Below are 144,179 nucleotides of genomic sequence, written 5' to 3'. Positions count from 1 at the left end.
GTTGTGTACGCCCTGTGCTATTGAGAGGAAGTCTTTTTTCTGTCGGGTGTGTTCCCCCATTCCCCCCTCCAATGTAAGAGTGAAGGTGATGAAGGCAGGTGATAATGCTTTGTTGAGCCAGCAGAGGATCACACCCACATTTTTGCTCACACTCATCATTTTGTAACCATTGATTGTAATAAATGTCTTTCCGACATTGATTTTGAATTGAGCCATTCATTAAGTAACGGGACTCAATTGAGTTTCCAGCTTGTAATCCCGAAGTAATTTCACTTGCTGATGTAATTAGTTAGAGATGTTCTCACCTCCAAGGCTGAGGTATATAAGCCAAAGTTTTGTACCCTAAAGGGGATTCAGTTTATTAATCAAAGTGAGTTTTTGAGCGCCGTGACTGTGTCTGAGAGAGAGAGAGAGAGAGAGAGAGAGAGAGAGAGAGAGAGAGAGAGAGTCTTATCTACTTGCTACGCGAGCTACGGAGCCGCCATTGGAGAAGCGACACCGCCATTGTGTTAGCAACGACGAGAGCTACGCACAGATACCAAGAGTGCACGCTATCGGCTTCTATGTGGGGTAAGTTCCTACGAGCTTCGGTGTGAGTTTTCTTCCAACTCGTGTGTCGGAATGGAGTGTGCAGCATATCTATAGAACCACAACGAGTAGAGCTACGCATTAGTACCATCGGAGTCAAGTTTCGATCACCTGTATTTTTCGGCCTGTCTTCATACGCGTTTGCCGCACGGAGTGGTTATAGGTTAGGTTGATTTTGCAGTTCAAGTCTTTAGGGTGTTGTTCTTACCTAGTGTATAGACTTCCCCTTGAGTTTGAGATCGATTCAATGACTCTAGATCCTGTTTCGTATAGCATTTGTTCGTAGTACGGATTTCAGTCACTTGCGTATTTTAGAACTTAGATTTGATTTCCTTAGTAGTGATTGTCATTAGAAGGTCGAGTAGGTGATTTGACACCCACCTAGTTGTTTCCATGCGCCTGCGGGTCAAGCTCCGTCCTCGTCTGACAATTTCTGTTGTTGGTTGAGTTCTCGCTATTTAGCTTCCGCTAGCGGCGTAACCGCCTTAACATTTGGCGCCGTTGCCGGGGACGAGAGCCCTAAGTAGGTGACCTTAGACTAATCCTACGAGGTGAGTCGTATAAACTACTTTGTATACTTTAGTTAGAAAAGATCTAGGAGTGGTGGACTCCGAAGATCTCGAGAGATACTAGGAAGTGGGGTATTCCTGGGTCTTCCGTGTTGACAGTATTTTTAGATTAGCTTAGATTTGTTTGTTGTTTTGTTGGTGTTGAGTAGTTGTTGATAGAAGAAGAATTTGCTAGTCCGTGAGGGGCAGTGGATTTCTTTAAAATCACAATTACCAAACCCATTTTATGATTAGGAATAGCTTAGATAGGACTTCATTTGGTCGTGATCTAGAGCTAGCAATCATTGGAGTATTTGCTTGATATGGTTGATTGCATGTTAGATCACTAAACCGTCGAGTTAGTAGTGAAACTTGCAATAAACAAAAGTCAGAGAAATTTTCTGTGTATCTGGGAGTTGCTGAGCACTTGAGAAAGCTTCAGAAAGGATTCTGTGCCAAAAAACTGGAAATCTGCAACTTTAGACATCATATTCGTATGATGTCTAAATGACCAAACAGAGACCAAAACAGAAATTTTGACTTTACCAAAGTGTTCAAAAAGGGGGTTATACCCTAATTTCAACTTAAAACAAGAGCATTAACACTCAAAGAAACCCAAAAAGACAAGTCGGAGCCCAAGAAACGCAAAGAAAAGAAAATTTTGGATTCAGATCTTGTTTTTACATTCAAACCTGAAAAAAACACTTGAAACTCAATTATAAACATTGGAGAAGGCTTAAAACCAAAAATAGTCAAAATCTGGGACAAAAGACATCATACGCGTATAATGTCTTTTAGCACATCCACTGCTTATTTTGGATATCTGACCTGACAAGATTGTTACAAACACTGTAGAAAGCAAAAATATCAAGTCTTGACCCAAATTGATGAAAAAGACATCATACGCGTATGATGTCTTTGACCTAATTTTGGACATATTTTGATACTTTGCCAACACAGATCCATTGTAATAGCTGTCTAGAGGTTATATTTCAAGTTTCATCCCATTTGGATCACAATTGACCCAAAAAGCAAGTCAAAAGTGGAAAATTGCCAAGAAAAGCCTAAATTAGCCATAACTTGCTCAAACAGAGTTCAATCTGAATTTTGTGAGTGGACAGAGCATAAGGGGGCTACTGAGAGTGAGCATAACCAAAATAGTCCAAATCTGTGAAAAAAGACATCATACGCGTATAATGTCTTTTTCAGCATAACTGCAACAAAATTCTCACTTGATGAAACAGAAGTTGTCCAACTGACAAGATTAAACAATTGACCAAGTATCAATCAGTTTGGATCAATTCTGACCACAAAAACTTGAGGAAACAAATTGCCGAGACGGAAAAGTTAAAGTCCTTTAGGGGAATTGATGAATTTGAGATCGGGCAGGAATCTCCAGAATAACCAACCAAAACAAGGGGAACAAGCAAGTGTCATATCAACCGAGGGAAGTGTAAACCAAAGTTGGGTGCAACCATTAGAGCCGATCTTTGAAGGAAGTGTTTCTGATACTTCTTCGGAGAGATCTTACGAGATTTTCACCGAACACTTGGAACACTTGAACCTGAACAACATAGAAAATATGGCAGCAGGATCATCAAACCCTTCCGCCACAATGAAGCTATTGTTCATAAAATATCAGTACGACAATGAGCAAGGTGCCAAGATCTACAAAGATGGAATGGACCGCTATTGTGTAAAGATAGAGGAGAGACCTAGTGAGTTCAAGGACTTAGTGCCTGTGAGCTATAGCGGAGATAGATATCTAGATGACGAGGGTACCATGTACTTGGTAGTCCTAAACCCTAACATTGTGGACAAGTGGGGATTGATGGGCACCAAAGCCAAAGTAGATGAAGAACTTGAGGAGAAGGCACCAATAATGAACTTCCCTGATGCGAGGTTAAGAAGAGAGAATGAAACTACAAGGATCAACACTGATAACATCTATGTGGGGCTATACAAATATAATAATGGGGAGCAAGATCTCTATTATAGATGTGAAGAACCCTACACCGGAGAGTTGACAGACCGAAAAAGACTTTATGTCTTTACCTACAGAGAGGGATCGGAAGTGAAAATTGCCGCTTACGACAAGTATGGGAGGCAATACTCAACAATGGGCAAGAAATAATTAGAAGGATATACATACTTTGGGGGACCACTACATCAGTATTATGTTACTTCTAGCTCACAAAGACCAGCACCAACAAATGGAGTGCAAAACCCAATGACAACAGGAGGACAAAGAACTCAGGTTGCTGACTCTTTCAGTCAACCTCAGTACTCGAAGCTTGGACCAATGGGATCATTACATTCCAGAGAGTCAATGGATACGAATCGAGGTAGTGCAGTTCCAATCCACACATATACCACTCCAGGTCCAAGGTTCGAAGCGGAACCATCACATTTACCTCCTAGTAGTAGATTCAGGGTAGGGGAGCCGACAAGGGTAACCCATGAAGTCCATGATGCTAGAGAAAGCTTTAGCCGGGACACAGGAGCAATGAGATTGGTAGCAGACCATAGACGTATGAGACCATCTCAAGTAGCGAAGTGTATGCCAAAGAAGTATGGTGGTTCAGGAGATCCGTATGCCCATGTGTCACTCTTTAAGCAAGTCTTAAGAGCTGAGCAGATAACAGATTTCCATACACAATACGAGAGATTTGGTCTTACTCTAGAAGGTACGGCATTGACATGGTTTCAACCACTGAACATAGGGGGATTCCATGACATTGACCATTTGCGAAGAGAGTTTGCTGAGGAATTCTCAAAACGAGGGATTAAGCACAATACGGTCTCACAAATATATGCTTTTAAACAGAGAGAACACGAAAAAGTGAAGGAAGCTTCACTTCACTTCAAACAATACATTGAGAGATGTCCAGTACGTGAACGACCACAAGATGACAGACTACCTGTTCTCTTTATTGAGGGACTGAGAAACGACACTCTCAAGAAGGACTTTCACTTGAAAGCTTGTACAAGTTTCGAGCAAGTAACGAGAGAGGCATTGTACTTAGTGGATAACTGTACGGTTTATGGAGAGGTGTCAGCGGATACAGATTTTGCATCCAGTAGCTCCTCCTCCGTAGCGAGCGAGACTACCACTAAAAAGAATGTTCAAACAACAACCATGCCAAATGTAGAGCAAATGATAGAAGATGCTCTAAAAGGGATGGCACCATACCAAAAACCATTGCCAAAAACACTGAAATGGTGTGCTATTGAACAAAAATGGACAAACACCCAACAGAGGAGTGCTATTACAACAAAGGGTATGTAAGGGAGCGTCAGTATGCACCTCCTGCTCAATTAGCACCACCTCAAGTACATCCAGTACCTCGATACCCAACGGGAAATGTACCAGGACCTATGGGGATAGAAAGACCGCAACCGGTACTGGGACAACAGCCACCTTTACCAGGAGCAAGACCAGTGGGCATTAGATATGCACCAACCTTAGAGAATCAGGAAGAACAAGCCTTAGTGCCTATTCAAGCCTATCATGAAGAATCTGGTGCACACATGTCTCCAACTGTGTATTACCCACCAGAAGAACCCAAACAACCAGAACCATGGGGCATGATTGGGAATGTTGGAACACCAACAGTTACAAGTGCTTCTGATGAAGAAAGATACAATTTGGACGTAAGAACATTGATGTTCATAGCTCATGGAGGGTTAACAATACAAAGACCATCCTATCCACAAAGGACGAATCAAATGGGACCAAGACCAGCACTAGGACCCTGTTACAAGTGTGGAGGTGACCATCTGATGAATGTTTGTCCACATACTGAAATCATTAGAATTAACGCTTATTGCACTGAGTGTGGGGTTACTCACTTCATTGAGGATTGTTCAAAGAATCCAAACAAAGTGCAAAAGACGACATTGAATATGCTAGAAACTATTCCTACCAGCAGTGGGTCTGAAAATGAAACTCTGATACCAACGCAAGTTGTTACTAGAGCTCAAGCTAAGAAAACCACTAGAGAACCTGAGAATGGAAAGTTAGCAACTGAAATGGTTAGTCAAGGACCGCGGAGTCAGAGAAACACATGGAAAGCTAGAAAAGCACGCATGAAGTTGAGAAAAGAACGTGAAGACGCTATTCTAGCTGAGGAACTAAAGCGAACTAAAGATAGATTAGAAAAACTTGAGAGTCAAAACGGAAAACGAGAGATGAGCCCGGAAAGAACGAAACAAAAGAGTATCAAAGAAACAATGAGCTTAAGCTCAGGGGGATCAGTGCTAATCGACCAAGTGCACGAACCATTGGACACACTCATGAGAGCTTACGAAGCTAGGTTAAAGAACAACCAAACACAAAAACAGAGGTGGATGACATACCCAAACGCGGAATTGGAAAAGCAGAGACTTGAAATGTGTCAGAGAATGATCGAGACTGCACAAGCCTTATTAGAACCACCAAAAGAAACAATGAATTGTGGAATGGAAAACCCAATTCAGCAAGAGATTGTCGTTTCACGGGTAGCTGAAAAGACTCCTAGTGCACAAAAGCCTGAAAATACACACAAGGATGACCGCATAATATTGAACACAACCGATCAGGAGATAGAGAGTTTTCATCCAGTCATACAGAGGTCTTACGGAAGAGATGAGGATTACAATGAATTTTGGAAACAAGTGAGAGAGGCAAACTTTGCAAACGAGCTAAGTTGCCAAGCTAATCAGACAAATTGGGAAAAGGACATCAGGAATCCTCCCATAGTGGAATTTGAGGCAGGATCTCAAGTGGACTTGGATCTGCAATCTTACTGGGGAGATGGGGGCTCTGTTAGAACAATGGAGAGCAAACCTCACTCACTGAATACCTTACCTTCATACTTAGGAGAGTATGAAGCAAAATCCAAGACTAGAGCACTTCCCTCACGAAAAATCTCATCAGAAAAAGTCATGGACTCGTAAGGATTGATAGAGATCTTGTCAACACCAGTGACATGCACTATCACTCTAGCTGAGCTTTTGAGGCTAAGACCACATATGTGGACCACTGTAGGAAAATGCTTGGAGAAATTTTGGATAAAAGACCCAACATCGAGACTGCAAGAGGGTATACAAGAGCTGAGTAAACCACAGAAGAACGCTAAGCCTGTACCCTTAAACAAGGTCGGAGAGTATTGCGAAGGTGAAGAGGGGAATACAACCTTACCAGTTGAATTCCAAGGAGTGAACACGATGGCAATACTGGACAGCGGAGCTGGGGTAGCCATTGCTACAAAAGAAATCTGGAAAAAATGGGGGAAACCAGCAATAAGGAAGACTAGGTTGAAACTCCAATTAGCAGATGGACACATGGAGAAACCTATGGGGTTGTTAGAGAAAGTCGTAGTGACTTCTTGCGGCATTGAATATGAACATACTTTTGCTATTGTCGATTTTGGCAAGGAGAATAACTATGATATCATATTGGGACGACCATTCATGAGACAGTTGAAAATGGTCCAAGATTGGGGCTACGATCACATATACCTGAGAAATATGGAAACCACTACACGTGTGAACCTGAAAGACCATAGCTACAAAGATGTGAACCGAACACCGGTGGAGGAGTTTGATTCAGCTACTTTGGCGGGATCCGAATTTCCAGCTTGGTTAGGTAAACCCAAGGAGTTATGGATGTGTGGAGCCTCGAAATGTGGAAGTCTGAGGCGAGAAGAATATGTTTTAGAAAGGGCTATCGAAGACGAAACTTATATAGGGGAACCCTTTCCAGAGGACATGCTTGAACCATTAGAATGGACACACATTCTAGCAACCCTAGATATTTGTGCAATTCCGGATGGTCCCACAACGAAATTTTGCGACAAGGACGGGTACGATGTGGTTCCATACTTCATGTTGAGAACTGTACTCGAAAAAGAAACTGAAAAGAACGATACACTGGAAAAGGAAGATGAAGAGGAGGTGTTTCACGACATTCCCGATCATCCAGAGTGGGGAAATGAAGCAGACAACGAATCAACGGACAATTCAAGCGAAAACGAAGAAACTATAACGGATGTCCGATTTTATGATTTTCCGAAGCAAACTAAACAACGCCAGAAACGCTATAGAGCAAAGAGAAAAACAAAGGGGGTTAGAACCAATCCGATGCCTAGAATAAAGGGAAAAAATCAATTCCTAATGCTAGTAAAGGCGGAAGATTGTGTTAAGGATAAGATTTCTGGAAGAATGAGAGGCAATGATCAAAAGAGCTTACGAAAAGACAAAAGAGGCTCAAGAAATCAAGTTCAAAGGAATGGAACGAAAATAGAAACAGAAAAATCAGAAAAGAACAAGCCCAACAGAGAACACACGGAGTCCAAGTTAGAACGTAGAAACAAGTACAGAGAGCTCAAGAAAACTCTGAAAGAAGTTTGGACGATAGAAATTGAGAGTGGAGAGGACGAAAACGCCAAAATCAAGGAAAACATGGATGTTCCCTCTCACTATAGGAAATTCACAATAGAGGATAGGAAGGTGGTATTAACCCCACCTATTCGAGAGAGAAAGGAGAACGAATCTTATGACGGACCGGAGGATGCAAAAAAAGTTGATTTAGCAGCTCCAGGTGAGCCACTTAGACCGGTGTACATAGCCACGGATTTGTCTCCAGGTGAGGAAGAGAGACTTTTGAATCTTCTCAGAGAGTACAGGGAGGTGTTTGCATGGTCTTATAAGGACTTAAAGGGAGTTGACCCATCGATATGCCAACACACAATCCCACTGAAACAAGACGCAAAGCCTAGCAGACAGAGACCATACACATATAATGATACATTTGCTAAGCGAATCAAAGAAGAGATAGATAAGCTAATGGAAGCTGAATTCATATACGAGATTGAACACACCGATTGGGTATCTCCAATTGTGGTAGTACCCAAGAAGAACGGAAAACTCCGAGTGTGTGTCAACTTAAAGAAAGTGAATGCTGCAACAATCAGGGACAATTATCCCCTGCCGATAACTGATCATGTTCTAGAGCGTGTATCAGGGAAAACAGCCTACTCCTTTCTTGATGGTTTTTCAGGATATAACCAGCTAGCCATAGCACTGGAAGATCAACATAAAACAGCTTTTGCAACTGAGTGGGGAATTTATGCTTATCGGGTTATGCCTTTTGGTCTAACCAATGCTCCTGCAACCTTCCAGAGACTGATGACGCATGATTTCAAAGAATACTTAAGGTTGTTTCTAGAAATATACATGGATGATTTATGTGTACATTCTCTTCTGAGAGATGAGCATCTAGAACACTTAAGAAAAGTATTTGAGAAATGTAGGACATATCGCATTTGTCTCAATCCTGAGAAATGTGTGTTTATGGTCCGACAGGGCAGAATTCTGGGACATATTGTCTCACAAAACGGAATATCCACGGATTTAGAGAAGATAAAAGTTATAGTGGATATGCCTAGACCAACCAATGCGAAACAAGTACAGAGCTTTATGGGACATTGTGGATATTATAGACGATTCATTTACATGTACACTATAATAGGCCAACCACTTTACAGGCTAATAGTGAACTTTGAATGGACAGAGGAGTGTGAGGAATCATTCAAGAAATTAAGGCTAATAGAGACCAAGAGACGGAGTTAAGCAAAGTGAATGCTTGATTGGACCATATCAAGCACAATAGGTATTGAAATTACATTCTACAAATGGCAGTGAGTTTCTTATGTGGTGGATATCCTCTGGAATGATATTCACTCCATTTTGACTAGATAGACATCATATGCGTATGATGTCTCGGGGGCATATTTTGTTACCAAAACTGTCAATAGAGCTTACCAAAGTGTGAAACATCTCAAGGCAAGCCTAATAAGGACCAGGTTTCACCCAATTTGGATCAATTTTGACCTAGTTAACCTCTTAGATAAGCCGATAGCGACCAAGGCCTATATAGGAGAGATTAACCTACCTACAGTGGTTAGAACTTCAAAATAAGCCTAGGTTTGAAGTAAAAACATCAAGGAGAGTGCATGGTTCAAGTTTGAGTCAATTTTGAGAGAATACACATCATATGCTCAAACTGAGAATCTACTGCTCCAGAAGCCTTTGCTGATATCCTAGCATTCCATTTGTCTTATCATATCAAAATTTGGAGCTCATATAAGGATTTTGTCTTTATATACAGTAGCAAGTGAGGAATACTGATTTAACAAAGATTTGCAAAGGCAAAGTTTTGTACAATTTTCAAAGCCAAGGAACTTGAAAATTTATAATCAATTGAAGTTGCAAAGCACACTACCAACTTGAAAAACGACCTGGAAGCAAACAAGGCCAAAGGAAAGTGCAAGTTGATTTCTAAGGTAAGAGGTTTAGATTGATAGTTGTTATATAAAGAATTTGATGAATTTGAGATCCAGAAGGTGTATTCAAAGAGAGCAGGGAGTGGCCGGAGATCAGGTAGCTTAGTGTCAATAGAAGAGAGTGTAAACCAAGCAAGGATAGATCCCTTAGCAACTATCATGGACGAAGGTAGTGATATAGACACCTCTTTTGAAGGATCATATCAGACCACTTGGAGGTTTCCAGTAGCAAGGGACCATGGGGGGTACCTCTCCAAAACCCTTAAACATACTAAAATACACTACAATTTTTCTTAAGGGAACCAATGACCATAGGTCCTTGATGTATGTTGATGTTCGAGGATGTCAATGTATATGTATTGAAGAACGTCCAGCGAGAGGATTAACAGTAATCATGGTAACTGATGATGGTGATAGGATTTGCGATGAAGAGGGAAACCACTATCTCATTGTCAAAGACCCTCAAAATTACAATCGATATGGAGACAATGTAGCAAAGGGAAGATGGTTATGGAGACTCAAGCAATACCTCCTAAACTCACTCTTTCCAGAGCCTGCTACATTCATGACAAGAGAGTCGAAAGAATGGAATGATCCATGAAACCGTTGGGATTTACAAGCACGAGGAAGGAAGAGTCACCTCTTACTACCGGTGCATGGAGCCCCATGTGAACGAGTTAAGCATGGACAAAGTCCTGTACTTGTTTCCATATGAGTCAATAATAGGAAACCATGTTATTTTTTCCAATAAGTACGGACGAGAATACAAGCCAATTCACCCAAACGATGTAGGGAGAGTGATAACGCCAGAACTGATGGCACAAGCTTTGGTAGGGAAGTAAAAGCCCTCAGAAACCCCAAGCAAGTCTACGAATCCCTTCTCAAATTATTACAACACCATAGCACAGTCGAATAAACAACCACTACCTAACCCTCAGAACTCACAAGCATCACCACTATCATTTCAAGCATGACTCAAACATGTTACCATATACATGTGGTAGTGATGTGTGTGAGCACACTAGGACCGCCGGGGCATTTTTCGCCTCTTTAGGAGGTTTTTTCCCCCGAGCATTGTATATACGCCCATCACTCTAGGGCTATCTATCTTTCCATTGCACACTAAGTAACACACTCTCTATTGTGTACCTTGAGCTTCCTTCATCTTGTCCAAGCTGTGTGCGTTTCTCTGCAACCCTAATTCCAACAATTGGTATCAGAGTAGGTTACGTCCTCTCGGGCTTAGTCGCCATCTGCTCCAGCACACGCCTGCTCACTTTCTCTGATTTCAGTGAGCTTTGGCAAGCGTTCGCAGGTCGACAAAAATTTAGAGGGAGCTCGTTGAGCTTAGTCTCCTCAGATTTTTTATTCGGGCTCATTTTGGCATGTGTTTCCACTACAGCCAGGTCTGCATAGGCAATTTCGTCATTTTGTGCAGATTTTCTGTCAGTGCCAATTTTTGCATAACAGGTGCCTTACAGTCTTCTACGGTTTGTGCTATATAGCATGTGTTGTTCGCGCTCCGTTTCTCCTATTTTCAGGCAGTTTTCACATCAAGTGCAGCATTTACCATGGCTGACAACAACACAGATGTGTTCAAGATGTTTGCTGCTGAGGACAGGTTGGATGGGGACAACTACCCTATGTGGGCTTATATGATGTAACACGTTCTTGTGTCAAAGGGCGTCTGGAATATTGTGCAAGGCATTGATGTACGTTCTGGTTCTGAGGATATAGGCGATGTTGAGGATGTTGCAGGTCTTGCTGCTATTAGAGTTGTTTTGCCTAGGGCACAATAAGCTCGTTGGGATGTAAAGGATGCACAGGCTCATGCATTGATTGCGTTGTCTGTGAAGTGCACCATTGTTCCTCACATCCGTTCAGCAAAATCTGCAAAACAGACTTGGGATATTTTGGCTGGTCTTTATGCAAGTCGCAATGAGGCTAAAATTGCTTTGCTGCGTAAAGAGCTGGAGTCAAAGATTATGCATGAGGAAGATGATACGGACACTTTCCTTGCTAGTGTCAAGGATATCAATGAGCAGCTTATTTCTGCAGTTAAAGTCATCTCAGACAGTTCCCTTGTGCAGACTGTTCTTGATGCCTTACCAGATTCTTACCAAACTTTTGCTAGTACTTGGGAGACTTATGACCCAAGGAAATCCAGAAGTTGTCAAGTTTGATGCATTATGCACATTGCTGTTGCAAGAGTCACTTTCCAAAAAAAACAAGACTAGACAACGTGCAGTTGAACAGGCTTTTATTGCTTCTCAAAAAAAGGGTGGTAACAGCAATGCATCCACTTCTTATGGTTCTCCTGCGAGTGGCAAAACTTCTGTTCCTAATGCTTCTACTGACAGCACTTCGTCTGGCAATTCTGGTGATAAGGGCAAAAAGAAGATGCATTGCCATTACTGTAAAGCTAATGATCACTTGATCAAGTCGTGTCCTAAGTTGAAGGCTAAAGAGGCTAAGAAGAAAGAGGGTGGTTCCACTGCAAATGCTGGTTCCACTACAAATGCAACCATTGTTGAGTCTTCTGTGAAAGGAGACTGTGTTGCTAATGTTGATGCAGAATGGGCTTTTAGCACAGAGTGCGCTTACAATCCTGTTGTCCATGATGCATGCTTATTAGTTGCTGCAGATTCACATGTGTGGTATTTTAATAGTGGTGCTACAAAGCACATTACCTCACATCGTGAATTGTTTACCTCTCTTGAGTCTGTCCCTCATGGGAATTCAGTCACTTGTGCCAACAATGCCTCTTATCCAGTTCAGGGAGTTGGAAAGATTGTGCTTATTGTTGCTTCTTGCAGTTCCCTCACACTTGTTGACGCACTTTATGTACGTGGGATCAAGAAGAATCTCTTGTCTGTATCTGCACTTGTTAGACTTGGATTTGTAGTCAAATTTGTGGATGACAGATGTACAGTCCATGATCTCAGTTTTGGTGATGAAATTGTTGCATCTGGCCTTTTGTGCCGTGGGCTGTATAAGCTCACTTTGTATGACAAGTGTGGACAAAATTTTGCAAATGCTGTTGCAAATTCAAGGGCTATTTTAGATGCAAAACTTTGGCATGCACGTTTTGGTCATCTGAATTTTGCCAGTTTGCTGCGTTTGCAGAAATCTGATATGGTTGCTTCTTTCCGCCTCTTGAAGCACCTATCAAACATGTTTGTGAAGGCTGTATTTTGGGTAAGATGCAGCGTTCTAAGTTTCCAAAGGATGGTTTAGTTTGGGCCACATGCAGGTTGCAGCTTGTGCATAGTGATGTTTGTGGGCCCATGCAAACTCCGTCCTTGGGCATTTACCTTTACTTTGTGATTTTCATTGATGATTACTCCAAGCATGCATGGGTATTTCCGCTTAAAGAGAAGTCTGAAGTTTTTATGTGCTTCAAACAATTTCTGGCTATGGCTGAAAATGTCTCGATGTACTATGGGCACCCTCCGTTCTGATCGAGGGGGGGAGTATATGTCTCATGAATTTAATGCATTTTTGGCTAGTCGTGGGATAAAACACCAATGTACAGTGCCTTATACACCTCAACAAAATGGTGTTGCTGAGAGGAAAAACAAGTCACTGACGGAAATGGCACGATGTATGGTCAAAAGTCAAGCTTTGCCGCATTCTTTTTGGCTTGAGGCCATCATGTGTGCCACTTATGTACTTAACGGGTGTCCTACGAAAGCTTTGCAGTCTATTACTCCATATGAAGCATGGCATGATAGAATGCCTTCTATTGAGCACATGCATGTTTTTGGCTGTTTGGCATATGCTTTGGTGCCACAAACACAGCGTAGAAAATTGGATGATAAGGCTGTCAAATGTATTTTTGTTGGTTATAGTGCTGAAAGCAAAGGTTACAGGTTGTATCATCCGCCAACAAAACGTATTCTGGTTTCACGGGATGTAGTGTTAGTGGAAGATTCTGTTCAGCCCTTGCTGTCATGTACTAGAGACAGTAATGTAAGCTCATAGGACATTTATGACACTTTGTTTCCTCTTTTAAGTGGTGGAAATACGAATGTAAGTTCCAATGAGGCAAATGTATAGCCTATGGGGGGTCTGAAAATGTTATAGATTAACCTATTACTGATGCACATGTACATGATGTACTTGATGAGGAAAGGGCTGAAGATGAGCAGGCTAGAGGTATGCCAAAATGGCTGGTGCACTCTTTGCGTGACAGTAAATTGGATGCACCTTTGTCTAGTCGTACTCGTTCAGGCTCTCGCCATGCATCTTATGCATTAGAGTGTTATGCTTTGGCTGTGTCTAGCTTACATGATATTGAGGAGCCTTTGTCTTTTGATGAAGCACAGAATTTAGAAAATTGGATAACTGCCATGCAATCAGAATATGATGCACTTATAGAAAATGACACATGGACTTTATGTGATTTGCCTCCTGGCAAAAAGGCCATTGGTATGAGGTTTACAAGTTGAAACGCAAGCCGGATGGTGAGATCAATCGCCATAAGGCTCGACTTGTTTCAAAGGGTTATGCACAACAAAAAGGCATAGACTATGAAGAGACTTTTGCTCCCACTTGTCGTAGACTAGTGTGCGTTTTCTATGTGCATTGGCAGCTCATTTTGGTTGGGATGTACATCAATCAGACATTGTTACTGCTTTCTTGAATGGTGATATATTTGAGGAAGTTTATGTAACACAGCCTCGTGGTTTTGTCATAAAAGGACAACAGGACAAAGTGTGTAGATGTAAGAAGGCTTTGTATGGGTTGAAGCAATCTCCTCGTGCTTGGTATGAGAAAGCTGACACTCGTTTGGTCAAACAAGGCTTTCGTAACAGTCCAACAAAAAGCACATTGTATGTAAAGCGTGAGGGTGATGTACTTCTCATTGTGGTTCTTTATGTCGATGATTTGTTGATCAGTGGACCAAATGAGAGACATATTGCTGAATTTAAGGCTGATTTGAATGCTACTTTCAAGATGAAAGATTTGGGGCTATTGCATCATTACTTGGGTATACAGTTTAAGCAGTGTGATGGTGGTATTGCCTTGTGTCAAAAAAGTTACATAGAGACATTGCTATGTAAGTTTGGACTTGAGGATTGCAAACCTATTGCCACTCCCATGGAAACAGAATTGAAGTTGAGTCTACATGATGCTGGCAATCCTGTTGATATCACTCTTTACCAAACTGTTGTTGGCTGCCTCATTTATGTATGCAACACGAGGCCAGATATTCAGTTTGCAGTCTCACAGGTCAGCAGATTTATGCATAGCCCAGGGTCTAAGCATTGGCAAGCTGTCAAGAGGATTTTTCGCTACCTTAGTGGCACTTTACATCTTGGCTTGTTTTATCCCAAGGGGGGATCATTGCCGCTAGACTTACATGCTTTTTCGAACTCAGATTGGGCTGGTTGTTTTGACAAGAGAGTGTCCAGAAGTGGTTTTTGTTTCATGCTTGGCAGTTCATGTATATCATGGTTGAGCAAGAAGCAACCTACTGTGGCCACTTCCAATTGTGAGGCTGAGTACAGGGCAGTCGTCACAGCTACGGTTGAGTGTGTATGGCTCAGACACCTTATGGCTGATTTGGGTGTTGGACAGGACACTGCCAACACTATCTACACTGACAATCAGGCGCATTGGCAGTTGAGAGGAACCCAGTTTTTCATGCTAACGCTAATTCCAACAGAACAGTTTGCTACACCAGACATGAACACGAAAGGGGGTGGATATCCAGGCCGTGTCAGGGCTAGAAGCACCACCAAAACCACCACTTTATCAGCAATATCAAGATGAGAGTAGGAAGAGAACACTAAATCCAATTAGGACGGAAGCACCATGATGAGAAGAAGAAGTGAGAAGTCGAGCAGAAGAATGAACACTTGCTAGGCTAGTCAGGAACTATGGATTAGGAGCACCCTTAGGGGAGGAACATGTACCATATCCCAGGTTAAAGAGGACTTATAGAGGAGGAATAGAGGATCCTATGTTAAGGATGGTTGATCACCGGAGGATCAGACCCTCTCAAGTCCAAAAATGGGTTAGCAAGAAATATTCGGGATATAGAGATCCAAGGGACCACGTGGCAGCCTTTGTGCGTGTCATCAAGGCTAAGAAATTACTTGCCTTTTCCACAATTCGTGACATTTTGGTTAACCCTAGAGGAGGATGCCGCAACCTGGTTTGACTCTATTGAACATAGAGATCTTCAATCAATGGAAGAGGTATTTGACGAGTTTATCGAAGACTTCTCTCAAAGAGGGATAGCTCATAATACAGTCTCACAAATCCATAAGTTCAAGCAAAAAGAGGGAGAATTCGTTAGGAAGGCAGCCTTAAGGTTGAAACGCTATGTAAAATTATGCCCAATGGAGGAATTACCAATTCAATCTCGACTCATGCTGATATTTATCCAAGGACTACGAATGCAGATCTTCAGAAGGATTTGCATATGAAGAAGAGCTCAACTCTAAATGAGTTGACCAAAGAGGCTCTAAACCTAGTAGACAATTGTGATGTCTACAAGAAAGGCAACTACAGAGACTTAGAGGATGACTCATCATTACAACAAAGCGAAGCTAAGTCTATAAAGTCATTACAAAAGAGCGAGGTAACGATGAATCCAGAGAAACTTGTTGAGGAAGTTCTCAAACAGATAAGCATGTTTGCTAAGCCACAGGCTAAGAAACCTAAATGGTGTGCCATTGAGCAAAAATGGATGAATCATGCTACAAAAGAGTGTTACTATAACAAGAGGTATGTAAGAGAGCGACGGTATACCCCACCAGCCCAAGTAGCACCTCCTCAGGTACCACCAATGCCCCTGTATGTGGTAGGAAATTTGCGAGGACCAGGAGGGGTTAAATGGCAACAGCTAGTTTTAGGGCAACAACCACCTCCGCCAAGAACGCGACCGGTGGGTGCTAGATATACACCCACTATAGAGGAATCAGAGGAACAAGCCTTGGTGTCTATTCATGTTCCTGTGTATTACAAAGAGCCAAGTGAACATGGGGCTAGTTCAACATACTATCCACCTGAAGAGCCAAAAGCACCTGAGCCTTGGAGCATGATTAAAAATGTTAGACCACCAGTAGTAGCTCATGTTGTAGGAGAAGGTAGATATAGTTTGGATGAACACACGTTGCTATCAGCCAATGGGGGGTTGATAGGACTAAGACCTTCCTATCAATAAAGAGCGACCCTAGGAGCGCCTCACCAACATGGTCCACCTGAAGAGCCAAAAGCACCTGAACCTTGGAGCACGATTAAAAATGTTAGACCACCAGTAGTAGCTCATGTTGTAGGAGAAGGTAGATATAGTTTGGATGAACACACATTGCTATGTTAATAGGACTAAGACCTTCCTATCAATAGAGAGCGACCCCAGGAGCACCTCACCAACCCTTAGGACCGTGCTACAAATGTAGTGGGGACCATCTTATGAAAGAATGTCCTCACTCTGACATCATGAGAGTGAATGTGTATTTTCCAAATTGAGACATTATGCATTTGATCAATGACTTTCCAAAAAACCCAAATAAAATAGTGAAAACTACATTAAACGTTGTGGGCGCGATCCCATCAAGTAGCGATTCAAAAAATGAAACGGTGATACCCATACAGGTCATCACAAGAGCATAAGCTTAGAAATCAAAGAAAGAACTGATGATTGAGCAACCTAAAACAAATGCGCATGGTTATGAACAAAAAAGTCAACGAAACACTTGGAAAGCCAGGAAGACGTGTGTGAAAGCTTAGAAAAAGTGAATGAACCTCTGAAGTCATCTATCATAGCATATGTGCGTGACACCGTCCGAAGAAAAATAGTGCAAAGATGATGAAAATTGCACAAGCGGACCTCCTCAATGATGAGTGCCAAGTGGTGTTCTTGGCATGCCATGACTACTGCGCCATCCGGTAGTAAAAACTCTACAACTAGAATGAACACACTTGCAAGGAGCTCGGTAGAGAATACATTCCATCAAGGTATTCCACCAATGCCGACATCAAGTTTGCAATGTGTGGGAAGGTCTACCCACACAGTCGCACCCCTCCAAGCCGCTGATCACGCTGCATTTTGCCGAAGTGTGAGAGAGACCGAATCAAACATTGGATCACTCGAAGGCTAGTACATTACACAATACCATGCAAAATAATATTTATTGAGTGCTTCTTCAGTTCAAAATTGAAAATAGATATCGTAAGTGTCATAAACTCACTCAGAAGAGTTTCTTTGATCCATGAGAGCCTTTTTAGATGGTACAGATGAGCAAGTACTGCGAGATGTACTGGGACTACTCCAACACTTAAAATTTTTGCCCATATTTGTCATTAGAGTGAACCGAAACTGTGTCAAATGTAAAATCTAATCAAATGTTGAGTACCATCAATTTCATAAAAAAAACCATTGATTTGTGGTTGTCGTCTCTTTGCCTAGTATCAATGGACATGGTTCGCTCGAGACCCCAGATCTCAAGCCTCTGAAGGGCTAGATCTTTGTGACTCCAAGTGACGTTCGGAGTCACCCTACTCATAATTTGACGCCACCTTGATGCTCACCCCTTTCACTCTGAAACTCCTCCGAGAACTTTGAAAAATTGTTGATGACTGGTCGTCCTCTCTTCTTACCTTATTTAGGTCTGTCCATTGCACTTTTTGGGCTTCAACATCCCTTGGTCGTGCTAGGGAAAATGGTATCGACAGGAGACTGATTGATGGTGACACTTCCTCTTTTGCCCTTTCCCTTAACCTTCTTGTGCAATGTTGTAAGTCCAAAAAAAAAGTGAGGACACTATAGCAAACCAAACATATTAGTTGAACAAGAAAAACATTACTTACAGTTGTTTGCTTCAGCTTCATCTTCGAAAAACTCGTCATCCACATAGTCCAAAAACCATTTTAGTCTCTCCATGGAGTTTCTCTATCCAATTGTCGAGATAGAGACCCCTCTCCTCTCTCTTAGACTCCACCCACGTATCGCTGGGATGCTCAGGGTATGGATTGTGGAGACCTATCTTAAGGGCATCCAACCACCATCTACAAATAACAAGAGGAATAACTCCATCATTCAAAACACACAATTTTAATATTACATCCTAATAAAAATTGTATAGTTCAATACTTGTATAGAAAGCGTGAGACAATACATGCAAAATGCGGCTACTCCTTTGTGTTGTATGTGGCTCATATGGCTTGCTTCCACCGCAGAAAAGCCTTGTCAAAGTGCTATTGTCGAAAAGCTTGCAGTGCCTTGCCAAGAGACATGCCACAATCACGTGCGACGCATGCATGGAGCATGCATGTAGCTTCTTCAACGAGGATTTTTCGACCTCCATCTTCTTCGCCACACTCAATACACCCCCCCACTCTAAGTAGTAGTAATGTGGAAATACTATATAAGACCCTATACTCTAATGTTGCCACACTCACTTTTCAAGTTGCCACCAATACACATGCATTCTCGAGAAGGGATTCTCCTACATTAGAATAGATGCCTCCACCAACAACACATTGCCCTTGGCCAATATATCGATCAGGCAATATTTTTTGCAATTTACCATTGGATAACAATTTTAATAAATTAAGGAGAACAAAGAGTGCTTTCAAAAGCAGATAGTAACTACTCTGCAGGACTAATGTGAACCCGTGCAACCTCGAAGACTTTGAAGGGGATCATTTTGCAACCCTTCTCTCCCCAACCCATAAAGAGATGCATTTTCAAAAAAAATATGATCCATTCTCGGGTTTGGCTATGACTATTATCTATAGCCCATTTCGTAAAAAAGTTCTCGATCTCTTTCACAGCCAAATTATAGCTTGCTTTGTAATCATCTTCGTGAGTGTGGTACTCTCTACTCTCCTTCGCTGGCAAATTTTGTGTTTTCAGTTGATACATTGCATCAAACTCTTCCTGCAATACAAATTGCCAAATCAAAGTGATTTCCAAGAAAAACCCCTTGTACTTACCTAATGCATGTGTATTATAAATTTAGAATTACCTTCCACAATAGTTGCACTATCAAAGACATAGGTAGTCCAAACCATTTTGAACAGTTTATTACCGTGTTGTAAAGTGCCCTCTCAGCTTTTGCCCTATCTTCTTCATTGAATTTGTCCAATAAGGACTATGGGGCAGCAAGCGCTAATTTTTGTATCATAAATATGTCGTGGACAGTGGTGCGAGGCACATGGACTCGTGCTACCCTAATTTTTGATGTAACATTATATTAACAATTAATAACTCAAGTGCACCAATAGAAGTGTGAAGAAACTTACATGTTGATCATGCCAAGCACCTACAAAAATTCCACCATCTCTGCAGGGTCACACTTCACAATCGTACACTTTGGTGTATAGAATTCATAGCCGCTCCCGTAATGCCCAATCTTTCCACACATGGAGCCGATGGTTGTCGTCCCATACAATGAACATTTTCTCCTCCATGTGAGAAAGCTCTCGAATGTCACTAATTTTTTGGTCATCAAATCTGGTCGACATCACTAACTCTCTCCCATAAGTGCCTCGTCTATTGAATGGTATAGGATCTTATTCGGGAAAAGCTTTGAACACAATGAAGCGAGCCATTGTGGGCTAGTAACCTCTTTCGGCTATAGAGGTTGTTAGTTCTGCCACACAATCATCATTCGTTCTAATGCTCGGGTTGGCCAAAAGACGACAAAAGGGGATGTGAGGCAACAAGTGATTGTATGGCACAACATGTGCATCAATCCAACCTGATGAGATGTGGCTATCAACCACGGATCTAAAGACATCAGTAAGAGGATCATTACCCTTTTTTTTTTGCTTCTATGGTCATCAGCGCGACTACACCCGTCAAAGGAGGCACTTGCACCGCTGTCAACACAGATGCTCCAACCACAAAACCGTTCTCTTCATTGGCGTGCAGAGGAATTTATTCTTGAGAGGTGTGAATCATCATTTGTTCTTGGCGGTCCACGTCTTTGGATTGTTTTCTTGTCAAAATTGGTATTTTGTTTGTTAATTAGGGTGCTTATGGCTTCCGAGGGAAAGATGAAGGGTGAGAGTAAGAGAAGAGGTTTGAGGGTGGGGGGATAAGGTTTGAGATAAATGATATGAGAGAAGGAGAAGATTTGAGAGAAATGAAATGAGAAAGGGTGAGAGGAAAAGGTTTGAGAGGGTGGGAGGTAATGAAATTAAAGGGGGGGGGGGGGGGGAATGCCACGTGCTCGCGAGGGGGTAGCACGAGGGGAGAGGGAGTCAGCGCCCACACGCAAGTAGTGCCACGTGCCCACGAGGGGACAGCACGAGGGGAGAGGGAGTCAATGCCCACACACAAGCAGCACCACATGCGTGCGCGGGGGGGACGCCCACCGCGAGGACTACGGGCGCCAATAGTCCACGGAGGCGGCCATGCGGGCGTGAGCGTGGGTCTCGGGGGCGCCATCCACATGGTGAGCCACATGGACGGCTCCCTTAGGGCGCGTGGGTCTCGAGGGTGCCATCCACGTGGCGAGCCACATGGATGGCTCTCTTAGGGCGCGTTGTCGTGCTGTGACACGTACATAGTGGGAACGCATGCTACAAGATCTATCTTGTAATTTTTTAGATACATAATTATCTTTCCTATAATGTACATATGCATATTTAGGTATAATAATAAGCCTTCTATCTCATCCTATTATTTTTCTCAAGGGTAACCTATTCTTACTTTACCATCATTAGAAAATACTATGGGAAAAGCATCAATAGCTCCGCCTCTTTAACTTGTGGCAAAAAACATTGATTCTTTATTTCTACTATCTCATTATCATCTCACACCCTAGTTAGATCCTATATCTAAAGTAAACTCCAATATATATATATATATATATATATATATATATATATATATATATATATATATATTCTATGTATTTTTCATATTTTTTTTATATTTCTTTTTAAATAGCTACTAGGAAGGAATCAAATCCTAGTGGGACACTAGGTGGCATGATTTCAAAGATACACTTATTTTAATGCATTATTGCAAGCATGATTACAAAACTTTGTCAAGGAGCAATGTCATGCTTTTATATGGCATGAGGTGTCCTTTGGAATCAAATGAAAGTCTAGGCTAAGGGGACCACAGGAAGACTTGTGCTGCCAGAAATGGACCCTATTTTGATGAAATTTTTACACAAGGTTCCAATCCGAATTGGAAAACGATTTTAAAATGAAAATCGTAGCTAATGAGCTGAATTTTCTGCCCATATTTTTACTTTTTTATTTGGAGCCGCGATTGAGGAGATATGATCAAAATACTGGACCCCAGTCTGCCCACATCATGCAGGGACAGCTCATTTCCAACTTTTCCAATTCCTGTTCACACTGGCTCCTCTCTTCTTGTGTAAACCCTTGGGGGTTCCCTTCACCTATAAAAGGGAACCTTTTCTTCCTTGAAAACTACTCAAGCATTCAAGCCATTGATGAGAGGAATTATTGAGGAAGTGAGTAGTAATGCCTAATTGTACTTAGCCATTAACATAAGCCCAAGCCTACACTTTCTCCTAGAGGAAGACTAGCCATTCTTGTACGCTATCCTTGGAAGATCAACTCTAATCAAAGAAGGTCTTGGAGTTGGCGTATCAATCAACGTTGAATTCTCCCCTCTTCTTCTCTCTTCATCAATAATGGTGTTGAAGGGTTTATCAAGTAAGATGTGTTCTACATTAATGTTTTCTTGATTTCTTGTTGTTTTCTTTTTCATCTCTAATCCAACATATATATATATATATATATATATATATATATATATATATATATATATATATATATATATATATATATATATATATATATATATATAATCTCATATCCTTAACCAAATCTATCTCTTTCACTCTTAGTAATTCATCCTTTCTACAAATTATAGGTTCTCTTTGCTACAAGTACATCTCTCCCCGCACTATCCTTATTGCCTACGGGCAAGAATAGGGCTTGCGGGGGAAACTTCTCATCTCTTCACTTCTCTCATATCTACATTTCCCACATACTATCCTAGATGAATAATCCACATGATGATAATTTCTATCGCTTTCACTTGTACAATCTATTAGAATTAACGTATGGATTAGCCGTAAAATACACTTTCAACAACGTATAGTGTTTCTCTTTGGCCCAGAAAGGCTCAATGAAATACTTCTATCACCGGATCCCATCATACTACCTCTCATAGACTATAATTTTTCTTTTGATGTAAGCGTATTTATCTTGCTATGAACCAAGAGGATTTGTACACACAATTAATCCCAATCATTAGACAAAATATATATATTATGGTAAGCACAGAACTACAATTCCAAAGAACAATTCGTAGCCTATTTGGTCAGCCAAGATTGAATGCCATTAACTCATCTATTAACCCTTTCATACTACCCATGATACGATATGACCATAGCCTTGATGTTTTTATCTTTGTGTTGTTTTGACATTCTTTTTTATGTTCTTTCTTTGTGCGTGTGAGTGCAAGAGAGAATGGGTGGGCTTCTTTGATTGTACTTCTTTCCAAACCCTAGTCTTCATGGCATCTATGGTTTAACTCCTTCATATAGTTTTTGTTGAGTTCTCTCACAAACTCTCACAGCCATAAGCCCGGTGCTTTCCTGGCAAGACCGCAAATTTCTCGACAGCGTATGCACGCTTGCGTAGCTAGTGAGAGAGAGAGACAGTGGATTTAGGGCCAATTCCCACGCGGAAAGGGGCTTGGAGAGAGAGAGAGAGAGAGAGAGAGAGAGAGAGAGAGAGAGAGAGAGAGAGAGAGAGAGAGGGTGGTTCCCATTGGGGGAGGGGGGTGGGGAGAGAGAGAGGGGGGGGGGGTACCATGGGGGAGAGAGAGAGAGAGAGAGAGAGAGAGAGAGAGAGAGAGAGAGAGAGGTAGTTCCCATTGGGGGAGGGGGAGGGGGATGGGAAGAGCTCCGGGGTGGCACTATGTAATCATGTAATGTATAACATGAGTTCGAAAGGAGGGGTTTAATTTCAGGCAATTTAACAGAGATACATTAAAATAAGGGGTTTTATATTCAATTTTGAAAAAAAATTCATAAAATAAGGGGTCATTTTATTCATTTAGACATGTTAGAAGAGGGGTTTTTTTAATACCCCGCGAACGCACATTTTATAGGGGGTACTGAATAGTGAACCCCCCGAGAGAGAGAGAGAGAGAGAGAGAGAGAGAGAGAGAGAGAGAGAGAGAGAGAGAGAGAGAGAGAGAGAGAGAGAGAGAGAGAGAGAGAGATCATGTCATGCACAATAGTTTTCCTTTCTTTGAAAAGGGCTTTTCCTTTTACCAATGGGAAGATTATCTTTTAGGTTAAATATCTACAAGAGCATGTTGCACCACAAACATTTATTGCTCTACATGCAATTGTCATGGTTGGGCTGAAGAGTTGACAGTGCCAATGGAGAGAACAAGCAATCACTTGGAAGAGGAGTTTGATGTTGTGGACGAATCTCTCTCTACAAAGTTTGTGGTGCTAGTTGAAGATGACATGGTCTCAAATTCGAGTGGCATGGTTGCTCCCTTGGTGAATGTTCCATACATAGACCTTACTAGTCCAAGCAAGGAACAACTCTTTGAAGAGCAAGCATTGCAAAATTCTACCGAGTTAAGGAGAACAAATAGTATTTTGTTATTTTTTAACGTAATGAGAAAGCCCAACACCTTGACAAAGCTTCTTTCAAAGATAGTGGAAACCAAACAAGTGTTAGAAATACCAAAGGTATACAATGGTAACATGGTGTTTGAGTTTCCACCGACCTTAGGAAAGGCCCATCCAATGGATGTTATGGAACATAAGGATCCACACCATTGGACCAAACTACAAACCTCAAACATCGCATTTCCTAGTGTGTCGCAAAAGTCAGTGTGCAAGTGCTCTAAAGTGTCTCAACAAAAGTTGTTCCAAATTGGTTAATTTTGGGAAGTCAAACACAATGCATTTCAATGGCAATGTGCTAAAATTACCTTGCATGGGCGAGTTTTGCGACGGACTTGGTGGCAAGCTTACTTGTCACTATTGCGGTCAACCACCTATTTGTTTGCGTACATGTGATTGCTTCGTATATTATGTCATGCCAATGGATGAAAGCATGAGCAGATTGATGGTACATCAAGGAACTCACTAACATGACACGAGCAATGGTTCATTGAAAAGGCTCGCCAATAAAACCAAAGAAATGGTTGCACGAGTTCTCAGTGTGAATAGACATGCAGGTGCAAGAAAGGTACAAACATGTGTCAAAGAAAATTGTGACAACAACTTTGATGTAAGAGGGGACCCTAGCCACGTACTTGGTGAGCAAGAATTTCTAAATGTTCCTAAGGCAATGGATCCCTTAGTGGAGGATAATTATTGAGGAGGCTTACTTGTTTCTCTTGTTTGTGCATATTATTTCAAAGTAATTTAATTCTGAAATACACGTTTCGAAGAGCCGTGGTTGCAACAAGAAATGGGCCAACAAAAGAGAGCTTTGGTGTGGACTCCTTGCTTCAGCTAAAAAGAATTTGCACATATGATTTATTTTCACAGAAGCAAGTTTCCTGAGCAAGGAGTGGAAGGGGAGCGGTGTGCTGTATTCAAGATGTCTACAGTTGGTCCTGCATCTGGATTGGATTTGGTTAATTGAATGCGATGAAGTGGACCCGGAGATCTTTGGCACGCTTGGGTGCAGTTTGATCACACTCACCGAATGGAGAATTGGGTGACCATGGCATGCCACGTTTACGATCCAAGGTTTGTTGTTTTAGGAACATATTTCTGAAGTTTGGCATATCTTAAGAAACAACCAATGTTTATTAATGTGCATCTCTTATGTTGTAGCATACAAGATATCCTCACTATTGCAGCTTGTGAGATGAAAGAGGAAGACATGGAAGCACAAATTCTTTTCTGGCAGTGCATAAATTAAGTTATGGAGGGTCATGGATGTGAGAGAGTGGATTTCCACGGATTCATGGCGGACAAAGCTCAAGCCAACTGGAATGCAGTTCACACCGTATTCAATGGTGGTAAAGACAATGTTCTACAAAATCAAGAGTGATCTTGCCCTTTTCATTGGAAATAAAGCATGGTGGCACACACCACAAAGTACATTGTCTCTTCATCTCAACAAAGTCACAAAGACATGTGTGAAAAGTGGCATTTAGCCCCCTCTAAAGAGTTTATTGCAATGGAGCCTCGTCTCCTTCAACAATGGTGGCGAATGAAAATTGCATGGATAAAAACATCCCTGCGATGGACTCTTGGTTGAGTTGGTGAGAGATGTGTATTGCACATTGGGGGAGCATCATGACAGTAATAGAGAGAAGTGATGATGGGGTAAACACTCCAAGAACCAACTTGGCTGAGAGCAAGCATGGTAGTTGGCTTGCAGGCGAAGGGTTCAAAAAACAAATCTCATTATATGACGCATGTACTTCAGTTATGGAAAATGCAATACTACAAATCACGAAGACAGTTTCTTACTCTCAAGGTAAACATATTGGAAAGGATCCTTCACTAGAGAGACTCAAGGAAAGAGTTTCCTCTAGTCCGACACAAATGATAAGAGTAGTAAACGAGGCTATACCTAGAACACCCATGTAAAGGAGACAAAGAAACCGTTCGGCAAAAGCGAGGGCCATCAATTGTGATTGATATTGAGGATGAATCGACACATAGACCAGAGTACAATGCAAAAACACGTGACCGCACAACACACGAAAGGCCAAGGAAGATCATTTTCACGGAAGATTCAGAGGTAGCAGGTGGGAGTGAGAATTCTAAAGAGAAGACGAAGTTTTGTGTTTTGGAACAAAAGGTCAATGAAGCTATGTGGGCAATCAGCAGAACCCCTCTAGGCATTCGTGTGACATGCAATGGCATCCCTAGTGGTGGAAAAAGATGTGGACAAAATATAGTGGCATGTAGTAAAGAGACTCTTGCACCATCCTTTGAGGGGTATAGAAAAAATCCAATTGGGCTACTCAGACAGTGGTTTTGGTTTTGTCCTAGACATGCTATTCATTGCTATGTGGTGGATCATAATATAGAACCAAGGCAAGCTCCTCCTCCAACAATTTGGTCGGTTGATCTAGGAACAGATCTCACCAATGAAGAAGTTGAGGTACTGCTTGAAGGAGGATTTCAAGTGAAAATAGTTGGAAAAGATCGAGAGAGTGCAACAACAATGCGAACTCCTCTTAGGGGTGGAGGTGATTTTTTTTTCGCTTCAACAAAAGCTGGTAGCAGTGGTTCAATGCTAAGAAATGGCATAAGAGTCAAATTTCGGACTTCCATTTCAGAGGAGGCAACTAAGAAAATTGGTCTCACTCATTGTTTAGAGTCTAAGGTGATTGAAGAGAAATGCATTGTAGACAAAGCACATGAAGACTTCAAGGTTGAGCATCACTCAATAGATGGACATTTGGGGGTGTATGAGGTGCACATCAAGGATGAGCCCTACTGCACATGCCTTGATTTCATCGTCAGGGAGGCCAAGAAAAAATCTTATTTGGCTTGCAAGCACTTGTACTTCATTTTCTTGAGAGTTCTTGGATTGAGCCAAAATGAAAACATGTTCATATATCAACCCATGCTAAGCAAAGTAGATGTCTACAATGCTCTTAGCCGTGAACACACATATCCAAACTTAGAGTAAAGCCCCATGATTGTACAATTTTGTGATACTTTTTTTGCCATGTATTGTAGATAGCTAAGTTAATATGGATTGGGAATTGGACCTTTGGCGAAGATGTTTTGAATTATCTTGGTTTACAAATCATATTATCTCTCTTTTTGTTGGCATTAATTTTGATATAAATTGATTTAGGTTTATACTTCTCCTTGTGCGTGACATAGAGAGAGAGAGAGAGAGAGAGAGAGAGAGAGAGAGGGTATGAGGTTGTTGAGGTGTCACATTGGTAAGAAAGTAATAAATATTAAATCTAGTTTGCTTGGAAAAAATCTCAGAGAGAGAGAGAGAGACCGAGGCCGACGGAGGATCATGAGAGAAAAAAAGCCGAGGGGGCGTGGGGTAGGGGAAGAGAGAGAGAGAGAGAGGGAGAGAGAGAGAGAGAGAGAGAGAGAGAGGCCGAGGCCGATAGAGGATTAAGAGAGAGAAAAAAGAGCAAAAGCAATGGTGAACGACGATGTGGGATCGAGGTGTGTTTGCCAAGGGAAATAATGAGAGTGAGAGAGAGAGAGAGAGAGAGAGAGAGAGAGAGAGAGAGAGAGAGAGAGAGAGAGAGAGAGAGAGAGAGAGAGAGAGAGGGGGGGGGGAAAGAGGCCGAAGGAAGATCAAGAGAGAGAATACATTTGAGAAGTGAGAAAAATAATCTTTTTGGAAGTTGCTCATCGGATTCCAAAAAAGACTCGCCAAAAAATAGTCCTTGAATGGGTACTTGCTACAATTAGTCTCAAAACTCTATTTTTTTAATTTTCCAAAATGGTTGATTTTTTTTTTTTAATTCGGGAGTTTGCCGAACTTGGCGGGAAGAGGCCTTAGAATTTTTTTGTTTATGTGACTAAATTTCAAAAGTCATGGCTTTTGGAGACTTTGGGCGGCCAACCATTCAACTTGCAAGGCTAAGGCTACTTACACACCAAGATCTTGCTTGCTCATTATTTTCAGGGATGGATGGGTAAGTGTTACACACCGATGTTTTCTATTTTTTAAAAGTGGGATTTTTGACAACGGATGTCCGTAGCTTTTTGGTTCGTAGCCTTTGCCGAATCGCGCTGGCAAGAGCTCAAGCCCCGCCTGAGCTTGGGCAGGGAGTCTTGGCTGCTCAAATTTTTCTTCACTACCCATATTAAATGGCTTTTTAACAATTGGCTTCCACGTTTGAGCGCCTACGGTGTGTAAGCAGTCTAAAATCAACACACTTTAGTTTGAGCATGGCGTGGAGGGTACCTCAAATAGCAACGACCTCACTGTGAGAGAGAAAGAAGCTGATGGCGATGGCGATGGCTACGACCTCATTCTCGAGATGCTGCAGAAAAAAAGAACACCCCACGGCCTTGGGCGACCCCGTTGGGACCAATTTTGCAAGCGTTTGTTGAATGCGATAGTGAGGCTTGTGTGTGCAAGGGATGCGCCCATGGTAGGAAGCCGGGAGATTCCTCTTCAATTCAATTTTCCCTTTGGTTTGTTGTAGCCAAGTGTAACCATCAACAAGAGGGAACTTGGATAGCACTTCCCTCTTGAGCATAAGGTCGTGAGGACAAGGCTCCTTAAATAGATCTTTACAACCTCTTAATTCCAACTAGTCGGTGCTTGCTTCGGGTGCGAGAGATTGCGAGTTTGTTGTAGGATTGGATCTTTGAGGTCTCTTGGAATACACAGTTCTCCTCTCCTCTTCTTAGATGAACCTCAATTAGCCCTTCCCAAACTACTTGAAAAGCTTCAAAATTTCTTGAACTTGCTTCTTCTTAATCAATCTCTTTTTCTTTCTCTCTCTTGAACACCTCTCGTTCCGCTTCTACTTCACAACAAGCTCATAGCAGGTATCCCAAGTCAATCACTGGAAAGGGTGGAGAAAATCATAATAGATTTGAAAGACATAATGCCTTGAGAGATGTTTGCAAGATTGAACATGGGTAATTTTGGAATTGTGACAAATGGCATTCTGTGGTATAATGGGAATTTTTGAATTTGAGAGTAGTATGTGCCCACCATTTTAAAAAATGTTAATAAACGATGAATCCAAGGAGATGCTTTGCAAAACGATCAAGAGAGCATATAATGAGTTACACACTCCCATGCATCTCTCTCTCTCTCTCTCTCTCTCTCTCTCTCTCTCTCTCTCTCTCTCTCTCTCTCTCCATGTATTGCATGACGAGACGAACTCTCTATCTAAAAGTAGGGGACTCTGCGATCTGCTCTCTCTCTCTCCCCTTTAGGATCCGAAGACGGGATGCACATGGATCTCTCTCTCTCTTTCTCTCTCTCTCTCTCTCTCTCTCTCTCTCTCCTTCCCTGTATGTCGCTGTCTCTCTTAATGAGAGAATTAATTCACTATGAAATTGTTTGTTAGAGAGGGAGAACTCACCACAAGAATGAGGCTGCGTGCAAGGGGCAGGGGGGAAGGGTATAGGATTCACCAAGATTGGTCATGGTGAGGCTACGTGCAGAGAGGTACAATCACGCTTCATGTTGATGCTCCCCTCCTGTCGCATTTGATGGTGCTCGTGCTGGCACCAAACAAGCTCTGATATATGAGAGAACAACATCTAAGCTTAGAGTTGGTGACAAGTTGCAGCGCACAATTAAATGGCTTCCTGCAAGGACGACGACATGTGGCCTGTCTTATCCTGCTGTGGATGTGGCAAGGTTGCATGCAAAGGTTGGGGGGAAAGGAATCTTGTAAAGTAACTAATGAACTTATTTTTTGTAGAGTAGCAGGGGGCACTCGACTGCAAAAAATTTGAAAAAGGAGGAGAATCAAATGAGATATGTGTCAGAGGCGAATCGCAGCAGAAGCGAATGAGCAGGTGCATGCGCCGCAACGGGCACACCAGCAGGATGCGTGCAGAGCTAGAGGGCGATGGGAAAAGGAGCGGGAGAGGCACATGACCTTTTTTAATTGAATGGGGTGCGCTGCAGGGCAAGATCGGGCCGATGGTGTGCTGGTTATGGGAATAGCTCAAGATCGTTAAACTTCCACTCTGTATGAGTTTGATTCTTCTGTTCACTTTTAGAGGGTGGAGGAACTCAGTTCCAAGGTTGTGACACGAGGATGAGATTCGGGGAATCTGCTAAACAAATGAATAAACCTAGCAAGCTGCCAGTAGTAGAGTAGTATGGCCACGTTTTTGGAAAAGGTCAAATTTGAGGCATCTTTTCATATGGTATCTTTGTTCACTCTCTCTTTTCTGCCTAGAGCTGCATCTCTCTCTCTCTCCCCAAAAGCTGGTTTATGTCTGGTGTTGATACCTTAAAGATACTGGCTACTTTCCCTCGCACACTGTTTTACCAAATGCCGTATGGACCATGGTTATATTTGTGCAACGCGACCATTATAGTGCACTAAGTGCAGTGTCGACAGCATGGGCGGGAGAAATCGGGGAGGACAGAAGCGAGGACGCACTCAGCGCAGGCACTTTCGCGACGGCCGCCAGGATGTGTGGAAGAAGCAGCGGCCGGCAGACGATAATGAAGAGCAGCGAGGAGGGTGGGACCCTTTTGTCACCGAGTCTCCTGCCTTTGAGCTCTACTACAAGGTGTGTGTGTGTGAGAGAGAGAGAGAGAGTTCACCTTCTATTTGCGTCACTGCAGAGCATGTGTGGCCTCGCGTAGCGACCAATACACTTGTGAGCAGTGTTTGTTAGCAATGCTACCCAATTTGCCAGTCCAAGACATCAATCTGGCTCTAATGCCAATTGTTGAAAATAGGAAAAAACTTCCTGGGAGGTCTCCCATCCCAGAACTATCAACACTGCAGCGTCAAATCGGTTCAATCATTTAGCCCTAAAACCTTAAGAGTGATGGAAGATTTCTGGTGTAACCATTTTGAGCCAATGTCATAACTTGGCACCACTTCAACAACCCCCTTGGTGCCAATTGGTCCATGTGTGTATATATCCAAAATCTAACATGCTGAGGGGCTTATCGTACATGTCGGCACTATATAATCATCCCTCTTTAGTGCCAACTTATCAAAGGGTTTATTGATGCCAATATGTCTAGCGCGCATGAACAATGGCTATAAAATCTTTTGTTGTTTACCTTGCATTATAATGAGTGAACTTTGTGTAATTGATGGTTCCCTTTAGAGACATGAGAGAGAGAGAGAGAGAGAGAGAGAGAGAGAGAGAGAGAGAGAGAGAGTTGCGCGAGGAGATTGTTTGTGATCGTGCCTAAGTTCACTAGCAATTTCTGGCAAACTGTTTTCTAGAAACTTGAGACCCGCTCGGCTATGTCGTCGTTAGATCATCCTGAAAGTGATAGACAGACCGAAGGCACTAATCAAACCATGGAGGATATGTTAGTGCATATGTCTCCCGCCATCAGTGTGGTTGAAAACACTACTTTCCATAGATTGAATTTAATACTAAGAACTTGGCTATAGGTTATAGCCCGTTCATGCTTACACAATTATGAGCCGAAACCATCAATTGCCACTAGGCTCAACGGTGTTAACATGCAATCCGTCGCTGCTTTCTTGCACGACATGCAAGAAATGCTCGTGATGGCTAAGAAAAGCATATAGATCGCCCAAGATTGGGCCACCTTTTATAACTAGCATCGATAGCCTCGTGATCTCCAAGAATGGATGTTGGTGTACCTTAGTGTATCGAAAGAGTCTGAAACGATTTGTACTGGTCAATGCTCGAAATCATCTTCATGATATTGTGGGCCATTCCAAGTTGTCAAGAAGATTAGTGATGCCTCATACAAATTGGATGTTCCTTTGGAGGAAGTCCCGAGTTTGGCAGATACCACTCGTTACATTCCACATGAACTTGAATCGTTTCTTGATCAAAGGGTTGAACGGTCTCGAAAGGCTTCTTACCCCAGTTATTTGATCGAGTGGAACCATCGACTGTAACAGACTTGGACACTCCAAGTCAAGAATCAATCGCGACAACACCAAATAACCACTTCAAAACAATTCACAGATCACAATAGATTTGCACTGGCCTGACGGAGTTCCGTGCCTAGAGATATTGGCCCCAAAGACTGGCGTCTCTTTCGGTATTTCTTTATGTATTAAATCAATGTCAAAGTACAAAGAGCAGTTAGGGTTTCACTCTTAGACTCTGCGTCCAGATGCTCTGAGAAGTGAGGCTCTCACCGCACATTTAAATGTTAGAAGGGATGCCCAAAAGCAGAGCCCCAAAAGCTTGAAAGCAAAAGCAGATTCTCTCTCTCTCTCTCTCTCTCTCTCTCTCTCTCTCAATGAGAGTAAAAATAAAGCAATTCAACTCTCTCATCTCGGGTGTGTGTGTGGATGTGAGTGTGTGTGCTAATAAAAAGAGGAAAATGGTATAACCTTTCTATCACCCAAGTGTGGTAGATTGGTTATGCCATTTCCCTCTTGAACAACAGACCATTTCCCTTTTGAATAACAGGTCTTGAGTTCAACTCTCCTCGTCGGCTAGATCTTTAAGGTCTTTTGGGATAGTTTCCTACAACGTTAAAACTCTCTTCTTCTCGGGTGTGTGTGGGTGTGAGTGTGTGTGCTAATAAAAAGAGGAAAATGGTATAATCTTTCTATCACCCAAGTGTGGTAGATTGGTTATGCCATTTCCCTCTTGAATAACAGGTCTTGAGTTCCAAAGGTCTCTTGGGATAGTTTCCTACGACGTTAAAACTCTCTTCTTCTCGGGTGTGTGTGTGGGTGTGAGTGTGTGTGCTAATAAAAAGAGGAAAATGGTATAACCTTTCTATCACCCAAGTGTGGTAGATTGGTTATGCCATTTCCCTCTTGAATAATAGGTCTTGAGTTCAACTCTCCTCGTCGGCTAGATCTTTAAGGTCTCTTGGGATAGTTTCCTATGACGTTAAAACTCTCTTCTTCTTCATCCAATTCTTTTCGTAGCAAAAAGCCAAAAGCTTGGATTTTGCGTCGCTCAAAAATAATTTTAATTTTTTTCTTCCCACCTCCGAGATTTCCGGAAATTAGGATTTTTGTAAAATTAGGGTTTTTGGCAAAAATTAGGGTTTGCAAGAATTTTAGGGTTTCTAGCAAAAATTTGGGTTTCTGCTGTCGATAGCCACGTCATCACTTTGTGACACACCCCCCTCTTGGAAGCATTGTAATCGACCGCGATTACGCCCGCAAAACCGACAAAAGCCATAAAGTGTCTTAGCAGACACTGACTGTTAGTACCTACGTACTAGGAACACACATCTAGCACATGTACCAAATCGACAGTCACATCACACGACATCACGGGACATCACTAGACTTCACTGGACATCACATGACATTCTACATTCATTCGGATCGTAGACCACGATTTATCTGCAATGTAGCTAGCAATCACATCTAGGTCCAATCGAGACCTCATCGATGTCCGATTGACTAACCCCTATTGCATGTCTATTCGAGATCAATCAGACCAAAATGCTGCAGTCATTTCGTCTATCAGTTCCTGCACTTAAAAGAAGTCAAGAACAAATCAGTTTCATAATGAGGAATTCCATTTCATAAAGTCATCCAACAGAATACTGTCAGATCTCAGTATCACTGAAGCTCAAAGAGACATCAGTGACTTTAGTATCAAAATCAAGGCATCTGTTGACAAAGGAGCGGAGTAACTCCCCTCTTGTGCATCCCACTACACCAGATCTTCGGCCAAGCTGAATTCTGGGTTCCGTTTGGAGTAGACTATGCTAAACCAAAGCATCGAGGTAAAGTTTCACAATTCGAGGAGTATCTGCTAGGTCCTCCATCCTCAATCCACTTCGCATCCAATGCAGGATAGTTCTTGAACTTAACCAAGAACTACTTCGGACTTTACCTTTAGTCTTCGTATCCTTATGTGCCAAAATCTGTTCAGGAACAAGGATCTCCTCGTTTTCTTCCACTTCGGGTTGCTCATCAGGCTCCCTATCATCAGGCACATCACCCTTAAAAGGTTTCAAGAGACCCACATGGAATGCATTGTGAATCCTCCGAGTATCTAGTAGTTTCAATCGGAAGGAGACATCATTTATCTTTTCAGTAATCTAGAAAGGTCCGTAGTATCGCATACTAAGCTTTGGAAAAAGCCTCTCCTTTCCCTTTTTCTTTCTTAGGCGTGCCTTCTCCAAACGTAAGAGCTTAGAGCACCCAATCATCCTCCTTCAATTTCAAGTCGCAACGATGGCGATCCGCTGCCTTTTTCTGTCGTTCTTGAGACTTCTGCAAAGTCTCGTTAACCTTGGCATAAGCCGTATCCAAATCTCGTGAATATTCATCTGCTTCAAATATCTAATCTTTCGTGCTCAGGAAGGATGGAACCTTCGCAACACTTTCAACAATCTCAAATGGCGTCTTCCTCGTCGAAGAGTGTATCGTGTTATCGTAGGCAAATTCCACCAAAGGTAAGTTCTTTTCCCATTGAGTCTTCTGATCCCAGATACAAGACTTCAATAAATCTAAAACCACTGAATTGGCAATCTGAGATTACCCGTCAGTCTGCAAGTGGAACGATGACGAGAACTGCAACCGCGTGCCAATGTTCTCCCAAATTGCCTTCCAAAACAAACCCATAAATTTGGGGTCTCTGTCGGAGACAATCGTCTCAGACGTGCCATGTAATTGGAAAATCATCGTGATCATTCTGTGTTTTCGGGAGATCAAAAATGAAATCCATTGCAATACTTTCCCAGGGGCGGGTGGGAATGGGTAAAGGCTGTAACAATCCCTGTGCCTTATGCCTGTCAAACTTGACCTTCTGGCATACTAAGCAACTGCGCACAAACTCTTCCACATCCTTTTTGAGTCTCGGTCAAAAGAAGTATCTCTCTACTCCCTTTCATGGTGGTAGCAATGCTGCGGTGACCCGTAAAAGCTTGACAGTGGCATTCAATCATAACCTTTTCCCTCAACGGCTGTGTAACGCACAACATGGTTTTTCTCATCAAGTAGCCTTCCCGAATGGAGTATCCTGCTATTGTCTCCGCATCCCGTATCCGTGTGAAAAAAAATCTGCAAAATCTGTATCTGTGGCATGGTGATCGACCATATCCTCGAAGCTCCTATGATGTATCTCGGAAATAGCTAGAACCAACGGCTTCCGAGACAAAGCATCTGCCACCACATTCTTCTGTCCCTGCTCATGGACAATCTGGAAGTGAAACTGTGACAAGATGTTCGCCCACCGCATCTGCTTTTCTGAAAGCTGCTTGTGTGACAAGAAGTAGCGCAAACTTTGATGGTCTGTAAAGACAGTAAAATCCTCTCCGAGTAGGTAATGCCGCCACTGAGTAAGAGCATGGATAATTGCCAAAATCTCTTTCTCATAAATCTGTGCTGTCATCTCCAGCTTAGAGAACAATCGGCTCTCGTAAGCAATGACATGGCCTTCTTGCATTAAGACCGCACCCAAACTACGACCACAAGCATCACAAAGTACTTCAAATGACTTCTGCAAGTCCGGCAAAGTCAAATTTGGTCTTGTAGTCAATTTCTCTTTCAATGTCTGAAAGGCAGTCACCTCTGTGGATCCCCACGAGAAAGGGACTCCTTTCTGTATCAAGATATGCAAAATGGAAGCAACCTCTGCAAGCTTTCGAATGAATCGTCTGTAGTACGAACACAGTCCAAAGAAGCTTTCAACTTCATGGACATTCTTCAAATCGGGCCAATCACGGACAGTGTCTATCTTGGCCGGATCCATTTGCACTCCTGCTGCTGAGACAGTGTCCCAAAAAAAATGTATCTCTGAAGCATATGATCTCTGTGTTGTGATATCATCAAAGAAAGTGCCAACAAATAGCCTGTACTCTCGAAAAATCCTGTCCATCATCCGGTTAAATGTCGCAGGAGCATTGGTTAAGCCAAAAGGCATCACCAAAAACTCAAATAACCCCAAAAGTAGTCCGAAAGGTTGTCTTATAGACGTCTCCCGGCGCGATTTCGATCTTAAATATCTACTCTTCAAGTCAATCCTGCTAAAGCACAAGGATCCCTGTAACCTGTCAAGTATATCATCGATCCTAGGAATCGGAAATCTGTTCTTGATGGTGATTTTGTTGAGAGCGCTATAATCGATGCTCATTCTCCAAGATCCGTCTTTCTTCAAATCCAACAATAGTGGAGAGCAATACGGTGAAGTACCATGCTAGACAAGACCCTTTTCCAAGAGGTCTTTCACTGGGTTCATAATCTTTTCATTCTGTACTTGGCTCACACGGTTCGGTGGCCGGTTCGGTGGCGTGCTTCTAGGTATCAGGTCAATGGTCTGATCTTCAGGTCCTCTGAAAAACAATCGGCATAAGTGTAGAGAAAAATCTTTCTTTTGATCAGGTCAAAACATATTCAACCTTTATCTGTCGTTCAGTTCTCTCCCAAAAGAATGAGTAAAGAAACTGAAGTTCATCAAGTACAATCTCTAAGCCCTTCATTTATCAAAGTCGCTTTCTCAGCCTGGTAGTCAACCACGGCGTAGTTCTTGTGGTACCAAGGGATCCTGAGTAGAACGTCACTCGCGTGCCTTGAACACCCCTGTCATTGCAAACGAAGTTTGCCAATGCTCGGTGTAATGGCAACATCCCATCTGGGTGTCAGTCGAACTACCTCCGCCTGTGGCGTCAGTCTGTCAGGCGTAATTCCAAATCGAGCCGCCAATTCCAAGTGAAAAGAAGTTGGCCTTGGCTCCTTCAAAAGAGCTTCGTGATCCTTCACTTTGCCCCAAAAGCGGCAAAGTTTGTACTTTCATTCATTAGATTCGGTGCAGGTCCCTCGCCATATGGTACCAGTTCTGCTTTTCTATTTGCCTTTTTTGCCACGTTCCTCAGCTGCTCTCGAACTCTCAGGCCTGTCGTCGTCTTTATCATTCTGTCCTTTCTGTGCCTTTTTAGGGCACTTGCGGAGATATGTCTATATTCCCCGCATCCAAAGCACTTCCCCTCTCTGATGCAGTGAGCTCTCTCCTCAGGAGTAAGCTTGGGGTCGTGCATCCTTTTTCTCTGGGTTGCTTTCTTTCTTTCTACTTTCATTACCAGAAGTCTGCTCGGCTCGTTGTGTCATGGCCTCATCTGTGGGGTAGGTCAGACTGCCAGAGTGAATGGCAAAGCCCCGCTTCGCATGACTCATCAACTCCTGAATAGAAGCTGACTTCTCTTTCAAGCAATGATCTCGGATCTCTGTAGGTAAACCCAAGGTAAACCGCTCAATCTGTTCTCTGAACGAGATCTTCTTGAATGATAAAAGAGGCGGGTAGAAAAGAGCTCCAGAATCTTTCACAGTAAGCATTGATTGTATCTTTCTTGGTCATCCGAAGATGGTTCCAAGCAGCTCGTACATCTCATTCATATTCTTGCATCAACCAAGAAGAAATAAAAAGCTTCTTAAATTTCAGCCATTACTGGCGCAGTCTTGTTTGAAAGAAGCGTAGTACGAGCATTCCCCTTAAAGTAAGAGGTAGCTCTCCGAATCTTGGAGTGCTCTGAATAGTGTCCTCCCGCGAAAGCGATGTCAAACTGCTGTATGAAAGACAAAGCGTTCGAAGCGTCTGAGTATCCTGAAAAAGTATCAAACTTGATCGAGTGGCCACCTTCCTTAAACCCTTGGACTTTCTTGCTTTTATCTTCGAGAAAGTCATACTGGTTGGCTTTGTAAAAATTCTTCTTGTTCGCATAAAGGTTTCCGTCATCCGAATCTGAGCTGTCTGTAGACGAGTCCTCAGTAGAACTGTCAGTCTCTGGGCGAGATGTAGCCTTCTTTGCCTTTTTCTTGCCCTTTCCGAAGCTTTGTTTCTTGCTTCGCTTTTTACCTTTTCTGTCTTCTTCGCTCGAATCTGAAGAGCTAGAAGAACTGTCAGAAGAAGAAGAAGAAGAACTGGGTACTCCTTTAAATCGAACACGCTTCTTCTGTTTCTTTGCCTTGTCAAAAGTCGACTGACGACCCAAATATCCGGGAAGTCAGTGCTTTTCTTTTGCTTTTTGCCGTGCTTTTTGGCTTTCTTTTGCGCGTCAAAAAGCTGAGTAATCCGTGCATCAACCACCTCTTGTAATTCCTTCTCTGAATATTGTTTGTGATCAGAAGGTTTCTTGAGAGCGGGTTTCAGGGGTGGTGTAGTGGTTTTCTGGCACTGCACATGCTCTTCCTAAAAAGAAGTCTCGCTCATATATTTTGCCAATTTCGGATCCTTCGCAAAACTGAGTATCATCTTTGTTGCATCGCCAATCAATTGACGACGCTTCATCTCTCTTTGCTCCGCTTGAGTAGACCTCGGCCATACTCTCTGTCGGAATCTTCGTTGTGATCCCTGCCCGCATCTCCAGATGCAGAGGGAGTCGATTGATCCTTGCGCGAAGCCATAGGTGCCGCGGAAAAAAAATTGGGGATAGGAAACGGGCCGCGCTCTGATACCACTATAACAGACTTGGACACTCCAAGTCAAGAATCAATCGCGACAGCACCAAATAACCACTTCAAAACAATTCACAGATCACAATAGATTTGCACTGGCCCGACGGAGTTCTGTGCCTAGAGATATTGGCCCCAAAGACTGGCGCCCCTCTCTGTATTTCTTTATGTATTAAATCAATGTCAAAGTACAAAGAGCGGTTAGGGTTTCACTCTCTGTGAGGATTCTAGGTACTAATCCTTATTTAAGTACTTAAACTCATGATTAAGACTTAAGAAACTTAAATTGAACTCGAGACAAGACTTAGAAGACTCTGTGTTTGATTGATTGAAAGTGTGATACAAGGGCTCCTTATATAGGAGACGAAGAGACAAATGAAAAGACACGTCTCATGGTGAAGAGACGCGACTTTAGACGTAAAGACATCCTTTCGGCGAAGAGCTGCAACCATTGGGCGAAGAGTTGCACCCGTAGAGCGAAGGGGTGTGACCAGTCGTCGAAGGAGTGTGGCTTTTGGCGAAGAGACATGTCTTTTGGGCGAAGGGGTGTGACCATCCAAGTGCAGGGGCCTCCTTGGCATGGCACTTCGCGTATCTGCAACTAGGAGTAGATATATTGATGTTAACATAGTCACAATCGTGACATTCCCTCCCATTTAAAATGAGAGCTTGTGTCAAAGAAATGACTTCTGATGTTGATAGAACTCTGGAAAAGCATTGAATCTTCAAAAATCTTCAATCTTTGAGTTAATCGGAAACCTTTGTCTTTAATCTTTGCTTCTTGCAAAACCTTTTTGCTTTGACTGCTAAGTCCCATATCATTGCATTGTTCAAAGACTTTTTAGAGGAATCTGGCATAATCAGGTTAACTGCAACAAGAGGTTGATCTTCAAAATTCTTCATGCGATGTAAGATTTCTGGTTCAAAATCTTCGAGTAACTGCGAAATATTTAGGGAAGAGAAAATCTTCTCAAGGTACTCTTCAGATGGGGTAACTTCAACTTCAGTAATCACTGGAGAGGATTTTGGCTTGAGACTGTAATCATCTTCCAATAACGAATCCCAAAATTCTTCAGAATCATCTTCTGGAATTGTAACTTCATGACTTGTAATTGGCATATCATCATCCAGTAAAGAATCAACGAAAGCATAGTCCTCTTCAGACTCGGAATCTGCAACTATATCTTTATCTTTGTCTTCATCAATTGATTCGTGAGAAGTTAACGAGTTCAAAAATTCATTAATAATAATATTTGCATCTGCATCAGGGATCATATTCGCTTCATAATTCACTGTATCATGCTGTTTGACTTGTACACGTGAAGCTTGAATCACTCTTTCCGCATGAGAAAGCCCGTGTAAAGTCAATTCATGTCCATCTTTGAACAAATTGATAGTATGTTCTCGAAAGCTAATTGCTGGATCATATTGGAATAACCAATGCTGACCAAGAATCATGTCGTAATAAGATAAAGGCATGACGTCAAAATCCAATTGATGTGCATAAGTTTGAATCTCAAATTGCAACTGTCGACTTGTCTGATCACAAGTCAAAATTGATCCATCTGTTAATTCCACATCATATAAGTGAGATGTCTTCTGAGTTGGTAAGCCAAGCTGTTGAACTATTTGAGTGCTGATGAAATTATTCGAGCATCTGCTGTCCACCAAAATATTGATGTAGTGACCATTGAGTAGTCCAAGAAGGCTCAAAACTTGCTTTGAGAGAGGCTCCAAAACTGAAGAATTGCATTGAGCACGCTTCATAAGTATACTCGTATCCTCGGAGACTCGAATTGTATTGACCACAGATTTTCCTTTATCCTTAGTAGAATCTTGTTGTTCAGAATTCGATGATGTTTCCGCATTGGAATTTTTTTTCAAATTAGACGGATTTGGTCTCTTTGGACATTGATACCATCTATGGTCACCACTGCAAATTGTACATAATCCTTCCTTCTTTGAAGTCGAAGATCCATTTGACGAAGAGCCTTGCTGAGTATTGGAATGCCGATCTTGAGAAAAATCACGTTCTTTACCACGATCAAGTGGAGGAACATGTGAAGAAGATCTGCTTTCAGATCGTTGATCTTGAGAATAGAACCTTGAAGTTGAATAAGGTTGCGTTGCTTGCTATCTGAACTGAGACTGATGTTGCTGACTTTGGCTATATTTGTCTCTGCGATCGCGTTGTGAAAAGCGAGCGCTATTTGAAGATCTGTTACCAAGGAGAAAATTCCGTGTAGGGCGTCGATTATCGCCAAGACGCTCCACATAGGCAATTGCAGCATCCAAAGTGGTAGGGTTGTATTTGTGGACATCGTCCTTCAGGTTGGGTTCGAGTTCGTCGATAAAACTGTGAAGTTTATCAGAGGGACTAAGAGTCTCTATCTCCAGAGTTAGTCTTTGGAACTCTATGATGTACGCGGCCAAGGAACCTATCTGGCTCAGGTGGCGAAAAGAGGACCGGGCATGAAAATCCGCATTGGCAGGTTCGAACGCCTTGCGAATAGCACGCCAGAATTTATCTCAAGAAGGTGTGTGTTTACCATCAGCAACCCGTCGTTGCCACCAAAGAAATGCTGTGTCCTTGAGCAGAGAACTAGCAAGTGCAACTTTTTTACTCTCGACCAAGTCTGTGTTCGATAAGTTAATCTCCATTTTGGACAGCCATTGGTCTAGCACGCGCTTGTCGCGGCGACCAGTGTATGGTTCCGACAGTTTAACATCAAGCTTCTTCTTCTGTGCAACATTAAAATTTTTATAAAGTAATTGAAGTTCGCGATTGTCTACCTCTTCAGTTGGGTCTGGTTCGTTTGGTTCATCCACTGAAGCTTCAGAAGAATGTGTTGAAGATGCTGCATTAGTAGTCCGAGAAACAGCAGGTTGACTTCGAGAAGTGTTTTCCGTGTGCATCTCATCCAAGCGAGTGTGAAGTGATGCGAGGCTTATGGAAAGTGTGGTCATCTGCTCCTTAATAAGAGTAAGGGCATCGTCAGATTGACCACCTCCGTCCTGAGAATTCAGCATGGTTACGCCTCAAAGGAACTTGAATAAGTGCAGGTTCGGGTTTGGGAATAGGTTATGGGACTGGTGATCCGTGAGGGAAAAATCTATCTGGAATAAGTTCGCGCTCTGGAGTTCGGGAATTTCGCAAGGTTAAAGAGTTCAGGAGAGTAGACCGGCGATGGAATTTCCGTGGGAAAGTCCGGAACAGGATTTGGTTCGGGAATAGGCTCTTCTGGGAGTACGTCAAGGTAGCTCAAGTATGGCACCGGCACGCGGAACTCGTTGGCGTCGGCATCCATGCAACTGTGAGCACGAAGAGGAGCACCTAGAGCACCTAATAATTTTGGGGCCTTTTAAGTGATTAAGTGTGTTCACATGGGCTTTAAAAATTTAGGGCATGTCAGTCAATGTTGGCCGGCCACTTTGGGCTGGAATTTTGGGGTATTTTAATAAGTTAAATTCTCAATCTTATAAGGGTGCTGCCAGCGTAAAATAAAGCCTCAGCGTAGAATAAAAGACCGGCATGGCTGAAATTTGCTGCCGTTTGGTGAAATAGACCAACGTTTAAGGATTTCAGCAGTTTCATCACTGCCCAGCGTTTGATAAAGTGCAGCGTAAGAAATTCTGCCGCTTGGGAATTTTCAGCAGCCAGCGATTTGGGGGAATGAAGGGTGCCCTCTGTAACAAACTTGGACACTCCAAGTCAAGAATCAACCGCGATAGCACCAAATAACCACTTCAAAACAATTCACAGATCACAATAGATTTGCACTGGCCCGGCGGAGTTCCGTGCCTAGAGATATTGGCCCCAAAGACTGGCGCCCCTTTCGGTATTTCTTTTTATATTAATCAATCATCAAAGTACAAGAGAGCGGTTAGGGTTTCACTCTCAGACTCTGCGTCCAGATGCCCTGAGAAGTGAGGCCCTCACCACTAATTTAAAGGTTACAAGGGATGCCCAAAAGCAGAGCCCCAAAAGCTTTTAAAATCAAAAGCATCAGTTCTCTCTCTCTCTTGAGAGTCTTTTCTCTTTTTTTTTATATAAAAAAAAGCAAAAGCAAAATTCGCGTCGCTCATCATTTTCCAAAAAAAAAATAAAAAAAAATATATATTTTTAATAATAATCCGCCTCCGCGATTTCCGAAATTTAGGGTTTTTGGCAAAAATTAGGGTTTGCAGGAATTTTAGGGTTTTTGGCAGAAATTAGGGTTTCTGCTGTCCGCCACGTCATCACTTTGTGACATACCCCCCTCTTGAAAGCATTGTAATCGACCGCGATTACGCCTGCAAAACCGACAAAAGCCATAAACCGTCTTAGCAGACACTGACTGTTAGTACCTACGTACTAGGAACACACATCTAGCACATGTACAAAATCGACAGTCACATCACACGACATCACAGGACATCACCAGACATCACAGGACATCACATGACATTCAACATTCATTCGGATCTTAGACCATGATTTATCGGCAATGTAGCTAGCAATCACATCTAGGTCCAATCGGGACCTCATCGATGTCCGATTGACTAACCCCTATTGCAACCATGTCTATTCGAGATCAATCAGACCAAAATGCTGCAGTCATTTCGGCTATCAGTTCCTGCACTCACAAGAAGTCAAGAACAAATCAGTATCATAATCAGGAATTCCATTTCATAAAGTCATCCAACAGAATACTGTCAGCTCTCAGTATCCCTGAAGCTCAAAGAGACATCAGTGACTTTAGTATCAAAATCGAGGCATCTATTGACAAAGGAGCGGAATAACTCCCCTCTTGTGCATCCCACTGCACCAGATCTTCGGCCAAGCTGAGTTTCTGGGTTCCGTTTGAAGTAGACTATGCTAAACCAAAACATCGAGGTAAAGTTTCACAATCCGAGGAGTATCTGCTAGGTCCTCCTCCTCCATCCACTTCGCATCAAATGCAGGAAAGTTCTTGAACTTAACCAAGAACCCGCCTTCGGACTTTACCCTTCTTCGTATCATTATGTGCCAAAATCTGTTCAGGAACAAGGATCTCCTCGTTTTCTTCCACTTTGGGTTGCTCCCCATCATCAGGCACATCACCCTTAACAGGTTTCAAGAGACTCACATGCAATGCACTGTGAATCCTCCAAGTATCTGGCAGTTTCAATCGGAAGGAGACATCATTTATCTTGTCAGTAATCTGGAAAGGTCCGTAGTATCACATACTAAGCTTTGGAAAAAGCCTCTCCTTTCCCTTTTTCTTTCTTAGACGTGCCTTCTCAAAAGTAAGAGCACCCAATCATCCTTCTTCAGTTTCAAGTCGCGACGATGGCGATCCGCTGCCTTTTTCTGTCGTTCTTGAGACTCCTGCAAAGTCTTGCGAACCTTGGCAAAAGCCGTATCCAAATCTCGCGAATATTCATCCGCTTCAAATTTCTAATCTTTCGTGCTCAGGAAGGATGGAACCTTCGCAGCAGTTTCAACAATCTCACATGGCATCTTCCCCGTCGAAGAGTGTATCGTGTTATTGTAGGCAAATTCCACCAAAGGTAAGTTCTTTTCCCATTGAGTCTTCTGATGCGAGATACAAGACTTCAATAAATCTAAAATCACTGAATTGGCAATCTCAGATTGCCCGTCAGTCTGCAAGTGGAACGATGACGAGAACTGCAACCGCGTGCCAATGTTCTCCCAAATTGCCTTCCAAAACAAACTCATAAATCTGGGGTCTCTGTCGGAGACAATCGTCTCAGGCGTGCCATGTAATCAGAAAATCATCGTGATCATTTTGTATTCTCGGGAGATAAAAAAAAATGAAATCCATTTCAATATTTTCCCAGGGGCGGGTGGGTATGGGTAAAGGCTGTAACAATCCCTGTGCCTTATGCTTGTCAAACTTGACCTTCTGGCATACCAAGCAACTGCGCACAAACTCTTCCACATCCTTCTTCAGTCTCCGCCAAAAGAAATCTCTCTCTACCCCTTTCATGGTGGTAGCAATGCCGCGGTGACCCGTAAAAGGTGGACAGTGGCAATCAGTCATAACCTTTTCCCTCAACGGCTGTGTAACGCACAACATAGTCTTTTTCATCAAGTAGCCTTCCCGAAGGGAGTATCCAGCTATTGTCTCCCCATCCCGTATCCGTGTGAAAATATCTGCAAAATCTGTATCTGTGGCACACTGATCGACCATATCCTCGAAGCTCCTATGATGTATCGCGGAAATAGCCAGAACCAACGGTTTCCGAGACAAAGCATTTGCCACCACATTCTTCTGACCCTGCACATGGACAATCTGGAAGTGGAACTGTGACAAGATGTTCACCCACCGCATCTGCTTTTCCGAAAGCTGCTTCTGTGACAAGAAGTAGCGCAAACTCTGATGGTCTGTAAAGACAGTAAAATCCGCTCCGAGTAGGTAATGCCGCCACTGAGTAAGAGAGTGGATAACCGCCAAAAGCTCTTTCCCATAGATCTGTGCTGTCATCTCCGGCCTAGAGAACAAACGGCTCTCGTAAGCTATGACATGGCCTTCTTACATCAAGACCGTACCCAGACTACGACCACAAGCATCACAATATACTTCAAATGACTTCTGCAAGTCCGGCAAAGTCAAAATAGGTCCCGTAGTCAATTTCTCTTTCAATGTCCGAAAGGCAGTCACCTCTGTGGGTCCCCACGAAAAAGGTACTCCTTTCTGTGTCAAGGTATGCAAAGGGGAAGCAACCTCTGCAAACTTTCGTATGAACCGCCTGTAGTACGAACACAGTCCCAAGAAGCTTCTAACTTCATGGACATTCCTCAAATCGGGCCAATCACGGATAGTCTCTATCTTGGCCGGGTCCATTTGCACTCCTGCTGCTGACACAATGTGTCCCAAAAAGTGTATCTCTGGTAGGAAAAATTCACTTTTCTTTACATTAATCACTAACGTGTGATCTCGTAATGCCTGAAAGACTTGAAGCAGATGATCTCTGTGTTCTGCCTCATTCTTGGAGAAAACAATGATGTCGTCAAAGAAAGTGCCAACAAATAGCCTGTACTCTCGAAAAATCCTGTCCATCATCTGGTTAAATGTCGCAGGAGCATTGGTTAAGCCAAAAGGCATCACCAAAAACTCAAATAACCCAAAAGTCGTCCGAAAAGCTGTCTTGTAGACATCTCCTGGCGCTATCCTGATCTGATGATATCCACTCTTCAAGTCAATCCTGCTAAAGCACGAGGATCCCTGTAACCTGTCGAGTATATCATCGATCCTAGGAATTGGAAATCTGTTCTTGATGGTGATTTCGTTGAGAGTGCTATAATCGATGCACATTCTCCAAGATCTGTCTTTCTTCAAAACCAACAACACTGGAGAGCAATACGGTGAAGTACTAAGCTGGACAAGACCCTTTTCCAAGAGGTCTTTCACTGAGTTCATAATCTTTTCATTCTGTACTCGGCTCACACGATAAGGTGGCCGATTCGGTGGCGTGCTTCCAGATATCAGATCAATGGTATGATCTTCAGGCCCTCTCAAAAGCAATCGGCATGAGCGTGGAGAAAAAAAAATCTTGGCGTTCTTTTCTTCAGGTCAAAACATATTCAACCTTTATCCATCGTTCAGTTCTCCCAAAAGAATGAGTAAGAAAACTGAAGTTCTTCAAGTACAATCTCTAAGCCCTTCATTTATCAAAGTCGCTTTCTCGGCCCGGTAGTCAACCACGGCGTAGTTCTTGTGGTACCAAGGGATCCCGAGTAGAACGTCACTCGCGTGCCCTGAACACCCCTGTCATTGCAAACAAAGTTTGCCAATGCTCGGTGTAATGGCAACATCCCATCCGGATGCCAGTGGAACTACCTCCGCCTGTGGCGTAAGTCTATCGGGCGTAGTTCCAAATCGAGCCGCCAATTCCAAGTGAAAAGAAGTTGGCCTTGGCTCCTTCAAAAGAGCTTCCTGATCCTTCACTTTGCCCTGAAAGCGGCAAAGTTTGTACTTTCATTCATTAGATTCGGTGCAGGTCCCTCGCCATGTGGTACCAGTTCTGCTTTTCTATCTGCCTTTTCTGCCACATTCCTCAGCTGCTCTCGAACTCTCAGGCCTGTCGTCGTCTTTATCATTCTGTCCTTTCTGTGCCTTTTTAGGGCACTTGCGGAGATATGTCTATATTCCCCGCATCCAAAGCACTTCCCCTCTCTGATGCAGCAAGCTCTCTCCTCAGGAGTAAGCTTGGGGTCGTGCATCCTTTTTCTCTGGGTTGCTCTCTTTCTTTCTACTTTCATTACCAGAAGTCTGCTCGGCTCGTTGTGTCATGGCCTCATCTGTGGGGTAGGTCAGACTGCCAGAGTGAATGGCAAAGCCCCGCTTCGCATGACTCATCAACTCCTGAATAGAAGCTGACTTCTGTTCCAAGCAGTGATCTCGGATCTCTGTAGGTAAACCCAAGGTAAACCGCTCAATCTGTTCTCTGAACGAGATCTGCTTGAATGAAGAGGCGGGTAGAAAAGAGCTCCAGAATCTTTCACAATAAGAATTCACTGTATCGCTCTTGGTCATCCGGAGATGGTTCCAAGCAGCTCGTATATCTCGCTCAAACTCTTGAGTCAACCAAGAAGAAATAAAAAGCCTCTTGAATTTCAGCCATGTAACTGGCATAGTCTTGCTTAATAGAAGCGTGGACCACCAAGTACGAGCATTCCCCTTAAAGTAAGAGGCAGCTCTCCGAATCTTGGAGTGCTCTGAATAGCGTCCTCCCGCGAAAGCGATGTCAAATTGCTGTATAAAAGACAAAGCCTTCGAAGCATCTGAGTATCCTGAAAAGTATCAAACTTGATCGAGTGGCCACCTTCCTTAAACTCTCGGACTTTCTTGCTTTTATCTTCGAGAAAGTCATACTGGTTGGCTTTGTAAAAAAAAATTCTTCTTGTTCGCATAAAACTTTCCGTCATCGGAGTCTGAGCTGTAAGTAGACGAGTCCTCAGTAGAACTGTCAATCTCTGGGCGAGATGTAGCCTTCTTTGCCTTTTTCTTGCCCTTTCCGAAGCTTTGTGTCTTGCTTCACTTTTTTGCTTTTTTCTGTCTTCTTCGCTCTAATCCGAGGAGCTAGAAGAACTGTCAGAAGAAGAAGAAGAAGAACTGGGTACTCCTTCAAATCGAACACGCTTCTTCCGTTTCTTTGCTTTGTCGAATGTCGATTGGCGACCCAAATATCCCGGGAAGTCAGTACCTTTGTTCTGCTTTTTGCCGTGCTTTTTGCCTTTCTTTTGCACGTCGAAAAGCTGAGCAATCCGTGCATCAACCACGTTCTCCAGTTCCTTCTCCGTATATTTCTTGGAGACAGAAGGTTTCTTGAGAGCGGGTTTCGGGAGTGGTGTTTTGGTTCTCTGCCACTCCATCTGTACCTCTTTCAAAGAGGTCTGGTTCATATATTTTGCCATCTTCGGGTCCTTGGCAAAATTGAGCATAATCTTTGTTGCATCACCAATCAATTGAGGACGCTCCATCTCTCTTTGCTCCGCCTGAGTAGGCCGAGGCGGGCCATACTCTCTGTCTGAATCTTCGTTGTGATCCCAGCCCGCATCTGCAGATGCAGAGGGAGTCGGCTGATCATTGCCTGAAGCCATAGGTGCCACGGAAAAAAATTCGGGGATCGGATTTCCCGTAGAAGAGAAATCGGCCGTGCTCTGATACCACTGTAACAAACTTGGACACTCCAAGTCAAGAATCAACCGCGACAGCACCAAATAACCACTTCAAAACAATTCACAGATCACAATAGATTTGCACTGGCCCGGCGGAGTTCCGTGCCTAGAGATATTGGCCCCAAAGACTGGCGCCCCTTTCGGTATTTCTTTTTATATTAATCAATCATCAAAGTACAAGAGAGCGGTTAGGGTTTCACTCTCAGACTCTGCGTCCAGATGCCCTGAGAAGTGAGGCCCTCACCACTAATTTAAAGGTTACAAAGGATGCCCAAAAGCAGAGCCCCAAAAGCTTTTAAAATCAAAAGCATCAGTTCTCTCTCTCTCTTGAGAGTCTTTTCTCTTTTTTTTTATATAAAAAAAAGCAAAAGCAAAATTCGCGTCGCTCATCATTTTCCAAATTTTTTTTAAAAAAATAAAAAATAATAATCCGCCTCCGCGATTTCCGGAATTTTAGGGTTTCTGGCAGAAATTAGGGTTTCTGCTGTCCGCCACGTCATCACTTTGTGACACCCTCTCGTGAAGGGGTGCTGCCTTAGTGAAGGGGTGCCTTCCTTGGTGCCCTCTCGCAAATAGGTGTTGTCCTTTCACATGAAGAGGGGCTAACATACGGGTGCGAAGGAGTGCAATCTGATGAAGGGTACGCAGGGTTCTCCAGGTACGCCACGCACACACATCTGTGTTCTGTCCTGTATCCTTTATGTATAGAATTGGAACATAATAAATTTAAGTTACCACATACGCGTAGTAGAAGTACACCATCTTTCCTCTGCGGCCATACAACACACTAGGTGAGGGTTGTGGGTAGGGTTGGCAACGGCGAGGCTAAGTAGACGCCAAGTCCAAAGGCCCGGGAAAAAAAATTGCTCTGATACCACTGTGAGGATTCTAGGTACTAATCCTTATTTAAGTACTTAAACTCATGATTAAGACTTAAGAAACTTAAACTGAACTCGAGACAAGACTTTGATTGATTGAAAGTGTGATACAAGGGCTCCTTATATAGGAGACAAAGAGACATAAATGAAAAGACACGTCTCATGGTGAAGAGACGCGACTTTAGACGTAAAAACACATCCTTTCGGCGAAGAGCTGCAACCATTGGGCGAAAAGCCGCACTCGTAGAGCGAAGGGGTGTGACCAGTCGTCGAAGGAGTATGGCTTTTGGCGAAGAGACGTCTTTTGGGCGAAGGGGTGTGACCATCCAAGTGCAGGGGTCCTCCTTGGCATGGCACTTCGCGTATCTGCAACTAGGAGTAGATATATTGATGTTAACATAGTCACAATCGTGACACTCTTAGACTCTGCGTCCAGATGCTCTGAGAAGTGAGGCCCTCACCGCATATTCAAATGTTACAAGGGATGCCCAAAAGCAGAGCCCCAAAAGCCTTGAATGCAAAAGCAGATTCTCTCTCTCTCTCAATGAGTAAAAATAAAGCAATTCAACTCTCTCTCTCTCATCCAATTGTTTTTGTAGCAAAAAGCCAAAAGCTGGGATTTTGCGTCCCTCAAATAATTTTAAATTTTTTTCCCCCACCTCTGAGATTTCCGGAAATTAGGGTTTCTGCAAAATTAGGGTTTGCAGGAATTTTAGGGTTTCTGGCAGAAATTAGGGTTTTTGCTGTCGGTAGCCACGTCATCACTTTGTGGCATCGATCCAAGTCGAGTGCTGCTTGGGAACAAGTAAGATCATTGAAATGTCGTTTCCCCAGTTTTATCACCGAGGAGATTGTTGACGACAACAATTAAAAATACAGGGGGAAGTGTTACGCTGCTAGACATCAGGATGTGCGCCTGAGCTATGTCCGGCCGAGTGTGAACATGGCCCTACGGTTAGGGCGGTAACCGGTTAAGGAATCCTATTAATAGGACCCTAGTCTTTAATATGCAGGTGAAGTGATTTAAAGCGATAACTCAGGATGAGTGCTTCCTTATAGTGCATGAGAGATGTGCAAGAGACTAGAAAGAGAAGAGAGATACTGTGAGTGAAGGTTCTGTGAGTGACAGAGAGAAAAAAAGAAGACTTAACATCGGATGGGGTCCCAAACCCCCCTCCAAGGGCCTCCCTCTGTGTTGCTATAGAGGTATTTGCTTTTGATTGCACAAATGCTGATACAATGGTCCTAGATGTTGAGATCTGATGGGATTTGGCTACTGGTGCTTGGATTTGAGGGACTAAGGTTTGAAAATGGAAAATGCTTGGGAAAGAGCTGGGGATATGCAACTAGACGAGGCTTTGGGCTGATCTGCTATTGCCGAAGTTGAGGATGCTCATGATGACAATGGAAACGGGCTGAAATCTGAAAACGCTGGCTGATCTGGAACACTTGGGCTGAATCTTGAAAACGCTTGGTGAAATTGACACTTGAGGGCTGAGAACTGCTAAGCTAGGGCTGATCTGGGGTGGCGGTGCTGATCAGTTGCCGTGTGCACAAAATGCTAGGATTGAGTGCTTGACGAGAAAACGCTAGGTGATTGAAGGTACTGCTGATGGAAAACCGGCATGATGAAGGTATTGATAGGCTGGCTGCCCATGAGGAAGTGAGGGTAGTAGGTACTAACTTATGATCAGTAAGTGACCCTGGGGTCACCTTTATAGTGAATAAAGGCTGGGTCGAGCAGATGTCTGATAAAACCTTGTCTCCGAGCTGGCCACCCATGCATAAGTTGCACCTTTGTCCTGCCGACCAGGTTTGGGGTGGTTGCCGCCCACCTTGGGCACTCATATATATGGGTCCAAGGGGGTACCCATCTCATATCATCTGGCATTTGTACGTGTCTTGTTCTGGTAGTCATGGGGGGCTGATGGCCCCTCTTCCCCTCTGCAGCGTTTATGGTCTACTGTCTCCCTCTCTCCTCTCCTCTCACGCTGTTGCACACGCGCACTCACATGTGTCAGGTGTAGTGGAATTGAAATGGTGAAGATCTAGACTTTACACTTTCACAAATTTTTACTTCTTTCCTTGCTTGAATGTGTGCTACTTAGCACGAATGATGCTTCCGCGCGCGAGAGAGAGAGAGAAAGAGAGAGAGAGAGAGAGAGAGAGAGAGAGAGCCGATGGGGTCCCAACCAACCCTCTCAATGGCCCCCCCACACCGTTGCTGATGTGGTATTTGCTTTTGATTGCGTAAATGGAATGTACACACATGCAATACCTCAAATGCAGACTCTACTGACTTGAATGGGGGATGTTGCCGCGGTAAGTCTTCAAAATGAAGCACCTCCGGGCTGATTTGATGCACCTTTGGATCCGTCTCCATGAAGGGTCGTAGATGGCCACCAAGGGATAGATCTGGGGCCGATTTGCGCTCTCGATATGAGAGGAATGAAGGACTAAAGGCTGGCTGCAAAAACGCAGATCTGATTGCAAAACCGAAACATATCTAACGCGCAAAGCAGGCCTGAAAGCGCAATTGATGATGGACAGCAATGGGAGCACTCAATGCGGCGAGGGAATGGCCGAGAAGTGAATGGGCTGCCGAAGGTCCGGGTTATAGCAAGGAAGACATCGTTCGCATATCCATGGGGTCTCCGGCGAGGAAGAGCGTTGAAAACTGAAAACGCTGGGCTGATATGTTGCTTGTAGAAACGCTGGGCTGATCTGCGATGCTGGAGAAAAAATGCAAGACAGGATGATTTGAAAACGCTAGGGCTGGATATCTGCCAGCGCTCCACACTTATGCAAAACGCTAGGCAATGTGCTCCTTATATAGGACTTTTAAGTTAGGTGGGGAATTTTAGGCGAGGTCGGGAAAAATGTGCAAATGTGCGCACATGGGAGTTTTCTGATGATAACTCATTATTCTGTGACCCATTTTGACGAACCGATTGGACCGACATGCTCCTCTTAACCTAGACCTACATGCTCGTCATATTAGATGCCCATTGAAGTGTAATAACATCTTTCAAAACGATTTATGCAAGTGGGTTCCAAAATTGGAAAACCTAATCTAATGGGCTCGTCCGGACATGCAGGTCTTGCGAACAGGCTCACAAAATTGCCAGTACTAATCCTCCAAGGATTCTAGACACTGCTATCTAGGGATAGGTGCAAAATTGACTCTAAAAGTCAATGAAGCATGTCCACGTGGCACATAGAGCCATGGCATCCCCTCCTGCTTAAGGTGAGGTACTGGTACCGAACTCCAAGCATGGCATAAGATGGTCACGAATGAATGGCCTTCTAGATAATGTCCTCCACGGCTACTGAAACACATTCCCTTGAAAAAAAAGTTTAGAATGCCAAGCAGTAAGAAGAATTCTCTCCCACCAAGATACCGTTTTTCTTTTCCTCCAAACTTTGTTTGCGACATCAGCAAGCCAACCTGTGTGTGTGTGTGTGTGTGTGTGTGTGTGTGTGTGTGTGTGTGTGTGTGTGTGTGTGTGTGTGTGTGTTCAAGTTGTTTGAAGTGTTGAAAAGTCTGTTCGTGTCTGTTCTTTTTAGTTTTGCACGTGGAGCCCTCCCGTTACATTTCTATAGATTGAAAACCAACGATGTAGAGGATTTACTTGGTTTTGTATGCAAGAAGCTAAGTCAAGCAGGAATTGCATGGGCTACATGCAATCGGTTTCCATGAGTTAGTTGCTTTGCACTGATAGATGTAAGCACATCATATGTGCAAGCCAAGGGCAGTTGTAGCAAGAAGGCCGATGTATGATTGTAAAGCATATGGACGAAGAAAGGTGGAGATACAAGAATTGTTTGAGTCAAGTTCTTTTGACAAAGAAGATACTGATGGTGAAAGCAATAGATGGATATTATTAAAGGTTACTAAATTTGTTTTTAAAAGAAGGATCATGATAGATCCAATATTGCCTTGCAATAATGATTGCAACTTTGCATTATGGATGGTTCCTTTTTGTTTTCCACTCACACACACACCCCCACACCCAGAGAGAGAGAGAGAGAGAGAGAGAGAGAGAGAGAGAGAGAGAGAGAGAGAGAGAGAGAGAGAGAGAGAGATGCAATACCTCAATGCATTACTCGACTCGACTCGAATGGATGATGTAGCCATGATAACTCTTCAAAATGAAGTCTCCTCGACTGATTTGTGTACCTTTTGAATCCGTCTTGATGTGGGTTGTGGATGATCACCGCGGGTAGATCTAGGGCTGATTTGCATCCCGATGTGAGAGGAGACAAAGATAAATGTTGGCTGCAAAAGCAGCACAGATTTGAGACGCTGAAAATGAAGTAGATCTGGTGTTACCACAGGCTAAAAACGGTGGGGCTGATGTGGCGAGGATTGGGCAACCGATGTGCTCAAACACCAATGCGTAGGGGGGGGGTGAAGGAGTACGAGCAGAAGTGTGACGCGAGAGAGAGTGAGAGAAGAAGAGCACGACGATATGGTGAACTCGCTCTACTGTAATGTGTAGAGCATAGTGAGTTCTTATTAGGTTTTTACAAAAGAACATGTGTACATACCTGGCGGCCCGCCCACTTACCTGGGCGACCACATTGGGCTTTATACCCCAACAACCTCCCACTTAAAGTCCAATGTGGTACTTTAAGTGTGAGAGAAGCTACTATACAAGCTAATATACAAGAGATGTAGAGAAGTGATGTACTACCCTACACCTAACTGCTTGCGAAAATGCGCAAAGCTCTCTGAGGGAAGTCCTTTTGTAAGTAGATCAGCAGGATTTTCTGTGGTGTGAACTTTGACAAACTGAAGTTGCTTATCCTTGAGCATTTCCCTGATGAAATGATACTTCACATCCACATGCTTTGTCTTTGAGTGATAAACTGGATTGCGAGCCAATTGTATAGCACTTTGACTATCACAATATAATATAGGCATCTCTTCTTTGATTCCCAAATCTGTTACTAGTCGATTAAGCCAAATTGATTCTTTGCATGCCTCTGATGCTGCAACATATTCAGCCTCTGTAGTAGACTGAGTAACACAATCTTGTAATCTAGAACGCCATGATACTGCTCCACCAGCCAATGTAAAGACATACCCTGACGTAGACCTTCGGTTGTCTAAGTCACCTGCATAATCTGAGTCTGTAAAACCCTTTACACTTAGCTCCTGACTCCCATAGCATATACGCATACTCTTTGTAGCTCTCAGGTATCTCAATATTCCTTTCACTGCCTCCCAATGTTTCTTGCCTGGGTTTGACATGTATCGACTTACTACTCCCACTGCAAATGCAATGTCTGGGCGAGTAGCAATCATTGCATACATCAAACTACCCACTGTAGACGCATATGGAATCTTATCCATTTCAGCCTGTTCTTCCTTAGACACAGGACAATCTTGTTTGCTAAGTTTCACATATGGTGGCAATGGAACACTCAGTGCCTTTCCCTTCTCCATATTGAAACGTGGCAAAACCTTGTCAATATACTCTGTTTGAGATAACCAAATCAACTTCTTTGATCTGTCTCTCTCAATGCGCATACCAAGTATATGACTTGCCTCACCCATGTCTTTCATGTCAAACGATTTTGCCATCTTTGACTTCAAAGCTGAAATTTCTTCCAAGTGCTTGCCAGCAATCAACATGTCATCCACATACAAAATAAGGATCAGCCAACTGCCATCCTTAGCCTTCTTTGTGTATAGACAGTGATCGAACTCACTACGTTTGTAGCCTTGAGAAAGCATAAACTTGTGGAATTTATGGTACCATGCCCTCGGTGATTGTTTTAAGCCATAAAGACTCTTTAACAACTGGCATACCCAATCTTCCTTGCCTTTCTCAACAAACCCTTCTGGCTGCTGCATGTAAATTTCCACATCTAAATCACCATGCAAGAACGTTGTCTTGACATCCATTTGGTGCAACACCAAATCTAATATGGCAACCAATGCAAGAAAGCATCTCAATGTAGTCATCTTGACCACCGGAGAGAAGACTTCATCAAAGTCAATGCCTTGTTCTTGCTTAAAGCCCTTAGCAACAAGCCTTGCTTTGTACTTTGGCTGACTATCATGAGCGGTGATCTTATACCTGTAAACCCATTTACAAGGTAGAGCCTTTTTGCCCTGTGGTAATTTAACTAGCTTCCATGTCTTGTTTTTATGTAGAGCTGTCATCTCTGACTGCATGGCCAATTGCCAATTCCCGGAGTCCTTCATTTGCACTGCTTCCTTGTAACATGAAGGCTCATTGCAATCAGTCAACATGACATAGTTCATAGATGGAACAAACCTATTAGGAGGTCGTGTGATACGTCCAGATCTACGCACAATAGGTGGCTCAGGCTCAGCCACAACCTGTGGTTTCACTCTATTTTGTCCTTGCTCCTCTTGAGCCCTGACATTTTGTCTTGCACGTGCAGGTCCATCTTCTTGGAAGACAACTCTTCTAATCTCCTCAACCCTCTCTGGTTTAGAATGATATTTGGATTCATTAAAGTGAACATCATTGCTGCGGACAACCTTTCTGGATTCGGGATCCCAAAGTCTGTACCCCATCTCACCAGAATTACCATAGCTTAGAAAGATGCACTTTCTACTCTTTGGCTCAAGTTTGTTCCTAAATTCTTTTGGAACGTGAGTATATGCCTCACAGCCAAAGACTCTGAGATGCTTGTATGAGGGCATTTTGCCTGACCATACCATCTCTGGCACTGAATCCTTCTGCAAAACCTTGCTAGGAGATCTATTTACAAGATGAACAGCTGTTGATACAGCTTCAGTCCAAAACTCATTTGGCAGCTGTGCACTAGACAACATACTTCTGACCTTCTCTTGTATGGTCCTATTCATCCTCTCAGCAACACCATTTTGAGGAGGATTGTAAGGAGCAGTAAGTTCATGTTTTATACCTTTTGACTCACAAAAGTCCTGAAAGGCCTTTGAAACATACTCTCCACCATTGTCAGTGCGTAAGCATTTAAGCTTCTTGCCACTCTGATTCTCCACAAGTGTCACAAACGTTTTGAAAACACTAAACGCTTCATCCTTGTGCTTGAGAAAGTAAACCCATACTTTCCTCGAGTAATCATCTATAAATGTCATAAAGTAAGAAGCTCCCCCTAGAGATAGGTTAGGCATAGGTCCACACAAATCATTATGAACAGGTGCCAACTGTGTATCTCTTCTACTGCTTCTATGCTTATGTGGTTGCTGTGTTTGCTTACCATACAGACAATGTTCACAGAATTCAAAATCATTAAATGAAAAGCCAGGCAAATAACCAGAACGAGACAAGATTTCCATTCCCTTCTTAGACATATGTCCTAACCGGCTATGCTACAAAGAAACGTTCGGCTGCTCGGTTACATTGATTACATTTTTAGAGACATTTGATACATAAATCATGTAAAGTCCTCCAGACTTTACTCCATGTGCTACTGTCATAGAACCCTCGGATATCTTCCACATGTTCTGTCCAAAAGTGGTGACGTAGCCAGCATCATCAAGTAAACCTGTGCTGATCAAGCTCTTTGTAATTGCGGGAACATGTCTCACATTCTTCAGCGTGAAAGAAGAGCCATTCTGAAACTTCAATTGAACATCTCCAACACCTAAGATCTCACATTCTGCCCATTGCCTAGCCGAACATGATCTTTAGTGGTCACATAAGAGGTAAACCACTCCTTGTTTGAAGACACATGAAGTGATGCCCCTGAGTCTATAATCCAGTCACTCAGTGCATTTCCATCAGATGCTGTAAGAAGAGCTGAGTCCATTGTATTCTTCAAGAAGTAGATGTCTCTTGATACTAGACTGTCATCCTCTGCAACAGTGTTTGTCACATTTATTTCTTGAATCTTAACTGAGGACTTGTTCTTCTCACCATGGTCTTCAGCTTTCTCTTTGCCTTTTTCTGCTTTCCATTCTCTGCAGTCTCTTTTCATGTGACTCTTCTTGCCACAATGGTAGCATTCTATGTCACTCTTGCCTTTAGCACTGCGGGACTTGCTACGAGACTGATTCCTCTTTCCACCTTTGTACTTTTCTTTGGTCCTTCCACTGACAACTAAGGCTGTTCCTTTGCCTTTGTCCATTGTCTTTCTGTTGGTTTCTTCAGTAAGCAGACTTCCTTCTACACCTGCTATGTTCAAACCATCTGGAGGTGTAGAATTACTCAAAGCTGTGCGAAAAGTGTCCCAACTTTCCGACAATGTGATCAACAGGAACATAGCTCTAACAGGTTCATCAAACTTGACACCTTGAGCTGACAACTGACTGTAGATGGTGTTGAATTCATTCAGATGATTGGACATAGGTGTCCCTTCTTTCATCTTCAAGTCAACAAGCTTCTTAAGCCCGTATACCTATGAAGCTGCACTCTGCTTCTCATAAAGATCACTCAGCTTTAACCATGCTTGATAAGCCGACATCTCGTCTGCTACATTGAAGTAAACGCTTTCTGCCAAAGTCAGCATAATGGTAGAAAGTGCCAATTCATCCATTTCGCTCCATTCATCTTCGTCCATATCTTCTGGTTTTATCCCCTTGAGCTTTATAGGTTTTATCTGCTTCTTTTGTACCAACACGTGCCAAATCTACTTCTTCCACAATGGGAAATTGGTTCCATCCAGCTTCTTGATATTGTAAAGAGCAGTGTCCTGTGATCCAGCCATAGCTACGCTTCACAGTAGTTTACTTTCCTGGGAAAAATTCGGCAGAGTTTCCCCTGTAAACTGACCTCTGAACCAATATCAACCTGTCAAATGAACCAAGAAAGCTTTAGATTGTGCATAAATTTCTGCAGTCTCCTTTGTAAAATGGCTATGGTGTACTCAAAAACAGACCAAAAACAGCTCAAAAACACTGTCTCTCTGACACTTTAAGCTGCGGGTAAACCTGTCCTGCACCTGTACTGTCTCTCACTGTCCTGTCACTGTCCTGTAAGCATAGACTGTGACAATGCCTCAACGGGAGTAAAGCAAAGATGCAATCCCAACTGTCTAACTCACAGTCAATACATCCTAGCTGCCTATCTAAGGGTGCTTGAGGGATCGCTCCAAGACCTGTATCACCAAAAGGATCTCAACATTCGAGAATCCCCCAGCTCAATAAAACCTCACTCGACCCTCAACAAAGGCTGCAGTAAATCTGACAGTACATAGACTTCCCACAAAGTTATACATCCACAAATTTCCCACTATATGCTGTAACCGCTGCGGCGGTTGTTTGCTGCGTGACTCACAGCCAGCAAACCCTCAACAAACATACATCATCTGTGACAATACATCCCATGCGGAAGTACCTGCGATGTCAGGATGAAATCTGGAATATCAAGCAACAAACACAAGCTACCTGATGAACTAGTGGATGTCACCTACAGTCTGTGTGTAGATGCGCCCGTGTCATATGTGACACGCCTCTAAGAACTGTGAGCCGTCCTTCGATGTGTAGACAGCCACAAATCAACACTCTGGGAGTGTCGATATCCTCAGCACCTGCAGTCGTAGGCCGAAAACCCCAAATTTGCAGAGTCGGATCTGCACCCGTCGAGACCACGTAGTCGAAAATGGCCTGCGCAGACCTTTGTCGAAGCCGAACGGTGGCCGAGATGACCTCAGAATGAAATTCTGACAACACCGAGCCCTTCGGGCTCGCCCACGAGGTTTGGGGCCGTGTCTTCGCCTGTCGAATTTCACTCCAATCTGAGTTGGTGACTCTGGCCTCCTGCAGTGCTGCCCTGAGCCTCGATCTGAGCTCTGATACCAGTTGAAGGAGTACGAGCGGAAGTGCGACGCGAGAGAGAGTGCGAGAAGAAGAGCACGACGATATGGTGAACTCGCTCTACTGTAATGTGTAGAGCATAGTGAGTTCTTATTAGGTTTTTACAAAAGAACATGTGTACATACCTGGCGGCCCGCCCACTTACCTGGGCGACCACATTGGGCTTTATACCCCAACAGGGGGGGGGGGGGGGCATGGGAAAGGAGAGCAATGGCTTCCAGTGCATGCAGGGGGAAAACGCAGATCTGAAGTAAATGTGGCTGAAAACACCCGGCGGATGGAGATAGCAATGTGGTCCCAAAAGTGCTGGTGGGGGTGCCAAAGGATAGGTGACGTTGAGGCCGGAGGGTCTCCTTCCCTTCTACTCCTGGGAACCTCTTAAGTACTTTCTTGACCCTGGGTCATGCAAGTGGCTTTGACATGAATTATAAAACTAATTCATAAGCCCACCGAACTGTAATAGCATTGGTCAAAATGTATACAAACCATTTATGCAAGAGGGTTCCAAAACCGTGAAAAACTATATGATGGACTTGTCTGGACATGTAGGTCCTGCGGACAGGCTCACAAAATTACCGGATTAAATCTCCTCGACTCTATAGACAAACCTCGGCTCGGAAGACGTAGTAGTGGCATGTCCACATGGCACATAGAGACATGCACATGTGACAGTTTGACGCCCATTCCTTAGGGATTTTCTTCATCTCTAGAGTTGTTAGGATTCTGGCATTTTCATCAATAGCTTTTCAGCATCTGTTGTTGAGGGGGCTTGTTAGCACTTTGCCCATTGGCCCTTTTTTATTTTTAGGATGAGGGTTTTGTTTTTGAGAGAGAGATTTGCCCGACCTTACCTTGGCTCACTATATATGTGGCTTGGGCGGGGGAGGGGGGGGGGGGTTCTCTGTCCTTTATCTTGTATCATGGGCAGAGTTTCCATTTGGAGATGTTAGGCTTGCCAGCCCCTCTCTCTCTCTCTCTCTCTCTCATGTGCCATTGTCTATTTCCTGTCCTTCGGCTGCACACTGACAAATACATGCACATGGAAATCTACACACACACATCTTATGGTAAATGCGTAGCAAAGTACACATGATGAGGAAACAATTGAAGACCAAGTGGTAGAAGTAAGCATTGACGTTGAATAAGGTGAAAATTGAAATGTGCTATACAATAGCCAATTGCCATTGTAAGGAATTTTGAAATGGTGTCAGCTCAGCTGAGAGATTTCAACTAATATTGACCATTTTTTGATGGCCATGTCAAACTTAGAAACAGTTTCTTAGGCTTAGAATGGTTGGCTATTTTTGCGATTGAACTTAAACAGGAACTAGGTGAGTATAGAAAGCACAGTTTTTGAGGGCTGACAAAACTGAGTATTATGATATCTTAAAGGTATGATCTAAGGGTAATAGTAAGCTCATAACTTGAAGGTATTTATCTGGCTTTTTGGTGGAAATAACAAGAGTAATAGCTTTTGGTATTAATTCTGGTTGTGAAACTGCAGAAACAAGGTATTGTACCTGAGGAAGAGTGGGATAGTTTTCTTGCAGTTTTACGCAAACCTTTGCCTGCAGTATTTAGAGTGAACTCCAGGTATGCCATGCTCTTTGCTGCTTTCTCCTCTAGCCACACGATCGGCATACAATTCAATTTTTTAACCACAATGCTGAGCAAGGCTAGGTGCTGAGGTCGTTTGTTCAGGTAACTACGTGGTTATGGTTGTACGGTGGAGTGGGGACTCAAGTTCCTGTCCATACAGTTGGGTAATCCATAATATCCGGATTCTTTGCGACATTTCAGCAATTATCATAGCCTGTATGAGAGGGGTTTGAGAGACCTTAGAAAGTTTGCAAGATAGCCACTGCTTCCACCCAGATGAAAGTTGTGCTTCATTATGACATTGAGCAATCTTAAATACCGTACAAGATTGAAGGTCACTGTCCCACTCTAATGTTAGGCTAATTGCTTTTGTATGATGTTAGTGGCCCATTTGCAATGGAAATAAGGACTCAGATAGAAGAGGAATTTGCCGGAGCTCTAAACTGCGAGGCATTTATCTTTCAACCCTCTTTTTTGAGTTAAGATGAATAATCTATGTATGCGTTTAATCGGGCATTTGTTCTGCTTGTTCAGGTTCATTCGAGTTTGTTGGCTTCTAATTATCAGTGCTTTACTATAATGTTTGTAGGTTGATGGGGAAAAGGAGGAACTTGTAAAGCCTCTTCCCTGGTATCCTGGGAAATTTGCTTGGCATCTAAATTTCTCTCGAATGCAATTGCGTAAGAGTCAGACACTTTCAAGGTAATTATACAATGTGCTCAATTTTCTTCCACACAGTATATTCTCTCAGGCACTGCATGCTTTTTGTTGCTTAGTTGTGTTTATGTGTGTGTGGCTGATGCTTAACTGATTATTCAAAAAGGCGGCCCCATGTTAGCTGATAAGTAATGTATAAGATTTTTCAGCTCTATCGTTTCTTCTCTCTTTTAAGAGTTATGGTTGTTTGGTGGTTTTAGTTCATGCTGTATAGCATTGTAACAATGGCCTCCGCCCCAGAGGGTATGTGACTGGTTCAATACATTTTGTCCCCCAGATTGCATGAGTTTCTGAAGCGAGAGAATGAGATTGGAAATATTACGCGACAAGAGGCTGTCAGCATGGTCAAGACCTTTCACAATGCAGTTAATCTCATTGTTTTGGCCAACAGCTGCCTTAATTCCTTTCTGATGCTTGTAGGTTCCACCGCTCTTCTTGGATGTGCAACCTAGTCATCAAATTCTTGATAGTAAGTAATGTTGCTTGTATTGTGCCCAACTAAATTTTGTACCAAGGTTTCTTGCCTTTGCTCTGTTGTCATCTTCTCAGTTATGCTTGTGTAGAAGCCTGGCATTTTCAGCTGTGTTTATTGATGTGACTAGTGTGCGCGGCACCGGGATCCAAGACATTTCAAATGCTGGAGATGATACATAAGGATGACAAGAAGGGGTCGCCTTCAAATGGCCTGGTGTGGAGCAATCTTGCAGCTTGTGTATTTAAGAAGACATATCGTGTAATTAATGTCTTAAAGTGTGTCTCTTACAGGTAGTAGCAAATGATGTGGATGTTCAGCGCTGCCACCTTTTGATTCATCAAACAAAACGGATGTGTAGTCCGAATGTGGCTGTTACAAATCATGAAGCTCAACATTTTCCTGGGCTCAGGAAGGAAAAGGAAATCACTCGTCAACTTAGTAGCGCTCGAGGAAACGTTTCAACTTTGTATGCAGATGCAAAAAGTACAGCGGGGAATGAGGAAAGAGGCATAGTTTTTGATCGCATTCTTTGCGACGTTCCTTGTAGTGGTGATGGAACCATTCGAAAAGCACCTGATATCTGGAAAAAATGGTGACGAGCACTCAAACATGCTGCAACTGTGTTTTGTTCTTTTGCAAGCTTAATTGACAAGGCTAGTCTTTTTTTCCACTTCAGGAATATAGGCAATGCTAATGGTCTGCACCGCCTGCAAATTCAAATAGCAATGAGAGGTTTGTGAGTGCTTCATTTCTTCGTCCATACCACCTTCAAATGCTTCTCAAATGAAATCACTATGCTTGTAGGTGTGGCATTGCTGAAAGTGGGGGGCAGGCTGGTGTATTCCACGTGCTCCTTGAATCCCGTGGAGAATGAAGCTGTAGTTGGAGAGGTGTGAGCTAAACTCGTTTTTTGCATCTTAGAGACACCATGTGTCTATTTTGGTACTGCTAGTTGACTACTTTTGGCTGTCAATTTAATTTGCAGACCTTTGTATAAAGCATGTGGGGGTGTGTGGTGTGTTTATGGTAGCATGTATTGCTATCTAGTAGTACATTCGCGACTGAGGGCTGGTGGTGTTAGTGGGGATGTCATAGTATGTTGTCAAAGCTATGCAGGGTGGAGCTGATGCATATGTAGTTTACTAGTTTGCATTGGAACATTATTTTTGCGCATAGTATGCATCATTGATAAAAAAATGCGTACGTTTCTTGAATTGTAGAAAGTTTTTTCAAAAACATATTGGACAGCTCATATGGAAATAAAAGTGTTTGTTAGTTGATGGTTTTTGATGGTTTGGCTCACGCTCATCTCTTGGAAGTTAAGTTTTAGCATTCGCTTTTGAGTTTTGATCTCGATACTTTGGTTAGAACTTAGTAAAAGCTCAAAGTCGAGTCTGATTATGGATTTATGTCACATTGTATAGTTTTTAACTCATATATCATATCAATATATGCCGCTTTGCAAGAAAATCTATAATAAAAATCCACATTTTTTATTTGGTTTCCTTGAAAAAGACGTCTAGTACATGCATGCTACTGCAACGTATGATACGCCTCATCCTGTACCTGGCTGCTATGGTTGGGAAAGCCCATCTTGAGTTTTGCATAGTAGCCAGGAAGTTCAAGAACACATTGCATGAAACTAGGCAATAATTTCAAAAACACATTGCTTACTGACGTAGTCTACCTCTACGGCAAATTTAGATTCAGATGTAATAAGCCAGATCGATTGAAACGAGCTCCGCCTCGTGGTGATGATCTAAAAAGTTTCTCTTCTTAATATATTCACACATATTTACCAAAAAAAAGAAAAAAACTAGGCAATAAAACTACAAAATAGTCTTAGCTCAATTGGATTTCGACCAAAGACTATTTATGAAGAAACAAACAAGGTGATTGTGTGTTTACGCGTAATTTTTACATGTGTAGTTTTAAATAAAAGAAGTGAAGTTTCAACAAAATACAATATAGTCACCTTTTAGGTGGAGACGATACAAGGAGTGGCGGAGTTCCACTCCCAGATGCATCGGCCCGTAAGTTGGGTGTTGTAAGGTGCAGCAGAAGTGAATGTTGATATTGCTCAAGATGAGTGCTCCCAAATGTGCTCAAGGGTTCTTTTTACTTACGGAAGGGAGAGCCTTCGGTTCCGTTAGAGAGAGAATACAATGATCACAAACAAAGTGAATGCTACTGTGAATGAAGGTGCTGAGACTGAGAGAAAGAGAGGGAGAAGAATACGACACGAGACGGTTCTCAAACCCTCCTCCAAGGGTCCCTCTCTCTATGGCGAGAGAGGTCTATGCTATAGATTGCACAAATCAGGTACAATGGTCTAGATGCAATGGACTTGCGGACGACAATAATGACGACGACGAGGCTGAAATGCTGAAATTTGAAAACGCTAGGGCTGAAATGCTGAAATCTGCGAACGTTGACTTTTTGCTGATCTCTGACACTCTGTTGGCGAGGACGGCGATGGTGACGACGTGACGACGATGCGGTGAAAACGCAAATGCTGAAATCTGCGGACAACGGGCTGAATCTGAAAATGTTGGCTGACTCGACGGTACGGCGAGGATCTACTGCGGGTAGGTGAGATCTGCGAGGCTAAGGGCTGAATCTGCTGTGGCTAATTGCTGAAAACTGAAAACGCTGATGTGTTGGGGCTGATTTGACACCGGAATCTGCAAACGCTAGGCTAGGTGTGCAAACTGAAAAACGCAAGGCTGATCTGTAGCAGAAACGCCAGGGAAACTGTATCTAAAACGCTATCTGCTTCTGTAGGCTGAAAACGCTAGGGCCTCCCGCTGGTCTTGCTGAGAAGGTGCACTGCAAGTTACTGGAACTTCTTCTGCCTCTTCTGCTCAAACTGGGCGTCCCATGTCTGCCTATATAGCTGAGAAAATCGGGGTCGAGCAGTCTCCTACAGCCCACGAGCCCATGAAATTGGTATTTAAATTGATAAAAATGCCAAAAATGCTTGTAAACTGTACTGTCCCAAAACTGGCCGGGAAGACGGACCTTCTGCTTGAACAATGCATATGCTGGGTGATACTGGGTGTGCAATCAGAGGATATGCAACTACTCCAAGTGCCTGGACATGCATGGCCTGCTCACAGGCTCACAAAGGTGCCAGAACACTTCCTAAGTTGACCTGGACCCTAGACTTGAGATAGCTTGTCCACATGCACATAGGGTTAGATGTGCACGTGACAGGCGTCCCACATGGTATTTTTCATATTGATAAAAGGCATAGAGTACGACTGCCAGGGAGTCACTTTGCAACTGTGCAACCATGCACTAATTTGCCAAGAGTGACCCCACTCGTGAGGCTTATATTTAAAAAAATGTGGCCAAAAGAAATACATGCTAAAACCAGGGGTCCCCAAAGCTCCGAAACTCAAAAGCAATGTTCAAAAGTCAATGCTTTCAATAATTAGCCGAAAAGCACTTGCTCGAATCTGCCATGTTAGCACCCGCGTTTTGTGGCCAATCAGCAGCAAGATTTGCAACACTTTTCTTGGGCGTCCATATAGCCTCACAACCTGCCGCTCTCTCCTCTATCTGGTCGGATTGGCTAGGTCATCACTTTGTGACATACCCCTCTTACGAGAAGAGTAATCGCCCTCGATTACGCTTGCAAAGTAGATAGAAAACAGGAAGTATGCCCAGTGACTTTATGTATACATGCAATCTGGCCACTCGAACCATGCACTAGCACAAAGAACATTGATCATTGACAATCAACAATCACATTCACACCATTATCCCCGTTGAGATCTTAGACACGAAGCGTGATCATCACGACTTATGAAGTCATCACATCCGAATCTCACCGATCTCTAGCCGGTATTTTCATCATTCCTATCACCTCATCGATGTATCGATGTAAAATGTTGCAGATGATAAGAGTTACGGTGTCATAGACTTGGAAACTCCAAGTCAAGAATCTACCACAAGTTACAACACACGTGAGAGATCTGAAAGAACTGAACAAAATTGAGAGAGAGATGACACAACACGGCAGTTCCACGCCCAAAGAGATTGGTCCCAAAGACTAGCGCCTCTTTCGGTATTTCTTTATTTGAATGCTTCACAAAGTACAATGTCGGAGGGTCCTCGTCTCAACAGTGCTCCCAAGCTAATCTTCCTAAGACTGAGGCCTTGGCAATTTATATATAGGCCTTGGGCCTTCCCAAAAGCAATATACCTGAAAAGCGTCAAGTCTAAAAGCATCTGGGTCTCTGGCTTGCACAAATCACGGAAATTCCGTGCAGGTGCCACGTCAGCAACGCGGTTCACGAAAATCCGTACGATAGCCACGTCAACAATGCGAATTGCGGAGATCCGTCTAGTTGCTACGTCATCAGTCCTTTGCGCAAGTCTTTTTAGTCTTTATCCCTTCTAGGCCCCATCGGAGAGTAACCCATAAGTTGGTACAACTTATGGAATTAGGTGTCCTTTCACATTTGGCCACTCGGATTGGTTCTGCAACTTCTTTTGCATCTTTCAACTGGGCTCTGACCTCTTTCTGTCCGGAGTCTGTCCTTAAGGTCATGCCACGTCATCACTTTGTGACATACCCCTCTCTTGAACGAAATGTAATCGCCCTCAATTACGCCTTCAAAACCAACATAAGCCAACAACTAGTTCAGTAGACACTGACTCTAGAGTCTAAGTACCGACGCACTAGACAACACATATCCAATACTTGCACGAAGACGACAGTCACTGAACTTTTGTATCACTATCCCTGTCGAGATCTTTGATGAGAATCATGGTCATTGTAACGTATTTAACAATCAGATTTAGATCTCATCGATCTTTAGCGGATGTTGGGATTGAGTAAATCTTGTTACTATCATATCCAGATCACCCCCTTTAGGTGAATCAAGACCGAAATGCTGCAGACATTTCGTCTTTCAATCATGCACTCAAACATCACACACATGAGAGAGCACATATATTAAAATCATTTAAGGAATTCCCATTACAAAGTACTTCATTTAAGGAATTTCCATTACAAAGTACTTCATTTCTTAGAGTCATACAACAGAATATTGTAAGCCCATCAGTAAAGAAATTAGTGACTTTAATCCATTTGGGTAATTTGTGACAAAGGAGCAGAGTAACTCTCCTCTTGTGCAATCTGCACCGCACCAGATTCAACCCGCAAACCATCGGTAACTCTTGGAATAGTCAAAGCTAAACCAAAAGCCTCAAGGTAAAGTTCCAAAATCTGAGGAGTAACTACTAGGTCCTCCTCCTCCATCCATTTCGCATCCAATGCCGGATAGTTCTTAAACTTAACTAGATACCGGCGTATCACTTTACCTTTCACTTTCCTTTCCTTGTGAGCCAGTATCTGTTCTAGAATGAGAATCTCCTCTGTCTCTTCCACTTCAAGTTACTCCTCAAGCTCCTTGTCCACTTACACCTCACCTTTGAAAGGTTTCAACAGACTCACATGGAATGCATTGTGAATCTTCCAAGTTTCAGGTAGCTTCAGTTGAAGGATACATCATTTATCTTTTCCTGAATCTGGAAAGGGCCATAGTATCTCATACTCAACTTTGAGAGTGGCACTCTGTCAAAACCTTATTTGTGAGTGCTTGTGTAACACAATTCTTCTGCATCAAATAGCCTTTTTTGAGTGAATAGCCCACAACTACTTCCCCACTCTGTAACCGGTCAAAGATGTCTGCAAAATCCGGATCTGTGGCGTACTGATCTACCATATCCTCGAAGTTGTGATGATGAACTACCGAAATTGCCAAAACCAATGGCTTACGAGACAATGCATCCACCACCACATTCTTTTGTCCCTTAACATGCACAATTTGAAAGCGAAATTGTGACAAGATGTTTGCCGTCACTAAGTAAGAGCATGGATGATGACTAACTGACTATAGCTCTTTCTCGTAAACCTGTGTAACCTGTTCTGGTCTGGAAAACGTTATGTTGTCATAGGCTACAACATGCCCTTCCAATATCAAGACTTCTCCAAGACTGCGGCCATAGGCGTCATACTGTACTCAAATGGCTTTTGCAAGTGTGGCAAAACCAATACTTGGCCAATCGTCAACCTCTCCGAGTCTTAAAGGTTGCAATCTCAGATGGTCCCCAAGTGAAAGGAATGGCTTTCTGTGTCAAAGTATGCAGAGGAGAAGCAATCTCTGAAAAATTTCGAATGAACCTTCGATAGTAAGAACACAACCCCAGAAAACTGCGAACCTCAAGCACATTCTTCAATTCTAGCCAATCTCTGATGGTTTCAATCTTGGCCAAATCCATTTTGACACCTCCGCACTCGATCTTCTTGAATGAAATATATGACAAGAAAATGTCAAATATGTCTGACCTTGAGAAGGAACGATAGGAATTTTTGCAAGCTCAAGCTAATTGCTTCTCAAAAGGCTTACCATGGGAGTTACCTCCTCAACGTCCTGAAGATCACACGATTGATTTGATTCGAGGCAATATGCCACAGAACCGGCCACCCTACAAAGTAAGTAGAGCCCAAAATGAAGAGATTATGAACCAAGTAAAAGAATTGTTGGAAAAAGGATTGAAGTACTAGTACTTCACCGTTTTGTTCGCCGGTGCTTTAATTCTAAAGGAAGATCGATCTTGGAGAATGTGCATGGACTACTGGGCTCTCAATAAAATCACCATCAAGAACAAATTCCGATACCTAGGATCGCTTATATACTCGATAGGTTGCAGGGTTCTACTTGTTTCAGTAGAATCGACTTGAAAAGTGGCTATAATCAGATCAAGATTGCTCCTTGAGATGTTTACAAGACCGCCTTCAGGACGTCCTTTGGTTTGTACAAGTATTTAGTGATGCCTTTTGGTCTCACAAATGCTCCTGCAACCTTCAACAGAATGATGGACATGATTTTTTGAGAGCATAGGTCATTTGTGGGCACCTTTTCGACGACATCATCGTATTCTCCAAGAATGAGGCAGAGCATCGACAACACCTCTTACAGGTATTTCAGGTACTAAGGCAACATCAGCTGGTAGTAAATGGGAAGAAGAGTGAGTTTTCCTTACCAAAGATTCACTTTTGGGACACATCCTCTTTGTTGTCCTCGTCACCGGGCAAGGCTGCCACGTCATCGGTTTGTGACAACGATAGCCTCATGGGCTTCTTGAACATATATGCGCCTAACCATGCAAGTGCACAGGCTGAGTTTGGGTCACACATTGTGGAGTCTTTGCCCCGTACCGAGCAATGGTGTGTTGGGGAGACTTCACATGCTGGAGGACCCCTAGGATAGGATTGGAGGCAGCCATGCTAATGTGCATGGAGTTGAGCTGGTAGCCTGGGATTTCAGATGTTTGGCAGCATGCATGTTTTGTGTGACCACCTAATAGTCTTTCTTTCTCTCGTTCTAACCGCAGAGTAGGGGGTGTGAATCTATCTCGGATAGATCGATTCTATGCCAATGACCACATCTGTGACATGGGAGGATCTGTAGGCATTTTGGCAGGGACCAGCTTTTCAGATCATGCGCTAGTGATTCTTTCTTTGGCATATAGACAGGGGAGTGGGAGTACCTTACTTCGCATCCCTGAGAGGATTTTATTGGATACAGAGCTCACAATTCTCGTTGCTGACCTGTTTGCAGTACAGATGTCCGCGAATCGCGCTGCTGATGTGGCATCCTTACGGCGCCAGCTTTTGGGACCCATATGCTTTTAGACTTGAAGCTTATCATGTACATTGCTTTTGGGAAGTCCCAGGGCCTATAAATAAATTGCCAGGGTGTCATGTGCACATCTAACCCTATGTGTACGTGGACAAGCTACTTTATGACATGGGTTCAGTTCAGTCAGATTAGGAAAAGTTCACTTTTGTGAGTCTATTTGCAAACCGTGCATGTCCAGACACTTAGATTAGATGCATATGCTCTGGTTGCACACAACATGATCATCTGATTTCAGTCAGAACCCATTAGGAGCATTTTTTCAGTGCATAGACCTATTTTCCCTATTTTAGCCAATTTTCACTTATTATTTTTAAGTGACTTTTGTTGGGAACTAGGTAGGGCAAATTTTGTAAGCAAGTATATAAGTAAACCTAGCGCTAGTACTTATGGGCAAAAGAGGCAGCAGGAGCTCGGTTCAACAGGCACCTTCTCAGCAGGACCCCCAGCAGGCCTAGCGTTTTTGCATCTGCAAGAAGGTCTAGTGTTTTGCACCCAGATCAGCCTGCGTTTTTGCATTTGCAGCAGCTTGGCGACAACAGAGGACATATCAGCCCTAGCGTTAGTAGTTTGCACCAGCAGATTCATAGCGTTTCCACAGCAGAGCCCAAATCAGCCCTAGCGTTTTTGCATCAGCTTGACACCTCAGCGTTTTTGCAGATATTCGCGACAGGATCAACAAGTGGACCAGCGTTTTCAGTTTTCAGCAGTTAGATCCCGCAGTAGACCCCCCGAACCTCACATACCTCACCTTCCTGTAGCAGATCCTCGCTGCACGATCAGATCCAGCGTAGTTTGCAGTTTCAGCCCGGAAAACGCAGATTTCAGCATCTGCGTTTTCAGCACGTCGTTGTCGCATCATCGCCATCGACATAGAGTCAGAATTCAGCAGATAAAGATTTGCAGATTTCAGCCCTTAGCGTTGTCAGATTTCAGCCTGTCTCGTCGTCGTTCTCATCGTCGTCGACATCATTGGCAAGTCCAAAGCATTGTAGAGATTTGTGCAATCAATAGTAGACCGCTCTGTGGGGCCTTCGGAGGAGGGTTTTGATAGCATTCTGGTGTCACCTTCATTCACAGTGTTCATCACTGTGTTTGTGTCCATTGCACTCTCTCATTGAAGGACGGAAGGCTCTCCCTTCCCTAAGTAAAAGGAACCTTGAGCACAATTCGGAGCACTCATCTTGAGCAAAGTTCAACATTCACTTCCGCCGCACCTTACATTGGTATCAGAGCTTTGGCAGTGTTCTGTATCACTCAAGGAAAGAACCACATAAATTTTTTTGTTGGTAGCGGTCGCACGTAACCCAAGACCTCTTGGGCGTGTCGATTCCTAATCGTGTTTTTGAAGAGTGACAGGAAACCCAAGAAAGAAGGGCTTGTCCAGCCTCCCCTTGTTTCTCTTTTCACTCATTGAGAGCGGACCGTGCACTTAGCGGCCGGCCAATCGACGTGAGGTGGGAAAAAGCAACCTTGGTGTGAGCGCAAGGCTGCCAAGGGGTGCACCCGCAGAAAAGAGAAGAGCTCGGGTGAAGAGAAGATCCTTCTCTAACACAGATTGCAAGCTAAAGAAGAACCTCAAGAACCTCAAGACCCTCGAGAACCTCAAGAACCAAGACCCCCAAGAACCCAAGTTTCTCGTGAACTTCAGAACCTCGATGAGCGCGCGGCGGTGTGTGCAAGTGATAGAGCACGTGAAGATGTGTAGTGTGTGTGCAGAGGGGTGGCGAAAGCCAGCAGGAGAGGAAGCGCTAGCAGAATGAAGAGGGAGAGAGAGAGAGCTCACGTTTTTGGGGAAAACTCAATAAGTGAGTTTTGGCTTTTCCCACTTTTATTATAAGTGACCTTTAAAAAATGTGTCCAGGTTCATATTGAACCTGGACAAAGTATAAAAATGTACAAAAAGGGGTTATTTAGGCCTTTAACCCAACAACCTCCCACTTAAAGGCATAAATGATGCCTTTAAGTTAACCAACTCCCACCAGCTGTATACAATGCTCATGTTGAGCCTTAGCAAGACTCTTGGTGAGAACATCTGCAGGGTTATTCTGTGTGTGAATCTTAGTCAAGGTGACTAGACCATCCTCCAATACCTGTCGTATGAAGTGGTATCGCACATCAATGTGCTTTGTTCGTGCATGAAACATGGCATTCTTGGCCAAATAGACAGCACTTTGGCTATCACATCCCAAGACAGGAGTACTAGCAAGCATACCAAGCTCTTTGACAAGTTTGCCCAACCATATGGCCTCTTTAGAAGCCTCAGTGGCTGAAATATATTCAGCCTCAGTAGTACTCAATGCCACAATTTTCTGCAGTCGTGAACATCAAGAGACAGCACCACCAGCAATAGCAAACACATAGCCACTAGTGGACTTCCTGGTATCCAAGTCACCTGCCATATCTGTATCACAATAGCCCTGCAACTTCAGGTCACTTTTGCCATAGCATATACACCTAGATTGTGTACCTGACAAGTATCTCAGAATGCATTTCACAGCTTCCCAATGTGCTTTGCCGGGATTGGACATGTATCTACTAACAACTCCCACCGCATGGGCAATGTCAGGACGAGTGGCAACCATCGCATACATAAGAGAACCACAAGCTGATGCATAAGGGATTCCCTTCATAGCATTCGCTGCCACGTCATCCTTTGGGCAATCGGCTTTGCTAAGTTTTGTGTGTGGAGGTAAAGGTACTCCAAGTGACTTAGCTTCAGCCATGTTAAACTTGTCAAGTACTTTAGCAATGTACTTTTCTTGAGATAAGAAGAGCAATTTCGGCTTTCTATCTCTCTTGATTCTCATGCCCAAGATGTGCTCAGCATCACCTAAATCCTTCATTGCAAAAGCTGAATTCAGCTGACGTTTAAGAACATCAATGGTAGACTTATGCTTCCCAGCAATCAACATAGCATCTACATATAGCACAAGGATTATAGGACTTCCATCATTATCCTTCTTTGTATACAAACAATGGTCTGAATGGTTGCGTTTAAAGCCTTGAGACAGCATAAAGGTATCAAACTTTTTGTACCACTGACGTGATGACTGTCTCAAACCATACAGTGCCCTTCTTAGTTTGCATACAAGTTCCTTTATATCAGGAACTACAAAACCCTCAGGTTGCTTCATGTAGATATCTTCATCAATGTCACCATGAAGAAAAGCTGTTTTTACATCCATTTGATTCAATTCTAAGTCAAGCACTGCAACGAGAGCAAAAAGGACACGCAATGTCGTAAGCTTTACAACAGGAGAAAAGATCTCTTGAAAGTCAATCCCCTCTTTCTGTGCATACCCTTTGGCAACTAACCTTGCTTTATACTTGGGCTTTCCATCAACACATTTGACCTTGTAAACCCATTTGTTAGGAAGAGCTTTTCTTCCTTTAGGCAATGGCACAAGATCCCAAGTATTGTTTGCATGCAAAGATTTGATTTCCTCTTGCATCGCAAGCTCCCACTTACTGCTTAACTCACATGATTTTGCCTCTTTATATGTAAGAGGCTCTCCCTCATCTGTCAACATAACATGATGCAAAGAGGGGTCAAAGCGCTGTATCAACCTTCTGACACGAGTAGACCTGCGTACCCAATGATCTACATTCTCAGGCATAGGTTCTATATCAGGAGGCAACTCATTTTCAGCATGCTCATGCTGTTGAAAATCATTTTCAGCCATGACAGGTGGCTGTCCATCCTCATTTGGAGCATCTAAATCATGTCCTACCTCTTCTGGCTCAAGGTTAACCGGCTGATTATCAATTTCAGCTTGCGGTAATGCATCCTGAGGCTCTTTTTCAACATCAATAGGTGGTAAGAGAGGCTGGAATTTGACCGATTTTTTGTCAATTTCAGAAGATGTAGCATTTTTCAGCAATTTAGCCTCATTGAACACTACATCTCGGCTACGTACTACCCTCTTAAACTGAGGCAACCATATCCTGTAGCCCATTTCACCCTCTTCTCCATAACCTAGGAAGAGTCCTTGGATGGACTTGGCATCTAGCTTTTTCCTCAAGTCATTACGAACATTGGGCAAAAGCCTCGCAGCCAAACACTCTCAAATATCATAAGAGGCAAGTTTGCCAGACCAAACCTCCTCTGGAATGTCATTTTTTAGCGTACTGTTAGGAGAGCGATTGCATACATGAACTACAGGTTTCAAAGCCTCTCCCCAAAACCCATGAGGGAGATTAGCCGTGGACAACATGCAACGCACTCTCTCACATAAAGTACGGCTATACCTCTCAGCCACACCATTAGAAGATGGATTATAAGGGGCTGTCAACTCCCTTTTGATCCCATATTCTTCGCAATAACGCTGAAATTCAGCAGACGTGTACTCCCCCTCATTGTCAGATCTCAGACATTTAAGCTTACTACCCTTTTGCGTGGTCACAAAAGCATGAAACCTCTTAAATGCATTAAATGTCTCACTCTTATTCTTTAACAAATATGCCCAACCTTTCCTAGTGTAATCACAATGAATGTAACAAAGTATGATGCACCACCAAAAGACTTATCAGGCATTGAACATACATCGGAGTGAATTAAATCAAGAGCATTAGCTTTGCGCGAGACACCAGAATAATAAGAAGACTGCTTTTGTTTACCCTACAAACAATCATTACAAAAATCTAACTTGGTGCCCTTTACATCAACCCTCTTCAAAGAGGAGAGCACATCAAGTCCCTTTTGGCTCATATGGCCAAGTCTTTTGTGCCACAACTCCAAATGAGAAGCAACTTCGGCCACTGCAAGAAACTTGCCAGGCAAAGCTTTGCCATGTAAATAGTACAATGTACCACTCTTGCATCCCTTGACAATGAGCATTGATCCCTTAAGCAACTTCCATGAACCCCCAGCAAAAATGGTTGTATAACCCTGTGCATCCATCTGGCCAACAGACAATAGACTCTTCTTGATGCCTGGTACATACCTTACATCTTTAAGCATAAACTCTTGGCCATTGTTTAATGCCAAGCGCACAGTGCCTATTCCTTCAATGTCACAAGCATGGTTATCCCCAAGGTAAACCTTGCCATACTTGCCTGCATGATAAGAAGCAAAACACTCCACAGATGGAGTCACATGAAATGAGGCACCTGAGTCTACTATCCAAGACTGTGTAAGGCCATCATTTGCACTAAGCAATGCATCAATGACATCTCTACGTGAGATAAGCATGTCTTCTGCATTTGCTACAACAAAATTTGAGGGGCATGAAGCTGCAACCAAGATCTCCTCACTGTCGGATAACTCTGTGATAACCACACTAGAGGATACATTGACAGTCTCCGAATCCTTGAAGGAGGTACCTGCTGATTTTTCCCCTTTCTTATCCTCTGTCTTCTTCTTCTCTTGTGATTCCTTCTTTCTTTCTTGCTCTTTCTTGAAATACCTGCAATCTGGCTTCTTATGGCCTTTTCTGCCACACTGGTAACAAGTCACATCCTTATCCCTAGACTTGCTTTTGCTCCTGTTTTGAGTCTTGGTACCTGTATTTTGCTTCTGACTTCTGCCTCTCGCATTGTAAGCAGAACTGCCACCTTCCCCACCACTAGACTTGCGTCTAATTTCCTCATTTAAGATGGAGCCTCGCACTCCATCATATGTGAGGTTGGGGCTATTACTCAAAGAAACCACAAGCGTTTCCCAAGAGTCTGGCAAAGTCATCAACAAAAATATGGCTTTCAACTTGTCATCAAAAGGTTGAAGCCCATTATCCTGTAGCTGACTCATAACACTGGTGAAAGCACTTAAGTGCTCAGAAGCCGACTTGGCTTCGTCAAGCATCATGTTCACCAGTTTGCGCATCAAATGCACCTGATTCATAGGGGTGGCATTCTCATAAGTGGCCTTCAACTTATGCCAAATTGCATGTGCAGTGTCCAAGCCCTTTATGTCCACCAGAATGTCATCGGTCACAGCCATTTCGATATAGGCCTTTGCCCTCTTGTTGAGCTTGGCCCATATCCGGCATATCCTCAGGCTTTACAGCCAAAAGGGCGTCCTCACAATCCTTGAGGAACAAAATCCCCTGCATCCTGTCCTGCCATAGGTCGAAACCTGTATTGTCAAATCGCTTGATTTCCATCAAGCTCTTAGCATCAGACGACGAGGAAGTAGAGGCCATTTGCACGGATAAAAATGCAGCAGAAAGTGTCTACACAAAATCTGAAAATTTTCAGTGATCACAATGTACCGCACGTTGCATACAATGTGCTGAAAATTTCAGCAATTAACAAGTATCCCCAATGCGTACTTGCATAAACCCACAAAAGGCGTACATAAACCTCAATTTGTGTACATAAAAACAGTCCAATTCTGAATATTTTGCAAATTTTTTTTTTCAAGAAAAAGATCCTTCTATTAGTTAAAGAAAACTGCCCATAGGGCTACATCCACCTCTGCAAGAGAGGGCTACAACAAGCATGATGGGGAGACTCTCCCAATGAAAAAACAGCATATATACAATGGGGCTAAATGAAGAGATGGGAGGAGGGAAAAGCCACACAGGTGGACAGTAGTGCCATCTGAGCAACCCCTGGGCCATGGTGTAGAAAGGCCCAGGGCGCCAGAGTCGAAGGAAAGCCTCGCGGCGCTCCCGCATGCGGTCGGAGCTGCCGTGTAGTCCCTCAAGCTGTCCTCTGAGAGTATGGATCAGCTCTAGCCAAAAGTCACGAACAGTCTCTGCTGGTGGCACAGGGCGAGCCTCAAAGATGCGGAAACAACAGGCCCGCCAGATGAACCAGAGAACTAGGCCGCTGATGAGCTCCCAACACTCCTCTCTCTCATTGCACCACTCCTGTGTAGTAAGGTCTGTAGCAGGCTGGAGTGTAGGTCGCCCCCCCTGTATCACTATCATCTTGCTGGTGGAAGATAGCTCAAACTGAAGTGCCGGGCCCGTGAGGGTGGACCAAGCCGCTGTCCCCCAAGTGTACTGCCGAGCCGTGGAGAGGGCAGGCATCAACCGAAGAACTCGTAGCCACACCTGCTGGGCCGAGGGACAGTCCCAAAGACAGTGTCGCTGACTCTCCACCAACTGGTCAGAGGCTGTACATGCGGCCGAGAGACCACTATGCACAAGCCAACTCCCTAATGCTGTGGCTCTGTGTGCAACCAACCACTGGAACAAAGTGACGCGCCTCGGCTGTCTGGAGTCCCACAGCCTCTGCCAAAAAGCTGCCAAGAACTCAACTGTGAGGCCCTCCTCCTGCCAATGACGTGCTGCAGCTGGGCGGGCCTCTCTCTGTGCTGCAAGTATATGACGTCCAAGCCGAACAATGTATTGAAAGAAAGGGACTCTTGGGCGGTCTGCAGAAGAGAGGGGGTCCCTCCATAGCCACTCACCAGGATCCCACTGTACTCGTGCCAGTGGACAACACTCCCAAGCCCATAGCCTCCAGTGTCCTGTCTCAAGAGCTGCTTGGTCAGGGTCTATGACACAAGTCCTCCCACAGATGCTCACAACTCGGATCCTCTGGAAACAGCACTTTGCTACCTGCGGGGCCTCGACTGCAACTCGCTGTAATCGTCCACCACCCTGAAGCTCAAAGAACAGGGCTGGGACAGTCTCTGAGCAAGCCTTGACTGAAATGAGAACCTCCAGTCGTGTGAAGGCTCCCATCCACCGGGGTGCTACTGGCTCAAGATGCGTGAGCCACTCAGCTGGAACTGACTCTGAGATGTCCTGACACATGCTCTGAACCCCTCTCATGCCCTGTAGCTGGACAGCCTGCACCTCCTCTGACAAACCTGTGAACTCTAGCCAGTCACCTAGAGAGCGCGCTGGACCTGCTGCCATGGGACCCCAAGAAACCTGAGGCCTACTCCCAACCAAGTGGCCTCTCTGAGTGCTAACCATGGGGTTCCAGACGAGGGGCTTCGTGCACGTCGGCTGTCTCTGCTCTAGGCCATGCCGTAAGAGCTCCCAAGAACAAAGCAAACTCACAGCGAATCGGTCCTCCAATCTCCTGCTCAAACCAACTCGGTGCAACTCTGTAAAGATCCATCTGGTCGAAGGTTGCCAAGGGCCTCCTGACTGAGGCACCCTGGCACGAAGCCTCTGCAGCAAGAAGTCCTTCCAGGGCTCCTCGCCTGGAAGAAGTCCTCTGACGACGAACTTCCCAAGAAGGGCTCTGCTTTGCTGTGCTGGATCAATGATCCCAAGTCCTCCTTGAGAATAAGGAAGTGTGATGACCGACCAAGCCACCTTGGCTCGGGCAATCTGAGTGTCGCGACCTGACCAAAGGAAGTTCTTGATCAGCCTCTCTACCTGGCTGATGCAAGAACTCGAGAAGATCCAGCAAGAAGTGATGTACCACATAGTCGCCAACAACACCTGGCTGGCAACTACTACTCTACCAGCCAGCGAAAGTCGTGTTGAGCTCCAATGTAACAGCTTTCTCTTGTGGACAGGAGGAGAGGAGCAATTTGCTGCTCGGGGACAAATCCAAACCAACCTGACAACCCAAGTACCGAACTGCAGTCCCTGGAGGAATCCACCTGAAACCCTCTCCTGGCATCCAATCTGGCACAGGAGCACTACCAACTGAGAAAGCCACTGTCTTTCTCCAGTTGATCAATATGCCCGATGCACAGCAAAAGGTCTCCAAAGCCTGCCCACATCTGTGTAAATTGGCCTCCTGGCCCTCTAAGTACAAGGCTGAGTCGTCGGCAAACTAAGCGTCCAGAAGCTCATCTCCCCGTATAGGGAGTGCTAAGCCCCTCAAACCTACCTGCTGTGACACCAAAAATCTGCTCATCGCCTCTACATAGAACAGAAAGAGAAAGGGGGCAAGAGGACAACCCTGTCTGACCGACCGTGTGGGCATGAAGCGCACACCTCCTGCCAAAAGCACCTGACTGTGAGCCTGCCTGTACAAAGCTGACACCCCTCTGATCCAAGCATCTGAGAAGCCCATCCTGCGAAGCGTGCCCTCTAGAAAGTCCCAGTCAACTCGGTCGTATGCCTTCTCAAAATCGAGAAGAAGAATCACAAGGTCCTCCCCACGGAGACGTGCCAGGGCAGAAGCCTCCCAGAAAGTGAAGATGTTGTCAAGGATACTGCGTTCCTTGACAAAACCTGTCTGAGTCCCATGTAGAAGGCTCTCTAAAAGTGGCCGAATCCTCAAACTCAGAGCCTTGGCAAGAATTTTGTAGGCTGAGTTGAGGATGGTGATGGGGCGCCACTGTCGAATCTCATCCAAGGAGCCACCCTCCTTCGGAATGAGGTAAATCAGGCCCTCACTCATGCTATCCGGCATCACTCCTGAGTGCAGAATGTACTGAAAGGCACTACAAAGATCTGGGCCAAGCAGGTCCCAGTACTCCAAGAAGAAGCTGGGAGTCAACCCATCCTCACCTGCACAGCTACCACGAGGGAGGGCCCTAAGAGCCGTGTACAACTCCTCAAGCTGAAGAGGTAGCTCTAGCCTCTGGCGCATCTCCTCAGTCACAAGACAAGGCATCTGCGCCCAAACCTGCTCCCTGCATGCATCCTGTCTCTCTGACTGGGGCTCCTGACTGGGGCTCAGCTGACAGTAGCTCACGGTAAAAGTCAGTAGCAACTGCACGCATATCCTCAAGCTCACAAACAACTGACCCATTGGGTCTCCTCAGCTGATTGACCTTGGCATGTGAGTGCCGAGGTCCCACTGTCTCAAAAAAAGCACCTGTCACTCTGTCACCCACGTGAGTCCACTGAGATGCCTGTCGGTGAAAGGCAAACTCATGGTGCCTCTCCTCTGTGCATGCAAGGTCCTGTTGAGCCTGTTGTAACTGCTCCTCCAACCATGGACTGTCTGGATGATGCTCCTGCATCCTCTGTAGCGAAGCAATGCCTCGTCTGAGACGCTGCTCCTCCTCTCTCGTTGCAGCCCGTCGAGCCAAAGACTCCTGGAGAAAAAAGTGGCTAAGCTGAGCTAGGCCTAAGGCCACTCTGTCTGCAGGTAGAGGCTGGCTGTCCATGCCCTCTATCCAGAGAGCCTCTACCCTCTCTCTGAGTGCTGAGTCCATCAAGACCCGCTCTGAGATGCGAAGCATCGTGCTCCCACTCCTCTGCCTGTCTGCCATTGTGAGGATCACTGGTGGATGGTCCGAGAAGGATGTCCCTGCCAGGATGCCCACTGATCCCCCCAAGTCATTGAAGTGGTCACTAGTGTAGAAGCGATCTATCCGCGATAGATTCACTCCTCCCACTCTGCGGTCCGACCTAGAGAAGGCAAGACTCTCTGGAGGCCTCACAAAGCCAGAATGCTGCCATGTATCCGAGACCCTCAAAGTCATACACAACCTCTCCCAAGCTGCTAACTCGACTCTATGTACATTAGCATGGCTGCCTCCGATCGTGTCAGAGGGGTCCTCCAACATGTTGAAGTCCCCTCCTACACACCAATGGTCAACCTGTGGCAAAGACTCAACAATCTGTGACCAAAACTCTGCATGGGCACTTGCCACCTTGGGCGCATAGATGTTCAGGAAGCCCACAAGGCCACCCTGAACCTGCAAAGTAATCCACTGAGCTCTGCCTGGCACAATAATCCCTCTGCCCACAATGGCCTGGTGCAATGAGTCTGCAATAGTCATACATACCCCACCCTGGATGCCTCCAGGTCCAAAAGCAGCTGACCAAAAGGTATCATAACGTCCCCGTAGAATCTGACCACATCGTCGAATGCGGCTCTCAGAGAGATGGTGCTCCTGGAGCATAAGGAGATCAATCTCTCCTCCCACAAGGCAACGCTGAAGCTCCTGACGCAATCGGCCCCGTTGTCGCTGAAACTGGGGCCCACCTAATCCCTGCACGTTCCACGAGACGATCCTCATGGGGAGCGAGAGAGAACAGATGCTGCCGCATTAGCAAGACGGGCTAATTTCGAGGCAGGCTTGGATGGGGAGTAATCCGCATCCGAGCGTCCTCTAGATAGGCGAGCCTGTAGTGAGTGCCTGGCCCAAGCCCATGCAGAGCGAGCCGTGCGTAAAGCAACCTCCTCTGTCCAGGAGTCCTCATGAATGTATACATAGCAAGGCAAACACTGCGTATCAGCAAAAAAGTACACCACAATGTGCCTACATCCTGCTGAGTCTGGGGGTGTCACCGCAAACTTGGCCAGTGGCCACAAAGTCTGCAGCAAATCTGTAACTCCAAGTTCTCCCATGTGGTGAGAGAACTCGAGAACCTGTGTATGCAACCATCCCACCACTGAGTCTAGGGACCACTTTGTCTCGGTCCGACCACATAGGGGAAAGGAGAAACCAACTGTTGAGTCCAAGGCCTCTGCCCCCCTAGCGGCGAGGAACAGAGCGTGGACCCTGAAGCAGGCTGCCTCCTGGTCTGCTGCGGAATCGCCGAGAAAGCGAGTGAATCCGTAATCGAAGAAATCCCAGCGACGTCGGAGGTCAATGCTCGTCAGACCACGAGGGATAGCTGCAAGGGAAGATGTCTGAATCTGTAGAGGGGGCCGCAAGAAGGGCTGACCCTCTCTCGCTAGGCGACTCGTGGCAAAGGCGCTGCCAAGAGATCTCCTAGCCGCTGGCGAGGGATTAGTCTCCTGAGTCGACTGTGGCACTGAAGCAGGAGGAGGGGAAGAAGGAGCTGGGGGAGGCGGAGGAACAGCGAAGCGGGGTGGGGCGACAAAGACAGGGTGGCGAGGTGGGGAGTGGGCGGGAGCAGAGGGCGGGGGAGGGGATGAGGAGGAAGAGGGGAAATCTGAGGGTGGGGTGGCTGGCGAGGGTGAAGTGGAAGTGGAGGCTGGCGTAGGGGGCTCCTCCTGCTCAAGAGGACCAAAGCGGTTCCCCGTGGGAACCCACTACTGCTGAGTAGGTGAAACCGGCGTGTTCAATCCAAAAAGGGCGGTAGACTTTACTTTAAACCTTGATTTAGCTTTCACCCATTATTAGTCGTCTATTTTACCTGTACTTTCAAGACACAACAAAGGGGAGAGGGATACAGGCTGCTAGATTGCACCTGTATGAGTAGACCGACACCAGATTGGCCCCTAACTTAGGCGCCCCTTTCGGTATTTCTTTATTGTTCAAAAGAGGGAATAAACGCTGTGGTTCCCTACAAGCTGCCCCGCACAAACTCGGCTGAATTTCACTGTTCCAGCCCGATTTCGGCAGCATAACTGTACTAGAACCCTTCACAGTCAGTATTCCCACGCATTGACTGACTTTCCCGACGCATACGGGCACTTTGCAAAACCTGGCGAGAATCTGCAGCACGCTGAATTCTCTGTTTTCAGCCCTGAAAATGCGCCAGATCACCTGTACAGCGGTCCCCTTGCGTCCCCGAACCTCCTGGGGGTATTAGGGTCCGTTTAGGGCCAAAACCCTAAACCTGCAAAAATACACAGCAGGCTGTAATTTACTGTTTCGGGTTCCGTTTCGCGTGCCGGTCGCATCCGTAGCAAGTCCTCGAGCTCCCGCACCTGTAGGGCTACTTGCCCTTTGAATCGGACGAGATTTCTGGCGTGAAACCTCTCCGAATTCACCTGTACCTGCGGGGGATTAGCCGCTAGCTAATCCAGTACCTGTGCAAGAGGCTCTTGCCTCGGCAATCGCGCATGAACCCACACAACTGTACATTGGTCAAATGAAGAGCCCACTAGAGGGGCATAACATACTGCCAAAGGGGAGAGAGAGGGCAGTGCGTAGCGTGCAGGGCATCACTCCTGGCACCGCACTGTGCATAAGAGGGAAAGCAAGCACTCCATAGCTCTTAACCTGTGACAAATCTGAAAATGAGGCTCTCCCCCTCCTAAATTCAGCGCCACTTCTTGTTGCATGAGGCAAGTGCAACAGAAGGTGCCACTTGGCACATTTACAAGCATTTTCCCGTTTCGGGGTTGCCGCCTAAAAATCTCCCAACTGGCTGCCCAGTTGACTTCACGGCAGAGTAAGAAAATGTTCCCCTTGTCATTCCGGAGGTAATGACGTCAACACATTTTCAGGTCCCAAAATAGCAGTTCCCTAAATTTTAGGAGATGCTGCCATTGTATCTTTCTAGGTCATCCGACCCTCTTTGTACACTGCGGCCACATCCAGAACTGAAATGTAGCCTCTGTAGCAAAGGATTCCACTTTGGCTAGTCAATGACCCCACTTGGCTAACCATAGTCCTTGTCCAACTCTAGTGCTCTCTCTTGCCCTCAAGCCTGGACTCCCTCTGAACAGTTCCACACTAGCTATGCAATGCAGGGCAGTTAGATTTCTCGAGGGGTGTTTCCAAAAAGTGAAAGTAAATAGATAATAAGAAAGAAATCAACAAAAAGGATAGATAGTAGTCACACGTTGGGGACATACCCCCCTCTTGAAATCTCAAACGTCCTCGTTTGCATCTATGTCGTACATGCTCCCAGTCAACACTGATGTATTCAACACCTGTCGACACATATACGACACATACATGCTCATTGTCAACCCTGGTGTATTCAACACCTCGTCGACTCATGTATTGCCTGCGTGTGAACCTTGTCCCAATGACATAGTGGTAGCTTCGCACTCTGCCATTGCTTTGAGTCACTAACTTTCTAATGACAAAATGGTAGCTGCACATTTTGCCACTGTCTTATAGTACACGTTGGATCCCGTAACACTTTCGAGCATACCCAAACCGATAGTTTAAGAATGCAGTTACACATGTACTCTTCAATAGAAGCAATCACTGTATCCTTGACTAACTGACAAGAAATACTCACTTCGATAGCACTAACCAAACTTTTGGACATTCCATAAGAGCAATTGCCAAATTGACAATCTGTACAGCTCTAACATTTATGTAACAGGTATTTCATTTGAGCTCACTTTAAATACCATGTACATCATTTGTTTCAGAAGCCATTGTCACACTGACAATCCATGTAGCTTTGAAACTCAAGGGGTCAAGGTAGGTTGCAAATCGAAGGCTTCCAGGTAAAGTGATAACACAGTTGGTGACTCTGCAAGTTCACCTTCTTCCATCCACTTAGCATTCGTTGGTGGATAGTTTCTGAACTTTACCAAGTAACGCCTAGCAACCTTGCCTTTCACTTTCCTTTCTTTGTGTGCCAAAATCTGTTCAGGGACCAAGATCTCGTCAAGTTCCTCGACTTCCGGCTGATCTTCAGCTGACATATCTTCTGGCACATCACCCACATAGGGTCTGAGAAGACTCACATGAAACGCATTGTGAATCTTCGAACTGTCAGGCAATTTCAGCCTATATGCAACATCACTGATTATGTCGCACACTTGAAAAGGCCCATAGTAACGCATGCTGAGCTTTGGAAACAGTCTTTCCTTGCCCAGATAAATTTGATTCATCACAATCTGACACTTCACGTGCAAAAACCAAGTACGCAGAAAGATGCTTTTTCATTACAGAAGTAATAGCAGAAGCTGATACAGTAGGAATAGACTCCCCTTTAAGCTTTACATCCAGAATGTGAGTCTTTCCCCTGCTCTGTACAGTGATCTTTTTGTTGTAGGCATCCAGGATTCCCTGTACACGAAACAACCAAGGAATACCTAACAACACATCACATCCTTCCAGTGGCATGATGTAAAATTCTTCAGCATCTACATAGGACTGGATATGTAGACGCAACTTTCCAATGATGGGTGTCACAGCCTCTGTATGGCCAGGACATGCCAAACCTGCCTCTGCTGTATACCCCATCTCTTCAGGTCTGATTCCCAACTTTGAAGCCAATTCTAGGGAAATAAAGTTGGCTTTGGCACCTGGATCAAAGAAGATAAGCACTGTTTGATCCCTGACCTTTCCCCATGCTCTGCAAAGCTCACTTGCATCTGAATTTGGCTTGTCGCCCACCATATCTGGCACTAGACCAGCCATGGGCTTCTTTCCTTTCTTGTCTTCCTTGTCATCAGAATCAGCTGGCCTTTTCTTTGTAGGACAGTTGTAAGCAATGTGGCCAGGCTGCTCACATATAAAGCATTTGTTCTCTGTCCTCAAGACCTTCTTTTGCTCTTCTGACTTGCGAGGAAAACGTCTTTTCCATTTCTTTGCTGGTCCCTTTTCTGATTCAGCCGTAGCTTTATCTTTCCCTGCGTTGGCTGACTCCTGAGTCCCTTTAGGAGCCTCATTGGGAACGTGCTTCTTGGCTGAATTTTTCTTGCCTGATCCTGCCTTGACGCCAGTGTTAAATTCACAATCTTCTCCCTTGAGCAAACCATTCCCAGTGTTTGCTACCTCGATGAGCTGCGTCAAAGTAGTGACTTTTGTCTTCGTGCAGTAATTTCTCAATCCTTTGGGTAGGCCACAACAATATTTTTCAATCTGTTCTGTCAATGGCACAAACCTATAGGAAGTTACTGGAAGTAGAGCTTTCCAAAACTTCCGATTGTAATCATCCAGATTTCTGCAAGTGGCAGCATTTAGCTGGTGCCATTCTGTCATGACATCTGCTTCAAAGTCATCAGATAACCATGCTGCTGCAAAAATATGCTTGAAGTAAATCCATGTGGACGGAGCTTGCCCTTGAAGCAATAAAGTTGTCCACCATTGTCCCGCAATCCCTGTCAAGAAAGTGGCTGTCTTGCGGACCTTTGAAGCCTCTGTAAAGTTTCCCCCTGCATAGGCCTTGTCAAACTGCTGGAGGAATGAGAGAGCCTTCTTCCTGTCATCAAACCCTGTAAAGGTCGTGAATGACACACCTTTGCCACCTTCTTTGTATGGAGTTGGCCTCTCCAGCGGCGTTAAATTGTCATATGGAAGTGACTGGAACATGGGAACACTATTAGGGTTCATCTGTGTTCCTTGGCCGCTATTAACTTGACCTGGAAATGCCATATTTGGATGCTGATTTGTAATTCCAGCCATACCAAAATTTGCTTGTGGCATCCCAAATTGACCTTGAGTGCTCTGAAACCCTGGTTGCATACCCATGACACTGTACATGGGGTTAGGCATCATCGTTTGAGCACCCCCAAACACTGTTCCCTGCGTGTAAAACTGATTTCCAGGTGCATGACCAGCCATGCTTTGGAATACCGATCCACCTCCAAAATAGCCAGGGTGTACTGAAGGTGGTGGGAAGACCTGTTGCATAGCCTGTAGGTTGCTTCCCTGCCCATTAGAACCAGCTATAGGCTGCTGAAAGGTGGCGGGCTGAACTGGTACAGCTTGAAAGACTGGCATCTCAGCCACCTGTTCTTGCCACCTGTTCTTGCCACCTGTTCTTGCACCTTAGGCATAGGTTGTGGAGACTGCATGTTCTCCGTCAAGTGTACAGGTGTTCCATTGACTGTGCGGTATGAATCACCTGTGCTCGAGCCTTAACAGGCTTTTGAATATAATCCAGTGACCCAACTTGCTGAGACGGAACAGGAGGTTGCAGAAAGGCTAAAAACCTTGGGTTATGCATTACTTGTGTAAACATAGCCACAGCAGTAGCCAACTGGGTCCTGAATATATCGTCATCTATCTGTGGTGGTCTTGAGGACTCACCCACTTCATGTGTCTGTTGACCCTGTGAAGAGGAGACCTCTTCAGTCACATCATCTGGTCTGTCAGCCATAATTGCAATTCCCTGTGTCTGGTCTATGATCCCCTGTGTCTTCAAGCCTAAAATTGACCAAGGCTCACTTCTATGGGAAAAAGTGATTTAATCCCATCGATGGAACCATGAAACCGGCCTGTTCAATCCAAAAAGGGCGGTAGACTTTACTTTAAACCTTGATTTAGCTTTCACCCATTATTAGTCGTCTATTTTACCTGTACTTTCAAGACACAACAAAGGGGAGAGGGATACAGGTTGCTAGATTGCACCTGTATGAGTAGACCGACACCAGATTGGCCCCTAACTTAGGCGCCCCTTTCGGTATTTCTTTATTGTTCAAAAGAGGGAATAAACGCTGTGGTTCCCTACAAGCTGCCCCGCACAAACTCAGCTGAATTTCCACTGTTCCAGCCCGATTTCGGCAGCATAACTGTACTAGAACCCTTCACAGTCAGTATTCCCACGCATTGACTGACTTTCCCGACGCATACGGGCACTTTGCAAAACCTGGCGAGAATCTGCAGCATGCTGAATTCTCTGTTTTCAGCCCTGAAAATGCGCCAGATCACCTGTACAGCGGTCCCCTTGCGTCCCCGAACCTCCTGGGGGTATTAGGGTCCGTTTAGGGCCAAAACCCTAAACCTGCAAAAATACACAGCAGGCTGTAATTTACTGTTTCGGGTTCCGTTTCGCGTGCCGGTCGCATCCGTAGCAAGTCCTCGAGCTCCCGCACCTGTAGGGCTACTTGCCCTTTGAATCGGACGAGATTTCTGGCGTGAAACCTCTCCGAATTCACCTGTACCTGCGGGGGATTAGCCGCTAGCTAATCCAGTACCTGTGCAAGAGGCTCTTGCCTCGGCAATCGCGCATGAACCCACACAACTGTACATTGGTCAAATGAAGAGCCCACTAGAGGGGCATAACATACTGCCAAAGGGGAGAGAGAGGGCAGTGCGTAGCGTGCAGGGCATCACTCCTGGCACCGCACTGTGCATAAGAGGGAAAGCAAGCACTCCATAGCTCTTAACCTGTGACAAATCTGAAAATGAGGCTCTCCCCCTCCTAAATTCAGCGCCACTTCTTGTTGCATGAGGCAAGTGCAACAGAAGGTGCCACTTGGCACATTTACAAGCATTTTCCCGTTTCGGGGTTGCCGCCTAAAAATCTCCCAACCGGCTGCCCAGTTGACTTCACGGCAGAGTAAGAAAATGTTCCCCTTGTCATTCCGGAGGTAATGATGTCAACACATTTTCAGGTCCCAAAATAGCAGTTCCCTAAATTTTAGGAGATGTTGCCATTGTATCTCTCTAGGTCATCTGACCCTCTTTGTACACTGCGGCCACATCCAGAACTGAAGTGTAGCCTCTGTAGCAAAGGATTCCACTTTGGCTAGTCAATGACCCCACTTGGCTAACCATAGTCCTTGTCCAACTCTAGTGCTCTCTCTTGCCCTCAAGCCTGGACTCCCTCTGAACAGTTCCACACTAGCTATGCAATGCAGGGCAGTTAGATTTCCCGAGGGGTGTTTTCAAAAAGTGAAAGTAAATAGATAATAAGAAAGAAATCAACAAAAAGGATAGATAGTAGTCACACGCTGGTGACAGTAGGCACCTGAGGGCCACTCCTGAGTGCCAGGCTGCCGCTGTTGCCCTTGGCGTCCCACGGGCCTGCTGCCATCCCTCCTCCGCTGGAGCCCCAAACTCAGAGGGTGGCTCAGAATCTGTGCGTTGTGACGCTGGCTGTGGCTGCGGCCCAGCCTTGGCAGACTGGGGCTGAGGCTGAGGCTGAGGTGCAGGTCATGGCCTCCTCCGTAGACAGCCCTTCGCTAGATGGCCCATCTGTGTGCAAATGAAGCACTGGTTCGGGAGACCCGAGTACTCCACACTCTGTCTAAACCAGCCCCCACTCACCCGAGGCAGAAGGATGACCTTCGGGAGCGTGTGGGTATCTCTGACCATAACTCGAACTGAAGGGATGCCAGCCGCCTTGGCAGCTATTGATGCTGCCGTACGAGGTGTCTCCAGGACAGTCCCGATGGCGGAGCCAATCCTGGAGAGAAGTGGAAGGTACTCCCTCCGTAAACCCGGAAAGCAGACTGAGATGGGGATGTGTGCCTCCTCTACTAGCACATCCGAAGCCGGGTCAAAACCATGTCGCCACTGTCGAAAGTGGGCGCGTGATGCTCGGATGGCCAGTGGACTCATAGCTATGACCTTGGAGGCCATCTCGGAAGTCTCGAACTCGATCTCGTAGTACCCCCGTCCGAGGATCTGGACATCCAAAATCTTGCCCACCTCTGCGAGAAGGCGGGCCTGGAGAAGGTCTCGCAGCTCTCCTCTGCTAGGACGGGTGCTGAGAACCTTGCAGATGATAGAAGTCGCCTGCAAGCGCTCTACCTCTGCGGCAAGGCTCGCTTGCTCTGTCGACGAAAGAGCAAGTCGAATGGTGGGCTCAGCGGGGTCGGGCGAGGGGGCTTTGGATGAGTCACTCTGTGGCGGAGCTGGAGCCTCCATCTGTGTCTACTGCTGTGGCGAAGAAGCGGTTGGTGAAGGCGCTCTGCAACCGAGCACGCCGAGCACTGCTTGAAGTAACAGAGATGCAGAGCCAAGTGCAGGTCCTTCAGGATTGACGAAGATGGGGGGGGGGGGGGGGGGGGGGGGGAAGAAAAACGGCAGCAAAGCGAGGAAAAAAAAAGGGCAGCGGTGGGGGGGAAAGGTGGCGTGAGAAGGGGGGCGCTGCGGGTTGGCGGGGAGGCAGCGTGAGGCGAGGCTGCAGGCGGCTGCAAGCGGGGGCAGGAGGGGCGAGCTGGAGTGGCTGGCGCACGCGAGCGGGCGGGCAGGCAGGCAAGGCGGCAATGCGAGGGGCAGGCAGGGGACGGGAGGCAGCAGGGGGGGGGGGAGCGATGGCGCAGAGGGGGAGGGGGGCGAGCAGCAGTAGCGAGCAGCGTCCTCTGAGAGAGACTCTTATTTTCTGCAAATTTACTGTTTTGGCGCATCAATTTGCATCAAATGGATTTGTTTTGAGTGGGAAAAGCAAGGGGCATTCACGGGAATCGATTTAGAACACCAGTGTTTTGTTGTTTTGACTTGTAATTTTCTGGTTTTTACTTGTTTTGACCTAATTTCAGCCTGTTTTAGGCTGTTTTGGAAACCCTAATCACCCTAGGTGACACCGGAAGGAAGGGGCTTCGCGATGAAAGCGGAAATTTGACGCGAGAGAAGCCTTTCGCCTGCTGTCCAGCCTCCTGCGCAAAGCTTCTGAAACCCTAATCTGGCTTTGATACCAGTTGATAAGCGCGTGGCGGTGTGTGCAAGTGATAGAGCACGCGAAGATGTGCAGTGTGTGTGCAGAGAGGTGTGGCAAAAGCCAGCAGGAGAGGAAGCGCTAGCAGAACGAAGAGGGAGAGAGAGAGAAAGCTCACGTTTTTGGGGAAAACTCAATAAGTGAGTTTTGGGTTTTTCCACTTTTATTATAAGTGACCTTTAAAAAATGTGTCCAGGTTCAATATGAACCTAGACAAAGTATAAAAATGTACAAAAAGGGGTTATTTAGGCCTTTAACCCAACAAAAGCAACCTTGGTGTGAGCGCAAGGCCGCCAAGGGGTGCACCCGCGGAAAAGAGAAGAGCTCGGGTGAAGAGAAGATCCTTCTCTAACACAGATTGCAAGCTAAAGAAGAACCTCAAGAACCTCAAGACCCTCGAGAACCTCAAGACCCTCGAGAACCTCAAGAACCAAGACCCACAAGAACCCAAGTTCCTCTTGAACTTCAGAACCCAAGACTTCAGTGGATGGTCATCACCCGAAGCGAAATGGATACTTCGCATGGGAGTGGCGAAGAAGAATACTCCCACCAGGAGGGTTTTCTGACCCTCCCCCTTCCCCATCTACGCCAAGGATTGCACTAACTCCTATGGAGGCTTTCGACAAGATGATGATGGACAGGAAGTTAGAAAGCGAAGAATGAATAGCAGCCATAGAGCGTAAATATGAAGAAAGAATGGCAGCCATAGCGCGTGAGCACGAGCAAGCACGCTTGGAAGCCAAAGAAAGACGAGCCAAATTGGATTGTGAGAACAAAGAAAGATAAGCAGAATTTGATCGCGAGAACAAAGCAAGTAAAGAGATGAGCGACCAACACACGAAAGAGTTGTTGCGACTTTTTTCTAATGTGCAAGCGCAGTTTGAAAAGGAACAGCAAAAGGAGACTCTCTCAGTCTCTTCTTTTCCAAACCATGACACACATGATTTAGATAATAATGACAAGCATGATGATGATAAGCATGATGATTTGCATGACAAAGATGTGATTGTTCGCAAGGATGATGGTTTAGTCGATACTTTTTCTAGTGAAGCTAACCTCATTGCAGATTCGATAGATCACGAAGAACCGATCTTGGCTCTCGAGTCGAGGTCCAAAGAACCCCCACAGGAAGTATTATGTGTTTAAATGATTAGTCAGTACGCATTGTTCGAGTGTTTCATTCATGATGGTTTCCTGTATTTTAGTCACCGTCTTTATGTGATCCCTTTTCGTAGGCATGCCATATTGTACGTTGAACACGATTCACTCATGAATGAGCACGGATGTATGCGGATTAGTCATGAAAAGATGAAATGTTTGCATTCAAGGAATTCATATTCCATGTCTCTTCCTTGGCATGACACAATATCCGAAAGAGCACAAGAAGGATTGAGCATCAAGCATCAGCATTTCCATTGTGATTTGCCAGAGTTGATTGATTTAGATCAGAAAGACAAGTTTTGCGAGTGTTTGATGAACGGTTTGGCACTTTGTCTATATGTTCATCTACGTTGCATGCAGAGTCCTTAAGATTACAAGTTTTGCGTGTGTTTGATGAACGGTTTGGCACTCCGTCTATATGTTCATCTACATTGCATGCACATTCTTTAACGAAGACTAGAATTTTTCCAGTCACTTTTGCATGGAATGGGTATGTTCATGTTTTTGTGTTGGAAGTGGTTTCAAGAATTTTCAGCCTTGGAGATTCTTGAAGAAGGTAGACACATGACTATCGACGAAGATGAAGCATTGAAGGAGTCACAGATGACTTTGTGTCGCTTTCGACGCGGCCTAAAGAAGCAAGCATTGGAGACCTTTATGAAGTTCAAGTATCGCATGACCCACGCATCAGAGTGGGCTGGCGAAGAGTCCTTTCCAGGATTCCCGACGCTGTTGGCGATCTCCCTCGAGGCCATATAGTTCGCTACTAGTACCTCACTTTGAAAAGAAGGGGATGTCACGTGCACATCTAACCCTATGTGCAGGTGGACAAGCTACTTCATGACATGGGTTCAGTTCAGTTAGATTAGGAAGTGTTCTGGTACTTTTGTGAGTCTATTCGTAGACCGTGCATGTCCAGACACTTAGATTAGATGCATATCCTCTGGTTGCACACAGCATGACCATCAGATTTCAGTCAGAACCCATTAGGAGCATTTTTACAATGCATAGACCTATTTTCCCTATTTTAGCCAATTTTTACTTATTATTTTTAAGTGACTTGTCTTGGAAACTAGGCAGGGCAAATTTAGCAAGCAAGTATATAAGTAAACCTAGCGCTAGTACTTATGGGCAGAAGAGGCAGCAGGGACTCGGTTGAATAGACACCTTCTCAGCATGACCCCCAGTAGGCCTAGCGTTTTTGCATCTGCAAGAAGGTCTAGCGTTTTGCACCTAGATCAACAAGCGTTTTTGCATTTGCAGCAGCCTGGCGAGAGCAGAGGGCCTCAATCTCCGGTAGATTAGCTTGGGAGCACTACTTAGACGAGGATCCTTAGACATTGTACTTTGTGAAGCATTACTAATAAAGTAATACCGAAAGGGACTCCAGTCTTTGGGGCCAATCTCTCTAGGCACGAACTTCGTCGTGCTGTGTCGTCTCTCTCTCAGTTTTGTTCACTTCTTTCAGTTCTCTAGCGTGTGTTGCGAAGAGCATGGGCATGTTTTAGCCAGGTGCCCTAACAAGGCACCAAAAGAACAGTCAGAGGACAAGTGTGAGAGTTCGAGAGCGGCAGAAGAGCGAGCAAAGAAGGGAAAGACAAAAGCTAGACTGGTCGCAGATTTTGTGGGGACCGGCCCTGAGAAAATTGATGAAAGTACGGAGCTCTGAAGAGCGTGGGGAAAAACACGAGATCAAGAAGCCCTTATCTTCTTCGACGGAGGAGCTGACGTCAACTTCGTTTCGACTGAATTGGCGGCTCAACTTGGAATTACGCCAAAGGAAATGGGACCTCCGTCTAAGGCAGTTTTAGCGGCACCGGGATGGGATGTTGCCATTACACCTGTCATAGGAAAACTTCAGCTGCATTGTCAGGGGTATTTGGGGCACGCGGACTTCTATATCATGCCTTTGGAAGGATGTGAAGTCCTGATAGGAATCCCTTGCTTCCACAAGAACATTGTGGTGGTTGACTACAAGGCTTGAAAAGCAACTCTGAAGAATGAAAAGGGTAGAGAGATAGTACTTGATGTAAAATTGAAGTGCGAGTCCGTTCCACTTGTACCGGCTTCCGCCATTTCTAGATAAATGAAATCCAATTTGTTTGTTTAATACGGATTTCAGCAGATGACGCGGAAATCAGTATGGAATCCGGTGAATTGCGTTGATATGCTGACGTGGCAATTGTACCGACCTTCGCGTTTTGCGTTGACATGCCATGTGGCAGGTTGTACGGATTTCCGCGTTGGCTGCTTTTGGGGACAACTTTTGGACCAAATGCTGTTGGGATTGATCGCTTTTGAACTAAGGGCTTTTGGGGCATCCCTTGTAAGAATAAATAGATACCTTGGGCATCACTCTGCAGAGCATCTGGACGCAGAGTCTGAGAGCAAAGGTCCCTCGGGAGTTGTAACTTTGCTCAAGTGTTAATATAAAAATAAATACCAAAAGGGGCACCAGTTTTTGGGGCCAATACCTTTGGACACGGAACTATGCTGGGCCGTGTCGACTTCAATTATTAAAGTGTGATAAAGTTGTGAAGTATTTTAAGTGATTCTCTCGTGTGTCGTGCTAGATTTTCGACTTGGGGTGCCTAAGTCTGTTACAGTGGTATCAAAGCTTCAGGCGTGTACTTTTCTCAAAGCATACCGGTCATGCCAAAGAGCAGATAGAGCACTCGGGCCTAGAAATTTTTATTGAAGATTCGTGTCCCGACCCTGGACTTATTAGCCACTCCCACCCTTACTTCATCGCGCATTGGACGCGCTCCCGTCTTCATCGCTCTATCTTGAAGGGCATAAGCCATAAAGAATCCCATATTACACATGGGTGCTCGTGGAGAATCTGACAAAGATAACACCTCTCAGCGGGAAGGCAAAGAAAAGTTGAAATCTGGCACGGGAGTTGAAGAACATAATGAAGAATAGGACAAATATTTGGCAGGGAAGTTTGCCAGAAGACCTTTAGAAATCTCTTCAACGGTTGAGAATTTGGATATGCGACGGAAGGCAAAATTGATCCTCTCAACAAGCTCTACGCATTGACACAAACAAATCTTATATCCAACAACTTTGGAAAATTAGGGTTTACGCATAAAATTTTAGTATGTGTGGAATTACTTTTTTTGGAAGCTCGTGTTATCTGTGTGTAGATAACCACTAGTGCATCAAGATTCTCATATGAATGAGATGATTGGATATTGTGGTAGCACATCAAAAGTTCTTGAGGGATGAGATGGCTACAGAGGGATCTAGGTGCATCAAGACTTCTAGACGGATGAGATGACTAGTTGATTGAAACACTGTGTTCAGTACGAACTAAGTGTGTGATTTGTGAACTGCATGAGTAAAGAATTTTGAAATGAAAATTCCCCAAGATGAATCTGATTTATGTATGAAATTAATGTTTTTTGGAAGATCTTGCTATTTGTGATCAGATAATAGGTGAAATCGAGAATCAGATGATAACGAATTGGGAGCAATGACAACTCCAGAATGGATCCAACCACGATTCGAGATAAGAATCATGAATTTTGAGTCATGATGATGCCTGACGATGAATGATTGAATGAAACTGTGGTGAACACATCAAGAGTTACCGAGGGATGAGATGGCCACACAATGATAAGATGACTAGAATTGAATGATTGAAACACTGTGTTCAGTACGAACTCAATGTCTGATTGATGAATTGGAATTCCCGGAAATGATTATTCACATGTCTTTGTGTTTGAGTGCAGGATTGAAAGATGAAATGATTGACGAAATGATTGGAGCATTTTGATCTTGAGAAATCTACGGACATGATCGCAGTAAGGATTAGTTAATTTAACATTAGTGAGGTCCGGTGTGGATCTAGATGCGATTGCTAAATACGTTGCTAGGAATCATGGTCCTAGATCAGAATGCATTCTATGTGATATGATCTGAATGTGATCTGACTGTTGTCTTTGTACAAGTGCTAGATTTGTGTCGTCTAGTGCGTCTGTACTGAGAGTCAATGTCTATTGCACTGATTTATGGCTTTTGTCTGATTTTGCAGGCGTAATCGAGAGCGATTACAATTCTTTTAATAGGGGGTATGTCATAAAGTGATGACATGGCAGCCCTGCCCGTTGATGAGGACAACAGTGCGGATTCTTGCAAATGACGTGGACAACAATACAAAATCCCGTGAATTGTGTTGGTATGCTGACGTGCCAGTTGTACGGACCTTTTGCGTTGACATGCCACGTAGCAAGCTGTACGGATTTTCGCTATTTGTGCTGGCTGCTTTTGGGGACAGCTTTTGGACCAAATGCTTTTGGGATTGATTGCTTTTGAACTAAGTGCTTTTGGGGCATCCCTTGTAAGAATAAATAGAACCCTTGGGGCCTCACTCTACAGAGCATCTGGACGTAGAGTCTGAGAACAGAGGTCCCTCGAGAGTTGTAACTTTGCTCAAGCGTTAATATAAAAATAAATACCGAAAGGGGCACCAGATTTTGGGGCCAACACCTCAAGCACAGAACTACGCCGGGGCGTGTCGACTCCAATTATTAAAGTGTGATAAAGTTGTGAAGTATTTCAAGTGATTCTCTCGTGTGTCGTGCCAGATTTTCGACTTGGGGTACCCAAGTTTGTTACAACCGTGAACCTGCATAGTTATCCACTGGGCCGTACATGGCACAATGATACCTTTGCCCACAATGGCCTGCTACCATGAGTCCACAATAGTCATCCATACACCTGTGTGGATGCCTCCAGGCCCAAAAGCAGCTGACCAAAAGGTCTCATAGCGACCACACAGAATCTGACCACAACGCCGAATGAGGCTCTCACAAAGATGATGCTCCTGGAGCGTAAGTATATCAATCATACCACCCACTAGGCATCTCTGAAGCTCCTTACGCAAGCGACCCCTTTGACGCTAAAAGTGGGGTCCACCCAATCCTTGCACATTCCATGAGGTAATCCTCATGGGATGTGGAAAAAAATGTCACGAGGTTGTGGCAACCACTAACCTTAGTTGTTCGTTTCTTTCCCTTGATTTTTATTTAATTTTTGGGACCCTCTTTTTGAAGTCACAAATGGCCGGACATTGTGTGGCCAGTGTGAAATGGCCGATGGCCGAGAGTTTCACCCGCAGTCGGGAAGGGCAGGTCGCCAGACGATGGTCAGGCCAATCGGCATTGGAATCTGAGCAGTAAAAGGGTGTCTACGCTCAGTTCAAAGTCATTTAGGTCTCTCTCTACACTTATAAGTTGGTGGGTACTAGGAAATTAAATAAAAAGAGGCATGAGGGACACATGGTGGCTCTAGATGCACTTGCCAAGTCTGCAAGAAGAGGGGGTGCCCATTTTGAGAGAGGGGGCTCTACAGTGTGTGTGTGAGTAGTGGGTGCAGGTGATTACATCTTTAATGGAAAGCTTGCCTTCTCCCTTGCTCTATGTAGCACGATGATTTGCTCTTACGCATCTCTCTCTCCCCTTTGCACATATGGTAATGCCCCACTAGTTGGGCTTCTCAGATGACCTTGTTACAATTTTGGAGGTTTTATGCGTGTTTGCCAAGGCAAGAGCCTTTTTACCAAGAACTGGATTGGCTAATTGCTAATCCCCCACAGGTACGCCACAGTTCCATCGCGAAGAATTGCGAAAACGGAGAGTTTTCTTGCTTGAAAACTCGTCGGTTTTAAAGGGGAACTGTCCCATTGTGTGCGGGAGCACCAGAGATACGTGTAGATGTGTTCGCTCATGCTGTGTTTTTTTGTAGGTTTAGGGTTTCTCACCTAAACTGTAGGACAACGCCAGGGGAGCCTCGTACAGAGGTTGTGTCCTGTGCCAAGAGCAACATGTGATGGCTGTGCATAAGATCTATGTTTCTGTTTCTGCAAGTACTCCATCTTGGAGGAGGAGCAAGGAGGCTTCGCCCACGCTCAGGAATTTCGGAAATGGAATCCGGGGCTGATTGGAGAGTTTCTACGCTCTGAGTACAAACTGGAAGGTAACTGCTAGCCTCTCAGGTTCTTGAACGGGAAGGAAATGACCATCGAGTCTGAGATCTAGAAGAGAGGGGTTTACTCTGATTGTTAAAAGATTCTCCCATAATAAAGATTCTCTATGGGGGTGGGGTGGGGAGGGGGGAGACCAACCCATCTTTTGGTCCCGAACACTGTGTTGATCTTCTCCCTTCTGTCTGTAATGTGCAACGGAAGTGAATGATGGTGTATGGCTCAAGAGGAGTGATTAGTGGGTGCTCAAGGTTCCTTTTATTGACGGGAAGGGAATGTGCAGTGACCAAAACAAAAGGGAATGCAAATTGTGCGCGAGAGAGAGAGAGAGAGAGAGAGAGAGAGAGAGAGAGAGAGAGAGAGAGAGAGAGAGAGAGAGAGAGAGAGAGAAATGACAGTAGATGGGGTCCCAAACCCCCCTCCAAGGGCCCCCCTCTCTATTGCTAGAGAGGTATTTTGTGAGGATTAGTGGTGCTAATCCTATAATTAAGACTTAAAACTTCATACTTAAGATTAAACCGAGACTCAAGAGACTGAATGTGAGTTTGATTGATTTAATGAATGCTTGAAAATTGAGTACAATAGGCTCCTTACATAGGAGAAGAGACACTAATGAAAAGACCCGTCTCATGGTGAAGAGACACGACTTTAGACGTAAAGACATCCTTTTGGCGAAGAGCTGCAACCATTGAACGAAGAGTCGCAACCGTAGAGCGAAGGGGTGTGACCAGTCGTCGAAGGAGTGTGGCTTTTGGCGAAGAGGCATGTCTCTTGAGCGAAGGGTTGTGACCATCCAAGTGTAGGGGTCCTCCTTGGCATGACACTTTGCATATCTGCAATTGCAACTAGGACTAGATGTAATACTGTAACATAGTCACAATCGTGACATTCCCTCCCATTTAAAATGAGAGCCTCGGCTAAAGGAATGACTTCTGTTGTTGATAGAACTTTGGAAAAGCATTGAATTTTCAAAAATCTTCAGTCTTTGAGTTATCTAAAAGCTTTGTCTTGGACTTTTGCTTCTTACAAAACCTTTTTTCTTTTACTTCTAAATCCCATGTCATTGCATTGTTCAAGGACTTTTTAGAAGAATCTGGTTTAATCAGGTTGACTGCAACAAGGGATTGATCTTCAAAATCCTTCATGTGATGTAAGACTTCTGGTTCAAAATCTTCCAATAACTGTGAAATATTTGTTGAAGAGGAAATCTTCTCAAGGCATTCTTCGAAGGGGGTAACTTCAACTTTACTAATCATTGGAGAGGATTTTGGATTGAGACTGCAATCATCTTCCAATAATGAATCCCAAAATTCTTCAGAGTTATCTTCAAAAACTGCCACTTCATGACTTGCAATTGGCATACATCATCCAACAAAAAATAAAAAAAAGCATAATCATCTTCTGACTCAAAATCTGCAACTATGTTTTTATCTTTGTCTGGGAATGAAGTATCACTTGGAAAACTTCTTGCTTGAAATCATCTTTGTCTTCATCAATCGAATCAAGAGAAGTTAACGAGTTTAAAATTCATCAATAATAATTTTTGCATCTGCATCGGAAATCATATTCGCTTCATAATCCACTGTATCACGTTGTTCGACTTGTACACGTGAGGTTTGAATCACTCGTTCCGCATGATAAAGCCCGTGTAAAATCAGTTCACGTCAGTCTTTGAACAAATTGATAGTATGTCCTCGAAAGCTAATGGCTAGATCATATTGAAATAACCAATGCTGACCAAGAATCATGTCGTAGTAAGATAAAGGCATGGCCTCGAAACCCAACTGCATAATTTTTAATCTCGAATTGTAACTGTCGAACTGTCTTATCACAAGTTAAAACGATCCATCTCCTAATTCCACATCAGAGAGTCTGAGATTCTCTATCTCCAGAGTTAGTTTCTGAAACTCTGTGATATACGCAGCCAAGGAACCAATCTGGCTCAGGCGGCGAAGAGAGGACCGGGCATGAAAATCCGCATTGGTAGGTTCGAACGCCTTGCGAATAGCGCGTCGGAATTTATCCCAAGAAGGTGTGTGTTTACCTTTAGCAACCGGTCGTTGCCACCAAAGAAATGCCGTGTCCTTGAGCAGAGAACTAGCAAGTGCAACCTTTTTACTCTCTACCATTAGCAACCCGTCGTTGCTACCAAAGAAATGCTGTGTCCTTGAGCAGAGAACTAGCAAGTGCAACCTTTTTACTCTCTACTAAGTCCGTGTTGGACAAGTAGACATCCATTTTGAATAGCCATTGGTTCAGTACGCGCTTGTCGCGGGCGACCATTACAAGGCTCAGGGAGTTTAATTCAGTTTCTTCTTTTGAGCAGTATTAAAATTTATATAAAGTAATTGAAGTTCACGATTGTCTACCTCATCTGTTGGATCTGGTTCGTTTTGTTTGTCCACTGAAGCTTCGGAAGAAGGTATTGAAGCAGCATGTGTAGTCCGAGAAGCAGTATGATCAGTCCGTGATGAGTTTTGCGTTTGCATTTGCTCTAAGCGAGTGTTGATTGAGGTGAGGCTTGTGAAAATAGCTACCGTCTGCTCCTTGATAAGAGTGAGGGCATCATTTGATTGACCTTCTCCGTCCTAAGAAGTCGGCATGGTTACGCCTCAAAGGGAACTCGAGTAGGTGCAAGAGCAGGTTCCAGGACGGTGTTCGAGGAGCTGAAACTATGTCGGAAACGGGTTCCGACTCTGGAGTTAGGGAATCAGGAATACTTATCACTTCGGGTACAGGAGTTTTCGCGGGAGAACAGTTGTTAGGTGCAGCGGAATGATTGTTTGCGCTTTGCTCAAGATGAGTGCTCCGAACTGTGCTCAAGGTTCCTTTTGTTCTTATGGAAGGTAGAGCCTTCCGTCCTTAATGAGAGAATGCTATGATCACAAACAAAGTGAATGGACACTGTGCGTGCAAGTGTATGAGAGTGAGAGATAGAAAGAGAAGAGAGATACGACACCAGAGACGTTGTAAAACCCTCCTCCGAAGGCCCCACTCTCGTCGGCGAGAGTGGTCTACTTATGATTGCACAAAGTGGTACAATGCGGATGCAATGGACTGATGCAATCTGGAACTATGCCGGTGATGACGACGACGACTTTAGGGCTGAAATCTGTGGTCTTTTATCTGCTGAAAATCTACAAATCTTTGGGCTGTTTTGGGTGGCTGAAAATGACTGTTTTGGCTCCGTTTTTATGGCTGAAAATGGGGGTTCATCTGCAACCAGCTACGGCTGAATCTACTGCTGTCCAATAGGGCTGAAAACGCTAACTTTCTGGTGCGACATTAGCTGAAAATGAAAACACTGGGCTGATCTGCTACAGATGGGCTGCAAAGCAAAAACGCTGATGCTCTTCTGTTGCCAAGAGCTGAAAACCAAAAACGTTGATGCCTTCCTCTAGCGTTAGTGGAATCTGCTGGCGATTGGGTGGATCTGCAACCGCTAGGGGACTCGGAGATGAGGGTGATCATGCAAGGGATGAAAATGCCAAGGATATGGGGGGAAAACCCAAAACGCTAGGGCTAGGGTGAGTGTTGAGGGGTGCTTGATGAGTTCTTGAAGGTTCCTGCTGAGAAGGTGCCTGTTGAGCGGGGAGCTCCTGCTGCCTCTTCTGCCATTTAGTGCTAACTTGGGTTGGCTTATATATTAACTTAGCAAAATTGCCCTACCTACTTTTGTTGGGAAGTCACTTAAAAATAATAAGTGAAAATACCAAATATAGGGAAAATAGGCTAAATGCATTGGAAAATTCCCCTGTCTGAATCTGATGGATTCTAAAGGGAATATTGATGATCATGCTATGTGCAACCAGAGGATATGCATCTACACTTAGTGACTGGGCATGCACGGTCTACGAATACTCACAAAAAGTGCCAGATCATTACTAATCTAGACTTGATTGGACTGACTGAACCTTGATCATGCTGTAGCTTGTCCACGGACACATAGGGTTGGATGTGTCACGTGACAACAGTGTTCGGAATCTTGTCTATATACGAGAGAAATGGAAGTGGTGCATGAGCAATCACAGGCAGAGGTGAATTTTTCGATAGTATGTCCTCCGGAATATCGTCAATGTATGACATATAAGGAATTGAGAGAGAGGAATTTCTTAGTGTGGATTCAATTCCTCTCCCTTCCTATGAGTGAGCGGTAGGAGCAGCACACGATTTCATGCGGGTGATGGCGAATGAAAAGACCAGCACATACGAATTTTGAATGTCAGCGAACCCATGTTTTAATGTATTAATTAAACCCCTTAAATTTGGTCCTAGCTCCAAAATACAGTCATTCTCCACCACTTATTTATGTTGATTGTTCTTGATGAGTTGTGAAGCAAGGAAAGAGACTAGGTTTTAGATACAAAGATTATCTAAGCTAGACCACAATTGAAAAAGTGGAATAGGATGGTGCAACAAGATTTTAGATTGGGGTTTGGTGTAGCACCCCAAGCGGGGTCCCGTGGGGTTTGGGGTAGCATCCCAAGTAGGGTCAAGAGGCAGCACTCCCTGTGGGCTTAGGGGTGTTGCCTCGAGCCCGGTCGAGGGGCGGCAGCCCCCGTGGAGTTTGGGATAGTACCCCAAGTGAGGTCAAGGGGCGGCAGCCCCTGTGGGGTTTGGGGCAACATACGGTATGCCAAATTTGCTCAAAACAAAAGCAAATCGCTCAAAAGGTCTTGTGAGTTTTAAGATTTAAAGTACACGTGGCATTTTAGATAACCCTACCACAAAAACACACAGAAAACCAAGCAAAATACATACAAAATAGGGGAGATTTGTTCTTGCACGCAGAGAGGGATTTCTTGGACGCGCACACAAGCAAAACACACAGCAAACCAAGCAAAATACATACAAAACAGGGGAGATTTGTTCTTGCACGCAGAGAGGGATTTCTTTGATCCGGCCAGCCAAATTGGCTAAGCTTTAATTAAAAAAAAAAAAAAACGTAATTGGCTTATTGAAATAGTGTGCGCAAGTTTATTGCAAGCTGCTGATTCACGCAGCCACTCATCAAAAGACACATCGCTTGGCCTTGAAGAGGCACGTTGCTTGCAAAGGGGCATGGCTATAGGGTTGAAGAGGTGCGTGGCGTTCCATAAGTGTGCTCTCTAATGCACAGATGCAAGGTAAAAATTCCTTACGATAGATCTGGCAACCCTCAAATTTGCTGCTGTATATCCCAATGACTAAGATAAGGCTATGTTAGGGCCAAATAATGAAGGGATGCCTCCAAGGGTCATTTAGGATGAGTTCCGAGATTAGGAATGAATTCACAACAATTTTTGCGAAGGGGTGCACCCTTTCACTCTGAAGCCTTCTCACACATAATTGGTATTATGTAATTATTATTAACAATAAACTGATACCAAGTTACCTCATACCATCAGTGAAGAAGTTGAATTCCATCTTTCTTCTGCTCTGCCATACAACACGCGGTGTAGAGTGTTTCGGGTAGGTAGAGTATCAACGAGGCTAAGTGTAGACCAAGTCTAGAGGTCCAGGTATTTTTGCTCGGATACCCCTGTTCCTGCTCAAGGAGGCTTTTGCCTCATCACAAAAGCATGAAACCACACAGTTGTACATCAGTCAAATGAAGAGCCCTCTTGTGGGGCATCACATAACTGCACGTAGGGGAGAGAGAGAGCAGTGTGTAGCATGCAGGGCATCACTTCTAGCACCACACTGTACATGAGAGGGAAAGAAAGCACTCCATAGCTCTTAACCTGTGATAGGAAACTCAAAAAAGAAGCATCTCCCCAGCATAAATCGAGCGCCCCCTCTTCTCCGCTTGACGTGTAATGCATCTGTGAACAAATAGATGCAAAAGGCGAAGATTTCCATGGCTTCCAAAACCTGTGTATCGCTGAAAACGCAGCAAAACAGCCCTGTAAACACGCATCTGATGCCTTCCAATGCTGGAAATGAGCTCCTTGGTCGTAGGTAAAGTCATGGGAAGCTCAAAAATGGAGAGAAATTGTCACAAACTGTTGACGTGTCAAAGACTAAAGAATGGAGCCAACTTACAGATGCCGGCCGAGGGGCCTTAACCCTAAGAAGAACAAGTAACAGAAGAAGAAGTCCTACCAACTTATGGGAACCCTGTCTGATGGGGCCCCAAGTGACATAACGAATTAAAATAAAGCAGGACTCATACACACACACGAAAATTGCGTAGCTAGGCTGATGACGCGGTAGGCTGTACGGATTTCCGTAAATTACGTTGGCAGCTTTTGGCTTTGCTTTTTGGACCAGAAGCTTTTGAGTTTTGAAGGCTTTTCACTATAAGTGCTTTTCAGGCCAAGGGCCTTTAAATATAAGGTTAGGGCTCATTCTCTGGAATGCTTCCTGGAGAAGGTGCAGAGTCTGGAGTACCGGCTTGTACTGTGTTGATGCAATATAAAGATATACCGAAAGGGGCACCAAGATTTGGGGCCAATACTCTTTGAGATGGAATTCCGCCACTGTGTGTCGCGTGTCGTCTCTCTCTCTTAGTTCTGTTTTTATTGAAGTGCTAAAAGTCTGTTCTTTTCTATCGGCACGTGGTGCCCGTCTTGTGACAGAAATGGCTGAAAATCAGAGTTATCAACCTCCAAAACTGCTCCAAAGAGTCGGTTACGAGTTCTGTTATCCCAAACTTGGTAAATTGGCCAAAAAGTGTCGCTTTGGCACTCATGCATGCAATTTCCCCGCATTGGGCACCCGGCTTAAAAAAATCTCTCAACTGGTGCGTCAGTTGACTTTGCAGGAGAGTAATAAAATGTTCCCCCAGTCATACGGGAGGCAATGACGCGAACACATTTCACGGCCCAAAATAGCAGTTCCCTAAATTTTAGGAGATGCTTCCGTTGGGCTCCCACTGGTCTTCTGACCATCTATCCTCATATACTTTTTGTTGGTAGTCCCACCTTGACTTTATGCCTTTATTGAGTTCACTTTCTAGTATCCACCAACTTGCTAAGTGCGACGAGGGGAGACCTACATGATCTTGCTCTGAGCCTAGACATCCTCTCAGTATACGAATTCCAATGCCAACCACTTCTTGTTTGTGGGTGAAACTACCGTTCACATTGGCCATACAATGTCTGACCGTTTGCTACTTCCAAAAGAGGGTCTCAAAAATAAAACAAAAATCATTGGAAAGAAACCAACAACTAAGGTTAGCAGTTGCCACGTCCTCGTGACATAGTTAACAACGGCCACGTCCTCATGATAGTCTATTTAGCCAAAAATGCCATGTTTCATGCGCATACATCACACATAGATATGCGGTACCACTTCATACGTCAGGTAATGGAGGATGGTCTAGTCACCTTGACTAAGATCAATACACAACCTTGCACATGTTCTCACCAAGAGTCTTGCTAAGGCTCAACATGAGCATTGCACACAGCTAGTGGGAGTTGGTTAACTTAAAGGCGTCATTTATGCTTTTAAGTGGGAGGTTGTTGGGCTAAAGGCCTAAATAACCCCTTTTGTACATTTTTATACTTTGTCCAGGTTCACATTGAACCTGGACACATTTTTTAAAGGTCACTTATAATAAAAGTGGGAAAGCCCAAAAACTAAACAAGTGTGTTTTCCCCAATCGTGCCAGCTCTCTCCTTCTCTCTTTAGCGCTACTGCTCTCCTGCACTCACGCCTGGCTACATCCGGCCCAAACTTGCACTCTTTCACCTCGCGCATCTCCCGGTAGCCTCTCCTTCGCCCTTTCAAAACATCTCTTATAAAGTCATTTATATAAGTGACTTAATTTATTAGAATCATGAGGGGCTTCATGTAGCTGCTCGACCCAGCTTGAGAAAGCTATAAAGGGAGACCCAGGGTGCTCAATAGAAGCGGAAGAAGCAGGACACAAGGAGGTTAGGCTGTCAGTAGCACCTCAGGCATCCTATCGTTTTCTCAAGAGAAGACCAACATTTTCATCAAGAAGACTGACGTTTCTGTTTTCAGCCCTTAGCCTCGCAAGAACCCGTAGCATCTGTTGCAGGTCCTTGCCAACGCGACCCCAAAACCCAGATCAGCCTAGCATTTTCAGTCTTCAGCACAAGCCAGCCAGGGTTTTACAGATTCAACCCAGATCAGCCAGCGTTTTCTGTTTTCAACCTCAAGCAGTCAACGTTTTTGCATTCTCAGCCTTGCAAGCATGGACGGTAGCAGATCAGCCCTTGCCTTGCAACAGTAGCGGATCCATAGCAATAGATCTTAGTGTTTTCAGATTTCAGCCATTTACGTCGTCGTCAAGTATCACAGCATCTAGAAGCATTGTACCAGACCTTTGTGCAATTTAAAGCAAATATGTCACAATTGTGACTATGTTACAGTATTAGATCTAGTCCTAGTTGCAGATACGCAAAGTCCAATGCCAAGGAGGACCCCTACGCTTGGATGGTCATGACCCTTCGCTCAAGAGACATGCCTCTTCGCCAAAAGTCACACTCCTTCAACAACTCGTCACACCCCTTCGCTCTACGGTTGCGACTCTTCGCCCAATGGTTGAAGCTCTTCGTCGAAAGGATGTATCTTTACGTCTAAAGTCACGTCTCTTCACCATGAGACGTGTCTTTTCATTTCTGTCTCTTCGTCTCCTATATAAGGAGCCTATTGTACTCAGTTTTCAAGCATTCATTCAATCAATCAAACACACATTCAATCTCTTGAGTCTCAGTTTGATCTTAAGTATGAAGTTTTAAGTCTTAATTATAGGATTATCACCACTAATCCTCACAATGGCAGCAGAGGAATTGATTTCGCGCAAGTTTTGGGGTTGTTATGTTGGTAAAATTTGGCCAGATCAGGTGCTATCTAGCTGGATACAGGTAAAGAATTCCCAGGACTCTACTTTGTAAATTTACCCTCTCTGTAAGTATAAAGAAATACCGAAAGGAACGCCAATTTTGGGGCCTACAGGTTGTCAGCGTCTGCTCGGAGCGTTCTAGCTTCCGAGCCGTGTGTGTGCGTAAGTGTTAATTCCCGTCCCAGGTTCCCTTTGCACGTTCTCTTTGTGTGTGTCTAAAGTAAAGAATTTTGGGTGAAAGCCAAAGCCTACTTCCCTACGGGCCGGTTTCATAGACATCACTCTGGCTATCACATCCCAACACTGGAGTATGAGCAGGTATGCCAAGTTCTTTTGCAAGTCTGCCCAACCAAATGGCCTCCTTTGAAGCCTCTGTTGTTGAAATGTATTCAGCTTCAATAGTACTCAGTGCCACAATTTTCTGCAACCTAGAACACCAAGAGACTTCACCACCAGCAATAGCAAATACATATCCACTGGTAGATTTCCTGGTATCCATGTCACCTGCCATGTCTACATCACAATATCCCTGCAACTTTAAGTCACTTTTGCCATAACAAATACACTTTGATTGTGTACCTTGCAAATATCTCAGAATTCATTTGACAGCTTCCCAATGCGCTTTGCGAGGATTCGACATGTATCGACTAACAACTCCCATTGCATAAGCAATGTCGGGACGAGTGGCAACCATGCATACTAAGAGAACCACAAGCTGTTGCATAAGGGATTCCCTTCAGTGCTTTTAATGCCACCTCATCCTTTGGGCAATCTGCTTTGCTAAGCTTAGTGTATGGAGGTAAAGGTACTCCAAGCGGCTTAGCATCAGCCATATTAAATCTGTCAAGTACTTTTGCAATGTACTTTTCTTGAGATAAAAACAACAATTTCAGCTTTCTATCTCTTTTAATACGCAAGCTCACAAATATGCTCTGCAGATTGCATCACCCAAATCCTTCATAGCAAATGCTGAATTTAGCTTGCGCTTCAGAGCATCGAGACTAGTCTTATGTTTCCCGGCAAGTAGTAGTTCATCAACATAGAGAACAAGTATGATGGGACTACCATCGTCATCGCTTTTCGTATACAAACAATTGTCTGCATGGTTGCGTTTAAAGCCTTGAGACAGCATAAAAGTGTTAAACTTCTTATACCACTACCGTGATGCTTGTCTCAAACCATACATAGCCCTTTTCAGTTTGCATACTGGTTCCTCGCATGTAGGAACTACAAAACCCTCAGGTTGTTTTATATATATGTCCTCCTCAATAGCACCATGTAAAAACGTTGTCTTTACATCCATTTCATTCAATTCCAAATCAAGCACCGCAACGAGAGCAAAAAGGACACGTAACGGTGTAAGCTTTACAACGGGGGAAAAGATTTCTTGAAAATCAATTCCTTCTTTCTGTGCATATCCTTTTGCAACCAATCTTGCCTTGTACTTTGGTTTTTCATCCACGATCTTAATCTTATACACCCATTTGTTAGGAAGAGACTTTCTCTCTTTAGGCAATGACACAAGATCTCAAGTATCATTTGCATACAAGGATTTCATTTCCTCTTGCATTGCAAGCTCCCACCTACTGCTTGACTCACATGACTTAGCCTCTTTATAAGTAAGAGGTTCACCCTCATTTGACAACATTACATGATGCAAAGAAGGATTAAATCTCTGCGGTTGCCTTCTCAAAGGAGTTGACCTGTGTACCCAATGATCTAAATTCTTAGGCAACGGTTCTACATCAAGAGGCAACTCATTTTCAGCTCTATCATGTTGCTGAAAATAGTTTTCAGCCAATTCAGGTGGCTATCCATCCTCATTAGGAGCATCAATATCATGTCCAACCTCTTGTGGCTCAAGGTTAACCGGCTGATTATCAATTTCAGCTTGCGATAATGCATCATGAGGCTCTTTTCAACATCGATGGGTGGCACGAAAGGCTGAAATCTATAGCCCATTTCACCTTCTTCCCCATAACCTAGAAAGACTCCTTTAATGGACTTCATATCAAGCTTTGTTCTCAAGTCATTGCGTACATGAACAAAAGCTTCGTAGCCAAATACTCTCAAATGATCATAAGAGGCAGGTTTGCCAGACCAAACCTCCTCTAGAATGTCATTTTTCAGAGTACTATTGGGAGAGCGATTGCAAATATGAATTGCACTTTTTAATGCTTCTCCCTAAAACTCTTGGGAAAGATTAGCAGTGGACAACATGCAACGCACTCTCTCACATAAAGTAGGGTTATACCTCTCAGCCACACCATTAGAAGACGGATTATAAGGGGCTGTCAACTCTCTTTTAATCCCATTATCATCACTAAAACGTTGAAATTCAGCAGATACATGTTCTCCTCCATTGTCCGACCCGAGACATTTAAGCTTAGCACTCTTTTGAGTAGTGACAAAAGCATGAAACTTCTTATAAGCATTAAAAGTCTCACTCTTGCTTTTCAACAAATACACCCATCCTTTCCTAGTACAGTCATCAATAAATGTAACAAAATACAAAGCACCACCAAAAGACTTAACAAGCATAGTGCATACATGGGAGTGAATATGATCAAGAGGATTAGCTTTGCGAGAGACACCAGAGTAATAAGAAGATTTCTTTTGCTTTTCATAAAGACAATCGTTACAAAAATTCAAGTTTTTGCCTTTTACATCAACCCTCTTCAAAGAGGAAAGCACATCATAACCCTTTTGGCTCATATGGCCAAGTCTCTTATGCCACAATTCCGCAACTTCAGCAACAACAAGAAACTTGCCAGGCAAAGCTTTACATTGAAGATAGTACAAAGTACCTCTTTTAGACCCTTTTGCAACAAGTATAGAGTCCTTAAGCAACTTCCATGAACCCCCAACAAAGATGGTAGTAAAACCATGTGCATCTAACTGGCCAACAGATAGCAAACTTTTCTTAATACTTGGTACAAACCTGACATCATTCAATACAAGCTCTTAACCATTGTTAAGAGCCAAACGCATGGTACCTATTCCCTCAATATTGCAAGCAAAATTATCACCAAGGTACACCTTGCCATAATTGCCTGTAGCATATGTAGCAAAACACTCCAAAGATGGAGTCACATAGAAAGAAGCACCAGAATCTACTATCCAAGACTGGGATAGGCCATCATTAGCACTAAGCAATGTATCAATGACATCTTTTTTTGAGATAAGCATGTCTTCTGCATTAGCTATCACCTTATCTGAGAGGCATGAAGCCGCAACCAAAATTTCCTCAACGTCTGACAACTCCTCAATGACCACACTAGAGGGTACATTTGCATTTTCAGCATCCTTGGAGGAATCACTTGTTGATTTTTCCCCTTTCTTCTCATCTTTCTTCTTCTCTTGCGCTTCCTTCTTCCTATCCTGCTCTTTCTTGAAATACTTGCAATCGGGTTTCTTGTGACCCTTTCTGCCACATTTGATAGCAAGTGACATCCTTATCATTTGTCTTGCTCTTACTTCTATTTTGAGTCCTGGTGTCCGCATCACGCTTTTGATTTCTACCTCTTGCATTGTAGGCAGAACTGCCACCTTTCCCCACTAGACTTGCGTCTAATCTCTTCATTGAGAATAGACACTCTCACACCGTCATACATGAGGCTGGGGCTGTTACTCAAGGAAACAACCAATGTTTCCCAAGTATCTGACAACGTCATAAGCAAGAAAATAGCTTTGAGCTTATCATCAAATTGTTGAAGCCCACTGTCCTGCAACTGACTCAACAAACCTGTAGAAGCACTAAAATGCTCATAAGTTGACTTCGAGTCATCAAGCTGTATATTCACCAACTTTCGCATCAAATGCACCTAGTTCACAGGCATGGTGTTCTCTATTGGACTTTAGCTTTTGCCATATTGCAAAGTCGAGTCCAAACGCTTGATGTCCGTCAAAATGTCATCATTGATAGCCATTTTGATGTAGGCCATGGCCTTCTTATTCATCCTGGCCCACTCTAAGTTAGACAAACCTTGAGGCTTATTCTCTTCCAATGCATGTTCACAATCCTTTAAGAAAAAGATACCTTGCATGCGTTCTTGCCGAAGGTCGAAGCCTTGACCATCAAACCGTTTGATTTCCATCAAACTTTTAGTGTCAGATGCGGAAGAGGTAGCAGCCATCTTAACTCAACCACAAGTGTGTATATAAGAGAGATGCAATAGGCTGAAAATTTCAGCAAATAGGAGCAACCACAAGATTTTACATACGATAGACCACAATTTCTTTACATGAAACTGTCCAAATTTGAATATTCAACTGAATATGTGATTTAAATCACCTGTACTCAGCTTTTCACTCAAATCCTCGCACAAAACATCAATACATGTGATCCCATAAATTTGGTACACGTGCGTATTGTTGTTATAACCTGTAATAACCTGTAAATCACCTGTTTTGACCTAAAAATAGCATGTTTTGGATAGTTTTGGTAGTTTTGGTGACCTTATTGACCCCGAAAGCAAGGGGCTTTGCGATGGAAGCGAAAATGGTCGCGGGAAAGCAATATAGCTTGCTGTCGAGCAGTCTATGCAGTGCCTGTTTCGGACCCTAGGGCTTTGATACCAATTGAAAACGCGAAGGAGAGGCTACCGAGAGATGCCGAGGTGAAAGAGTGCAAGTCTGGGCCGGATGTAGCCAGGCGTGAGTGCAGGAGAGCAGTAGCGCTACGGATCGAAAGCAGAGAGAGGAAGAGAGCTTGTCACAAGACGGGCACCACGTGCCAATAGAAAAGGGCAGACTGAACAGACTTTTAACACTTCAATAACAATTGAACTGAAAGAGAGAGACGACACACGACACGGAGTGACGGAATTCCACTCCAGAAAGTATTGGCCCCAAACCTTGGCGCCCCTTTCGGTATTTCTTTATATTGCATCAACACAGTACAAGCCGATACTCCGGACTCTGCACCTTCTCTAGGAAGCATGCCAGAGAATGAGTCCTAACCTGATATTTAAGGCCCTTGGCCTAAAAAGCAATTACAGTGAAAAGCCTTCAAACTCAAAAGCATATGGTCCAAAAGCAAAGCCAAAAAACTGTCAGCGTAATTTACGGAAATCCGTACAGCCTGCCACATCATCAGCCAGCGCGAAACGTAGAATTCCGTACAGCTTGCCACGTCATCCTGCTAGCGCAATTTTCGGAAAATCTGCCACGTCATCAGTTTTTGCGTTTGTGCAGGTCCTGCTTTATTTTAATCCTTTATGTCACTTGGGGCCCCATCGGATGGGGTCCCCGTAAGTTAGGGTAGGACTTCTTCTTCTATTACTTGTTCTCTTAGGGTTTAGGCTCCTCGGCCGGCATCTGTAAGTTGGCCCCCTACTACAGGGCTTTGACACGTTAGCAGTTTGTTACAGAGCTTGCACGATTGGGGAAGGCTCACTTGTTTAGTTTTTGGGCTTTCCCACTTTTAGTATAAGTGACTTTTAAAAAATGTGTCCAAGTTTAATGTGAACGTGGACAAAGTATAAACATGTACAAAAGGGTTATTTAGGCCTTTAAGCCAACATGTTCACATGCAATTGCAACCTCGGTTCCTCTGGTGGAAAATGTTGATGCTAAGTGTTGTGCAATCAGAGGGTATGCAACTACTCTAAGAGCCTGGACATGCATGGCCTGCGTACAGGCTCACAAGGGTGCTAGAACACTTCCTAGGCTACCTAAACCCTAGAAGTAGGAACAACTTACCGAGATGCACATAGGGTTAGATGTGCATGTGACACTTCTTCGTCAAGTTCTATTTATTCCAGCTTATGAATTGCTCGTGTGCGCTCTCGTTTGTGACAGAAGTTATGGCAGAGTAATAGGGAACGGGGGGAACAGGTTCCTCTCATTCTCGGAACACGTTCCCAAGCCAGGCCCTTTCTTGGAACGGAAACGGGAACAAATTGGCGTTCCCTTCCATGCATAACCGGAATGGCAAGCAGAACGGCCGGAACGGGAGCATCCGGAACGCCCAAGTTTGAAAAAATGGCTGTTTGGGGTAGCTCTTTGGAACTTTGGGGAGGGGGTGTTCTTCCCATTTTCTCCTACATAAAGAAGGGCTTTAAACCCTCTCTCTCAAGCTCTCAACCTCATTCTCTCCCTCAAGGCTCTGTCCCCCTCTCCCTCTCCCTCTCTCTGAAAGCTTCAAAGCTCAAGCCTCAAGGCTCAAAGGCTCAAGTTCCATCACCTCAAGATCTCAACCTCACCTTCTTCCTCGGGCCTCAAGGCTCCAAGCCTTTATTAAAGGTCAAGCCTCAAGGCTCAAGATCCATCCCTCCCTCAAGAGTCACTCTCGAGTCTAAGCTCCATCTGGCAACCCTCCTTCATGTAAGCCTTAAGCATTATTGGAAAGCATGTCTAGATAGGATTCTGCTTGGACTAATGGGTGTGTGCGGCTCTCTACTGCATCTAACTTAGTTTAAGCATATTTTAGGTTTATTGTTCCGGCCCCGTTCTTGTTCCGCCGCCCCTCCCGGGGGGGGGGGGGGGGGGCGGGCGGGTTCCGGAAACGTTTAGAAGCCCCCCGTTCCCGTTCTGTGTAACTTTGAGTTATGGTAGTGCGCATAGCACAAGCATTTAAACTCTCTCTTTATGAGGGAAGGAGCAAGTGATGGCTATGGCTTGTGCTCAAGAAATTCCAGGAATCGAGATCTGAGTTTATTGATGAGTGGGTTTGCTCTACGATCGAGTTGAGGGATCATTAGGTTGAGCTTTTTCGCTCTAAGGATCTTAACAAGGGAGGGAATTTTCCCGAGTTCATATGCTATGATGCAATATGAAATGAATATTCTGATATAAGTCCTTTCCGTTTATTAGACTGGTGTATCTTGAGAAATAGTAAGCATATTCACTTCCCATCTTGTAAAAGCTAGGATAGGTTATCCTGACTTTTGGCTGCACATGCATGGACACATACTGTTGATATTTTCGTTTAAAATGAGGTCCTTCTAGACCTACATGATAAAGTTTATTTCAATGCCTCAACTAGGTTATAGAGAACTTTTGGGCAGCTAGCGACATTCTGATTGCTGAATAAGAATGCTATCTTTTCTAAGCTGTTGGCATTAAAATCAAGGAAAATTATCAAATACCCTTGAAATTTGGGGAAATTCCTAAATTACCTCTCAAGTTTCAAAAAATCCCAAAATACCCTTTATATTTTACCAAAAATGCCAAAATAGCTCTTGTTATTGTTGCAAACATTTCCAAACACTTTTCTTTTTGTAACTCTTCATAGGAAGATTAGTTCTCCCTCAATGTAGGATGAATTGAAAAGCACTGCAGAGATCTGAGCCAAGCAAGTCCCAGTACTCCAAGAAAAAGCTGGGAGTCAAGCCATCCTCACCTGGACAGCTACCACAGGGGAGTGCTCTAAGAGCCGTGTGTAGCTCCTCTAGCTGAAGAGGTAGCTCAAGCCTTTGGCGCATCTCCTCAGTCACAAGACAAGGCTTCTGTGCCCGCACCTGCTCTTTGCATGCATCCTGACGCTCTGATTGAGGCTCTGCAGACAGTAGATCATGGTAGAAGTCAGTAACAACTGCTTGCAGGCTCTAAGGCAACTGATCCGTCGGGCCTCCTCAACTGGCTGACCTTGGCATGCGTATGCCGGGGTCCCATTGCCTCAAAGAAAGCGCCTGTCACTCTGTCAGCCACCCACCTGGGTCCACTGAGATGCCTGTCGATGGAAAGCAAACTCATGGCGCCTTACCTTTGTGCTGACGAGCTCCTGGTGAGCGTGTTGTAAACTGCTCCTCCAACCAAGGACTGTTTGGATGGTGCTCCTGCATCCTCGGCAAGGAAGCAACACCGCGTCAGAGAGGTTGCTCCTCCTCTCTCGTTGCAGCCACAGGCGAGCCCAAGACTCTTGAAGAAAGAATCGAGTAAGCTGAGCAAGTCTTGAGGCCACTTTGTCAGCAGGAGAATCTTGCATGTCTAAGCTCTCTGCCCAAAGAGCCTCCACTCACTCTCTGAGCGCAGAGTCCAGCAAGACCCTCTCAGTGATGCGTAGCATCGTGCTCCCCCTCCTCTGCCTATCAGTCACTGTGAGGATCACTGGTGCATGGTCCGAAAAGAAAGTCCCTGCCAGAATGCGGACTGTCCCACCCAAGTCACAGAAGTGTTCACTAGTGTAGAAGCGATCTATCCGAGATAGATTCACGCCTCCCACTCTGTGGTCCGCCGGACGAGAGAAGGCCAGGCTGTCTGGGGGCCTCACAAAGCTAGAATGCTGCCACACATCTGAAACCCGCAGTCATACAAAACCTCTCCGAAGTTGCCAGCTCAACTCCATGCACAATAGTATGGCTACCACCAATCTTGTCAGAGGGGTCCAACATGTTGAAGTCACCTCCTATGCACCATTGCTCTGCTTGCGGTAGAGACTCAACAATCTGAGACCAAAAATCTGCACGTGCACTCGCCACATTGGGCGCATAGATGTTCAGGAAGCCCACGAGACAACCTTGAACCTGCATAGTGATCCACTGAGCCTTGCCTGACACAATAATCCCTTTGCCACAATGGCCTCCTGCAAAGAATCCACAATAGTGATACATACCTTGCCTTGGTTGCCTCCAGGTCTAAATGCAGCTGACCAAAAAGTCTCATATCGTCCACGCAAAAGTTGACCACAACGTCTAATGCGGCTCTCACACAGACGATGCTCCTGTAGCATAAGAAGGTTAATCCCTCCTCCCACAAGGCATCGTTGAAGCTCCTGACGCAGTTGGCCTCTCTGATGCTGGGGCCCACCTAATCCTTGTACGTTCCATGAGACAATCCTCATGGGGAGCGAGAGAGAACTGATGTTGCTGCAGCAGCTAACCGGCTATCTTTGAGACAGGCTTGGATGGGGAGTAATCTGCATCCGAGCGTCCTCGAGATAGGCGTGACTGCAAAGAGTGTCTAGCCCAAGCCCAAGTAGACCGAGCCATGCGTAAAGCAACCTCCTCTGTCCAGGAGTCCTCATGTATGTGTACATAGCATGGTGGTGTGTGCGTGTTAGCAAAGAAGTGAACCACAATGTGTCTACATCCTGCTGCGTTTGGAGGTGTCATAGTAAACTTGGCCAATGGCCAAAGAGTCTGAAGCAAGTCTGTAACCCCTAGGTCTTCCATGCGATGAGAGAACTCTAGGGCCTGTGTCTGCAGCCACTCCAACACTGAGTCTATAGTCCACTCAGCGTGGTCCCTACTGCATAGAGGAAAAGAGAAGCCAACCGCTGAGTCCAAGGCCTCTATCCCCCTAGTTGCAAGGAACAGTACATGAACTTTGAAGCAAGCTGCCTCAAGGTCTGGTGACGGGTCGCCGAGAAACCGTGTAAAGTCGTAGGCAAAGAGATCCCAACGATGACGAATGTCGAAGCTGATCAGACCACGAGAAACTGCTGCAAAGGGAGACGTATGCACTAGAAGAGGGGGTCGCAAGAAAGGCTGTCCCTCTCTCGCCAAGAGACTCGTGGCAAAGGCGCTGCCAAGAGATCTCCTAGTAGCCGAGAAAGGCCCTGCCCTTTGGGATGGCTGCGGGACTGAAGCGGGAGGAGGTGAGGGAGCAGGGGGAGAGTGGGGGCGAGGGGAATCGACAAAGGTAGGAGGGTGAGATGGAGAGGCAGAGGGAGGAGAGAGGGGGGGGGGGGGGGGAAGAAGGGGGGAACTCCGGGGGTGGAGGGGCTGTCGAGGGTGAGGCTGAGGTGGAGGCTGGAGCAGGGACTTCGTCTTGCTGAAGAGGGTCGAATCGGTTCCCTGTGGGAACCCACTGTTGCTGGGCAGGAGCCTGAGCCTTGAGGACCACTCTGAGTGCCAGGCTGGCGCCACTGGCCCCTACCAACGTCGACCACGAACCTGCTGCCAGCCCTCCTCCGCTTGAGCCCCAGGCTCGGAGGGTGGCTCCACCTACGTACTCTGCGACTCAGCCTGCTGCTGCTGGCCAGCCCTTGAGGGCTGGGGCCGGGCTTGTGATGTAGATCGGGGTCTCCTTCGTGGACATGCCTTCTCAAGATGGCCCATCTGTTGACAAATGAAACACTGATTCGGGAGGCGCGAATACTCCACGCTCTGTCGGAACCAACTCCCACTCACCCGAGGAAGTAGGATGACCTTCGGGAGAGTGTGGGTGTCCTAACCAGAACACGTACTAAGGGAATGCTGGCCCCCTTGGCAAGTACTGAGGCTGTCGTGTGAGGTGTCTCTCCAGGAAAATTCCAATCTTTGAGCCTATCCTGGACAAAAGTGGTAGGTACTCCCTCCTCAAACTAGGAAAGCAGACGGAGATGGGAAGGTCTGCCTCCTCTACCAGAACATCTGAAGCTGGGTCAAAACCATGTCACCACTGTCGAAAGTGGGCTCGAACTGCTCGGATGGTCAAGGGGCTCATCGCGATGACCTTGAACACCATCTCGGAGGTCTCAAACTCTATTTGATACTAACCGCATCCGAGGAACTGAACGTCCAAGATCTTGCCCGCCTTTGCGAGAAGGCGGGCCTGGAGAAGATCACGCAGCTCTGCTTTGCTGGGTTTGGTGCCGAGAATCTTGCAGATGACGTGAAGTCGCCTGCAGGCGTTCCACCTCTGCGGCTAGGCTCGCTTGCTCTGTCGGTGAGAGAGCAAGTCGAATGGTGGGCTCAGCGGGGTCGGGCGAGGGGACTTCATTGGAGTCCCTCTGTGGCTGAGCTTAGCCTCCATCCGTGTCTGCTGTTGTGAAGAAAAGGCGGAGAAGCGTCGACGAACGGGGAATCTCCTGCTGGACCGAGCACGTCGAGGGTGTTGGCGAGGCCCGTCAAGCAGGAATGGAGAGGCGTCGGGCTAAAGGCAGTGTGCAGGCGGTTGGGGCAGTGGGTAGGCAGGCGGACAGGGCAGCGGCGGGCAACGGGCAGGGCACGTAAGAGGGGGGGGGGACAGCAGCAACGAGCACGCGTTCGGAAAATACTCTTAATTAGAGTAGCTTTTTTGTAGTTATGTTCTCCTAGTCATTGATCTTTGGTCTCCTTGAATTGTTTATGGTTCTTTTGTGTTATGTGTTAACTCCCGTCGCAGGTTCTCTTTGCAAAGTGCTCTGTGTGTGTGTATAAAGTAAAGAATTTCGGGTGAAAGCCAACGCCTACCGCCCTACGGGCCGGTTGCACTCAGCGTCATACAAAACCTCTCCCAAGCTGCTAACTCGACTCCATGCACAGTAGCATGGCTGCCTCCGATCCTGTCAGAAGGGTCCTCCAACATGTTGAAGTCCCCTCCTACACACCACTGGTCAACCTGTGGCAAAGACTCAACAATCTGTGACCAAAACTCTGCACGAGCACTCGCCACATTGGGCGCATAGATGTTCAGGAAACCAACAAGGCTACCCTGAACCTGCATAGTAGTCCACTGAGCCCTGCCTGGTACAATAATCCCTCTGCCTGAAACCGGCCCGTAGGGCGGTAGGCGTTGGCTTTCACCCGAAATTCTTTACTTTATACACACACACAGAGCACTTTGCAAAGAGAACCTGCGACGGGAGTTAACACTTGAATACACACACGGCTCGGAAGCTAGAATGCTCCGAGCAGACGCCGACAACCTGTAGGCCCCAAAATTGGCACCCCTTTCGGTATTTCTTTATTCTTTAGAAGGGTAAATTACAAGGTAAGGTCCTGGGAATCCTTCACGTGTATCCACCTAGATACCATTTGATTTGGCCAAATTTCGGCAGCATAACAGCCCCAAAACTTGCGCGAAACCAATTCCCCTGCTGGAACTCGCTTGCACTGTCGTATACCCTCTGATTCCTGTCCAAAAACAGTAAATTCAGCACGCTGTATTTACTGGTTTTTGCCTTGTTTTCAGCCCCAAACAGTCCCCTAACTGTCCTTTGCCAGTGGGGCACGATTCCCAATGATCCTGGCGTCCGTATGGCTGAAAAACAGTGAAATTACAGCGCATACACAGCGTTGATTTTGCACCTGTACGGTGAGGTTATGACCCTCACCAGTGCCTGCTTTGGAGCAGCAGTTAGCTACCCCTGTTCCTGCTCAAGGAGGCTCTTGCCTCAGCACAAAAGCATGAACCCACACAACTGTACATCAGTCAAATGAGTAGCCCTCTTGTGGGGCATCACATAACTGCACGTAGGGGAGAAAGAGAGCAGTGTGTAGTGTGCAGGGCATCACTCCTAGCACCACACTGTACATGAGAGGGAAAGAAAGCACTCCATAGCTCTTAACCTGTGACAGGTTCTCAATGAAGCATCCCCCCAGCATAAATCGAGCGCCCTCTCTTCTGCCCTTGACCTGTAATGCATCTGTGAACAAATAGATGCAAAAAGGAGAAGATTTCCATGGCTGCCAAAACCTGCGTATCGCTAAAAACGCAGCAAAACAGCCCTGTAAACACGCATCTGATGCCTTCCAATGCTGAAAATGAGCTCCTTGGACCTAGGCAAAGTCATGGGAAGCTCAAAAATGGAGAGAAATGGCTGAAAATCCAAGTTAATAGCCTCCAAAACTGCTCTCAAAAGTCAGTTACGAGTTCTCTTCTCCCAAACTTGGTAAATTGACCACAAAGTGCCACTTGGCACTCATACATGCAATTTCCCCGCATTGGGTTTCCTACTTAAAAATCTCTCAACTGGTGCATCAGTTGACTTTGCAGCAGAGTACTAAAATGTTCCCTTGGTCATACCGAAGGTAATGACGCGAACACATTTCACGGCCCAGAATAGCAGTTCCCTAATTTTTAGGAGATGCTTCCGTCGGGCTCCCGCTGGTCTTCTGACCATCTATCCTCATTGGGACCGAATCCAAAAGTGCAATGTGGCCCAACTGTCGGATACTTTCTGTTGGTGATCCCACCTTGACTTTATGCCTTTATTGAGTTCACTTCCTAGTATCCACCAACTTGCTAACTGCGATGGGGGGGACCTGTATGATCTTGCTCTAAGCCTAGACATCCTCTTACCATACGGATTCCAGTGCCGACCAACTTCCCGTCTACGGGTGAAACTACCGTTCACATTGGCCATACAATGTCCGACCATTTGCAACTTCAAAAAGAGGGTCTCAAAAATAAAACAAAAATCATTGGAAGAAACCAACAACTAAGGTTAGCAATTGCCACGTCCTCGTGACATACCCCCCTCTTGAAATCGCAAACGTCCTCGATTGCATACCATAAATACATGCCACTGATGATCTTGTGTTGTTAGCACTCTTTTATCATCGCATGTATCCGCAAGAAAGACTGTCAAAACATATGTACAAATGACTTAATGAGACCTTCATACTTTTGTCAAACTGTACACTGCTGTTGCACTGAATCCATGAGTACATTTGATGTGCTAGCTCTATCATTACCCCTCCTTTGCACACGTTGGGTTGGGGCATAAGTAGGCTGTAACCGAAAGGCCTCAAGGTAAAGCTGCAATACATTTGGTGACTCTGACAGTTCATGCTCTTCCATCCACTTTGCATCCATAGGTGGATAGTTCTTGAACTTCACCATAGCATCTTGCAACCTGTCCCTTAACTTTTACGTATGCAAAAGGCTCTTGCCTCTGCAAACGAGCATAATTCCACAACCTGACGTACCACCCACGACCAAGCAAGCTCAAATTTCAAGATGATTTACCAATGCGTCATAGAATCCAAGCAATCGCCTCAGAGAATCGGCAAGCAGCATGTCACCTGGCAGACCCACATCACTCCCGCAGGAGATCTAGTGGCCAATCTACCACCGTGAAACCTCTCCCTATCTCATCTTGGTTCATACTTGCAAACCCTAAAACGCAGCAGAAATTCAGCCCTAATTTGACCACTTTTTAGCAGGGCGTACATGCGGAATTTCCTGTTTGTCCTGTGAAGAGGAACCCTCTTCAATAATTCCATTCCCTTTGTCGGCCATAGTGTAATCCCGTATTCCTGCACTGTGTGTCTTTACCCTGAACAATCCAGGCTTACTCTTTGAGGAAAAAGTGATTGATGTCCCGGCAACGGAACCATGAAACCGGCCAGTAGGGCGGTAGGCGTTGGCTTTCACCCGAAATTCTTTACTTTAAACACACACACAGAGCACTTTGCAAAGAGAACCTGCGACGGGAGTTAACACTTGAATACACACACGGCTCGGAAGCTAGAATGCTCCGAGCAGACGCCGACAACCTGTAGGCCCCAAAATTGGCGTCCCTTTCGGTATTTCTTTATTCTTTAGGAGGGTAAATTACAAGGTAAGGTCTTGGGAATCCTTCACGTGTATCCACCTAGATACCATTTGATTTGGCCAAATTTCGGCAGCATAACAGCCCCAAAACTTGCGCGAAACCAATTCCCCTGCTGGAACTCGCTTGCACTGTCGTATACCCTCTGATTCCTGTCCAAAAACAGTAAATTCAGCACGCTGTATTTACTGGTTTTTGCCCTGTTTTCAGCCCCAAACAGTCCCCTAACTGTCCTTTGCCAGTGGGGCACGATTCCCAATGATCCTGGCGTCCGTATGGCTGAAAAACAGTCAAATTACAGCGCATACACAGTGCTGATTTTGCACCTGTACGGTGAGGTTATGACCCTCACCAGTGCCTGCTTTGGAGCAGCAGTTAGCTACCCCTGTTCCTGCTCAAGGAGGCTCTTGCCTCAGCACAAAAGCATGAACCCACACAACTGTACATCAGTCAAATGAGTAGCCCTCTTGTGGGGCATCACATAACTGCACGTAGGGGAGAGAGAGAGCAGTGTGTAGTGTGCAGGGCATCACTCCTAGCACCACACTGTACATGAGAGGGAAAGAAAGCACTCCATAGCTCTTAACCTGTGACAGGTTCTCAATGAAGCATCCTCCCAGCATAAATCGAGCGCCCCCTCTTCTGCCCTTAACCTGTAATGCATCTGTGAACAAATAGATGCAAAAAGGGGAAGATTTCCATGGCTGCCAAAACTTGCGTATCGCTGAAAACGCAGCAAAACAGCCCTGTAAACACGCATCTGATGCCTTCCAATGCTGAAAATGAGCTCCTTGGACCTAGGAAAAGTCATGGGAAGCTAAAAAATGGAGAGAAATGGCTGAAAATCCAAGTTAACAGCCTCCAAAACTGCTCTCAAAAGTCAGTTACGGGTTCTGTTCTCCCAGACTTGGTAAATTGACCACAAAGTGCCACTTGGCACTCATACATGCAATTTCCCCGCATTGGGCTTCCTGCTTAAAAATCTCTCAACTTGTGCATCGGTTGACTTTGCAGCAGAGTACTAAAATGTTCCCTTGGTCATACCGAAGGTAATGACGCGAACACATTTCACGGCCCAGAATAGCAGTTCCCTAATTTTTAGGAGATGCTTCCGTCGGGCTCCCGCTGGTCTTCTGACCATCTATCCTCATTGGGACCGCATCCAAAAGTGCAATGTGGCCCAACTGTCGGATACTTTCTGTTGGTGATCCCACCTTGACTTTATGCCTTTATTGAGTTCACTTCCTAGTATCCACCAACTTGCTAAGTGCGACGGGGGGGACCTGTATGATCTTGCTCTAAGCCTAGACATCCTCTTACTGTACGAATTCCAGTGCCGACCAACTTCCCGTCTGCGGGTGAAACTACCGTTCACATTGGCCATACAATGTCCGACCATTTGCAACTTCAAAAAGAGGGTCTCAAAAATAAAACAAAAATCATTGGAAGAAACCAACAACTAAGGTTAGCAATTGCCACGTCCTCGTGACACTGCCCACAATGGCCTGCTGAAGTGAGTCCGCAATAGTCATACATACCGCACCCTGGATGCCTCCAGGTCCAAAAGCAGCTGACCAAAAGGTATCATAGCATCCACGCAAAATCTGACCACATCGCCGAATGCGGCTCTCAGACAAATGGTGCTCCTGAAGCATAAGGAGATCAATCTCTCCTCCCACAAGGCAACGCTGAAGCTCTTGACGCAATCGGCCCCGCTGTCGCTGAAACTGGGGCCCACCTAGTCCTTGCACGTTCCACGAGACGATCCTCATGGGGAGCGAGAGAGAACAGATGCTGCCGCAGCAGCAAGACGAGCTATCTTCGAAGCAGGCTTGGATGGGGAGTAATCCGCATCCGAGCGTCCTCTAGAGAGGCGAGACTGCAGTGAGTGCCTGGTCCAAGCCCAAGCAGAGCGAGCCGTGCGTAAAGAAACCTCCTCTGTCCAGGAGTCCTCATGAATGAATACATAGCAAGGCAAACACTGCGTATCAGCAAAAAAGTACACCACAATGTGTCTACATCCTGCTGAGTCTGGGGGTGTCACCGCAAACTTGGCCAGTGGCCACAACGTCTGCAGCAAATCTGTAACGCCAAGTTCTCCCATGTGGTGAGAGAACTCGAGAACCTGTGTATGCAACCATCCCACCACTGAGTCGAGGGACCACTCTGTCTCAGTCCTGCCACAGAGGGGAAAGGAGAAACCAACTGCTGAGTCCAAGGCCTCTGTCTCCCTAGCGGCGAGGAACAAAGCGTGGACTGTGAAGCAGGCTGGCTCGTGGTCTGCTGCGGAGTCGCCAAGAAAACGAGTGAACCCGTAATCGAAGAAATCCCAGCGGCGTCGGAGGTCAATGCTCGTCAAACCACGCGGGATAGCTGCAAGAGAAGATGTCTGAATCTGCAGAGGGGGCCGCATGAAGGGCTGACCCTCTCTCGCTAGGCGACTCGTGGCAAAGGCGCTGCCAAGAGATCTCCTAGCCGCCGGCGAGGGTCCAGTCTCCTGAGCCGACTGAGGTACTGAAGCAGGAGGAGAGGGTGAAGGGGCTGGGGGGGGGGGGGGGCGGGGGAGAGGAGAAGCGGGGTGGGGCGGCAGAGACATGGGGGGGGGGCGAGGTGGGGGGTGAGCGGTAGCAGAGGGCGGGGGAGGGCATGAGGAGGAGGAGGGGAGATCGGAAGGCGGAGCTGCTGGCGAGGGTGAAGCGGAGGTGGAGGCTGGCGAAGGAGGCTCCTCCTGCTCAAGAGGCCCAAAGCGGTTCCCCGTAGGAACCCACTGCTGCTGAGTAGGCACCTGGGAGCCACTCTGAGTGCCAGGCTGACGCTGTGGCCCCTGGCGTCGACGGCCACGGGCCTGCTGCCACCCCTCCTCCGCTGGAGCCCCAGGCTTGGAGGGTGGCGCTGAATCTGTGCTCTGTGTCGCTGGCTGTGGCTGCGGCCCAGCCTTGGCAGGTTGGGGCTGAGGCTGGGGTGCGGGTCGTGGTCTCCTCCGTGGACAGGCCTTCGCTAGGTGGCCCATCTGTCTGCAGATGAAGCACTGGTTCGGGAGACCCGAGTACTCCACACTCTGTCGAAACCAACCCCCACTCACCCGAGGCAAAAGGATGACCTTCGGGAGCGTGTGGGTATCTCTGACCAAAACTCGAACTGAAGGGATGCCAGCCGCCTTGGCAGCTACTGATGCTGCCGTACGAGGTGTCTCCAGGACTGTCCCGATGGCGGAGCCAATCCTGGAGAGAAGTGGAAGGTACTCCCTCCGTAAACCCGGAAAGCAGACTGAGATGGGGATGTCTGCCTCCTCTACTAGCACATCCGAAGTCGGGTCAAAACCATGTCGCCACTGTCGAAAGTGGGCGCGTGATGCTCGGATGGCCAGTGGACTCATAGCAATGACCTTGGAAGCCATCTCGGAAGTCTCGAACTCAATCTGGTAGTACCCCCGTCCGAGAATCTGGACATCCAAGATCTTGCCCACCTCTGAGAGAAGGCGGGCTGGAGAAGGTCTCGCAGCCCTCCTCTGCTAGGTCGAGTGCCGAGAACCTTGCAGATGACCGAAGTCGCCTGCAATCTCTCTACCTCTGCGGCAAGGCTCGCTTGCTCTGTAGGCGAGAGAGCAAGTCGAATGGTGGGCTCAGCGGGGTCGGGCGAGGGGGCTTCATCAGAGTCCCTCTGTGGCGAAGCTGGAGCCTCCATTTGTGTCTGCTGCTGTAGGGGAGGGGCGGAGAAACGTAGTTGAAAAACGAAGCTTTTGCAGGACCGAACCCGTCACTGGTACTGGCGAGGCCCGACGAGCAGGATGGCCGTCGTGAGGAAGGATTGGGAGGCGGGGTTGGGGGGCTGAGGCAGAAAACGGGGCGGCAGGCGGGAGTGGGGGAAAGTTGGCGAGCAGGTGGGCAGGGCGGGCATAGGGCTGCGGGCAGGCTGGGCAGCGCGCTGGCGTACGCGTTGCAGGTGCGGGCGGCGAGGGCAGGGGGGGAATGGCCAACGGTGGCGCGCGAGGGCAGGGGGGGGAGGGGCAGGGGGAGGTTGCGATGGCGAGTGGGTAGCGCAACATCAGCAGCGAGCTCCTCCAAGAGTGTTTGTTGGAGCACCTATTTTACTTCCTCTTTGAAGGCTTTCTAAAGATTTGGTGTGGTTTTTTCTAGGACACCACTTTTTTGAAAAAATGAAGGTCATGACCTTATCCGAAAGAATGTGTTTGAGAAAATGGCCTTCGCTAGGATTCATCATTTATTTTAGAACCTATAGAATTACATTTTATCTACCCCTCGGAAATGCAAAAACTCCCTTAAACTTACTTTTTGTTTAAGGGATTAGATATGCCAACTGGATCTATTTCTAGAGCAAGCCTTTTGCTGATAAGATGTATCTCAGATTTCAAAGCTTTGAAGGAGATGATCTCTTCATATCTCTCAGATGATTCTTAGGCTCTTTTGGAGTCGCTTACCTTTAATGGTTGCTTAGGGGTTGCTTGCAACTATTGACAAAGACTTGGAGGGGATCAAAGCCATTTTAAGGATTTGATAAAAAATATGACTGAGATCTCTAGAGCAAGCCTTTTGGTGAGAAGATGTATCTTAGATATTGAAGCTTCGAAGGAGATTATCTCTTCATATGTCTTGGATGATTCTTAGGCTCTTTTCTAGTTGCTTACCTTTAATGATTGTGTAGTGGCTGCTTGCCATTAAGGATTTGATAAAAAACATGACCAAGGTCAACAAAAGTCATAGTGAAGAACTAGTCTCTTTCTCCTCGTCAAGGGTTGAGCTTACTAACTTCTTAAACAAGCAATGCTGCCTTAACCTTGTTTTCGTCACTACTTTGCAAATGGGGCATGGGCATACATGACTTAACGGGAGAGAAATTGTCACGTGCACATCCTAGCCTATGTGTACGTGCACGAGTTGTTCCTACTTCTAGGGTTTAGGAAGCCTAGGAAGTGTTCTGGCACCTGTAACAAACTGCTGATGTGTCAAAGCTTAAAGAATGGAGCCAACTTACAAATGTGGCCGAGGGGCCTGAACTGTCACAAAGTGATGACGTGGCTTCTCGAGAGCAGAAACCCTAACCCTAATTTCTGCCAAAAACCCTAACTGCTGAAACCCTAGTTCTGGAAACCCCTTTCCTAAAACCTGCAAACCCTAATTTTGGAAACCCTAACCCTAAAACTTGAAAACCATAATTTTGGAAACCCTAACTCGAAAACTGTAGAAACCCTAACCCTAACCCTAAGGGCAGCAGGGAGATTTCCAAAAATTGCACTGGCTGATGACGTGGTAGGCTGTATGGATTTCCGTGATTTACGCTGCCAGCTTTTTGGCTTTGCTTTTGGAGCAAATACTTTTAAGTTTGAAGGCTTTTCAATGTAATTGCTTTTTAGGCCAAGGGTCTTTAAATATGAGGTTAGGGCTCATTCTCTGGCATGCTTCCGAGAGAAGGTGCAAAGTCTGGAGTATCGGCTTGTACTGTGTTGATGCAATATAAAGAAATACCGAAAGGGGCACCAAGGTTTGGGGCCAATACTCTCCGGGGTGGAATTCCGCCACTCCGTGTCGCGTGTCGTCTCTCTCTTTCAGTTCAGTTGTTATTTAAGTGCTAAAAGTCTGTTCAGTCTGTTCTTTTCTATTGGCACGTGGTGCCCGTCTTATGACAGTGGTATCAGAGCATCAGGCGTGTGCTTTTTTGGAAGCATACCGGTCCTACAAAAGAACAGACATAGCTATTGGAATTTTATTTGAGGTATCTTCGCCGTCCAACCTGGACTTATTAGTCACTCCCACCCTTCATCATGCATCGGGCGTGCTCCCATCTTCACCGCTCATGCCTTACAAGGCATAAGCCATTAAGATCACTTGCAAAGAAGGATCCAATATTTGTTTCGAGTCACTTTTTTTTCTCAAAAGCAGTGCTATGTAGATGTTGATATCTACAGCTACCAAGCAGCATACTCCAAGGACTTGACAAGCTTTCAAGAAAATTATTTTGCCCGAAGTTATATGGTTTCTCGCATCTTCCTTCGGAGCGCAACTTCTGGTGGAGTGGGGTATCTGGAAATGCTTGCCATGGAAACCCTAGCAGATTAATTTCGCGACATCTCTCAGTAGATGTCTCTTCACGAGCAGATGACCTTGGAGGTTCGGTGTGATTGCTCTCTCTTGGGACTACCATCGCCGCCAAAGAAACACTGTCTGTCCAAGAGCTGATGGACCATGCTGTGCTCGGCTACTACCTCATGGAAGGAACCTAACCCTAATTTTTGGTACAGGTTTCAAGATGGAAAGTCAATCGACTTTTCGAGCTCGATTGATGTCGAGATTGCTTTTTAAGTTTGAGTTCTGTTTGATCTTGTTTGGTGATTCTGTTTGGAATTTGTTTGAAATGGATTGTATCTGTTTTGGTGCCGATTTGAATTGTTTGACTTTGATTTGATACTGGTTTTAATGATTGGTGATTTTACTCCCGGGTGGAGAAGTGAGAAATACTGTTTTGGTATTGTTTGAACCTCGGATTGACGCAGGCCGATGCCTGGGGAGCGTTTCGTTGTATGTTTGAAAACCTCGGAACGACGCAGGCCGATGCCTGGGGAGCGTTCCGTTGTATGCTAGAAAACCTCCGAACGACGCAGGTCGATGCCTGGGAGCGTTTGGTTGTATACTTGAACCTCCAAGCGACGCAGACTGCGGTCTGGGGAGCGTTTGGTTGTATAGTCCTCTGAACTCATAGCCCGAACCTTTTTAGGTTATTTGCGAGGGAGTGACGAGGTAGTCGTTGAGTAGCTTCATACCGCAGACAATTTGTCTCAGGGGAGTGCTCAGCGGTGTTGTTTGTTGTGTCTTGTAACATGCATATGTAAGCATTTGTGTTGCATTGTGATATGCCAATTACTGAATATTCGTAATTGGATGAGATTGCCTGGGTATATAATTTTAGTGCATCAAGACACCCGTGGAAGATTAGTACGGTCCGGGTGTGATGGCTAATTTTACTACGTCGAAATATCAAGAGTTCCGATCTGGAAGAAAGGAGAAGCTAACTTCTTGATCAAAACAGCCGAAAGGAGAAGCTAACTCCTTGATCAAAATAGCCGAAAGGAGAAGCTAACTCCTTGATCAAAAGAGCAGAAAGGAGTAGCTAACTCCTTAATAAAAAGAGCAAATTGATTGTGCTCGGAATGTCCCTCGAAATTTTTTGAGCTAACTTGAGTTGTTTTGCAAATATGCTGTAATCGCGGACGATTACTCTCTATCAAGAAGGGGAGATGTAACAAACTGTTGACGTGTCAAAGCCTAAAGAATGGAGCCAACTTACAGATGTGGCCGAGGGGCTTGAACTGTCACAAAGTGATGACGTGGCTGTCCGAGAGCTGAAACCCTAATCCTAATTTCTGCTAGAAACCCTAACTGTTGAAACCCTAATTTTGAAAACCCCATTCCTAAAACTTGCAAACCCTAATCTTGGAAACCCTAACCCTAAAACTTGCAAACCCTAATTTTGGAAACCCTAACCTTAAACCTGCAGAAACCCTAATCCTAACCCTAAGGGCAACAGGGAGATTTCCGAAAATTGTGTTGGCTGATGAAGTGGCAGGCTGTACGGATTTTTGTGATTTACGTTCGTAGCTTTTTGGCTTTGCTTTTGGACCATATGCTTTTAAGTTCGAAGGCTTTTTACTGTAATTGCTTTCTAGGCCTAGGGCCTTTAAATATGAGGTTAGGGCTCATTCTTGGCATGCTTCCTAGAGAAGGTGCAGAGTCTGGAGTACCGGCTTGTACTGTGTTGATGCAATATAAAGAAATACCGAAAGGGGCGCCAAGGTTTGGGGCCAATACTCTCTGGGGTGGAATTCCGCCACTCCGTGTCGCGTGTCGTCTCTCTCTTTCAGTTTAGTTGTTATTGAAGTGCTAAAAGTCTGTTCAGTCTGTTCCAATACTCTCTGGGGTGGAATTCCGCCACTCCGTGTCGCGTGTCGTCTCTCTTTCAGTTTAGTTGTTATTGAAGTGCTAAAAGTCTGTTCAGTCTGTTCTTTTCTATTGGCACGTGGTGCCCGTCTTGTGACAACACCTTTGTGAGCCTGTGTCCAGGCCATGCATGTTCATGCACTTAGAGTAGCTGCATACCCTCTGATTGCACAACCCATAGCATTAGCATCATGATACAATACCTAGCATGAGTATTTGCCACCGCATGGTTCCAGTTTGGACATCGCGCGGGAAACCCTGCTTATAAGTCATTTTATTGAAAGTGACTTTTGGAATTCTTTTTTAAGTTTGTTGGGAAGCTTGCCCTACTCAACATATAATACCTATAAATGAAACCCATTGGGCACTCGACAGAAGCAGAAGACAGAAGGAGAGCTCCAGAGCACAAGTGCAGAAGTGCGATAGCAGAGTTCCTCAGAAGTTGGCTAGCGTTTTTGGAGATCCATCCTCAGCGTTTTCAGCCTTCATCCGTGTTTCAGTTTTCAGCCCTTAGCCTCGTGAGAACCCGCTCCCACCCGGTTGCAGATCCTCGCCAGTTTCCCCGTCAAGACACAAATCAGCCTAGCGTTTCCAGATTTCGATCAGCCAGCGTTTTTGCATTTCAGCCCTCGCCTGGTGAAGCGGTTGTAGATCCAAGCCACAGTACACCGCAACAGCACATCCACAGCCAGAAGACCTAGCGCTTTCAGTTTTCAGCCTTGACGCGGTCGTCTCGACACCATCGTCGTCGTCAACATCGTCATTGTCATCGTCATCGCAGATCCCTATCTTGACGACGACACCATCGTCGCTATTGTTGCAGATCCCGGACTTGACGGCGACATCGTCGCAGTCACCATGGTCGTTGTCGACATAGTCATCATCAAGTACCGCATCATCTAGAAGCGTTGTACCAGACTTTGTGCAATCTAAGCGAATACCTCTCTAGCAATAGAGAGGGGGGCCCATGAAGGGGGTTTGGGATCCCATCTGGTGTGGTCTCCCCTCTCTCTTTCTCTAGCACTCTTTGCACACTCGCTCACAGTTCGCATTCCACTCTCGTGTTTGTTCATTGCACATTCTCTCATTAAGTCAAGGAAGTCTCTCCCTTCCCGTCAGTAAAAGGAACCTTGAGCACTTACTGTTCACTCATCCTGAGCCATACACCATCATTCACTTCCGCTGCACATTACAGAAACTAACTCACATAGGCCAGGCACAGCCACAAAACAACCGAAAGATCTCCTCGTAGGACAAACCAGGGCACTAGCAGTTCTGTGTGGAAAGGTGATAAACATCAACAAAATGTTCTGCTCGTTCAACAAAATGAGTTTATGGCACGCGAGTCTCATTTTCTGTAAGACTATTTTGCATTACTGACTGTCAAGTTAACTCAATGCTTGGTGTTTTAAGCACAGTGATGGATATGTTTTTCTAAATTGTGTGTTCACCTTTTACAATGCTGGGGGCATTATACGATGCTTATTGCTCCCAAGAAAGTAGGCTTTTCCAGCTGATAATGAAGGCGGGTTTCTCTCATAGGTATTGAGATGTTCAGAGGGTTGCTTGGAGCTTTTGGATGTGTCCGACGAGTTGCCTGAGCTGAAGCGAAGGCCTGGACTAAAGACATGGAAGGTTGCTTTTTGGACCCAAAAATCAGTTTATAGGTGTACTATTTGTGTGGCAAACTGGTTAATCTATTATTATTTTTGGTGGTGAAGGTCAGGGACAAGGGTCTTTGGATTTCTTCTTATCGCAATGTAGATAAACATCGAGTAGGATCAATTCTGCCAAGCATGTTCCCAACTGGAAGGGGTCAAGGTGTAGTGAGCGCACAAGATGAGGAGCTGTTGCCATTGGAAACTTGTGAGGAAGAGATTGCACCTCCCGAAGGCGAACAGACGAGTGAAGACAACACACCACAAAATCGAGAAATGGGTGAAACTGAAGATGGTGGCGAGATTGCATTGCTGCCACTTGAACGCTGCCTCCGCATCTTACCTCATGATCAGGATACTGGTGGCTTTTTTGTTGCTGTTTTTAGAAAAGTTGCGGCACTCAAAGGTCTGTGAGTTGGCCTAGTTTAACAGATGATCAGCGAAAAACCTCATGTAAAGAAAACTTTTATGCTGATTGCAGGTGAACAAACTTCCAGTCGTCCTGTTAGAAGGCACACAAGTGCTAGAAAAGTGGAGCTACATGATAATGTTGAGCACCTAGAAGTAGGCAAACCCGAAGCAGTAATCTCTCTGAACCAAGAAGTTGTTGACCAGAAACCTAGTGAAACAGAAAACGAAATCGTCAAAGATGTGGACAGCAATGAAGTAATTGAGATGGATGGTGGACCCGAGGCTCAATCGAAGACCAAACCAAGCAGGCCTCAGCAACAAGGAAACTGGAAAGGAGTAGATCCTGTTCTGTTTCTTAACGATGAGGCTCTTATTGACAGTATCATTTCCTTCTACGGCATCAAGGATTCACTTCCATTGCGTGGCCACCTGGTCACAAGAAGTGAGGATACAAGTCGTTTGAAGAGAATATATTATGTATCAGAGTCTGTTGCGAATCTAATGAAGTTGAATTTTCGAACGGGGGAGCAGATGAAGATAACTTCTTTGGGGCTTAAAGTCTTTGTGGGTCTTAACTTGTGTTGGCTGTTTCTTTTCAAAATAACTGATGTTTCTATTGCATCTGCTGATCCTCTGCTTGGTTCTTGTTTTTTTCTGCCCAGGAAAGGCAGGGAGGCAAAGAGATCTTTTCGCAATGTGCATTTAGAATTGCGTCTGAAGGGCTTCCGTTGCTCTTGCCCCACCTGACTCGACAGCTACTTCGTGCTTCTAAACAAGACTTCAAGCTGCTGCTGTCTGTAAAGACAACACCATTTTCTGCCTTTTCAGGCTCTGACTTCGTGGCATCATTGCAAGCGCTTGTTCCTGGTTGCTGTGTGGTCATCCTGGATGGTGGGGTCAAATATTCCTTGCAGTTCGAAAAATTTTGATTCCATTTCCAAACTGTGGATATTACTTCACCTAATAATCACTTTGTGCAGGTGAAAATGATGCTGAGAGCCAGAGTTCGTCCGTGACAGCCATTGGGTGCTGGCGTGGTCGATCAAATCTGAGCCTATTGATACCAAAAGAAGAGGCATTACAGCTTTTGGACAGATTGTTTGTTGATGGGGAAAAGGATGATGGGCAATCCTCTCAGAGAGACGCCGACGCTCCTCTGAAGTTTAAGGATGACGATGGGAAGGATGTTGAAGAGCGCACGGACCTGGAAACTCCATTGTTGGCTTTGGAGGTGTGCCAACAAGAGGATTTGCATGCTAGTATGTCAGTCGCACAAGCACCTATATGATGAGGACATGAAGAACAAAGAAAAAAAGCCTTGAGGCAGAGATACTAATCCAAAGAGCAAGTGTAAAGTTGTGGTCGACATAGTGACTAGGTCACTCAAGAATGATTTCTTGGGGGTGCAGCATATTTAAGGGCATGGAAGTTCAGAGATTTTGGTTCATCTTGAGGTCTTCTTGAGGAGATTTTGATTTACCTTAGAAAATGTCAGATGTGGATGCTGAACCCCAACATTTTCTCTGAATTTTCCTTGCGTAAAGGCTTGATTATGGAAAAAGCCTTTGTGCTTGCATCTTGATCATCGACCTCAAAAGAGAGATTCACAGAAGAGATACAGAATTATGATTGGATTATTCATTACTGCAAAGATATGTAAAGAAAGGCCTTGAAGGTCTACACAAATTTTGACCAAGGAATTTAACCCCCCATTTTGAGCCTAATATTGATTGGTTTCTGTCAGGCCATAAACAATCTGACATTCTCTTCTTCCTCATCGATGTTTTCATCTATTTGGTTTATCATATTGCCTTTCTTGTTGTGCTCTTTACAGGGTGTATGATCCAAACAATGGATCTGTCTTTGTTTCTCTTTCCTCTGGGGTAACTAGATTTGAATTCAAGACTCTTTGACTCGATCTTTGCAGTCTCTTGTGGTTCCTCTTCCAATAGAGACATGTCACAGAGTATAGTTTTGTCTCCACCTAGTGACCTTGAGACAAATTGTGTTGCCTGAAGAGGGCCACTTTGTCATTGCTAGAACTGACCATCTTGAAGATGGTAGCGCAGCTACTAGTCTAGATTATCTTCAATGAGTTATCTATCAAGTTCGAGTTTGGAAAGCTCTAAGGCCACTACAAGCCAAGGGCAGAAAAGAATGAGACTAAGAAACACAAATACATAAGTTTCATCATATTGCAAGGAGTAACAATTGGTTTTCTAAGAAGCACATTCCATCACTAGGAAAATGTGAGTTGTAATAAGTTTAAATTTTTTTTTATAATTAATTAGTGGCGAACCAATAAGGAGATGGTGATAACAATAGACTTTCAAGAAGGTGGCCATTCATTGTGCCTATCTAGTAACGGCTGTCTCAATGAGAAAGGAGGGGAGGTGGCTAGGGGAGGACCACTTTCGACTAACCTCTTCCTCTCACTTCACTCAGGTAAGAAGAAAATTTTTCAAAGGTGTCCTTTCCTATTTTTTGGTCCTCAAAGCTCCTCTTAACCTATCCTATCCTCTGCTCATGAAAATAGTTAGAAAATAATTTTGTCTCTTTGGAAATTGTTATTCGTGCACTCTGTTGCTAGAACTCAAACCAATTGCTACACCTCATCACCCATCTCCATCAAGCTCTAGGATGTTGTAACCAAGCTTATCATGGTATGGTATGCATTGCCCTCTAGCATTGGCAAGTGAAGATGGTATGACAACCATGTAATGTACATCCTAGAGCTTATTATCTCCATTTTCAAGTGCTGACTACAACCGCTCTCTATTACTTTCAACAGCTAGAGCCTTACACTTCCATCCTCCATTCTTCTTTGAGGTTTAGAAATCTTTGATGTAACTTACAAATGGACAAGTGCCAAGTCAAGCTTGTTACTTTTCTTGGTAATTTCAGTGCATCATGCTGCATTACATCTCACCATGTAGCTAGTTCGATTACAAATTGTCAAGGTCACTTAAATGTACCTTAAATTATGAATGATTATTTGAAAATTACTTCTTTGTTATGCAAATTTTGGGATTTATTACTCTTCTTGTTCTTTTTCTGGTAAAGTCTTTCATTAATTTTTTGAAGTTACTTGTATCTTTCTAATCTTAATCCCTCTATGCCCACACAATTTATCCTTTTGTTCTCAATCACTCTGTCCATTTTTTTTCTTTGGCAGACATGTATAAGCATCCCGTGTGGATAAATGGAAAAATGTTTTGATGCTCAAGGAGTCTTAGCAAAATACTTTGAAATCCTATCGATAAAAATGGTGCTCATGCACAAGGAAATTTCTTAAGTGGCCACTCAAAATTTCCTAGCAAAGCTTGTATTTGAATCCCCTTAAAAGAGTGTTGCAATTGTCCAAATCTCTTAAACACCCAACCAATCTCAAGGCTTAAGTTCAAAAGAGAAAAGAACCAATAGGATCATAAAACGTATTCAATTTTGAGGTTCTTGTCATGTTTTGTCCACCTTGCCATCACAAAAAGATTTAGAAATTTTCTCATGTAGGAAAACGGAGTCTTTTTTAGTGTTTTTCATACAATGCATAACATCATGAACTTCTACTTGAGAGGCACCGCATACCTAGCTAGGTACGATTGGGGTTAGGGGACCACCGGCCCCCCCACCGGGCCGGTGGTCCCCTGCCCCCAATCGTACCTAGCTAGGTATGTGGTGCCTCCCTCACAGAAGCTCATGATGTTGAGGTAAGTCACAATGTGGGAATTATTTGTCCAAAACTTCTTGTGCTGCATATCAATTATAAAAAAATGGAGGTTCATTTTTGTTTTGTTGTTTAGCACAAATGGAAGTGTCAAAGGGTCAAAGATGTGATAAGGATAAAAATTGGTTGCTTGAAGTTTGAGGTTTAAATTTTCTTATTTTTGATGGTAAGATCGAGTTATCGAGCCCAAATAAAGTTTTTAGTTGTAGAGGTTTTATGGAGATGAGAAGCGGTATAAATTTTTAATTATTAATGATAGAAGTTGGATAGAAGAAGGCTAATGCTAAATAGAGTGGAGGTCCAAGATTTATGGTGAAGTTAAGTTTAACAGCAAGTGCACTCTCAATACATTTACTTGTAAGAAGTGATTGGCCTTGGAGATAATACAAGGTTAACTAGAATGGCTAGATTGAAACTCCAAGGGGTAGAGAAGGTGATTGAGGGTTTGATCCAGTTTCCCAAGAATTAATCAATCATACACTGGCTTTTGCTATACATGGTTGTTGAGTATCAATGAGCAATTATTGATTACTTTTAATGCAACACAATTATGAATACCTTTTGATTTTTTTTAAAAAAATTAGATTGTTTTGTAATTATATGGAGTAATAATGAACTTGTAGAGGGTGATCGCACAAGTAAGAAACTTGTTATTATCGATAATGTCCAATTTTATGAAAACCTAATTAGCATAAAAATCATGATGGGATGTGACTTGTGGATGAAGAAAAATTAAGATCCATACAGGCCCTAGATGCTAACTCTAATTCAACATCGGTAGGCACAGAATGATGGACACTTGAAAGTCCTAAAAAAGAGAGCATGAAATTATCAATGGATTAATGTGAGGTAAAAAAGGAGTAGGGTCTTTTTGAAGGAGCACATGCAGACATCCCAGTGTTAACTAGCAGTGAAAACATTGTGAGTTTTGTGTTTGGAAGCCCACATTGCTCTAGCTTCGATTCAATGATTTGTTGTTGGATAAAGGTGTTAATGGAGGCAATAAAGATTGGGTTTCCATTGATTAGAAGAGGTCATAATAAAGGGCTCAATAGTACACTATAATTTATGTCATTAAAGTATATGAGGGTATTTCAAATTGAGATCAAAGGAGGCAAACTTATAGAGGCATCATATTAGCACCACATAGAGATGATACATGATCAAAGGCCCAACTAGCTTCTACCTAATTTTCAAAAGAGTGTATTGTCCTAAAAATGCGCTAATTAAGACAACAAATGCCACAATGACAAGACAAAGGCACTATTAGAGAAGAGCATTGATTGATTGTTGAAAAAACCTAGACGAGAAGGGTACACCAAATTGCTAACCAAGCGTCATGGAGGGCATGGAGTGATTTCATATTTAAAAAAAGAATTAGCTTGGAAAGGTGCAAAAAATTGCAAACCAAGGACCCTTGGTTTGCATTTTAGTTTGTGGAGCCAACTTTGTTTGCACTACCATCAATGCTTCTATCTAGTTTATCATGGCACCTAAGGTCATTCACTAAATGATACTCTAAGCTCACAAACATAAACCACAGGCCCTTGGTTTGCATTTTGGTTCAACATTGTGGGCCTTGGTTTTTTCCTTGGCCAATCATTGGATGACCCTTTGATTCTATCTAGTTTAGCAAGTCACGTACCGTGTACCGTCACAATACCACTGCTCACAAGAATAAGTCTAAGTCCACAATTGTGATATAACTAGAGTTATGGACATTCGCTTGTCCATTGACCTTGTGCAGTGATATGTAGCTAGAATTTTTTGGTGACGCAAACACTAGCCAATATTCCCACTCAAGTTGCTCTTAAGGATGAATGACCTAAGGTCACAAACACAAACAAGGAACCCTTGGTTTGCAATTTGGCTCAAACTTGTGGGCCCAATTTCTTTTTTGGTTTTGACTTCAATAACCAAGGGTATGTTTGCATTTTATCCCAACTTTGTGGGCCCATTTTTAAATTTCTTTTGGCTAGTTTTGCAAGGCACTCACTCGCACAAAGATACAAATAATAATAATAATTCACAAATATGATACAACCATAGTTTATGATGCTCACTTGTTTGTTGAGGTTAGACAATGCCACATACCTTTTTTTTGGGGGTGATGCAAATACTAGCCAAGAGTGTAATTCGAGTTGGATTTAAGAATGAGTGGCATCCCACTCTCAGGTGTTGATCATGCAAAATGACATGAAACCATATTATTACTCTTATTTGTCTTGGAGATACAAATTGAGCCAACAGCCACTATAATGCAGTCTCAAAAGGTCCACTCAAGAGGACCTAATCATGATATGATGGAAGCTTGAATTGTCCTTACTACAACACTCCTGCTTAATTCTAGACTCCACAAATAAATGATACTTAACAAAAATTCAAGTATATATTGGCTTTGTTTTCAAAAATTGGCATGCAACATTGTGGGAATAGTCATATGCAAAGAAGTTAAGCCTTTGGCAAATTGATCAAATTCAGTACCGCCATCTCATACCAAGCCTTGCTTCCCGAGGTGGTCACTTTTGAAAATGTGTATCATATCACGTGAGAAACAAAGATTAATGTTAACAATCTAAAATGTATACTTCTATGTAAACATTAGAGGGGTGCATGGGTTTTTTTAACAGGCCCACAATGTAAATATAACATGTATATTGAAGTATTATTAATAGTCTCTTGAGCGCATGTGATCGTTGTAAATTGTATGTAGGTGATAGTATTCATATCTTGCTGAGCATGGATTTGAAGCACGCGCACGCGCGCGCGCACACACACACACACACACACACACACAGAGAGAGAGAGAGAGAGAGAGAGAGAGAGAGAGAGAGAGAGAGAGAGAGAAGAAGAAGAAGAAGAAGAAGAAGAAGAAGAAGAATAGAAGTATTAAAGTTAAAGGAACAATCCCAAGAGATTTATCCAATGAGTTTTGAACTCAAGACTTGCTATTCAGAGGGAATGGGGATAACCAATCAACACACACACACACACACACACACACACACACACACACACACAGAGAGAGAGAGAGAGAGAGAGAGAGAGAGAGAGAGAGAGAGAGAGAGAGAGGTGGGTGAACTTGACCTAAAAAGGGAAACTAACTTCAATGGCTTTATGACTCATAAAAGGCCGTTTAACAAGGGATGAAAGTGATCCATATAGTGGATCATTAGATGCTATTGATGCAGCAAACCATTTCCATGGATGGATGGGTGTAGCTATACAAAGTGGATATGTTCACTTGCCCATATTTAGGGCTACGCACTCACCCTTTGGGGGGTTTGGCCTTCAAGATCCCTATCGTTTGTTGTTTTTTGTGGGGTTTGTGTGAACTTGCACCATTGCTTTTTCAAGCTGCACCCCTACTTAAGCTGCCCCTCTGTTGCAACTCCTGCCCTTCCTGTGTTGATACACCCTAGATAAAGTTTAACCCTCACAAAATTATTACACACATAGACTTGGATTATCCCACGGAGTGTTGATTTCATGTGTAACGTGCACATTCAAACACGAGAGAGAGAGAGAGAGAGAGAGAGAGAGAGAGAGAGAGAGAGAGAGAGAGAGAGAGAGAGAGAGAGAGAGCGAGAGCGAGAGAGCTTTAACATTGCAAGAACAATCCCAAGAGACCACAAAGACATTCCTAACAAAGAATTAAACCCACGACATATTACAAGGGTAAACTTCAAAATGTGTAAGTGTAGTACGTGAGTGAGTCCATTGGGAGGGGGGTTGAAATTTCAAGGAGATAGAATTACATTTAAAAGAGGGCATAAAAAAGAAAAAACTAAAAAATAGTTAAACTTTATGAAGGAAAAGGGCTCATTTCACTCATGGTGTATAGCGCGTGGAGAGGGATCGCTGTGCACGTCACTTTTGACCCCTCGGCCTATTATTAAAGAGGAAAATTTGATAACCAATCTATCACAATTGGGTGTAGCAAGGTTATTGTGCTTTCCTCTTCTTGGTCTCTCACTCTTGCATGTGCACATAGACATACGCGTGCGCGCGCGCACGCACACACACACACACACACACACACACGTCACTATCATGTGTAGATTAATAATGACATACCCTTTACTTGGGAAACCCCAGTACTAAGTAGGACTTGACCCGATCCAATAATGAGCACTCCATTGATATGTTTATTCTATTACTCTCCTAGTGGATCGAACCCTTTCTTGCACTAAACTTGCTTGATAATAATCTTTGTCTAAAAAGAATACTTTCTCCCCCTAGTTTTTTTGGGCATCGTGAGGTGCTTACTTCAAGTTTATACGTTGTATATTCCTCAATTGAGTGCTCTCAAGTCTAGGGCTATGATATCATTATGGTTTTGGGTTACTCCTATGTTTAGAAGGTCCTCACACTAACCACAGACCCCGAGATAAGAAACTAGCTTGGGCTATGGGGCCTTTACCCTGTTATTTGTTCTAATAAAAGCAAGGGAACTTACCTTATATTGACTAATACTTTGGGGTGCAGCTCTTGGAGTGGGAACTTGTAATACCACCAGTTGCTTTAAATAGGTTGTACTAAAGGTAATTAACTTATTTACTCTCTTTTGAGCTGCATCAGGACTGATGAGTCTGTGTTTCTCTGTTTCTCTCCCTCTGCACATACCGAGTTGGACTGACTTTACCGCCTAAAACTGTAATGGCGTGTGAGTTTCCTCACCTATGCCTATGTTAATTCAATACTCACTATTTTTTTCACCCCTGTTACTCCCCTCCCACTCTCTTTGCTCCCATGTACCAACATTAGGCCGTGCCTTCTCTATATTTATCCTAGCCTGCAACTTCGCAGATACATTTGCATTCCCTCCTGCTGGCAAGGACTAGTGACATGCTGGGCTCGATGCTGCTAAAACACTCTCTAATAGACGAAGGTATGCCTATTTAAACAAAGAAGAGGGTTCTTACCCTCACTTTGCCTTGATATACGTCGTGTATGTCTGGAAAGTTAGTTGAGGATAAAAGTTTTTTACTGCACTTGTTCTACATAAATACTGTTGGTGGGTATCCCCTTCTAAAGCGTCAAATGTTGGAGATGGTTCAACCAAATAGCGCATCTCAGGTTGGTGCGGATTTTCTATTTGTAAAAGATACTTGCATATGTTGCTTTATTATGATTACTGGTTTTTGATGTGTCCGATTTGTTAATAATAGGGTACTACCCTTAAACTATGAAGGTTTTGGTTCTTGCCAATAATGAGTACTAATACTTTATGAGTAGGAGAACAATAGCAGTTTGATGATTTAAAATATTTTACAAGAAAGGGTTTTTAATATGTGCTAACTGTCGATCATTAGTTAGTTGTGTGCTTCCCCTCACTTAGCCTTGATACGAGATGTGTGTGCCTAAAAATTTAGTTGGGTAAGTAAAACATTTTCAACTATATTGGTTTTGTGCAACTAAGGGGGATTGTTTTGGGGGGGGGGGGGGGGGGAGAGGGGGCATTGTCTCCTTTCCTAATGCTTCACAAATTTGATGATGGTTGAGCAATTGTTGATACGTGATACATGCAATCTTATGCTTTGTTCTAGTTTTTGATTTCTGCTAGGCTGAACTGTTAATAATAGGGAATACTTCTAGGCATCTTTGGGGCTGTATACTGTCCGCTTGATGTTGTTGTCAATAAGCGTATAAATCTCAATTATCTTTTGGTATTGCACTTACTGTGTTAAACCTGGGGTTTGATGATTTTTTGGGGATTAATTGAGCAATGCTGGCTCCTTCCCATAAATCCCTCTCGGATTTAGGTAGAATTTCCTACTTTTAAAAACTAAGTGTATGCTAGTATAGTTTGGGTTTGCTTGGATCATTTACTCCCTTGGGGTGCTTTGGGTAGTTTGTGATATGATATACCCCTTCTCAGTGGTTCTAAATAATGTTGACGGAAAACATTGATGGTTCCTGATGCTCGTATTGATCTGTTGTTTATAGGAATTCTAATCCTTTACTTCTAGTTCTATGTTCCTAATAGAGCTATACTATGATGGCCTAGTAGTACTTGGACATAGTCTGGTGAAATAATGTACTTGGCTTGGTTTATAAAACCATGGGAAACCTTTCTATTAATCAATCATGATAGGCTCCATCAATATGATTAATAATGCTAGACTTACACAATCGTTTGATGATTTTGTGACTGAACTTGTGGAGTAGTGCTGGCTGAAACTGTGCAATGCATTTCCTGTTTCATTTAACCCAGCTTTGCGTACTAATGGAGTTATGAAAAACATGGTAAATCAATTATCGGGTCAAGACATTAGAAGCTTTGAAAGTATGGTTCATCCAAAAATAAAAGCCAAACCTGGAATCAGAGAGCGATTGCAGCTTGTGTAACAACTACATTCTGAATGAAAGAGCAAGGACAAAGCCGAAGGCTCTTCTAAACATCCTAGGACCGAAGAGGATGTGCCTCCTCCTTCAGGTGCCGAGCCCTCAATTGTACACCTGGATGATACTACATGTCCTCCTGTCCTACACTTACTTGGGGACCATTCTATCTTTCACGTGCAAGCACCCTAGCTAGGTGAAGGGCATTTTGCAAATATTAAACAAGTTTTAGTGGGCCATCCCTTCTTCAAAGATCCTCTCTATGTGTCAAAGATCTTCAAGGACCAGATAGGAAGCAAGCCAACTTTACAAACAATCCTAGAGGAAGCAACAACTACTACTGTCCAGCACCGTGGCATGATATTTCCCCATGCTCTTGTTCGTTATAGCAAAAGGCCCATGTTGATCTTCAAGATTTGGAATGGAGGTCACCTTGAGCAATGGATTCAGGCCTGCCATCATAATGGAAGCAAGCCTGCAATCAAAGAGTTTCAACACATATCTAGAACTGTACAATATTTCATAGACAACATTTTGCCGATCTGCAACGCTCTTTTGCAGACCATGAAATTTGTGCATAGTCATGATTCATTCACAACGACCTACACACTAGAAATATTGTACTAGATTTTGACGAGCGAGGAGTATATGTTGGGATTGCGGACTAGGGACAAAGTACATCATCGAACACTTTGGCAACATTTCCCAAGCTCCCGAATCTCAGTCCTCAAAATAGAGCTCAATTCAAGCAAGATTATCCATGGACTGCACCTAAAAATATTAGTACCAATCCTGCTCCTTTTACCAAAGCGTCTGATGTATATAGTCTGTAATATATTCTTAAGCGCTTGGTTGCGTGTATTCTAGAGTCCCTTGAGGTCCCCAAGCACAACTTTTTGTGAAATGTAAACAAACATCTTACTAGTGGAAAATTTCCCAAACCCGTAGATAGGCCTAAAATATGGGATTTAAGCCTTTGTTTGAATGGAGCTTATAATGTTGGCTACCATGTTGTAATCAGTTTTGGCTTGAGGCATGTTGATGAATAAACAAGTAACACTAGTTTTTGACATTGATGGTATGCAATGTGTGGTGTTATTTCATAATAGATCTTTGGACTTATTTTTAGTTAAGTCTTTAAAGTTCTTCAAGTTAGGGTTTTAAAGTATTTCATGTTGGATCTATAAACTCCTTTAAATTATCTCTCTCTTTTAAGTACATATAAACTTCCTCATTTAAGTTTATTGTTTTGCAATTCAGATATGGAAAATATTATTTCCAACCAGAATGCACAGTAGCCCGATGATCCTTTTCTTAATCACACATTGACACAACAAATTTACAAAGAGGAAGAAATCTGGGTGGCTCAAGGGGATATTAGGGCTTTGCCTATGTCCCAAGAGGACGAATCAAAACTTCATTATAGGCAATGCACACACCTGTGTCTAAATCCTTTCGTACGCAATACATTGTTTCGAGTTAGTGGAAATGCTAAGGCATTTTGTCCCTTAAAAGTTTCAGATTTGCAACATTGTACATGCAAGAAATATGCTTTCAAGATTTATCCAAATATACAGATCACCACAATATAATAGTTAAGTGGAAATTTACTTTGTGCAACAATGCTATTGTTATTATGTATTGCGGTTCAAAGTAGATTGGAATGATTATCCCACTACAAGAGGCGTCGGCAGAGAATGCCCCGCCACGAAGATTCAGAAGAATCTCCTCGCAAAAGTGGTTACAAATATTTGTGTGAGGAAACAATGATCATTGAGCAGCTCACAACCCAAGGCGTGGATCTGGCAAGTCAAGGAGAGACCCTAGCTATGATGCACACTCGTATAGCAGAGCTGGAAAGAAAGTTGGCATGGTAGGAGGCAAGATATGGGCATGTAATCAAAGAAGAGATAGACAATGCTGATCCAAGTGATTCATTCGGCAATTCAAAATTTTTCATATCTGATCTTTTGGGGGAGCAAGCCCATGATCTAAATTAAATCTCCCAACCAATAATGAGCTCTTTTTGTGTCTTAAATCTTAAGATTTTTAACTAAAACCTCTTTTTGATATGTAAATATCTATTTGTTGGAAAAATTGAACATGTCGGATGTTGTTGCATTGTGTAAGTCTTATTCTCTCTCTCTCTCTCTCTCTCTCTCTCCGATAATAAAAGAAAGAAGATGAAGAGAGAGAGAGAGAGAGCTAAACTCCACACAACTTTCACGTTACAAAATTAATTGTGAATATAGTATAAACTTTATAGCTCATCCGTGCCCTCATTGATCACTTCATTGTTTGAAGATTGATCGTGCATCTGGAACTTGGGGTCTAAGACGAACTCTACTCCATGTAAAGGAGTATGTAGTTGCTCGTCAGACAAACAACATCATCATGGCTTTCTCCTTTCTTGCATAAGATGTACAATTGTTTAACTTGCAAGAGACTTCATGCATGTACCAACACACCTGCCCAAATTTAGAGAATTCTTTGTCCACTAATCGTATCAGGTGAGTGAACGGCTCTATGATAGTAACAATTTTATCTATATTTCTCCAAAAAACAAGAGAGTTTACAAGCTGGTAGTAGTTGGAAGCAGCATGTTCATAATTGGGATATTTATCAAGCTAGATGTCCCCTCTTCTATCTCTCATTGTTTCAACAAGGGCTGCTTTAACTTGCTATAGTGTAGAGAGAACGTAATATGCCTGTCGTAAAACAGGTCACACAAAAAATCTGTAAATTTTTGGTTGGGGACTTTGTTATAAACAGAACGTAAGAAAATGAATGCTCTCTTATAAACTTCAACAACTGGTTTGCATCAAGAAGAGTTTACTTAATAGAAGGAACTTATTACTTTTCCAAAGTCCTCCAAGAGCAGATTCAAAGTGTGGGCAGCACATGGAACCCATCTAATCTCTGGATACTTTGCTTCAATTGATTTTCCAGTTGATTAGTAGTTAGATGCATTATCTGTGACAATGGATGTCACATTTTTAGCCCCCCCTGCTCTTCTGATCAAACACTCATATACACCAACAAGATATCCACTAGTTTTCCCTTTCAAGAATGTGTTGATCGCTTCAAGAAAGATGTATCCTCTTGGAAAAATCAACATCACATTAATCAATGGTTTCTTCTAGCAATTTGTCCAACCATCTAGAGCGATTGTGCATCCATACTATGGCACATAATCAAGAGTTGTGGGCTTTAAAATATTCTCTAATGTAGCTTTTACTTTATCTAAATATTTTGTACACATCTTATTATAATCAGGTACAAAAAACCTTTGGCGTAAAATGAAAAAAGGGGTAAAAAATCTGCTATGAAAAGGTGAAGTGTGGTTAGAGGTGGAAACTAAAACGTAAAAGCTTCCGCACGAGCAAGATCATGCCATCTGGGAGTCATGTTGAGTTCTTCTCGAGCACAATAGCAATCTCTCTCCCTCTCTCTCTCTCTCTCTCACGTGGTGCATACTCTATAGTAGACGGATCTGCTTCCATGAACCTAGCATATAATGCTTGATTGTGCAAAGGTTGCCCATCAACCTCAACAACAAGGCTAAACCTATTCTCCTCCCTCTTGCACGCCTTATCCGGCCATAGCTAATCAATATGCCATGGCTATTGTCGAACTAGACCGTTGAAAGCTTCTATTAATAGTGCTGCAATCTTTCACTGTGTCACCTCTCTCTTGCTCTCTCTAGCTGGCACGATTTTAAGAAATTTGAGATAATTATTGCTGGATGGGGGGACCATCACAAACAAGAAGGCCAGGTGCATGATTGGCATATGTGTGTAGCGCTAATTTAGAGATCTAAAGTCCATTAGCGAGATAATCTCCCACATCCAGCTACCCCCGTTCCTTGTCTGCACGCCATGTGCCTTGTAGCTCATTTCCCCACAATGATCGATAGCTTCAAGGCACTTCCTTCAGTGCTGCCTGAGAGAGAGACTTGTTGAGCCTTGTTGCTTCCTCATAGGGTTACCTCTACTTCAAGACATGGGTTCATCCCCCCTCCCCCCCCCCATCCCATCCATTTGTAGTGGTAGAAAATAGCATAGGGTGTGTGACCTCGACTTAGAGAAGATTGCAGAAAGAGACAAGACATTGCTGAGGATGCAAAGGCTCAAAATTCTCAAGCTAGGCCAAAAGAGAATGGAAGTGCATCATGAAGCTCCATCGAGAGGAAGAGAGAGAATATCTATCGCAGATTGAGTGCATGAGAGAGAGAGAGAGAGAGAGAGAGAGAGAGAGAGAGAGAGAGAGAGAGAGAGAGAGAGAGAGAGAGAGAGAGAGAGAGAGAGAGAGAGAGAGAGAGAGAGAGAGATCCAATCACCCTCTTGCAAGGATAAATAACATGTCTTTTGTCCATGTGGAAATTTTAAGAGAGAGAAGGCTCAGAGCTAGTTCAGAGAGAGCAAAGAAGGAAAGAGCAAGGGTGGAAATTTCATCGCAAGGAAAGTGCTGCAAATGCGGAGAAATCTCCAGTGTGGACTTGCTTGCATCATCGCCATGTCCATCCTCATGGATACTGCTCATCGCCTATTGTTGAGCTGTGGGGGTGGGGTGGGGGGGGGGGGGTGCCACGTGGACTAGAAGACAAGGTGTGGTTCTTGTGATTTATCCAAATCCTTCACCAAGACTCTGCAGAGCTCACCTAATTTTGCTTTGACCTTCAAGCACTGGGCTATGTTAGGTTTTAGGCCCCGTGGGCAGGATTATGGCCACGGGCGCCCGTTTACTCTATCCTCTGGTTATAATGGAAATAAGGAGAGAGAGAGGTTTACTCTTAATAGCTCCACCAAACACTTGTGTGTATTTCTCATCTCCTTCCCCTTCTCTC

At 44.5% G+C, this 144,179-nt stretch overlaps 1 protein-coding gene across 1 annotated transcript; it reads left to right on the top strand.

The window, feature by feature from the left end:
• Positions 1-30,372: 30,372 nt before the first annotated feature.
• Positions 30,373-131,093, top strand: LOC147437810 (S-adenosyl-L-methionine-dependent methyltransferases superfamily protein). Its single transcript, XM_086487263.1, has 15 exons — positions 30,373-30,669; positions 60,302-60,390; positions 60,780-60,846; positions 60,986-61,098; positions 61,391-61,457; positions 61,534-61,582; positions 61,716-61,801; positions 61,879-62,180; positions 62,265-62,320; positions 62,393-62,478; positions 128,738-128,830; positions 128,917-129,259; positions 129,335-129,828; positions 129,927-130,155; positions 130,245-131,093. Exons 1-15 carry the CDS (start codon positions 30,496-30,498, stop codon positions 130,550-130,552), a joined length of 2,556 nt encoding a protein of 851 aa, XP_086343389.1. The 5' UTR covers positions 30,373-30,495; the 3' UTR covers positions 130,553-131,093.
• The last annotated feature ends 13,086 nt before the right edge of the window (positions 131,094-144,179 follow it).

This window comes from Adiantum capillus-veneris, chromosome 17 (genome assembly GCF_014529385.1).
Source record: "Adiantum capillus-veneris isolate H3 chromosome 17, ASM1452938v2, whole genome shotgun sequence".
Taxonomy (NCBI): domain Eukaryota; kingdom Viridiplantae; phylum Streptophyta; class Polypodiopsida; order Polypodiales; family Pteridaceae; genus Adiantum; species Adiantum capillus-veneris.
Note: the sequence above shows the minus strand (reverse complement) of the source record. Positions and strands in the feature narration are given on the sequence as shown.

Excerpts from the sequence above, each read along its gene's own strand:
- LOC147437810 (XM_086487263.1), top strand. The coding sequence starts at position 30,496 with ATGGGCGGGAGAAATCGGGGAGGACAGAAGCGAGGACGCACTCAGCGC. Across the intron at positions 60,847-60,985 it reads CCGGAGCTCTAAACTGCGAG|GTTGATGGGGAAAAGGAGGA; the intron begins GCATTTATCTTT and ends TAATGTTTGTAG. Across the intron at positions 129,260-129,334 it reads AAAAGTTGCGGCACTCAAAG|GTGAACAAACTTCCAGTCGT; the intron begins GTCTGTGAGTTG and ends TGCTGATTGCAG.